Source organism: Anomaloglossus baeobatrachus, chromosome 2 (genome assembly GCF_048569485.1).
Source record: "Anomaloglossus baeobatrachus isolate aAnoBae1 chromosome 2, aAnoBae1.hap1, whole genome shotgun sequence".
In the NCBI taxonomy this organism is placed as follows: Eukaryota; Metazoa; Chordata; class Amphibia; order Anura; family Aromobatidae; genus Anomaloglossus; species Anomaloglossus baeobatrachus.
Window position 1 is genome coordinate 354,723,141 of NC_134354.1, and position 144,179 is coordinate 354,867,319.

At 42.1% G+C, this 144,179-nt stretch overlaps 31 non-coding genes across 31 annotated transcripts; all 31 read right to left on the reverse strand.

Annotated features, from left to right (window-relative positions):
• Nucleotides 1–5,087: 5,087 nt before the first annotated feature.
• On the reverse strand, nt 5,088–5,160 carry TRNAV-UAC (transfer RNA valine (anticodon UAC)). Its single transcript has one exon. It is a non-coding gene; the product is annotated as a tRNA-Val (tRNA).
• A 1,656-nt stretch (nt 5,161–6,816) lies between these two features.
• On the reverse strand, nt 6,817–6,889 carry TRNAV-AAC (transfer RNA valine (anticodon AAC)). Its single transcript has one exon. It is a non-coding gene; the product is annotated as a tRNA-Val (tRNA).
• A 673-nt stretch (nt 6,890–7,562) lies between these two features.
• On the reverse strand, nt 7,563–7,635 carry TRNAV-UAC (transfer RNA valine (anticodon UAC)). Its single transcript has one exon. It is a non-coding gene; the product is annotated as a tRNA-Val (tRNA).
• An 18,037-nt stretch (nt 7,636–25,672) lies between these two features.
• Nucleotides 25,673–25,745, reverse strand: TRNAV-UAC (transfer RNA valine (anticodon UAC)). The gene has a single exon. It is a non-coding gene; the product is annotated as a tRNA-Val (tRNA).
• A 918-nt stretch (nt 25,746–26,663) lies between these two features.
• TRNAV-AAC (transfer RNA valine (anticodon AAC)) lies at nt 26,664–26,736 on the reverse strand. Its single transcript has one exon. It is a non-coding gene; the product is annotated as a tRNA-Val (tRNA).
• A 1,550-nt stretch (nt 26,737–28,286) lies between these two features.
• On the reverse strand, nt 28,287–28,359 carry TRNAV-UAC (transfer RNA valine (anticodon UAC)). Its single transcript has one exon. It is a non-coding gene; the product is annotated as a tRNA-Val (tRNA).
• Nucleotides 28,360–31,375: 3,016 nt separating this feature from the next.
• Nucleotides 31,376–31,448, reverse strand: TRNAV-AAC (transfer RNA valine (anticodon AAC)). The gene has a single exon. It is a non-coding gene; the product is annotated as a tRNA-Val (tRNA).
• A 1,548-nt stretch (nt 31,449–32,996) lies between these two features.
• Nucleotides 32,997–33,069, reverse strand: TRNAV-UAC (transfer RNA valine (anticodon UAC)). The gene has a single exon. It is a non-coding gene; the product is annotated as a tRNA-Val (tRNA).
• A 1,655-nt stretch (nt 33,070–34,724) lies between these two features.
• TRNAL-CAA (transfer RNA leucine (anticodon CAA)) lies at nt 34,725–34,797 on the reverse strand. The gene has a single exon. It is a non-coding gene; the product is annotated as a tRNA-Leu (tRNA).
• Nucleotides 34,798–35,715: 918 nt separating this feature from the next.
• Nucleotides 35,716–35,788, reverse strand: TRNAV-UAC (transfer RNA valine (anticodon UAC)). The gene has a single exon. It is a non-coding gene; the product is annotated as a tRNA-Val (tRNA).
• A 1,663-nt stretch (nt 35,789–37,451) lies between these two features.
• Nucleotides 37,452–37,524, reverse strand: TRNAV-UAC (transfer RNA valine (anticodon UAC)). The gene has a single exon. It is a non-coding gene; the product is annotated as a tRNA-Val (tRNA).
• Nucleotides 37,525–39,918: 2,394 nt separating this feature from the next.
• TRNAV-UAC (transfer RNA valine (anticodon UAC)) lies at nt 39,919–39,991 on the reverse strand. The gene has a single exon. It is a non-coding gene; the product is annotated as a tRNA-Val (tRNA).
• A 1,476-nt stretch (nt 39,992–41,467) lies between these two features.
• On the reverse strand, nt 41,468–41,540 carry TRNAV-AAC (transfer RNA valine (anticodon AAC)). The gene has a single exon. It is a non-coding gene; the product is annotated as a tRNA-Val (tRNA).
• Nucleotides 41,541–42,680: 1,140 nt separating this feature from the next.
• TRNAV-AAC (transfer RNA valine (anticodon AAC)) lies at nt 42,681–42,753 on the reverse strand. The gene has a single exon. It is a non-coding gene; the product is annotated as a tRNA-Val (tRNA).
• A 416-nt stretch (nt 42,754–43,169) lies between these two features.
• On the reverse strand, nt 43,170–43,242 carry TRNAV-UAC (transfer RNA valine (anticodon UAC)). Its single transcript has one exon. It is a non-coding gene; the product is annotated as a tRNA-Val (tRNA).
• Nucleotides 43,243–44,897: 1,655 nt separating this feature from the next.
• Nucleotides 44,898–44,970, reverse strand: TRNAV-UAC (transfer RNA valine (anticodon UAC)). Its single transcript has one exon. It is a non-coding gene; the product is annotated as a tRNA-Val (tRNA).
• Nucleotides 44,971–47,842: 2,872 nt separating this feature from the next.
• TRNAV-CAC (transfer RNA valine (anticodon CAC)) lies at nt 47,843–47,915 on the reverse strand. Its single transcript has one exon. It is a non-coding gene; the product is annotated as a tRNA-Val (tRNA).
• A 1,654-nt stretch (nt 47,916–49,569) lies between these two features.
• Nucleotides 49,570–49,642, reverse strand: TRNAV-UAC (transfer RNA valine (anticodon UAC)). Its single transcript has one exon. It is a non-coding gene; the product is annotated as a tRNA-Val (tRNA).
• Nucleotides 49,643–51,353: 1,711 nt separating this feature from the next.
• On the reverse strand, nt 51,354–51,426 carry TRNAV-CAC (transfer RNA valine (anticodon CAC)). The gene has a single exon. It is a non-coding gene; the product is annotated as a tRNA-Val (tRNA).
• Nucleotides 51,427–58,966: 7,540 nt separating this feature from the next.
• Nucleotides 58,967–59,039, reverse strand: TRNAV-UAC (transfer RNA valine (anticodon UAC)). Its single transcript has one exon. It is a non-coding gene; the product is annotated as a tRNA-Val (tRNA).
• A 914-nt stretch (nt 59,040–59,953) lies between these two features.
• Nucleotides 59,954–60,026, reverse strand: TRNAV-UAC (transfer RNA valine (anticodon UAC)). Its single transcript has one exon. It is a non-coding gene; the product is annotated as a tRNA-Val (tRNA).
• Nucleotides 60,027–61,192: 1,166 nt separating this feature from the next.
• Nucleotides 61,193–61,265, reverse strand: TRNAD-AUC (transfer RNA aspartic acid (anticodon AUC)). Its single transcript has one exon. It is a non-coding gene; the product is annotated as a tRNA-Asp (tRNA).
• A 34,455-nt stretch (nt 61,266–95,720) lies between these two features.
• On the reverse strand, nt 95,721–95,793 carry TRNAV-AAC (transfer RNA valine (anticodon AAC)). The gene has a single exon. It is a non-coding gene; the product is annotated as a tRNA-Val (tRNA).
• Nucleotides 95,794–96,458: 665 nt separating this feature from the next.
• On the reverse strand, nt 96,459–96,531 carry TRNAV-UAC (transfer RNA valine (anticodon UAC)). Its single transcript has one exon. It is a non-coding gene; the product is annotated as a tRNA-Val (tRNA).
• Nucleotides 96,532–96,710: 179 nt separating this feature from the next.
• Nucleotides 96,711–96,783, reverse strand: TRNAV-AAC (transfer RNA valine (anticodon AAC)). The gene has a single exon. It is a non-coding gene; the product is annotated as a tRNA-Val (tRNA).
• A 416-nt stretch (nt 96,784–97,199) lies between these two features.
• TRNAV-CAC (transfer RNA valine (anticodon CAC)) lies at nt 97,200–97,272 on the reverse strand. The gene has a single exon. It is a non-coding gene; the product is annotated as a tRNA-Val (tRNA).
• Nucleotides 97,273–114,622: 17,350 nt separating this feature from the next.
• Nucleotides 114,623–114,695, reverse strand: TRNAV-CAC (transfer RNA valine (anticodon CAC)). Its single transcript has one exon. It is a non-coding gene; the product is annotated as a tRNA-Val (tRNA).
• A 176-nt stretch (nt 114,696–114,871) lies between these two features.
• On the reverse strand, nt 114,872–114,944 carry TRNAV-UAC (transfer RNA valine (anticodon UAC)). Its single transcript has one exon. It is a non-coding gene; the product is annotated as a tRNA-Val (tRNA).
• A 2,634-nt stretch (nt 114,945–117,578) lies between these two features.
• TRNAV-CAC (transfer RNA valine (anticodon CAC)) lies at nt 117,579–117,651 on the reverse strand. Its single transcript has one exon. It is a non-coding gene; the product is annotated as a tRNA-Val (tRNA).
• Nucleotides 117,652–120,046: 2,395 nt separating this feature from the next.
• On the reverse strand, nt 120,047–120,119 carry TRNAV-UAC (transfer RNA valine (anticodon UAC)). Its single transcript has one exon. It is a non-coding gene; the product is annotated as a tRNA-Val (tRNA).
• A 23,134-nt stretch (nt 120,120–143,253) lies between these two features.
• TRNAV-AAC (transfer RNA valine (anticodon AAC)) lies at nt 143,254–143,326 on the reverse strand. The gene has a single exon. It is a non-coding gene; the product is annotated as a tRNA-Val (tRNA).
• Nucleotides 143,327–144,179: the final 853 nt, after the last annotated feature.

The following is a 144,179-nucleotide window of genomic DNA, read 5'->3' on the forward strand; positions in this document are numbered from 1 at the left end:
CTAGCAGAGCAGAATTGTGACTGACGGGCCTTTTTTATTTCTGAAGGAAAGTATTTTTGGTTAATGAAACATTTACAATTTTTATTACATATTTTACCAGTTTTATTCCTACAAAGGGATTTTGCTTAAATGGAAGTTTACATTGAATGTGTTACTTTTTTCTACATAGTTTAGTCGTTTGCTTTTGTATTTAAAGGAACTATATATTTTGAAACAAACAGGATTTTTATAATATGGGATTATGTTTTCTGCTAAAATGGTCAATAAAAAAGAAACCCAAAATCGTAGTTCTTTTGGTGATGGAAGCCAAAATATATTATCAGTTGGCAACAAAACCAAGAATTTCATATATTACAGGTGTATAGCATATTAATTCAACAGCGAAAACGGCTTGTTTTTACTGGGGATTGAACCCAGTGGCCTTCTGCGTGTGAAGCAGACGTGATGAAAACTACACTATGAAACCTTTGAAATCCTGCAAAGTAATGGAAATTACAGACGAGTTTTGACCGCCAGGGAAAAAAAAACAAATTTGTAGCTCTGTTGGTGATGGAAGCTAAAACATCCCGTTATTCGGCAACAAAGCCAAGAACTTTATAGATTGCAGGTTGATAGGATATTATTTCAACACCAAGAACACATGGGTTTCACTGGGGATTGAACCCAGGGTCTTCTGCGTGTAAAGCAAACGTGATTTCCACTACACTATGAAACCTTTGAAAGCCTGCAAAGTAATGGCAATTAGAGACGAGTTTTGACCGCCAGGGAAAAAAATAAAACAAATTCGTAGCTCTGTTGGTGATGGAAGCCAAAACATCCCATCATTCGGCAACAAAGCCAAGAACTTCATATATTGTAGTTTAATTGGGTATTATTTCAACACCAAGAACAGATTGGTTTCACTGGGGATTGAAGGCAGGACCTTCTGCGTGTTAAGCAGACAAGATGACCACTACTCTATGAAACCTGATGGAAAGTTACTGTGTATTGGCTAGCAGAGCAGAATTGTGACTGACGGGGCCTTTTTATTGCTGAAGGAAAGTATTTTTGGTTAATGAAACATTTACAATTGTTATTACATATTTTACCAGTTTTATTCCTACTAAGGAATTTTGCTTAAATGGAAGTTTACAATGAATGTGTTACTTTTTTCTACATAGTTTAGTCGTTTGTTTTGTATTTAAAGGAACTATATATTTTGAAACAAACAGGATTTTTATAATATGGGATTATGTTTTCTGCTAAAATGGTCAATAAAAAAGAAACCCAAAATCGTAGTTCTCTTGGTGATGGAAGCCAAAATATATTATCAGTTGGCAACAAAACCAAGAATTTCATATATTACAGGTTGATAGCAAATTACTTCAACAGCGATAACGGTTTGTTTTTACTGGGGATTGAACCCAGAACCTTCTGCATGTGAAGCAGACGTGATGACCACTACACTATGAAACCTTTGGAATTCTGCAAAGAAATGGCAATTAGAGAAGAGTTGTGACCGCCAGGGAAAAAAAAACAAATTTGTAGCTCTGTTGGTGATGGAAGCCAAAACATCCCGTCATTCGGCAACAAAGCCAAGAACATCATATACTGCGGGTTGATAGAGTTTTATTTCAACACCATGAACAGATTTGTTTTCCTGGGGATTCAACCTAGGACCTTCTGCGTGTTAAGCAGACGTGATGAGCACTACACTATGAAACCTGATGGAAAGTTACTGTGTATTGGATAGCAGAGCAGAATTGTGACTGATGGGGCCTTTTTATTGCTGAAGGAAAGTATTTTTGGTTAATGAAACATTTATAATTTTTATTATATATTTTACCAGTTTTATTCCTACAAAGGGATTTTGCTTAAATTGAAGTTTACATTGAATGTGTTACTTTTTTCTACATAGTTTAGTCGTTTGCTTTTGTATTTATGGGAACTATATATTTTAAAACAAATAGGATTTTTATAATACGGGATTATGTTTTCTGCTAAAATGGTCAATAAAAAAGAAACCCAAAATTGAAGTTCTCTTGGTGATGGAAGCCAAAATGTATTGTCATTTGGCAACGAAACCAAGAATTTCACATATTACAAGTCAATAGGAAATTACATCAACACCAAAAACAGATTGGTTTCACTGGGGATTGAACCCAGGACCTTCTGCGTGTGAAGCAGACGTGATGAACACTACACTATGAAACCTTTGAAATCCTGCAAAGTAATGGCAATTAGAGACGAGTTTTGACCGCCAGGTGGAAAAAAAAACAAATTCGTAGCTCTGTTGGTGATGGAAGCTAAAACATCCCATTATTCGGCAACAAAGCCAAGAACTTTATATATTGCAGGTTGATATGGAATTATTACAACACCATGAACACATGGGTTTCACTGGGGATTGAACCCAAGACCTTCTGCGTGTGAAGCAGACGTGATGACCACTACACTATGAAACCTTTGAAATCCTGCAAAGTAATGGCAATTAGAGACGAGTTTTGACCGCCAGGGGAAAAAAAACAAATTTGTAGCTCTGTTGGTGATGTAAGCTAAAACATCCGGTCATTCGGCAACAAAGCCAAGAACATCATATACTGCAGGTTGATAGGGTTTTATTTCAACACCATGAACAGATAGGTTTTACTGGGGATTCAACCTAGGACCTTCTGCGTGTTTAGCAGACGTTATGAGCACTACACTTTGAAACCTGATGGTAAGTTACTGTGTATTGGCTAGCAGAGCAGAATTGTGACTGACGGGGCCTTTTAATTGCTGAAGGAAAGTATTTTTGGTTAATGAAACATTTACAATTATTATTACATATTTTACCAGTTTTATTCCTACAAAGGGATTTTGCTTAAATTGAAGTTTACATTGAATGTGTTATTTTTTCTACATAGTTTAGTCGTTTGCTTTTGTATTTATGTGAACTATATATTTTAAAACAAATAGGATTTTTATAATTTGGGATTATGTTTTCTGCTAAAATGGTCAATAAAAAAGAAACCCAAAATCGTAGTTCTCCTTGTGATGGAAGCCAAAATGTATTGTCATTTGGCAACGAAACCAAGAATTTCACATATTACAAGTCGATAGGAAATTACTTCAACACCAAAACAGATTGGTTTCACTGGGGATTAAACCCAGGACCTTCTGCGTGTGAAGCAGACGTGATAAAAACAACACTATGAAACCTTTGAAATCCTGCAAAGTAATGGCAGTTAGAGACGAGTTTTGACCGCCAGGGGAAAAAAGAAACAAATTCGTAGCTCTGTTGGTGATGGAAGCCAAAACATCCCATCATTCGGCAACAAAGCCAAGAACTTCATATATTGTAGTTTAATTGGGTATTATTTCAACACCAAGAACAGATTGGTTTTACTGGGGATTGAACACAGGACCTTCAGCGTGTTAAGCAGACGTGATGACCACTATTCTATGAAACCTGATGTAAAGTTACTGTGTATTGGCTAGCAGAGCAGAATTGTGACTGACGGGCCTTTTTTTTGCTGAAGGAAAGTATTTTTGGTTAATGAAACATTTACAATTTTTATTACATATTTTACCAGTTTTATTCCTACAAAGGGATTTTGCTTAAGTGGAAGTTTACATTGAATGTGTTACTTTTTTCTACATAGTTTAGTCGTTTGCTTTTGTTTTTAAAGGAACTATATATTTTGAAACAAACAGGATTTTTATAATATAAGATTATGTTTTCTGCTAAAATGGTCAATAAAAATGAAACCCAAAATCGTAGTTCTTTTGGTGATGGAAGCCAAAATATATTATCAGTTGGCAACAAAACCATGAATTTCATATAATACAGGTGTATAGCATATTAATTCAACAGCGAAAACGGCTTGTTTTTACTGGGGATTGAACCCAGTGGCCTTCTGCGTGTGAAGCAGACGTGATGAAAACTACACTATGAAACCTTTGAAAACCTGCAAAGTAATGGCAATTACAGACGAGTTTTGACCGCCAGGGGAAAAAAAACAAATTTGTAGCTCTGTTGGTGATGGAAGCTAAAACATCCCGTGTTTCGGCAACAAAGCCAAGAACTTTATAGATTGCAGGTTGATAGGATATTATTTCAACACCAAGAACACATGGGTTTCACTGGGGATTGAACCCAGGGGCTTCTGCGTGTAAAGCAAACGTGATTTCCACTACACTATGAAACCTTTGAAAGCCTGCAAAGTTATGGCAATTAGAGACGAGTTTTGACCGCCAGGGAAAAAAAAAAAACAAATTCGTAGTTCTGTTGGTGATGGAAGCCAAAACATCCCATCATTCGGCAACAAAGCCAAGAACTTCATATATTGTAGTTTAATTGGGTATTATTTCAACACTAAGAACAGATTGGTTTCACTGGGGATTGAACACAGGACCTTCTGCGTGTTAAGCAGACGTGATGACCACTACTCTATGAAACCTGATGGAAAGTTACTGTGTATTGGCTAGCAGAGCAGAATTGTGACTGACGGGGCCTTTTTATTGCTGAAGGAAAGTATTTTTGGTTAATGAAACATTTACAATTGTTATTACATATTTTACCAGTTTTATTCCTACTAAGGAATTTTGCTTAAATGGAAGTTTACAATGAATGTGTTACTTTTTTCTACATAGTTTAGTCGTTTGCTTTTGTATTTAAAGGAACTATATATTTTGAAACAAACAGGATTTTTATAATATGGGATTATGTTTTCTGCTAAAATGGTCAATAAAAAAGAAACCCAAAATCGTAGTTCTCTTGGTGATGGAAGCCAAAATATATTATCAGTTGGCAACAAAATCAAGAATTTCAAATATTACAGGTTGATAGCAAATTACTTCAACAGCGATAACGGCTTGTTTTTAATGGGGATTGAACCCAGGACCTTCTGCATGTGAAGTAGACGTGATGACGACCCCACTATGAAACCTGTGAAATCCTGCAAAGTAATGGCATTTAGAGACGAGTTTTGACCGCCAGGGGAAAAAAAAAATAATTTGTAGTTCTGTTTGTGATGGAAGCCAAAACATCCCGTCATTCGGCAACAAAGACGAGAACGTCATATATTGTAGCTGGATAGCGTATTATTTCAACACTAAGAACAGATTGGTTTCACTGGGGATTGAACCCAGGACCTTCTGCATGTAAAGCAGACGTGATGGCCACTACACTATGAAACCTGACAAAAAGTTACTGTGTATTGGCTAGCAGAGCAGAATTGTGACTGACGGGGCCTTTTTATTGCTGAAGGAAAGTATTTTTGGTTAATGAAACATTTACAATTATTATTACATATTTTACCAGTTTTATTCCTACAAAGGGATTTTGCTTAAATTGAAGTTTATATTGAATGTGTTACTTTTTTCTCCATAGTTTGGTCTTTTGCTTTTGTATTTATGGGAACTATATATTTTGAAACAAATAGGATTTTTATAATATGGGATTATGTTTTCTGCTAAAATTGTCAATAAAAAAGAAACCCAAAATCGTAGTTCTCTTTGTGATGGAAGCCAAAATGTATTGTCATTTGGCAACAAAACCAAGAATTTCACATATTACAAGTCGATAGGAAATTACTTCAACACCAAAAACAGATTGGTTTCACTGGGGATTGAACCCAGGACCTTCTGCGTGTGAAGCAGACGCGATGACCACTACACTATGAAACCTTTGAAATCCTGCAAAGTAATGGCAATTAGAGATGAGTTTTGACTGCCAGGGGAAAAAAAACAAATTCGTAGCTCTGTTGGTGATGGAAGCTAAAACATCCTGTTATTCGGCAACAAAGCCAAGAGCTTTATATACTGCAGGTTGATAGGGGATTATTTCAACACCAAAAACACATGGGTTTCACTGGGGATTGAACCCAGGACCTTCTGCGTGTAAAGCAGACGTGATTTCCACTACACTATGAAATCTTTGAAAACCTGCAAAGTAATGGCAATTAGAGACGAGTTTTGACCGCCAGGGAAAAAAAAAACAAATTCGTAGCTCTGTTGGGGATGGAAGCCAAAACATCCCATCATTCGGCAACAAAGCCAAGAACTTCATATATTGTAGTTTAATTGAGTATTATTTCAACACCAAGAACAGATTGGTTTTACTGGGGATTGAACGCAGGACCTTCTGCATGTTAAGCAGACGTGATGACCACTACTCTATGAAACCTGATGGAAAGTTACTGTGTATTGGCTAGCAGAGCAGAATTGTGACTGACGGGGCCTTTTTATTGCTGAAGGAAAGTATTTTTGGTTAATGAAACATTTACAATTTTTATTACATATTTTACCAGTTTTATTCCTACAAAGGGATTTTGCTTAAAAGGAAGTTTACATTGAATGTGTTACTTTTTTCCACATAGTTTAGTTGTTTGCTTTGGTATTAAAAGGAACTATATATTTTGAAACAAACAGGATTTTTATAATATGGGATTATGTTTTCTGCTAAAATGGTCAATAAAAAAGAAACCCAAAATCGTAGTTCTCTTGGTGATGGAAGCCAAAATATATTATCAGTTGGCAATAAAACAAAGAATTTCATATGTTACAGGTTGATAGCAAATTACTTCAACAGCGAAAACAGCTTGTTTTTACTGGGGATTGAACCCAAGACCTTCTGCGTGTGAAGTAGACGTGATAACGACTCCACTATGAAACCTGTGAAATCCTGCAAAGTAATGGCATTTAGAGACGAGTTTTGACCGCTAGGGGGAAAAAAAAAAATAATTTGTAGTTCTGTTTGTGATGGAAGCCAAAACATCCCGTCATTCGGCAACAAAGCCGAGATTGTCATATATTGTAGCTGGATAGCGTATTATTTCAACACTAAGAACAGATTGGTTTCACTGGGGATTGAACCCAGGACCTTCTGCATGTTAAGCAGACGTGATGGCCACTACACTATGAAACCTGACAAAAATTTACTGTGTATTGGCTAGCAGAGCAGAATTGTGACTGACGGGGCCTTTTTATTGCTGAAGGAAAGTATTTTTGGTTAATGAAACATTTACAATTATTATTACATATTTTACCAGTTTTATTCCTACAAAGGGATTTTGCTTAAATTGAAGTTTATATTGAATGTGTTACTTTTTTCTCCATAGTTTGGTCTTTTGCTTTTGTTTTTATGGGAACTATATATTTTGAAACAAATAGGATTTTTATAATATGGGATTATGTTTTCTGCTAAAATTGTCAATAAAAAAGAAACCCAAAATCGTAGTTCTCTTTGTGATGGAAGCCAAAATGTATTGTCATTTGGCAACAAAACCAAGAATTTCACATATTACAATATTACAAGTCGATAGGAAATTACTTCAACACCAAAAACAGATGGGTTTCACTAGGGATTGAACTCAGGATCTTCTGCGTGTGAAGCAGACGTGATGACCACTACACTATGAAACCTTTGAAATCCTGCAAAGTAATGGCAATTAGAGATGAGTTTTGACTGCCAGGGGAAAAAAAACAAATTCGTAGCTCTGTTGGTGATGGAAGCTAAAACATCCCGTTATTCGGCAACAAAGCCAAGAGCTTTATATACTGCAGGTTGATAGGGGATTATTTCAACACCAAAAACACATGGGTTTCACTGGGGATTGAACCCAGGACCTTCTGCGTGTAAAGCAGACGTGATTTCCACTACACTATGAAACCTTTAAAAGCCTGCAAAGTAATGGCAATTAGAGACGAGTTTTGACCGCCAGGGAAAAAAAAAAAACAAATTCGTAGCTCTGTTGGGGATGGAAGCCAAAACATCCCATCATTCGGCAACAAAGCCAAGAACTTCATATATTGTAGCTTAATTGAGTATTATTTCAACACCAAGAACAGATTGGTTTTACTGGGGATTGAACGCAGGACCTTCTGCATGTTAAGCAGACATGATGACCACTACGCTATGAAACCTGATGGAAAGTTACTGTGTATTGGCTAGCAGAGCAGAATTGTGACTGACGGGGCCTTTTTATTGCTGAAGGAAAGTATTTTTGGTTAATGAAACATTTACAATTTTTATTACATATTTTACCAGTTTTATTCCTACAAAGGGATTTTGCTTAAAAGGAAGTTTACATTGAATGTGTTACTTTTTTCCACATAGTTTAGTTGTTTGCTTTGGTATTGAAAGGAACTATATATTTTGAAACAAACAGGATTTTTATAATATGGGATTATGTTTTCTGCTAAAATGGTCAATAAAAAAGAAACCCAAAATCGTAGTTCTCTTGGTGATGGAAGCCAAAATATATTATCAGTTGGCAATAAAAAAAAGAATTTCATATGTTACAGGTTGATAGCAAATTACTTCAACAGCGAAAACAGCTTGTTTTTACTGGGGTTTGAACCCAAGAGCTTCTGCGTGTGAAGTAGACGTGATGACGACTCCACTATGAAACCTGTGAAATCCTGCAAAGTAATGGCATTTAGAGACGAGTTTTGACCGCTAGGGGAAAAAAAGAAATAATTTGTAGTTTTGTTTGTGATGGAAGCCAAAGCATCCCGTCATTCGGCAGCAAAGCCGAGAACTTCATATATTGTAGTTGGATAGCGTATTATTTCAACACTAAGAACAGATTGGTTTCACTGGGGATTAGAGATGAGCGAACCGGTCCCGGTTCGGCTCGAGGTCGGTTCGCCGAACGGAGCTCCCGTTCAAGTTCGGCTCTTCGAACGTTCGACGAACCGAACTCGAGCCAATAGGAAACAATGGGAGGCAATAACAAACACAGAAAAACACCTAGAAAACACCCTCAAAGGTGTCCAAAAGGTCACAAACAACTCACAACACATGGGAAAGTGACAAGGACATATACTCATGTGAAAACAAATGAGCTGGACAAGGAAAAAGAGGAGGACACACAGATATATGAGTATATGCAAGGAAACATCGATTCCATTATTGTGCAACTTGAGCCATGCTCATTTTAGGCTTCCAATCTTGATAAATTGCCTGAGCTCGCCACGTACGTCTTGGGGATCTTGTCGTGTCCTGCAGCCAGCGTTCTCTCGGAACCTGTCTTCAGTGCTGCTGGGGGTCTGCTGGCAGATAAGCACACGTGTCTGTCCACTGACAATGTGGACATGGCTCTCAGAGGACTTTTCTTCCCCTGGGTCAGCCAGGGGACGGGAAAGGCACGCGCATTTTTGAGAGTGCTTCATGCAAAGCATCTTTTTCTTTTTCAAAAGGGGGGGTCAACCGATGCCAGTCAAGTGGGGTGTGTGTGGCCCAGTTAGTGGCAACGAGGGAGACTGTGGGTTGAGTCCCCTCGCTGTGTTTCTAAAAGAACCAAGATGAACAAGTCATGGCTCTCAGAGGACTTTTCTTCCCCTGGGTCAGCCAGGGGACGGGAAAGGCACGTGTATTTTTGAGAGTGCTTCATGCAAAGCATCTTTTTCTTTTTCAAAAGGGGGCTCAACTGATGTCAGTCAAGTGGGGTGTGTGTGGCCCAGTTAGTGGAAACGAGGGAGACTGTGGTTGGAGTCCCCTCGCTGTGTTTCTAAAAGACCCAAAATGAACAAATCATGGCTCTCAGAGGACTTTTCTTCCCCTGGGTCAGCCAGGGGACGGGAAAGGCACGTGTATTTTTGAGAGTGCTTCATGCAAAGCATCTTTTTCTTTTTCAAAAGGGGGGGTCAACCGATGCCAGTCAAGTGGGGTGTGTGTGGCCCAGTTAGTGGCAACGAGGGAGACTGTGGTTGGAGTCCCCTCGCTGTGTTTCTAAAAGAACCAAGATGAACAAGTCATGGCTCTCAGAGGACTTTTCTTCCCCTGGGTCAGCCAGGGGACGGGAAAGGCACGTGTATTTTTGAGAGTGCTTCATGCAAAGCATCTTTTTCTTTTTCAAAAGGGGGGGTCAACCGATGCCAGTCAAGTGGGGTGTGTGTGGCCCAGTTAGTGGCAACGAGGGAGACTGTGGTTGGAGTCCCCTCGCTGTGTTTCTAAAAGAACCAAGATGAACAAGTCATGGCTCTCAGAGGACTTTTCTTCCCCTGGGTCAGCCAGGGGACGGGAAAGGCACGTGTATTTTTGAGAGTGCTTCATGCAAAGCATCTTTTTCTTTTTCAAAAGGGGGCTCAACTGATGTCAGTCAAGTGGGGTGTGTGTGGCCCAGTTAGTGGAAACGAGGGAGACTGTGGTTGGAGTCCCCTCGCTGTGTTTCTAAAAGACCCAAAATGAACAAATCATGGCTCTCAGAGGACTTTTCTTCCCCTGGGTCAGCCAGGGGACGGGAAAGGCACGTGTATTTTTGAGAGTGCTTCATGCAAAGCATCTTTTTCTTTTTCAAAAGGGGGGGTCAACCGATGCCAGTCAAGTGGGGTGTGTGTGGCCCAGTTAGTGGCAACGAGGGAGACTGTGGTTGGAGTCCCCTCGCTGTGTTTCTAAAAGAACCAAGATGAACAAGTCATGGCTCTCAGAGGACTTTTCTTCCCCTGGGTCAGCCAGGGGACGGGAAAGGCACGTGTATTTTTGAGAGTGCTTCATGCAAAGCATCTTTTTCTTTTTCAAAAGGGGGCTCAACTGATGTCAGTCAAGTGGGGTGTGTGTGGCCCAGTTAGTGGAAACGAGGGAGACTGTGGTTGGAGTCCCCTCGCTGTGTTTCTAAAAGAACCAAGATGAACAAGTCATGGCTCTCAGAGGACTTTTCTTCCCCTGGGTCAGCCAGGGGACGGGAAAGGCACGTGTATTTTTGAGAGTGCTTCATGCAAAGCATCTTTTTCTTTTTCAAAAGGGGGCTCAACTGATGTCAGTCAAGTGGGGTGTGTGTGGCCCAGTTAGTGGAAACGAGGGAGACTGTGGTTGGAGTCCCCTCGCTGTGTTTCTAAAAGACCCAAAATTAACAAATCATGGCTCTCAGAGGACTTTTCTTCCCCTGGGTCAGCCAGGGAACGGGAAAGGCACGCGTATTTTTGAGAGTGCTTCATGCAAAGCATCTTTTTCTTTTTCAAAAGGGGGGGTCAACCGATGCCAGTCAAGTGGGGTGTGTGTGGCCCAGTTAGTGGAAACAAGGGAGACTGTGGTTGGAGTCCCCTCTCTGTGTTTCTAAAAGAACCAAGATGAACAAGTCATGGCTCTCAGAGGACTTTTCTTCCCCTGGGTCAGCCATGGGACGGGAAAGGCACGTGTATTTTTGAGAGTGCTTCATGCAAAGCATCTTTTTCTTTTTCAAAAGGGGGCTCAACTGATGTCAGTCAAGTGGGGTGTGTGTGGCCCAGTTAGTGGAAACGAGGGAGACTGTGGTTGGAGTCCCCTCGCTGTGTTTCTAAAAGACCCAAAATGAACAAATCATGGCTCTCAGAGGACTTTTCTTCCCCTGGGTCAGCCAGGGGACGGGAAAGGCACGCGTATTTTTGAGAGTGCTTCATGCAAAGCATCTTTTTCTTTTTCAAAAGGGGGGGTCAACCGATGCCAGTCAAGTGGGGTGTGTGTGGCCCAGTTAGTGGCAACGAGGGAGACTGTGGTTGGAGTCCCCTCGCTGTGTTTGTAAAAGAACCAAGATGAACAAGTCATGGCTCTCAGAGGACTTTTCTTCCCCTGGGTCAGCCAGGGGATGGGAAAGGCACGTGTATTTTTGAGAGTGCTTCATGCAAAGCATCTTTTTCTTTTTCAAAAGGGGGCTCAATTGATGTCAGTCAAGTGGGGTGTGTGTGGCCCAGTTAGTGGAAACGAGGGAGACTGTGGTTGGAGTCCCCTCGCTGTGTTTCTAAAAGACCCAAAATGAACAAATCATGGCTCTCAGAGGACTTTTCTTCCCCTGGGTCAGCCAGGGGACGGGAAAGGCACGTGTATTTTTGAGAGTGCTTCATGCAAAGCATCTTTTTCTTTTTCAAAAGGGGGCTCAACTGATGTCAGTCAAGTGGGGTGTGTGTGGCCCAGTTAGTGGAAACGAGGGAGACTGTGGTTGGAGTCCCCTCGCTGTGTTTTACATGCTTTTAGAAGGGCATGACATGGCTTGGAGGTTGACTTTCATCATCTGCAAACTGTTGGCTACCAAAATGCTGCCTTTCCAACAACTGTGGTTATAGACAATGAGGAACATACTGATGAAGATGAGACTCAGATACCCGATTGGGATGACAACTTAAATATTCGGTCAGGGCAAGAAGAGGCTCGGTCTGAGGGGGAGGGGAGTGCAAACACAACAATTGATGATGAAGTCCTAGATCCCACCTACTGTCAACTCACAGTCAGACACTCGAGGAGGTCAACAGAGGCGGTGGAGGAGGATGCAACCGACGTCGAAGTAACCTTGCGCCTTCCTGGACACAGTCGGAGCACTGGTAGCACGTCTACAACTGCATCCTCAGCCACCACTCTGCCTCTGAGCATTATTCGGGGTGGATCAACAGGTCGCATGGCCTCTAAGCCTTGCCTAGCCTGGTCCTTTTTTGACATAAAAAAAGATCGCCCAAATTATGTGATCTGTAACATTTGGCATGGTTATCTTACTAGAGGTCAAAACCTCAGCAGTTTGACAACTTCTTCCATGAATCGTCACATGAATAAATATCATATGGCCTGGTGGGAAGCTCACCGTGCTGCAATGCGGCCTAGCGGAGCCAACCATCCACCGCCTGCCCCTTCCAGTGCATCCGCGCGCTCGTCATCTTCTAGGACTGTGGGGACAGCTGTCACACCTGTTTTTCCACCCACAACTTCCACCACTGTAACCGCAACAGGCAGTTTGCTTGGTAGGTCGTCAGTTGGTTTGGAAGGGGAAACAAGTGATTGTGTACAGCTCTCTCAAACATCGATAGCACCAACGTTGGATGAAGGCAACATCATGTCTCCGCCTGCACTTTCCTCACAAACCTGCATTTTTCAAGGGACACCCTACTCAACACCGTCTACACACAGCAGCCAGATCTCTGTCCCTCAGATGTGGTCAAATAAAAGGCCACTTCCTGCGACCCATGACAAAGCTAAGAGGTTGACTCTATCCCTCTGTAAGCTGTTGGCTACCGAAATGCTGCCTTTCCGCCTAGTGGACACACAGGATTTTAGAGACCTTATGTCTGTCGCTGTGCCCCAGTACCAGATGCCTAGTCGCCACTACTTCTCTAAGAAAGGTGTGCCCGCGCTACACCAGCATGTCACACACAACATCACCGCTTCCTTGAGAAACTGGGTGTGTGAACGGGTGCATTTCACCACCGATACTTGGACCAGTAAGCATGGACAGGGACGTTACATGTCGCTGACTGGCCACTGGGTAACTATGGTGATAGATGGTGAAGGGTCTGCTGCACAAGTCTTGCCGTCCCCACGACTTGTGTGTCAATCCTCTGTCTGTCCAAGTTCCGCCACTGCTTCTGCATCCTCCACCTCATCTGGGTCCTCCACCTCCGCCCCAAGCCTGCCTGGTCAGGCCACCAGCGTTCTCACTGCGCAGAAGGAATCACGCAACCCTCATTACTATGCTGGCAGCAGAGCGCAACGGCATCAGGCGGTCTTTAGCTTGACATGTCTTGGGAATAAGAGTCACACAGCTGAGGAGTTGTGGTCAGCTCTGCGGTCCGAGTTTAATAAATGGTTGTCTCCACTCAACCTGCAGCCTGGTAAGGCCGTGTGCGACAATGCTGCAAACCTGGGTGCGGCCCTTCGCCTGGGCAAGGTGACACACGTACCTTGTATGGCTCACGTGTTGAACCTTGTCGTCCAGCAATTTTTAACACACTATCCCGGCCTAGATGGCCTTCTGAACAGGGCACGAAAACTGTCTGCTCACTTCCGCCGTTCAAGCGCCGCAGCTGAGGGACTTGCATCGCTCCAGAAGTCTTTCGGCCTGCCGGTTCATCGCCTGAAATGCGATGTGGCGACACGCTGGAATTCAACTCTCCACATGTTACAGCGACTGTGGCAGCACCGCAGAGCCATGGTGCAATACGTCATGACGTATAGCCTGGGCCAACGAGATGCAGAGGTGGGGCAGATCACCCTGATGGAGTGATCTCAGATCAAGGACCTATGCACCCTTCAGCACAGTTTCGACATGGCGACGAATATGTTTAGCGCTGACAATGCCATTATCATCATGACGATTCCAGTCATTTACATGCTGGAGCACACGCTAAACACTATTCGGAGTCAGGTGGTGGGACAACAGGAAGGGGAGGAACTACAGGAGGATTCATATGCGCAAGACACAACAACATCACCAAGGTCCAGACGTTCATCATCACCAACGCGGCAGGCATGGGACCATGGGGGACAGGGATCAACAAGGGCGCATGGTAGCAGGCGAGATGTTGAGGAAGGTGCAGGAGGACATGAAGATATGGAGGAGGAACTGTCCATGGACATGGAAGACTCAGCAGATGAGGGGGAGCTTGGTCAAATTTCAGTTGAAAGAGGTTGGGTGGAGATGTCAGAGGAAGAAAGAACGGTTAGCACCTCTATGCCACAAACACAGGGTGGACTTGGTCCGCATGGCTGCGCAAGACACATGAGTGCCTTCTTGTTGCACTACCTCCAACATGACCCTCGTATTGTCAAAATTAGAAGTGATGATGACTACTAGCTTGCCACACTATTAGATCCCCGGTACAAGTCCAAATTTTGTGACATAATTCCACCCATAGAAAGGGACGCACGTATGCAGGAGTATCAGCAGAAGCTGTTACTCGATCTTAGCTCGGCTTTTCCACCAAACAACCGTGCAGGTGAAGGGAGTGATTCTTCCAGGAGTATTTCCAAATGAACATCGATGCAATGACTTTTCAAATGGAGCCTTGCTCCTTTTGGGCTTCAAATCTAGAAAAATGTCCAGAGCTCTTCAGTTACGCCTTGAAGATTTTGTCGTGTCCAGCTGCCAGCGTTGTCTCTGAACGTGTCTTCAGTGCTGCTGGGTGTGTGCTGACAGATAAGCGCACGCGTCTGTCCAGTGACAACGTGGACAGACTGACGTTCATCAAAATGAACAAGTCATGGATCCACAAGGAATTTACTACCCCTGTGTCATCCTGGGGAGAGTAAATGCTTGTGGATTTGGAATGTGCTTGATGCAAATCAAAACATCCTGTTTGCAACTAGGTCACAAGTGCTGCCACTGAATGGGTGGGTGTGTGTGGGGCACAATTTTTGGAAAAAAGGGAGGCTCCGCTTGGAGTAACCCTTGCTTGCTGTGTTTTTTAAAAATGATACAAGATGAACAGATCTGAAGGCAAGATGAAGGCAACATCATGTCTCCGCCTGCACTTTCCTCACAAACCTGCATTTTTCAAGGGACACCCTACTCAACACCATCTACAGACAGCAGCCAGATCTCTGTCCCTCAGATGTGGACAAATAAAAGGCCATTTCATGCGACCCATGACAAAGCTAAGAGGTTTACTTTATCCCTCTGTAAGCTCTTGGCTACGGAAATGCTGCCTTTCCGCATGGTGGACACACAGGATTTTAGAGACCTTATGTCTGTCACTGTGCCCCAGTACCAAATGCCCAGTCGCCACTACTTCTCTAAGAAAGGTGCGCCTGCGCTACACCAGCATGTCGCACACAACATCACCGCTTCCTTGAGAAACTCTGTGTGTGAACAGGTGCATTTCACCACCGATACTTGGACCAGTAAGCATGGATAGGGTTACATGTCGCTGACTGGGCACTGGCAAACTATGGTGAGAGATGGAGAAGGGTCTGCTGTACAAGTCTTGCCGTCCCCACGAGTTGTTTCAATCCTTGTTCTGTATGTAGAAGTTAATACACTGCTTCTGCCTCTTCAACCTCGTGTGGGTCCTCCACCTTGGCGCAAACCCTGTGTGGTCAGGCCACCCTTCCAAGCAACTGCGCACAAGGACTACCACACACCTCCTTACTATGCTGGCAGCAGAGCTCAATGCCATCAGGCGGTCAAAGTTTTACTTTGAAATGTATGGGAAATGTGAGTCACACCGCTATTCCAGAGAATAGGAGTCAGGCAGGGTCAAAACATTAATTGAGGAACAGGAACACAATGGGACGGCCAGGACTTAATCAGAAAACAAGCAGAGGTGAAATGCGGATCGGCCAACAAGGTACATAAACAGCAAGCAGGAAAAGTAGTCAGGTAACAAGCACACAAAATCATAAAACTGAACTGGGGGTAAAATTAACCAGAGGTTCATAGCTATGTCTGGCAGTGGTCTGCAGACAGGATGGGCATAAAAAAGGGTGTGGTGTCTTCCCATTGGTTGTAGCTGAATGATGGTATTTCATCTGTGAGATACCCACCAGCTACATTCAGCCAGAGATTCTGCATCTGTCAAGGTAATGCAGCCCAGTGGGTGAGCATAACCTGCGTCCACCTGCGCCGCTGGCATCGACTCCTCTCCCATCATCAGCACTATTCATGAAAGGAACACGTTGTAACCTGGCGACCGTAGTACAAATTGACGGAGCGGACTCCGTTGGTGACTTAACAGCCGTGTGCGGCAATGATGCAAACCTGGCTGCGGGCCATCGTCAGGGCAATGTGACACACGTGCCTTGTATGGCTCACGTGTTGAACCTAATTCTCCAGCAATTTTTAAAACACCATCACGGCCTACATGGCCTTGTGCAGCGTGCACGCTCGCTATCTGCTCACTTCCATCGTGCGTACACAGCAGCTCAACAACTTTCGTCGCTACAGAAGTCTTTAGGTCTGGTGGTTAAACGCCTGAAATGCGATGTGCCCACACGCAGGAATTTGAATCTGCACATGTTGCAGCGTGTGTGGCAGCACCGCAGAGCCCTGCTGAAATACGGTATGACATATAGCCTGGGATAACTTGATCAAGAGGTGGTGCAGATCACGCTGCTGGAGTGGTGTCAGATCAAGGACCTATGCACCCTGCTACACAGTTCACAAATGTCGACGAAGATGTTTAGCACTGGCAATGTCATTCTCAGCGTGACAATTCTGGTCATCTACATGATGGAGCACACTGTAATTATTATTCGGAGTCAGGTGTTGGGACAAGAGGAAGGGGAGGAAGTACAGGAGGAGTCATATGCGGAAGGGATAACAAGATCTACGAGGTCCAGATGGTCAGCGGCACCTAGGCGGCAGTCATGGTGAGGGAGAGGGATTAACAAGGGCGCATAGTATCAGCAAAAAGTGTTGATGAAAGTGCAGGAGCCCATGAAGAAATGGAGGACGAACTGGCGATGGGCATGGAAGACTCAGCAGATGAGTGAGAGCTTGCTCACATTTCGGTTGTGCGAGGTTGTGGGTAGAGGGCAGAGGAAGGATGCACGATTCTCACCTCTCTGCCACCAACACACCAAGGACTTGGTCCTCCTGGATGCACAAGACACATGAGCGCCTTCTTGCTGCACTACCTACATAACGCTCGGATTGTATGAATTTGAAGTAATCCTGAATACTGGGTTGCCACACTGTTAGATCCCCGGTACAAGACAAAATTTGGCGAACTAATTCCTGCCATAGAAATAGACGCACGTATACAGGAGTATCTGCAGAATGTGGTACGCAATCTTAGATCTACTTCTCCACTAAACACCAGTGCTGCACAGAGTGAATCTCAACGCTTTGTCATGGATAGGAGGAAATGGTCTTTTACTTGTCCACATCGGAGGGACCGAGGGATGGCTGCTGTGCTGAGATGGCGTTGAGTACGGTGTCCCTGCACAGTTGCACTTTTGGTCATATCCCAAAATGAGTTGAAAAAGGACAGATGCTGTTGGAAAGGGGAACAGGTGTGTTGGAAAGGGGAAAAAAGCTTTGGTCCGTGGATTTGGTGGTTAAGCAACTGTAACATTTGCTGAAGAAACAACATCTGTTACAGTGGGACTGGCAGATTTGGATAAAGTGGTATATAATCTGTGACCGCTATATAACGAAAATTAATAAGAAAAGAAAGACAAAGGTATATATCCCCATCAGCAGTCAGTGTCCACCGTGCTCCCAGTTGGAAAAGGAGAGGTTGGCAACTTGAAGTTTTGGTGGAGGATACAGAGCTGTGTAGCTATGAAACTAATAGTAGCCTGAACCGAGTTAGACGCCATTCGGATCTGGAGACTGGGAGCCCTGTTAGCGTCACAGGGTCCACATGCCCACCCAGCCCAGGAACTCCCTGTTAACAACACAGGGGCCATTGAGTACGCTGACCATGTGCGTAGGGGCCACACCTGTGGACAGCAGGCGCATCAGCAGCAGCAGGCCTGTTAATGCCACTGGGCTGCACAAGCAGGACTGTTAGGACAGGAGCTGGTCTTAACCGTTCTGCGTTACCAACTGTGGTGGTGGCCTGCATCCACCACCCTATCCCTGCCTACCTCTGGCCTAAAGCCGCAATGGGTTCAACACATGGAGGTGTGCTCTTTCGGAGCATAATAGAAGACTGCGCACCTCCTTGTTGGCTCCAGCCCCTTTTATAACCTGGGTCCGCCCCAAACCAGGGTGAACCACAATGCACCTCCTGGAGACAAAAGTAGAGTGACACGTCATGAGTGGCATAACTAGCGTCCTATTTGGAAACGCAACTTCAATGATGACCTCATGGCTGCCATGACCCAAACACCTCACCAGTCATCGTCTGACCATCAATAATGCGGTGACAAGTCATAGGTGTGGGCCTCTGCAAGCCATTTGGGAGGACACCTGATGCCCTGTGGTCTATATGGGACCCCCACATCAGTGCCAGGGCCAAAGAGTTCATTACCGGACCTAGTCTCTGATGCAGGAAGTGCCTGAGCATGCTCAGTAGCATGAAATACAGTCTCTGAAAAAAGACTATCAGCTTTAGCATGGTGTCTAGGCACAAAACAGGACTTAGACCCGGCACGGAATGCAAGCACCTGTGCAAAGAGGCTTTTCACACTTAGTGTGGGAGCATGCGCTGTATCCCGAAAAGAAGACTTAGCGTCAGGAATAACACAGTCAGGCTGAGCATACTCACTACGCAAAACACTGTAATTAGGCTGCAGCTGGGGTACATCGGCACACGCATGCGCACTCGCTGCCTCTCCACACTTAGACGTGAAGGGGAAATTTGTCTTGGAGATGCTGTCTATGAACAGAAGGAAAAGCTAAAGGAAGCCTGACTTTCTATCCCTCCGAATTATGAAATGCAGCAATGAATTCCATGAGTTTGCTATAACATTAGCGTAGCAAAATGTGCATGAGGGTGTGATGTAGAGATGCTAGAAATAGCTTGTCACAAGTGGGGCACTAATGGAATACAACAGCCAGTTCTATGATGCCACTAAATGGCAGTATTTTTGCTATCATTATAGCTTATTAAAAACAGAGCAGGAGGTTGTCATGCAGAGGTGCTGCACATAGATTTGCAGTAGTCTGAATAGACAAAAGTACAATAGCCACGTTTAGGATACAACTAGGTACAGTGAGTGTTTGCTAGTATAATGGCTGAGTTTAAAAAAGTTAGAGTGTGCAATGCAGGCAGACGTGCTGCAAATATCGTTCCAATACTGTGAATTGACAAAGGTACAATAGCCACGTTTAGGATACAACTAGGTACAGTGAGTGTTTGCTAGTATAATGGCTGAGTTTAAAAAAGTTTGAGTGTGCAATGCAGGCAGATGTGCTGCAAATATCGTTCCAATACTGTGAATAGACAAAAGTACAATAGCCACGTTTAGGATACAACTAGGTACACTGAGTGTTTGCTAGTATAATGGCTGAGTTTAAAAAAGTTTGAGTGTGCAATGCAGGCAGACGTGCTGCAAATAACGTTCCAATACTGTGAATAGACAAAAGTACAATAGCCACGTTTAGGATACAACTAGGTACACTGAGTGTTTGCTAGTATAATTGCTGAGTTTAAAAAAGTTTGAGTGTGCAATGCAGGCAGATGTGCTGCAAATAACGTTCCAATACTGTGAATTGACAAAAGTACAATAGGTCACGTTTAGGATACAACTAGATACACTGAGTGTTTGCTAGTATAATGGCTGAGTTTAAAAAAGTTTGAGTGTGCAATGCAGGCAGATGTGCTGCAAATAACGTTCCAATACTGTGAATTGACAAAAGTACAATAGCCACGTTTAGGATACAACTAGGTACACTGAGTGTTTGCTAGTATAATGGCTGAGTTTAAAAAAGTTTGAGTGTGCAATGCAGGCAGACTAGCTGCAAATATCGTTCCAATACTGTGAATAGACAAAAGTACAATAGCCACGTTTAGGATACAACTAGGTACACTGAGTGTTTGCTGGTATAATGGCTGAGTTTAAAAAAGTTTGAGTGTGCAATGCAGGCAGATGTGCTGCAAATAACGTTCCAATACTGTGAATTGACAAAAGTACAATAGCCACGTTTAGGATACAACTAGGTACACTGAGTGTTTGCTAGTATAATGGCTGAGTTTAAAAAAGTTTGAGTGTGCAATGCAGGCAGATGTGCTGCAAATAACGTTCCAATACTGTGAATTGACAAAAGTACAATAGCCACGTTTAGGATACAACTAGGTACACTGAGTGTTTGCTAGTATAATGGCTGAGTTTAAAAAAGTTAGAGTGTGCAATGCAGGCAGACGTGCTGCAAATATCGTTCCAATACTGTGAATAGACAAAAGTACAATAGCCACGTTTAGGATACAACTAGGTACACTGAGTGTTTGCTAGTATAATGGCTGAGTTTAAAAAAGTTTAAGTGTGCAATGCAGGCAGATGTGCTGCAAATAACGTTCCAATACTGTGAATTGACAAAAGTACAATAGCCACGTTTAGGATACAACTAGGTACACTGAGTGTTTGCTAGTATAATGGCTGAGTTTAAAAATGTTAGAGTGTGCAATGCAGGCAGACGTGCTGCAAATATCGTTCCAATACTGTGAATAGACAAAAGTACAATAGCCACGTTTAGGATACAACTAGGTACACTGAGTGTTTGCTAGTATAATGGCTGAGTTTAAAAAAGTTTGAGTGTGCAATGCAGGCAGACGTGCTGCAAATAACGTTCCAATACTGTGAATAGACAAATGTACAATAGCCACGTTTAGGATACAACTAGGTACACTGAGTGTTTGCTAGTATAATGGCTGAGTTTAAAAAAGTTTGAGTGTGCAATGCAGGCAGATGTGCTGCAAATAACGTTCCAATACTGTGAATAGACAAAAGTACAATAGCCACGTTTAGGATACAACAAGGTTCACTGAGTGTTTGCTAGTATAATGGCTGAGTTTAAAAAAGTTTGAGTGTGCAATGCAGGCAGATGTGCTGCAAATAACGTTCCAATACTGTGAATTGACAAAAGTACAATAGCCACGTTTAGGATACAACTAGGTACACTGAGTGTTTGCTAGTATAATGGCTGAGTTTAAAAAAGTTTGAGTGTGCAATGCAGGCAGACGTGCTGCAAATAACGTTCCAATACTGTGAATAGACAAATGTACAATAGCCACGTTTAGGATACAACTAGGTACACTGAGTGTTTGCTAGTATAATGGCTGAGTTTAAAAAAGTTTGAGTGTGCAATGCAGGCAGATGTGCTGCAAATAACGTTCCAATACTGTGAATAGACAAAAGTACAATAGCCACGTTTAGGATACAACTAGGTTCACTGAGTGTTTGCTAGTATAATGGCTGAGTTTAAAAAAGTTTGAGTGTGCAATGCAGGCAGATGTGCTGCAAATAACGTTCCAATACTGTGAATTGACAAAAGTACAATAGCCACGTTTAGGATACAACTAGGTACACTGAGTGTTTGCTAGTATAATGGCTGAGTTTAAAAAAGTTAGAGTGTGCAATGCAGGCAGACGTGCTGCAAATATCGTTCCAATACTGTGAATAGACAAAAGTACAATAGCCACGTTTAGGATACAACTAGGTACACTGAGTGTTTGCTAGTATAATGGCTGAGTTTAAAAAAGTTTAAGTGTGCAATGCAGGCAGACGTGCTGCAAATATCGTTCCAATACTGTGAATAGACAAAAGTACAATAGCCACGTTTAGGATACAACTAGGTACACTGAGTGTTTGCTAGTATAATGGCTGAGTTTAAAAAAGTTTAAGTGTGCAATGCAGGCAGATGTGCTGCAAATAACGTTCCAATACTGTGAATTGACAAAAGTACAATAGCCACGTTTAGGATACAACTAGGTACACTGAGTGTTTGCTAGTATAATGGCTGAGTTTAAAAATGTTAGAGTGTGCAATGCAGGCAGACGTGCTGCAAATATCGTTCCAATACTGTGAATAGACAAAAGTACAATAGCCACGTTTAGGATACAACTAGGTACACTGAGTGTTTGCTAGTATAATGGCTGAGTTTAAAAAAGTTTGAGTGTGCAATGCAGGCAGACGTGCTGCAAATAACGTTCCAATACTGTGAATAGACAAAAGTACAATAGCCACGTTTAGGATACAACTAGGTACACTGAGTGTTTGCTAGTATAATGGCTGAGTTTAAAAAAGTTTGAGTGTGCAATGCAGGCAGATGTGCTGCAAATAACGTTCCAATACTGTGAATAGACAAAAGTACAATAGCCACGTTTAGGATACAACTAGGTTCACTGAGTGTTTGCTAGTATAATGGCTGAGTTTAAAAAAGTTTGAGTGTGCAATGCAGGCAGACGTGCTGCAAATAACGTTCCAATACTGTGAATTGACAAAAGTACAATAGCCACGTTTAGGATACCACTAGTTACACTGAGTGTTTGCTAGTATAATGGCTGAGTTTAAAAAAGTTTGAGTGTGCAATGCAGGCAGACGTGCTCTGCAAATGTCTTTGCACTAGTGGGACTATAGCAAAGTCCAATAGCCACGTTTAGGATGCCACTAGGTACACTGAGTGTTTGCTAGTAATATTGCTTAGTTTAAAAAAGTTTGAGTGTGCAATGCAGGCAGACGTGCTCTGCAAATGTCTTTGCACTAGTGGGACTATAGCAAAGTCCAATAGCCACGTTTAGGATGCCACTAGGTACACTGAGTGTTTGCTAGTAAAATTGCTTAGTTTAAAAAAGTTTGAGTGTGCAATGCAGGCAGACGTGCTCTGCAAATGTCTTTGCACTAGTGGGACTATAGCAAAGTCCAATAGCCACGTTTAGGATGCCACTAGGTACACTGAGTGTTTGCTAGTATAATGGCTTAGTTTAAAAAAGTTGGAGTGTGCAATGCAGGCAGACGTGCTCTGCAAATGTCTTTGCACTAGTGGGACTATAGCAAAGTCCAATAGCCACAGATAGGATGCCACTAGGTACACTGAGTGTTTGCTAGTATAATGGCTTAGTTATGAGTTGGAGTGTGCAGAGGACAAGAGGGTACAGTGGCAGGATTTTGGTGCTCTGGGTAGTGGAATGGAAGCCTGCCTTTCTATTCCCTCCTAATGGTGAAATGCAGGGAGGAAATCCCTGACCTTGGCTGCACAGACGCTGGCACTGTTTTCAGGACCTGTCACCTTAACTCTGACCCTGCCGGTTTGAGCCCTTAAAAGGACTGCTATAAAGTGCTCTCCCTATGCTGTCTAACGCTGTGTATGCAGCGCATACAGCTGTATCGGCTATAGGACTCAGAAGGACGGAGCTGCGACAGTGATGTCTGACACCAAAGACGCAGAAGGCAGATAATGCCGTCCTGGAAAAAAATGTCCGGTTTTATAATGCAGGGACATGTGACATGGACATCCTATCACACATGCCGTTGCTTCTCTGGCTCAAAGTCCACTTAGCTGTGTGTGTGTCTGGGATTGGCTGACATGCTGGCCCGCCCCTTGTCTTAGGGAAGGAAGACAAGAAAAAAAAAAAAAAATGGCGATCGCCATTATACAAACAGCAGTGATCTGAAGGCGCTGTTCACGCAAACTATACACTGAAATGTCATAATAGTGTGATTCACAGAGTGACTTACACTATTACAGCAGAAACCAAGCTAGGATTTAGCTGTTTTTTTGCTGCTAGAACCGTTTTCGAACGTTTCTAGAACTATCGAGCTTTTGCAAAAAGCTCGAGTTCTAGTTCGATCTAGAACATGCCCCAAAATCACTCGAGCCTAGAACTGGAGAACCACGAACCACGAACCGCGCTCAACTCTACTGGGGATTGAACCCAGGACCTTCTGCGTGTTAAGCAGACGTGATGACCACTACACTATGAAACCTGACGATAAGTTACTGTGTATTGGCTAGCAGAGCAGAATTGTGACTGACGGGGCCTTTTTATTGCTGAAGGAAAGTATTTTTGGTTAATGAAACATTTACAATTATTATTACATATTTTACCAGTTTTATTCCTACAAAGGGATTTTGCTTAAATTGAAGTTTATATTGAATGTGTTACTTTTTTCTCCATAGTTTGGTCTTTTGCTTTTGTATTTATGGGAACTATATATTTTGAAACAAATAGGATTTTTATAATATGGGATTATGTTTTCTGCTAAAATGGTCAATAAAAAAGAAACCCAAAATCGTAGTTCTCTTTGTGATGGAAGCCAAAATGTATTGTCATTTGGCAACGAAATCAAGAATTTCACATATTACAAGTCAATAGGAAATTACTTCAACACAAAAAACAGATTGGTTTTAATGGGGATTGAACCCAGGACCTTCTGCGTGTGAATCAGACGTGATAACCACTACACTATGAAACCTTTGAAATCCTGCAAAGTAATGGCAATTAGAGACGAGTTTTGACCGCCAGGGGAAAAAAAACAAATTTGTAGCTCTGTTGGTGATGGAAGCTAAAACATCCCGTTATTCGGCAACAAAGCCAAGAACTTTATATACTGCAGGTTGATAGGGGAATATTTCAACACCAAGAACACATGGGTTTCACTGGGGATTGAACCCAGGACCTTCTGCGTGTAAAGCAGACGTGATTTCCTCTACACTATGAAACCTTTGAAAGCCTGCAAAATAATGGCAATTAGAGACGAGTTTTGACCGCCAGGGAAAAAAAAACAAATTCGTAGCTCTGTTGGGGATGGAAGCCAAAACATCCCATCATTCGGCAACAAAGCCAAGAACTTCATATATTGTAGTTTAATTGAGTATTATTTCAACACCAAGAACAGATTGGTTTTACTGGGGATTGAACTCAGGACCTTCTGCGTGTTATGCAGATGTGATGACCACTACTCTATGAAACCTGATGAAAAGTTACTGTGTATTGGCTAGCAGAGCAGAATTGTGACTGACGGGGCCTTTTTATTGCTGAAGGAAAGTATTTTTGGTTAATGAAACATTTACAATTTTTATTACATATTTTACCAGTTTTATTCCTACAAAGGGATTTTGCTTAAAAGGAAGTTTACATTGAATGTGTTACTTTTTTCCACATAGTTTAGTTGTTTGCTTTTGTATTTAAAGGAACTATATATTTTGAAACAAACAGGATTTATATAATATGGGATTATGTTTTCTGCTAAAATGGTCAATAAAAAAGAAACCCAAAATCGTAGTTCTCTTGGTGAGGGAAGCCAAAATATATTATCAGTTGGCAATAAAACCAAGAATTTCATATATTACAGGTTGATAGAAAATTACTTCAACAGCGAAAACGGCTTGTTTTTACTGGGGATTGAACCCAGGACCTTCTGCGTGTGAAGTAGACGTGATGACCACTCCACTATGAAACCTGTGACATCCTGCAAAGTAATGGCATTTAGAGACGAGTTTTGACAGCCAGGGGAAAAAAAAAATAATAATTTGTAGTTCTGTTTGTGATGGAAGCCAAAACATACCGTCATTCGGCAACAAAGTCGAGAACTTCATATATTGGAGTTGGATAGAGTATTATTTCAACACCAAGAACACATGGGTTTCACTGGGGATTGAACCCAGGACCTTCTGCATGTAAAGCAGACGTGATTTCCACTACACTATGAAACCTTTGAAAGCCTGCAAAGTAATGGCAATTAGAGACGAGTTTTGACCGCCAGGGAAAAAAAAACAAATTCGTAGCTCTGTTGGGGATGGAAGGCAAAACATCCCATCATTCAGCAACAAAGCCAAGAACTTCATATATTGTAGTTTAATTGAGTATTATTTCAACACCAAGAACAGATTGGTTTTACTGGGGATTGAACGCAGGACCTTCTGAGTGTTAAGCAGATGTGATGACCACTACTCTATGAAACCTGATGGAAAGTTACTGTGTATTGGCTAGCAGAGCAGAATTGTGACTGACGGGGCCTTTTTATTGCTGAAGGAAAGTATTTTTGGTTAATGAAACATTTACAATTTTTATTACATATTTTACCAGTTTTATTCCTACAAAGGGATTTTGCTTAAAAGGAAGTTTACATTGAATGTGTTACTTTTTTCCACATAGTTTAGTTGTTTGCTTTTGTATTTAAAGGAACTATATATTTTGAAACAAACAGGATTTTTATAATATGGGATTATGTTTTCTGGTAAAATGGTCAATAAAAAAGAAACCCAAAATCGTAGTTCTCTTGGTGAGGGAAGCCAAAATATATTATCAGTTGGCAACAAAACAAAAAATTTCATATAATACAGGTTGATAGCAAATTACTTCAACAGCGAAAATGGCTTGTTTTTACTGGGGATTGAACCCAGGACCTTCTGCGTGTGAAGTAGACGTGATGACCACTCCACTATGAAACCTATGAAATCCTGCAAAGTAATGGCATTTAGAGACGAGCTTTGACCGCCAGGGGAAAAAAAATAAAATAATTTGTAGTTCTGTTTGTGATGGAAGCCAAAACATACCATTATTCTGCAACAATGCCAAGAACTTCATATAGTGTAGTTGGATAGCGTATTATTTCAACACTAAGAACAGATTGGTTTCACTGGGGATTGAACCCAGGACCTTCTGCGTGTTAAGCAGACGTGATGACCACTACACTATGAAACCTGACGAAAAGTTACTGTGTATTGGCTAACAGAGCAGAATTGTGACTGACGAGGCCTTTTTATTGCTGAAGGAAAGTATTTTTGGTTAATGAAACATTTACAATTATTATTACATATTTTACCAGTTTTATTCCTACAAAGGGATTTTGCTTAAATTGAAGTTTATATTGAATGTGTTACTTTTTTCTCCATAGTTTGGTCTTTTGCTTTTGTATTTATGGGAACTATATATTTTGAAACAAATAGGATTTTTATAATATGGGATTATGTTTTTAACCACAAAAATTTTTTTTGGTTAATGAAACATTTACAATTATTATTACATATTTTACCAGTTTTATTCCTACAAAGGGATTTAGCTTAAATCCACTACACTATGAAACCTTTGAAATCCTGCAAAGTAATGGCAATTAGAGACGAGTTTTGACCGCCAGGTGGAAAAAAAAACAAATTCGTAGCTCTGTTGGTAATGGAAGCTAAAACATCCCATTATTCGGCAACAAAGCCAAGAACTTTATATATTGCAGGTTGATATGGAATTATTACAACACCATGAACACATGGGTTTCACTGGGGATTGAACCCAGGACCTTCTGCGTGTGAAGCAGTTGTGATAAAAACTACACTATGAAACCTTTGAAATCCTGCAAAGTAATGGCAATTAGAGACGAGTTTTGACCGCCAGGGGAAAAAAGAAACAAATTCGTAGCTCTGTTGGTGATGGAAGCCAAAACATCCCATCACTCGGCAACAAAGCCAAGAACTTCATATATTGTAGTTTAATTAGGTATTATTTCAACACCAAGAACAGATTGGTTTTACTGGGGATTGAACACAGGACCTTCTGCGTGTTAAGCAGACGTGATGACCACTACTCTATGAAACCTGATGGAAAGTTACTGGGTATTGGCTATCAGAACAGAATTGTGACTGACGGGCCTTTTTATTGCTGAAGGAAAGTATTTTTGGTTAATGAAACATTTACAATTTTTATTACATATTTTACCAGTTTTATTCCTACAAAGGGATTTTGCTTAAATGGAAGTTTACATTGAATGTGTTACTTTTTTCTACATAGTTTAGTCGTTTGCTTTTGTATTTAAAGGAACTATAAATTTTGAAACAAACAGGATTTTTATAATATGGGATTATGTTTTCTGCTAAAATGGTCAATAAAAAAGAAACCCAAAATCGTAGTTCTTTTGGTGATGGAAGCCAAAATATATTATCAGTTGGCAACAAAACCAAGAATTTCATATATTACAGGTGTATAGCATATTAATTCAACAGCAAAAACGGCTTGTTTTTACTGTGGATTGAACCCAGTGACCTTCTGCGTGTGAAGGAGACGTGATGAAAACTACACTATGAAACCTTTGAAATCCTGCAAAGTAATGGCAATTACAGACGAGTTTTGACCGCCAGGGGAAAAAACACAAATTTGTAGCTCTGTTGGTGATGGAAGCTAAAACATCCCGTTATTCGGCAACAAAGCCAAGAAATTTCTAGATTGCAGGTTGATGTGATATTATTTCAACACCAAGAACACATGGGTTTCACTGGGGATTGAACCCAGAACCTTCTGCGTGTAAAGCAGACGTGATTTCCACTACACTATGAAACCTTTAAAAGCCTGCAAAGTAATGGCAATTAGAGACGAGTTTTGACCGCCAGGGAAAAAAAAAACCAAATACGTAGCTCTGTTGGGGATGGAAGCCAAAACATCCCATCATTCGGCAACAAAGCCAAGAACTTCATATATTGTAGTTTAACTGAGTATTATTTCAACACCAAGAACAGATTGGTTTTACTGGGGATTGAACGCAGGACCTTCTGCGTGTTAAGCAGACGTGTTGACCACTACTCTATGAAACCTGATGGAAAGTTACTGTGTATTGGCTAGCAGAGCAGAATTGTGACTGACGGGGCCTTTTTATTGCTGAAGGAAAGTATTTTTGGTTAATGAAACATTTACAATTTTTATTACATATTTTACCAGTTTTATTCCTACAAAGGGATTTTGCTTAAAAGGAAGTTTACATTAAATGTGTTACTTTTTTCCACATAGTTTAGTTGTTGGCTTTTGTATTTAAAGGAACTATATATTTTGAAACAAACAGGATTTTTATAATATGGGATTATGTTTTCTGCTAAAATGGTCAATAAAAAAGAAACCCAAAATCGTAGTTCTCTTTGTGATGGAAGCCAAAATGTTTTGTCATTTGGCAACGAAACCAAGAATTTCACATATTTCAAGTCGACAGGAAATTACTTCAACACCAAAAACAGATTGGATTCACTGGGGATTGAACCCAGGACCTTCTGCGTGTGAAGCAGACGTGATGACCACTACACTATGGAACCTTTGAAATCCTGCAAAGTAATGGCAATTAGAGACGAGTTTTGACCGCCACGGGAAAAAAAACAAATTAGTAGCTCTGTTGGTGATGGAAGCTAAAACATCCCGTTATTCGGCAACAAAGCCAAGAACTTTATATACTGCAGGTTGATAGGCGATTATTTCAACACCAAGAACACATGGGTTTCACTGGGGATTTAACCCAGGACCTTCTGCATGTAAAGCAGACGTGGTTTCCACTACACTATGAAACCTTTGAAATCCTGCAAAGTAATGGCAATTAGCAGACGTGGTTTCCACTACACTATGAAACCTTTGAAAGCCTGCCAAGTAATGGCAATTAGAGACGAGTTTTGACCGCTAGGGAAAAAAACAACAAATTCGTAGCTCTGTTGGGGATGGAAGCCAAAACATCACATCATTCGGCAACAAAGCCAAGAACTTCATATATTGTAGTTTTATTGAGTATTATTTCAACACCAAGAACAGATTGGTTTTACTGGGGATTGAACGCAGGACCTTCTGCGAGTTAAGCAGACGTGATGACCACTACTCTATGAAACCTGATGGAAAGTTACTGTATATTGGCTAGCAGAGCAGAATTGTGACTGACGGGGCCTTTTTATTGCTGAAGGAAAGTATTTTTGGTTAATGAAACATTTACAATTTTTATTAAATATTTTACCAGTTTTATTCCTACAAAGAGATTTTGCTTAAAAGGAAGTTTACATTGAATGTGTTACTTTTTTCCACATAGTTTAGTTGTTTGCTTTTGTATTTAAAGGAACTATATATTTTGAAACAAACAGGATTTTTATAATATGGGATTATGTTTTCTGCTAAAATGGTCAATAAAAAAGAAACCCAAAATCGTAGTTCTCTTTGTGATGGAAGCCAAAATGTTTTGTCATTTGGCAACGAAACCAAGAATTTCACATATTTCAAGTCGACAGGAAATTACTTCAACACCAAAAACAGATTGGATTCACTGGGGATTGAACCCAGGACCTTCTGCGTGTGAAGCAGACGTGATGACCACTACACTATGGAACCTTTGAAATCCTGCAAAGTAATGGCAATTAGCAGACGTGGTTTCCACTACACTATGAAACCTTTGAAAGCCTGCCAAGTAATGGCAATTAGAGACGAGTTTTGACCGCCACGGGAAAAAAAACAAATTAGTAGCTCTGTTGGTGATGGAAGCTAAAACATCCCGTTATTCGGCAACAAAGCCAAGAACTTTATATACTGCAGGTTGATAGGCGATTATTTCAACACCAAGAACACATGGGTTTCACTGGGGATTTAACCCAGGACCTTCTGCATGTAAAGCAGACGTGGTTTCCACTACACTATGAAACCTTTGAAAGCCTGCCAAGTAATGGCAATTAGAGACGAGTTTTGACCGCTAGGGAAAAAAACAACAAATTCGTAGCTCTGTTGGGGATGGAAGCCAAAACATCACATCATTCGGCAACAAAGCCAAGAACTTCATATATTGTAGTTTTATTGAGTATTATTTCAACACCAAGAACAGATTGGTTTTACTGGGGATTGAACGCAGGACCTTCTGCGAGTTAAGCAGACGTGATGACCACTACTCTATGAAACCTGATGGAAAGTTACTGTATATTGGCTAGCAGAGCAGAATTGTGACTGACGGGGCCTTTTTATTGCTGAAGGAAAGTATTTTTGGTTAATGAAACATTTACAATTTTTATTAAATATTTTACCAGTTTTATTCCTACAAAGAGATTTTGCTTAAAAGGAAGTTTACATTGAATGTGTTACTTTTTTCCACATAGTTTAGTTGTTTGCTTTTGTATTTAAAGGAACTATATATTTTGAAACAAACAGGATTTTTATAATATGGGATTATGTTTTCTGCTAAAATGGTCAATAAAAAAGAAACCCAAAATCGTAGTTCTCTTGGTGAGGGAAGCCAAAATATATTATCAGTTGGCAACAAAACAAAAAATTTCATATAATACAGGTTGATAGCAAATTACTTCAACAGCGAAAATGGCTTGTTTTTACTGGGGATTGAACCCAGGACCTTCTGCGTGTGAAGTAGACGTGATGACCACTCCACTATGAAACCTATGAAATCCTGCAAAGTAATGGCATTTAGAGACGAGTTTTGACCGCCAGGGGAAAAAAAATAAAATAATTTGTAGTTCTGTTTGTGATGGAAGCCAAAACATACCATTATTCGGCAACAATGCCAAGAACGTCATATAGTGTAGTTGGATAGCGTATTATTTCAACACTAAGAACAGATTGGTTTCACTGGGGATTGAACCCAGGACCTTCTGCGTGTTAAGCAGACGTGATGACCACTACACTATGAAACCTGACGAAAAGTTACTGTGTATTGGCTAACAGAGCAGAATTGTGACTGACGAGGCCTTTTTATTGCTGAAGGAAAGTATTTTTGGTTAATGAAACATTTACAATTATTATTACATATTTTACCAGTTTTATTCCTACAAAGGGATTTTGCTTAAATTGAAGTTTATATTGAATGTGTTACTTTTTTCTCCATAGTTTGGTCTTTTGCTTTTGTATTTATGGGAACTATATATTTTGAAACAAATAGGATTTTTATAATATGGGATTATGTTTTTAACCAAAAAAGTATTTTTGGTTAATGAAACATTTACAATTATTATTACATATTTTACCAGTTTTATTCCTACAAAGGGATTTAGCTTAAATCCACTACACTATGAAACCTTTGAAATCCTGCAAAGTAATGGCAATTAGAGACGAGTTTTGACCGCCAGGTGGAAAAAAAACAAATTCGTAGCTCTGTTGGTAATGGAAGCTAAAACATCCCATTATTCGGCAACAAAGCCAAGAACTTTATATATTGCAGGTTGATATGGAATTATTACAACACCATGAACACATGGGTTTCACTGGGGATTGAACCCAGGACCTTCTGCGTGTGAAGCAGTTGTGATAAAAACTACACTATGAAACCTTTGAAATCCTGCAAAGTAATGGCAATTAGAGACGAGTTTTGACCGCCAGGGGAAAAAAGAAACAAATTCGTAGCTCTGTTGGTGATGGAAGCCAAAACATTCCATCACTCGGCAACAAAGCCAAGAACTTCATATATTGTAGTTTAATTAGGTATTATTTCAACACCAAGAACAGATTGGTTTTACTGGGGATTGAACACAGGACCTTCTGCGTGTTAAGCAGACGTGATGACCACTACTCTATGAAACCTGATGGAAAGTTACTGGGTATTGGCTATCAGAGCAGAATTGTGACTGACGGGCCTTTTTATTGCTGAAGGAAAGTATTTTTGGTTAATGAAACATTTACAATTTTTATTACATATTTTACCAGTTTTATTCCTACAAAGGGATTTTGCTTAAATGGAAGTTTACATTGAATGTGTTACTTTTTTCTACATAGTTTAGTCGTTTGCTTTTGTATTTAAAGGAACTATAAATTTTGAAACAAACAGGATTTTTATAATATGGGATTATGTTTTCTGCTAAAATGGTCAATAAAAAAGAAACCCAAAATCGTAGTTCTTTTGGTGATGGAAGCCAAAATATATTATCAGTTGGCAACAAAACCAAGAATTTCATATATTACAGGTGTATAGCATATTAATTCAACAGCAAAAACGGCTTGTTTTTACTGTGGATTGAACCCAGTGACCTTCTGCGTGTGAAGGAGACGTGATGAAAACTACACTATGAAACCTTTGAAATCCTGCAAAGTAATGGCAATTACAGACGAGTTTTGACCGCCAGGGGAAAAAACACAAATTTGTAGCTCTGTTGGTGATGGAAGCTAAAACATCCCGTTATTCGGCAACAAAGCCAAGAAATTTCTAGATTGCAGGTTGATGTGATATTATTTCAACACCAAGAACACATGGGTTTCACTGGGGATTGAACCCAGGGCCTTCTGCGTGTAAAGCAAACGTGATTTCCACTACACTATGAAACCTTTGAAAGCCTACAAAGTAATGGCAATTAGAGACGAGTTTTGACCACCAGGGAAAAAAAAAACAAATTCGTAGCTCTGTTGGTGATGGAAGCCAAAACATCCCATCATTCGGAAACAAAGCCAAGAACTTCATATATTGTAGTTTAATAGGGTATTATTTCAACACCAAGAACAGATTGGTTTCACTGGGGATTGAACGCAGGATCTTCTGCGTGTTAAGCAGACATGATGACCACTACTCTTTGAAACCTGATGGAAAGTTACTGTGTATTGGCTAGCAGAGCAGAATTGTGACTGACGGGGCCTTTTTATTGCTGAAGGAAAGTATTTTTGGTTAATGAAACATTTACAATTGTTATTACATATTTTACCAGTTTTATTCCTACTAAGGGATTTTGCTTAAATGTAAGTTTACAATGAATGTGTTACTTTTTTCTACATAGTTTAGTCGTTTGCTTTTGTATTTAAAGGAACTATATATTTTGAAACAAATAGGATTTTTATAATATGGGATTATGTTTTCTGCTAAAATGGTCAATAAAAAAGAAACCCAAAATAAAAGTTCTCTTTGTGATGGAAGCCAAAATGTATTGTCATTTGGCAACGAAACGAAGAATATCACATATTACAAGTCAATAGGAAATTACATCAACACCAAAAACAGATTGATTTCACAGGGGATTGAACCCAGGACCTTCTGCGTGTGAAGCAGATGTGATGACCACTACACTATGAAACCTTTGAAATCCTGCAAAGTAATGGCAATTAGAGACGAGTTTTGACCGCCAGGTGGAAAAAAAACAAATTCGTAGCTCTGTTGGTGATGGAAGCTAAAACATCCCATTATTCGGCAACAAAGCCAAGAACTTATTATATTGCAGGTTGATATGGAATTGTTACAACACCATGAACACATGGGTTTCACTGGGGATTGAACCCAGGACCTTCTGCATGTGAAGCAGACGTGATGACCACTACACTATGAAACCTTTGAAATCCTGCAAAGTAAAGGCAATTAGAGACGAGTTTTGACCTCCAGGGAAAAAAAAAACAAATTCGTAGCTCTGTTGGTGATGGAAGCCAAAACATCCCATCATTCGGCAACACAGCCTAGAACTTCATATATTGTAGTTTAATTGAGTATTATTTCAGCACCAAGAACAGATTGGTTTTACTGGGGATTGAACACAGGACCTTCTGCGTGTTAAGCACACGTGATGACCACTACTCTATGAAACCTGATGGAAAGTTACTGTGTATTGGCTAGCAGAGCAGAATTCTGACTGACGGGGCCTTTTTATTGCTGAAGGAAAGTATTTTTGGTTAATGAAACATTTACAATTGTTATTACATATTTTACCAGTTTTATTCCTACAAAGGGATTTTGCTTAAATGGAAGTTTACATTGAATTTGTTACTTTTTTCTACATAGTTTAGTCGTTTGCTTTTGTATTTAAAGGAACTATATATTTTGAAACAAACAGGATTTTTATAATATGGGATTATGTTTTCTGCTAAAATGGTCAATAAAAAAGAAACCCAAAATCGTAGTTCTCTTGGTGATGGAAGCCAAAATATATTATCAGTTGGCAACAAAACAAAGAATTTCATATATTACAGGTTGATAGCAAATTACTTCAACAGCAAAAACGGCTTGTTTTTACTGGGAATTGAACCCAGGACCTTCAGCGTTTGAAGTAGACGTGATGACCACTCCACTATGAAAGCTGTGAAACCCTGCAAAGTAATGGCATTTAGAGACGAGTTATGACCGCCAGGGGAAAAAAAAAAAAAAATTTTGTAGTTCTGTTTGTGATGGAAGCCAAAACATCCCATCATTCGGCAACAAAGCCGAGAACTTCATATATTGTAGTTGGATAGCGTATTATTTCAACACTGAGAACAGATTGGTTTCACTGGGGATTGAACCCAGGACCTTCTGCGTGTTAAGCAAACGTGATGACCACTACACTGTGAAACCTGACGAAAAGTTACTGTGTATTGGCTAGCAGAGCAGAATTGTGACTGACGGGGCCATTTTATTGCTGAAGGAAAGTATTTTTGGTTAATGAAACATTTACAATTTTTATTATATATTTTACTAGTTTTATTCCTACAAAGGGAGTTTGCTTAAATTGAAGTTTTTATTGAATGTGTTACTTTTTTCTACATAGTTTAGTCGTTTGCTTTTGTATTTATGGGAACTATATATTTTAAAACAAATAGGATTTTTATAATATGGGATTATGTTTTCTGCTAAAATGGTCAATAAAAAAGAAACCCAAAATCGTAGTTCTCTTTGTGATGGAAGCCAAAATGTATTGTCATTTGGCAACGAAACCAAGAATTTCAGATATTACAAGTCGATAGGAAATTACTTCAACACCAAAAACAGATTGGTTCCTCTAGGAAATGAACCCAGGACCTTCTGCGTGTGAAGTAGACGTGATGACCACTACACTATGAAACCTTTGAAATCCTGCAAAGTAATGGCAATTAGAGACGAGTTTTGACCGCCAGGGGAAAAAAAACAAATTTGTAGCTCTGTTGGTGATGGAAGCTAAAACATCTCGTTATTCGGCAACAAAGCCAAGAACTTCATATATTGCAGGCTGATAGGATATTATTTCAACACCAAGAACACATGGGTTTCACTGGGGATTGAACCCAGGACCATCTGCGTGTAAAGCAGACGTGATTTCCACTACACTATGAAACCTTTGAAAGTCTGCAAAGTAATGGCAATTAGAGACGAGTTTTGACCGCCAGGGAAAAAAAAAACCCAAATTCGTAGCTCTGTTGGTGATGGAAGCCAAAACATCCCATCATTCGGCAACAAAGCCAAGAACTTCAAATATTGTAGTTTAATTGGGTCTTATTTCAACACGAAGAACAGATTGGTTTTACTTGAGATTGAATGCAGGACCTTCTGCGTGTTAAGCAGACGTGATGACCACTACTCTATGAAACCTGATGGAAAGTTACTGTGTATTGGCTAGCAGAGCAGAATTGTGACTGACGGGGCCTTTTTATTGCTGAAGGAAAGTATTTTTGGTTAATGAAACATTTACAATTGTTATTACATATTTTACCAGTTTTATTCCTACAAAGGGAGTTTGCTTAAATTGAAGTTTATATTGAATGTGTTACTTTTTTCTCCATAGTTTGGTCTTTTGCTTTTGTATTTATGGGAACTATATATTTTGAAACAAACAGGATTTTTATAACATGGGATTATGTTTTCTGCTAAAATGGTCAATAAAAAAGAAACCCAAAATCGTAGTTCTCTTGGTGATGGAAGCCAAAATATATTATCAGTTGGCAACAAAACCAAGAATTTCATATATTACAGGTTGATAGCAAATTACTTCAACAGCAAAAACGGCTTGTTTTTACTGGGAATTGAACCCAGGACCTTCTGCGTGTGAACTAGACGTGATGACCACTCCACTATGAAAGCTGTGAAACCCTGCAAAGTAATGGCATTTAGAGACGAGTTGTGACCACCATGGGAAAAAAAAAAAAATAATAATTTGTAGTTCTGTTTGTGATGGAAGCCAAAACATCCCATCATTTGGCAACAAAGCCGAGAACTTCATATATTGTAGTAGGATAGCGTATTATTTCAACACTGAGAACAGATTGGTTTCACTGGGGATTGAACCCAGGACCTTCTGCGTGTTAAGTAAACGTGATGACCACTACACTGTGAAACCTGACGAAAATTTACTGTGTATTGGCTAGCAGAGCAGAATTGTGACTGACGGGGCCATTTTATTGCTGAAGGAAAGTATTTTTGGTTAATGAAACATTTACAATTTTTATTATATATTTTACTAGTTTTATTCCTACAAAGGGAGTTTGCTTAAATTGAAGTTTTTATTGAATGTGTTACTTTTTTCTACATAGTTTAGTCGTTTGCTTTTGTATTTATGGGAACTATATATTTTAAAACAAATAGGATTTTTATAATATGGGATTATGTTTTCTGCTAAAATGGTCAATAAAAAAGAAACCCCAAATCGTAGTTCTCTTTGTGATGGAAGCCAAAATGTATTGTCATTTGGCAACGAAACCAAGAATTTCAGATATTACAAGTCGATAGGAAATTACTTCAACACCAAAAACAGATTGGTTTCTCTAGGAAATGAACCCAGGACCTTCTGCTTGTGAAGTAGACGTGATGACCACTACACTATGAAACCTTTGAAATCCTGCAAAGTAATGGCAATTAGAGACGAGTTTTGACCGCCAGGGGAAAAAAAAACAAATTCGTAGCTCTGTTGGTGATGGAAGCTAAAACATCTCGTTATTCGGCAACAAAGCCAACAACTTCATATATTGCAGGCTGTTAGGATATTATTTCAACACCAAGAACACATGGGTTTCACTGGGGATTGAACCCAGGACCATCTGCGTGTAAAGCAGACGTGATTTCCACTACACTATGAAACCTTTGAAAGTCTGCAAAGTAATGGCAATTAGAGACGAGTTTTGACCGCCAGGGAAAAAAAAAACCAAATTCGTAGCTCTGTTGGTGATGGAAGCCAAAACATCCCATCATTCGGCAACAAAGCCAAGAACTTCAAATATTGTAGTTTAATTGGGTCTTATTTCAACACGAAGAACAGATTGGTTTTACTGGAGATTGAACGCAGGACCTTCTGCGTGTTAAGCAGACGTGATGACCACTACTCTATGAAACCTGATGGAAAGTTACTGTGTATTGGCTAGCAGAGCAGAATTGTGACTGACGGGGCCTTTTTATTGCTGAAGGAAAGTATTTTTGGTTAATGAAACATTTACAATTGTTATTACATATTATACCAGTTTTATTCCTACAAAGGGAGTTTGCTTAAATTGAAGTTTATATTGAATGTGTTACTTTTTTCTCCATAGTTTGGTCTTTTGCTTTTGTATTTATGGGAACTATATATTTTGAAACAAACAGGATTTTTATAACATGGGATTATGTTTTCTGCTAAAATGGTCAATAAAAAAGAAACCCAAAATCGTAGTTCTCTTGGTGATGGAAGCCAAAATATATTATCAGTTGGCAACAAAACCAAGAATTTCATATATTACAGGTTTATAGCAAATTACTTCAACAGCGGAAACGGATTGTTTTTACTGGTGATTGAACCCAGGACCTACTGCGTGTGAAGTAGACGTGATGACCACTCCACTATGAAAGCTATGAAATCCTGCAAAGTAATGGCATTTAGAGACGAGTTTTGACCGCCAGGGGAAAAAAAATAATTTGTAGTTCTGTTTGTGATGGAAGCCAAAACATCCCGTCATTCGGCAACAAAGCCGAGAACTTCATATATTGTAGTTGGATAGCGTATTATTTCAACACTAAGAACAGATTGGTTTCACTGGTGATTGAACCCAGGACCTACTGCGTGTTAAGCAGACGTGATGACCACTACACTATAAAGCCTGATGGAAAGTTACTGTGTATTGGCTAGCAGAGCAGAATTGTGACTGACGGGGCCTTTTTATTGCTGAAGGAAAGTATTTTTGGTTAATGAAACATTTACAATTTTTATTACATATTTTACCAGTTTTATTCCTACAAAAGGATTTTGCTTAAAAGGAAGTTTACATTGAATGTGTTTCTTTTTTCCACATAGTTTAGTTGTTTGCTTTTGTATTTAAAGGAACTATATATTTTGAAACAAACAGGATTTTTATAATATGGATTATGTTTTCTGCTAAAATGGTCAATAAAAAAGAAACCCAAAATCGTAGTTCTCTTGGTGAGGGAAGCCAAAATATATTATCAGTTGGCAACAAAACCAAGAATTTCATATAATATAGGTTGATAGCAAATTACTTCAACAGCGAAAACGTCTTTTTTTTACTGGGGATTGAATTCAGGACCCTCTGCGTGTGAAGTAGACGTGATGACCACTCCACTATGAAACCTGTGAAATCCTGCAAAGTAATGGCATTTAGAGACGAGTTTTGACCGCCAGGGGAAAAAAAAAAAACAATTTGTAGTTCTGTTTGTGATGGAAGCCAAAACGTACCGTCATTCGGCAACGATGCTGAGAACTTCATATATTGTAGTTGGATAGGGTATTATTTCAACACTAAGAACAGATTGGTTTCACTGGGGATTGAACCCAGGACTTTCTGCATGTTAAGCAGACGTGATGACCACTACACTATGAAACCTGACGAAAAGTTACTGTGTATTGGCTAGCAGAGAAGAATTGTGACTGACGGGGCCTTTTTATTGCTAAAGGAAAGTATTTTTTGTTAATGAAACATTTACAATTATTATTACATATTTTACCAGTTTTATTCCTACAAAGGGATTTTGCTTAAATTGAAGTTTATATTGAATGTGTTACTTTTTTCTCCATAGTTTGGTCTTTTGCTTTTGTATTCATGGGAACTATATATTTTGAAACAAATAGGATTTTTATAATATGGGATTATGTTTTCTGCAAAAATGGTCAATAAAAAAAGAAACCCAAAATCGTAGTTCTCTTTGTGATGGAAGCCAAAATGTATTGTCATTTGGCAACGAAACCAAGAATTTCACATATTACAAGTCGATAGGAAATTACTTCAACACCAAAAACAGATTGGTTTCACTGGGGATTGAACCCAGGACCTTCTGCGTGTGAAGCAGACGTGATGACCTCTACACTATGAAACCTTTGAAATCCTGCAAAGTAATGGCAATTAGAGACGAGTTTTGACTGCCAGGGGAAAAAAAACAAATTCGTAGCTCTGTTGGTGATGGAAGCTAAAACATCCCATCATTCGGCAACAAAGCCAAGAACTTTATATATTGCAGGTTGATAGGGGATTATTTCAACACCAAGAACACATGGGTTTCACTGGGGATTGAACCCAGGACCTTCTGCGTGTAAAGCAGACGTGATTTCCACTACACTATGAAACCTTTGAAAGCCTGCAAAGTAATGGCAATTAGAGACGAGTTTTGACCGCCAGGGAAAAAAAAACAAATTCGTAGCTCTGTTGGGGATGGAAGCCAAAACATCCCATCATTCGGCAACAAAGCCAAGAACTTCATAAATTGTAGTTTAATTGAGTATTATTTCAACACCAAGAACAGATTGGTTTTAACGGGGATTGAACACAGGACCTTCTGCGTGTTAAGCAGACGTGATGACCACTACTCTATGAAACCTGATGGAAAGTTACTGTGTATTAGCTAGCAGAGCAGAATTGTGACTGATGTGGCCTTTTTATTGCTGAAGGAAAGTATTTTTGGTTAATGAAACATTTACAATTTTTATTACATATTTTACCAGTTTAAATTCCTACAAAAGGATTTTGCTTAAAAGGAAGTTTACATTGAATGTGTTACTTTTTTCCACATAGTTTAGTTGTTTGCTTTTGTATTTAAAGGAACTATATATTTTGAAACAAACAGGATTTTTATAATATGGGATTATGTTTTCTGCTAAAATGGTCAATAAAAAAGAAACCCAAAATCGTAGTTTTCTTGGTGATGGAAGCCAAAATATATTATCAGTTAGCAACAAAACAAAGAATTTCATATGTTACAGGTTGATAGCAAATTACTTCCCATCATTCGGCAACAAAGCCAAGAACTTAATATATTGTAGTTTAATTGAGTATTATTTCAACACTAAGAACAGATTGGTTTTACTGGGGATTGAACGCTGGACCTTCTGCGTGTGAAGTAGACGTGATGACGACTCCACTATGAAACCTATGAAATCCTGCAAAGTAATGGCATTTAGAGACGAGTTTTGACCGCCAGGGGAAAAAAAACAAATTCGTAGCTCTGTTGGTGATGGAAGCCAAAACATCCCATCATACGGCAACAAAGCCGAGAACTTCATATATTGTAGTTGGATAGCGTATTATTTCAACACTAAGAACAGATTGGTTTCACTGGGGATTGAACCCAGGACCTTCTGTGTGTTAAGCAGATGTGATGACCACTACACTATGAAACCTTTGAAATCCTGCAAAGTAATGGCAATTAGAGACGAGTTTTGACCGCCAGGGGAAAAAAAACAAATTCGTAGCTCTGTTGGTGATGGAAGCTAAAACATCCTGTTATTCGGCAACAAAGCCAAAAACTTTATATACTGCAGGTTGATAGGGGATTATTTCATTACCAAGAACACATGGGTTTCACTGGGGATTGAACCCAGGACCTTCTGCGTGTAAAGCAGACGTGATTTTTACTACACTATGAAACCTGTGAAATCCTGCAAAGTAATGGCATTTAGAGACGAGTTTTGACCGCCAGGGGAAAAAAAAATAATAATTTGTAGTTCTGTTTGTGATGGATGCCAAAACATATCGTCATTCGGCAACAATGCCGAGAACTTCATATATTGTAGTTGGATAGCGTATGATTTCAACACTAAGAACAGATTGGTTTCACTGGGGATTGAACCCAGGACCTTCTGCGTGTTAAGCAGACGTGATGACCACTACACTATGAAACCTGACGAAAAGTTACTGTGTATTGGCTAGCAGAGCAGAATTGTGACTTACGGGGCCTTTATTGCTGAAGGAAAGTATTTTTGGTTAATGAAACATTTACAATTATTATTACATATTTTACCAGTTTTATTCCTACAAAAGTATTTTGCTTAAATTGAAGTTTATATTGAATGTGTTACTTTTTTCTCCATAGTTTGGTCTTTTGCTTTTGTATTTATGGGAACTATATATTTTGAAACAAATAGGATTTTTATAATATGGGATTATGTTTTCTGCTAAAATGGTCAATAAAAAAGAAACCCAAAATCGTAGTTCTCTTTGTGATGGAAGCCAAAATGTATTGTCATTTGGCAACGAAACCAAGAATTTCACATATTACAAGTCGATAGGAAATTACTTCAACACCAAAAACAGAATGGTTTCACTGGGGATTTCTGCGTATTAAGCAGACGTGATGACCACTACTCTATAAAACCTGATGGAAAGTTACTGTGTATTGGCTAGCAGAGCAGAATTGTCACTGACGGGGCCTTTTTATTGCTGAAGGAAAGTATTTTTGGTTAATGAAACATTTACAATTTTTATTACATATTTTACCAGTTTTATTCCTACAAAGGGATTTTGCTTAAAAGGAAGTTTACATTGAATGTGTTACTTTTTTCCACATAGTTTAGTTGTTTGCTTTTGTATTTAAAGGAACTATATATTTTGAAACAATCAGAATTTTTATAATATGGGATTATGTTTTCTGCTAAAATGGTCAATAAAAAAGAAACCCAAAATCGTAGTTCTCTTGGTAATAAAAGCCAAAATATATTATCAGTTGGCAACAAAACAAAGAATTTCATATGTTACAGGTTGATAGCAAATTACTTCAACAGCGAAAACGGCTTGTTTTTACTGGGGATTGAACCCAGGCCCTTCAGCGTGTGAAGTAGACGTGATGATGACTCTACTATGAAACCTGTGAAATCCTGCAAAGTAATGGCATTTAGAGACGAGTTTTGACCGCAAGGGGAAAACAAAAATAATATGTAGTTCTGTTTGTGATGGAAGCCAAAACATCCCGTCATTCGGCAACAAAGCCGAGAACTTCATATATTGTAGTTGGATAGCGTATTATTTCAACACCAAGAACAGATTGGTTTCACTGGGGATTGAACCCAGGACCTTCTGCGTGTTAAGCAGACGTGATGACCACTACACTATGAAACCTGACAAAAAGTTACTGTGTATTGGCTAGCAGAGCAGAATTGTGACTGACGGGGCCTTTTTATTGCTGAAGGAAAGTATTTTTGGTTAATGAAACATTTACAATTATTATTACATATTTTACCAGTTTTATTCCTACAAAGGGATTTTGCTTAAAAGGAAGTTTATATTGAATGTGTTACTTTTTTCTCCATAGTTTGGTCTTTTGCTTTTGTATTTATGGGAACTATATATTTTGAAACAAATAGGATTTTTATAATATGGGATTATGTTTTCTGCTAAAATGGTCAATAAAAAAGAAACCCAAAATCGTAGTTCTCTTTGTGATGGAAGCCAAAATGAATTGTCATTTGGCAACGAAACCAAGAATTTCACATATTACAAGTCGATAGGAAATTACTTCAACACCAAAAACAGATTGGTTTCACTGGGGATTGAACCCAGGACCTTCTGCGTGTAAAGCAGACGTGATGACCACTACACTATGAAAACTTGGAAATCCTGCAAAGTAATGGCAATTAGAGACGAGTTTTGACCGCCAGGGGAAAAAAAACAAATTCGTAGCTCTGTTAGTGATGGAAGCTAAAACATCCCGTTATTCGGTAAAAAAGCTAAGAACTTTATATATTGCAGGTTGATAGGGGATTATTTCAACACCAAGAACACATGGGTTTCACTGGGGATTGAACCCAGGACCTTCTGCGTGTAAAGCAGACGTGATTTCCACTACACTATGAAACTTTTGAATGCCTGCAAAGTAATGGCAATTAGAGACGAGTTTTGACCGCCAGGGACAAAAAAAACAAATTCGTAGCTCTGTTGGGGATGGAAGCCAAAACATCCCATCATTCGGCAACAAAGCCAAGAACTTCATATATTGTAGTTTAATTGAGTATTATTTCAACGCCAAGAACAGATTGGTTTTACTGGGGATTGAACGCAGGACCTTCTGCGTGTTAAGCAGACGTGATGACCACTACTCTATGAAACCTGATGGAAAGTTACTGTGTATTGGCTAGCAGAGCAGAATTGTGACTGACGTGGCCTTTTTATTGCTGAAGGAAAGTATTTTTGGTTAATGAAACATTTACAATTTTTATTACATATTTTACCAGTTTTATTCCTACAAAAGGATTTTGCTTAAAAGGAAGTTTACATTGAATGTGTTTCTTTTTTCCACATAGTTTAGTTGTTTGCTTTTGTATTTAAAGGAACTATATATTTTGAAACAAACAGGATTTTTATAATATGGATTATGTTTTCTGCTAAAATGGTCAATAAAAAAGAAACCCAAAATCGTAGTTCTCTTGGTGAGGGAAGCCAAAATATATTATCAGTTGGCAACAAAACCAAGAATTTCATATAATATAGGTTGATAGCAAATTACTTCAACAGCGAAAACGTCTTTTTTTTACTGGGGATTGAATTCAGGACCCTCTGCGTGTGAAGTAGACGTGATGACCACTTTACTATGAAACCTGTGAAATCCTGCAAAGTAATGGCATTTAGAGACGAGTTTTGACCGCCAGGGGAAAAAAAAAAAACAATTTGTAGTTCTGTTTGTGATGGAAGCCAAAACATACCGTCCTTCGGCAACGATGCTGAGAACTTCATATATTGTAGTTGGATAGGGTATTATTTCAACACTAAGAACAGATTGGTTTCACTGGGGATTGAACCCAGGACTTTCTGCATGTTAAGCAGACGTGATGACCACTACACTATGAAACCTGACGAAAAGTTACTGTGTATTGGCTAGCAGAGAAGAATTGTGACTGACGGGGCCTTTTTATTGCTAAAGGAAAGTATTTTTTGTTAATGAAACATTTACAATTATTATTACATATTTTACCAGTTTTATTCCTACAAAGGGATTTTGCTTAAATTGAAGTTTATATTGAATGTGTTACTTTTTTCTCCATAGTTTGGTCTTTTGCTTTTGTATTTATGGGAACTATATATTTTGAAACAAATAGGATTTTTATAATATGGGATTATGTTTTCTGCTAAAATGGTCAATAAAAAAGAAACCCAAAATCGTAGTTCTCTTTGTGATGGAAGCCAAAATGAATTGTCATTTGGCAACGAAACCAAGAATTTCACATATTACAAGTCGATAGGAAATTACTTCAACACCAAAAACAGATTGGTTTCACTGGGGATTGAACCCAGGACCTTCTGCGTGTAAAGCAGACGTGATGACCACTACACTATGAAAACTTGGAAATCCTGCAAAGTAATGGCAATTAGAGACGAGTTTTGACCGCCAGGGGAAAAAAAACAAATTCGTAGCTCTGTTAGTGATGGAAGCTAAAACATCCCGTTATTCGGTAAAAAAGCTAAGAACTTTATATATTGCAGGTTGATAGGGGATTATTTCAACACCAAGAACACATGGGTTTCACTGGGGATTGAACCCAGGACCTTCTGCGTGTAAAGCAGACGTGATTTCCACTACACTATGAAACTTTTGAATGCCTGCAAAGTAATGGCAATTAGAGACGAGTTTTGACCGCCAGGGACAAAAAAAACAAATTCGTAGCTCTGTTGGGGATGGAAGCCAAAACATCCCATCATTCGGCAACAAAGCCAAGAACTTCATATATTGTAGTTTAATTGAGTATTATTTCAACACCAAGAACAGATTGGTTTTACTGGGGATTGAACGCAGGACCTTCTGCGTGTTAAGCAGACGTGATGACCACTACTCTATGAAACCTGATGGAAAGTTACTGTGTATTGGCTAGCAGAGCAGAATTGTGACTGACGTGGCCTTTTTATTGCTGAAGGAAAGTATTTTTGGTTAATGAAACATTTACAATTTTATTACATATTTTACCAGTTTTATTCCTACAAAGGGATTTTGCTTAAAAGGAAGTTTACATTGAATGTGTTACTTTTTTCCACATAGTTTAGTTGTTTGCTTTTGTATTTAAAGGAACTATATATTTTGAAACAAACAGGATTTTTATAATATGGGATTATGTTTTCTGCTAAAATGGTCAATAAAAAAGAAACCCAAAATCGTAGTTCTCTTGGTGATGGAAGCCAAAATATATTATCAGTTGGCAACAAAACCAAGAATTTCATATATTACAGGTTGATAGCAAATTACTTCAACAGCAAAAACAGCTTGTTTTTAATGGGGATTGAACCCAGGACCTTCTGCGTGTGAAGTAGACGTGATGACCACTCCACTATGAAACCTGTGAAATCCTGCAAAGTAATGGCATTTAGAAACGAGTTTTGACCGCCAGGGGAAAAAAAAATAATAATTTGTAGTTCTGTTTGTGATGGAAGCCAAAACATACCGTCATTCGGCAACAATGCCGAGAACTTCATATATTGTAGTTGGACAGCGTATTATTTCAACACTAAGAACAGATTGGTTTCACTGGGGATTGAACCCAGGACCTTCTGCGTGTTAAGCAGACATGATGACAACTACACTATGAAACCTGACGAAAAGTTACTGTGTATTGGCTAGCAGAGCAGAATTGTGACTGACGGGGCCTTTTTATTGCTGAAGGTAAGTATTTTTGGTTAATGAAACATTTACAATTATTATTACATATTTTACCAGTTTTATTCCTACAAAGGGATTTTGCTTAAATTGAAGTTTATATTGAATGTGTTACTTTTTTCTCCATAGTTTGGTCTTTTGCTTTTGAATTTTTGGGAACTATATATTTTGAAACAAATAGGATTTTTATAATATGGGATTATGTTTTCTGCTAAAATGGTCAATAAAAAGAAACCCAAAATCGTAGTTCTCTTTGTGATGGAAGCCAAAATGTATTGTCATTTGGCAACGAAACTAAGAATTTCACATATTACAAGTCGATAGAAAATTACTTCAACACCAAAAACAGAATGGTTTCACTGGGGATTTCTGCGTGTTAAGCAGACGTGATGACCACTACTCTATAAAACCTGATGGAAAGTTACTGTGTATTGGCTAGCAGAGCAGAATTGTCACTGACGGGGCCTTTTTATTGCTGAAGGAAAGTATTTTTGGTTAATGAAACATTTACAATTTTTATTACATATTTTACCAGTTTTATTCCTACAAAGGGATTTTGCTTAAAAGGAAGTTTACATTGAATGTGTTACTTTTTTCCACATAGTTTAGTTGTTTGCTTTTGTATTTAAAGGAACTATATATTTTGAAACAATCAGGATTTTTATAATATGGGATTATGTTTTCTGCTAAAATGGTCAATAAAAAAGAAACCCAAAATCGTAGTTCTCTTGGTAATAAAAGCCAAAATATATTATCAGTTGGCAACAAAACAAAGAATTTCATATGTTACAGGTTGATAGCAAATTACTTCAACAGCGAAAACGGCTTGTTTTTACTGGGGATTGAACCCAGGCCCTTCAGCGTGTGAAGTAGACGTGATGATGACTCTACTATGAAACCTGTGAAATCCTGCAAAGTAATGGCATTTAGAGACGAGTTTTGACCGCCAGGGAAAAAAAAAAATAATAATTTGTAGTTCTGTTTGTGATGGAAGCCAAAACATCCCGTCATTCGGCAACAAAGCCGAGAACTTCATATATTGGAGTTGGATAGCGTATTATTTCAACACTAAGAACAGATTGGTTTCACTGGGGATTGAAACTAGGACCTTCTGCGTGTGAAGCACACGTGATGACCACTAAACTATGAAACCTGTCGACAAATTACTGTGTATTGGCTAGCAGAGCAGAATTGTGACTGACGGGGCCTTTTTATTGCTGAAGGAAAGTATTTTTGGTTAATGAAACATTTACAATTATTATTACATATTTTACCAGTTTTATTCCTACAAAGGAATTTTGCTTAAATTGAAGTTTATATTGAATGTGTTACTTTTTTCTCCATAGTTTGGTCTTTTGCTTTTGTATTTATGGGAACTATATATTTTGAAACAAATAGGATTTTTATAATATAGGATTATGTTTTCTGCTAAAATGGTCAATAAAAAAGAAACCCAAAATCGTAGTTCTCTTTGTGATGGAAGCCAAAATGTATTGTCATTTGGCAACGAAACCAAGAATTTCACATATTACAAGTCGATAGGAAATTACTTCAACACCAAAAACAGATTGGTTTCACTGGGGATTGAACCCAGGACCTTCTGCGTGTGAAGCAGACGTGATGACCACTACACTATGAAACCTTTGAAATCCTGCAAAATAATGTCAATTAGAGACGAGTTTTGACCGCCAGGGGAAAAAAAACAAATTCGTAGCTCTGTTGGTGATGGAAGCTAAAACATCCCGTTATTCGGCAACAAAGCCAAGAACTTTATATACTGCAGGTTGATAGGGGATTATTTCAACACCAAGAACACATGGGTTTCACTGGGGATTGAACGCAGGACCTTCTGCGTGTTAAGCAGACGTGATGACCACTACTCTATGAAACCTGATGGAAAGTTACTGTGTATTGGCTAGCAGAGCAGAATTGTGACTTACGGGGCCTTTTTATTGCTGAAGGAAAGTATTTTTGGTTAATGAAACATTTACAATTTTTATTACATATTTTACCAGTTTTATTCCTACAAAGGGATTTTGCTTAAAAGGAAGTTTACATTGAATGTGTTCCTTTTTTCCACATAGTTTAGTTGTTTGCTTTTGTATTTAAAGGAAATATATATTTTGAAACAAACAGGATTTTTATAATATGGGATTATGTTTTCTGCTAAAATGGTCAATAAAAAAGAAACCCAAAATCGTAGTTCTCTTGGTGATGGAAGACAAAATATATTATCAGTTGGCAACAAAACAAAGAATTTCATCTGTTACAGGTTGATAGCAAATTACTTCAACAGCGAAAACGGCTTGTTTTTACTTGGGATTGAACCCAGTACTTTCTGCGTGTGAAGTAGACGTGATGACGACTCCACTATGAAACCTGTGAAATCCTGCAAAGTAATGGCATTTAGAGAGGAGTTTTGACCGCCAGGGGAAAAAAAAAAATAATTTGTAGTTCTGTTTGTGATGGAAGCCAAAACATCCCGTCATTCGGCAACGAAGCCGAGAAATTCATATATTGTAGTTGGATAGCGTATTATTTCAACACTAAGAACAGATTGGTTTCACTGAGGATTGAACCCAGGACCTTCTGCGTGTTAAGCAGACGTCATGACCACTGCACTACAAAACCTGACGAAAAGTTACTGTGTATTGGCTAGCAGAGTAGAATTGTGACTGACGGGGCCTTTTTATTGCTGAAGGAAAGTATTTTTGGTTAATGAAACATTTACAATTTTTATTACATATTTTACCAGTTTTATTCCTACAAAGGGATTTTGCTTAAAAGGAAGTTTACATTGAATGTGTTACTTTTTTCCACATAGTTTAGTTGTTTGCTTCTGTATTTAAAGGAACTATATATTTTGAAACAAATAGGATTTTTATAATATGGGATTATGTTTTCTGCTAAAATGGTCAATAAAAAAGAAACCCAAAATCGTAGTTCTCTTTGTGATGGAAGCCAAAATGTATTGTCATTTGGCAATGAAACCAAGAATTTCACATATTACAAGTCGATAGGAAATTACTTCAACACCAAAAACAGATTGGTTTCAATGGGGATTGAACCCAGGACCTTCTGCGTGTGAAGCAGACGTGATGAAAACTACACTATGAAACCTTTGAAAGCCTGCAAAGTAATGGCAATTAGAGTCGTGTTTTGACCGCTAGGGGAAAAAAAACAAATTCGTAGCTCTGTTGGTGATGGAAGCTAAAACATCCCGTTATTCGGCAACAAAGCCAAGAACTTTATATACTGCAGGTTGATAGGGGATTATTTCAACACCAAGAACACATGGGTTTCACTGGGGATTGAACCCAGGATCTTCTGCGTGTAAAGCAGACGTGATTTCCACTACACTATGAAACCTTTGAAAGCCTGCAAAGTAATGGCAATTGAAGACGAGTTTTGACCGCCAGGGAAAATAAAATTTGTGAACAATGAGTATTAAGACTCTGCTTTGCCTACTCCACCTGTGTGGTGATAGTCTGTCAAACAACCTCTCCCTTGTGCAGCATTAGTCAGCCTCTAAAGGACACGGTCCGGACTGTCTGCTGAAAAGGTTGAGAAGTTACCGCTGTTATTCTTGCTTGCAACCATCCTTCAGTGGTGCCCTCTACGGCTACTCATTGTTCACATTGGAAGTGGACTGGATTGGAATCTTGCACTGTCTGCTTTACCTGTGTAGTGACAGCCTGCCAAGTAAACTCCCTCGGTGTGTGGACACATTCAGCTCACACTGGACACAGATCGGACTGCCCGCTGGCGAGGTTGAGTAAAACTGCTGATCACACATTATATTTGCAGCAAATAATCGGTGCTTCCAGCGGCTGTACCTAGCTGCTGGGTAACTGGGACAATACGGGACCGCTTAGTTGTGGCACCGTAAAGTGGTCTAGAGACTCTAACTAAGGGGTTTGTGGTAACCTGACATCTCCTCCACAACCTGTATTGTTCACGACCACATGCTTCCAAGTAGGTGCTTGGAAAATTTAACAAGTTAATCCTGCATTGACAACAACTTCAGTTTATCTAACGGAGGAATCAGGTCTATATTACTACAGATCAAAATCTGCTGGCAAATCCCACTGACATCACATTGGGGATTGAGGGTTTCTGATTTCTACAACATTTTGTGCAAAGCTTGATGTGTGCAAAATAGGCTTGCAAATTAGTCAGAGGTGGTGTGGTACACCTATATGCTATCAGTCACAATATTTTACTAAATCAAGTATATGCCACCGGCCGGGGCATTACGATAGCTGAGTTAGAAATTAATTATTGTGAATATCGGATCACCTCTGAGGAAACGGGTTTATACCAAAACCCTTTCTGTGGTTTTTGATTTATCTTTCATATTTTTATTATTATTAATATTTTTATTTCTATCTTTATTTTTATTTGTATTTTCAATTCTGACTTATTTATTTTGTGTTTTTTCTGGTATATGTGGTTCTAAGAAAATTTTTTAGTGTATTGTGTACTAATAAATACCCTGCCTTGGAACAAGGATAGCAATATTTTCTTTAATAAAATTATATATAAAAAAACCCATCTAGCGCTGGTTCTTTGTGGATTTTTTGTATAAAATCCCTTATATAATTTATTAAAACCTGGCTAAGTAAAGGGGTGTCTTTGCCAATAGAACCAAGCTGCAAGAATATAGCAGGTTTTTTTCAGGGTTAAGCGCTGCCATTTGCCTGCAGGCACTTTAGAATATAATTTGTAGTTCTGTTTGTGATGGAAACCAAAACATACCGTCATTCGGCAACAATGCCGAGAACTTCATATATTGTAGTTGGATAACGTATTATTTCAACACTAAGAACATTAAATGTGTTACTTTTTTCCACATAGTTTAGTTGTTTGCATTTGTATTTATGGGAACTATATATTTTGAAACAAATAGGATTTTTATAATATGGGATTATGTTTTCTGCTAAAATGGTCAATAAAAAAGAAACCCAAAATCGCAGTTCTCTTTGTGATGGAAGCCAAAATGTATTGTCATTTGGCAACGAAACCAAGAATTTTACATACTACAGGTCGATAGGAAATTACTTCAACACCAAAAGTAGATTGGTTTCACTGGGGATTGAACCCAGGACCTTCTGCGTGTGAAGCAGAAGTGATGACCACTACACTATGAAACCTTTGAAATCCTGCAAAGTAATGGCAATTAGAGACGAGTTTTGACCGCCAGGGGAAAAAAAACAAATTCGTAGCTCTGTTGGTGATGGAAGCTAAAACATCCCGTTATTTGTCAACAAAGCCAAGAACTTTATATACTGCAGGTTGATAGGGGATTATTTCAACACCAAGAACACATGGGTTTCACGGGGATTGAACCCAGGACCTTCTGCGTGTAAAGCAGATGTGATTTCCACTACACTATGAAACCTTTAAAAGCCTGCAAAGTAATGGCAATTGAAGACGAGTTTTGACCGCCAGGGAAAATAAAAATCAAATTCGTAGCTCTGTTGGGATGGAAGCTAAAACATCCCGTTATTCGGCAACAAAGCCAAGAACTTTATATACTGCAGGTTGATAAAGGATTATTTCAACACCAAGGACACATGGGTATCACTGGGGATTGAACCCAGGACCTTCTGCGTGTAAAGCAGACGTGATTTCCACTACACTATGAAACCTTTGCAAGCATGCAAAGTAATGGCAATTAGAGACGAGTTATTGACCGCCAGGGAAAAAAAAACAAATTCGTAGCTCTGTTGGGGATGGAAGCCAAAACATCCCATCATTCGGCAACAATGCCGAGAACTTCATATATTGTAGCTGGATAGCGTATTATTTCAACACTAAGAACAGATTGGTTTCACTGGGGCAATTGAACCCAGGACCTTCTGCATGTTAAGCAGACGTGATGGCCACTACACTATGAAACCTGACAAAAAGTTACTGTGTATTGGCTAGCAGAGCAGAATTGTGACTGACGGGGCCTTTGCTGAAGGAAAGTATTTTTGGTTAATGAAACATTTACAATTATTATTACATATTTTACCAGTTTTATTCCTACAAAGGGATTTTGCTTAAATTGAAGTTTATATTGATCGTAGTTCTCTTTGTGATGGAAGCCAAAATGAATTGTCATTTGGCAACGAAACCAAGAATTTCACATATTACAAGTCGATAGGAAATTACTTCAACACCAAAAACAGATTGGTTTCACTGGGGATTGAACCCAGGACCTTCTGCGTGTGAAGCAGACGTGATTTCCACTACACTATGAAACCTTTGAAAGCATGCAAAGTAATGGCAATTAGAGACGAGTTTTGACCGCCAGGGAAAAAAAAAAAACAAATTCGTAACTCTGTTGGGGATGGAAGCCAAAACATTCCATCCTTCGGCAACAAAGCCAAGAACTTCATATATTGTAGTTTAATTGAGTATTATTTCTACACCAAGAACAGATTGGTTTTACTGGGGATTTAACGCAGGACCTTCGGCGTGTAAAGCAGACGTGATGACCACTACTCTATGAAACCTGATGGAAAGTTACTGTGTATTGGCTAGCAGAGCAGAATTGTGACTGACGGGGCCTTTTTATTGCTGAAGGAAAGTATTTTTGGTTAATGAAACATTTACAATTTTTATTACATATTTTACCAGTTTTATTCCTACAAAGGGATTTTGCTTAAAAGGAAGTTTACATTGAATGTGTTACTTTTTTCCACATAGTTTAGTTGTTTGCTTTTGTATTTAAAGGAACTATATATTTTGAAACAAACAGGATTTTTATAATATGGGATTATGTTTTCTGCTAAAATGGTCAATAAAAAAGAAACCCAAAATCGTAGTTCTCTTGGTGATGGAAGCCAAAATATATTATCAGTTGGCAACAAAACAAAGATTTTCATATGTTACAGGTTGATAGCAAATTACTTCAACAGCGATAACAGCTTGTTTTTACTGGGGATTGAACCCAGGACCTTCTGCGCGTGAAGTAGATGTGATGACGACTCCACTATGAAACCTGTGAAACCCTGCAAAGTAATGGCATTTAGAGACGAGTTTTGACCGCCAGGGGAAAAAAAATAATAATTTGTAGCTCTGTTTGTGATGGAAGCCAAAACATCCCGTCATTCGGCAACAAAGCCGAGAACTTCATATATTGTAGTTGGATAGCGTATTATTTCAACACTAAGAACAGATTGGTTTCACTGGGGATTAAACCCAGGACCTTCTGCGTGTTAAGCAGACGTGATGACCACTACACTATGAAACCTGACAAAAAGTAACTGTGTATTGGCTAGCAGAGCAGAATTGTGACTGACGGGGCCTTTTTATTGCTGAAGGAAAGTATTTTTGGTTAATGAAACATTTACAATTATTATTACATATTTTACCAGTTTTATTCCTACAAAGGGATTTTGCTTAAATTGAAGTTTATATTGAATGTGTTACTTTTTTCTCCATAGTTTGGTCTTTTGCGTTTGTATTTATGGGAACTATATATTTTGAAACAAATAGGATTTTTATAATATGGGATTATGTTTTCTGCTAAAATGGTCAATAAAAAAGAAACCCAAAATCGTAGTTCTCTTTGTGATGGAAGCCAAAATGTATTGTCATTTGGCAACGAAACCAAGAATTTCACATATTACAAGTCGATAGGAAATTACTTCAACACCAAAAACAGATTGGTTTCACTGGGGATTGAACCCAGGACCTTCTGCGTGTGAAGCAGACGTGATAACCACTACACTATGAAATGTTGGAAATCCTGCAAAGTAATGGCAATTAGAGACGAGTTTTGACCGCCAGGGGAAAAAAAACAAATTCGTAGCTCTGTTGGTGATGGAAGATAAAACATCCCGTTATTCGGCAACAAAGCCAAAAACTTTATATACTGCAGGTTGATAAAGGATTATTTCAACACCAAGGACACATGGGTATCACTGGGGATTGAACCCAGGACCTTCTGCGTGTAAAGCAGACGTGATTTCCACTACACTATGAAACCTTTGAAAGCCTGCAAAGTAATGGCAATTAGAGACGAGTTTTGACCGCCAGGGAAAAAAAAACAAATTCGTAGCTCTGTTGGGGATGGAAGCCAAAACATCCCATCATTCGGCAACAAAGCCAAGAACTTCATATATTGTAGTTTAATTGAGTATTATTTCAACACCAAGAACAGATTGGTTTTACTGGGGATTGAACGCAGGACCTTCTGCAAGTTAAGCAGACGTGATGACCACTACTCTATGAAACCTGATGAAAAGTTACTGTGTATTGGCTAGCAGAGCAGAATTGTGACTGACGGGGCCTTTTTATTGCTGAAGGAAAGTATTTTTGGTTAATGAAACATTTACAATTTTAATTACATATTTTACCAGTTTTATTCCTACAAAGGGATTTTGCTTAAAAGGAAGTTTACATTGAATATGTTACTTTTTTCCACATAGTTTAGTTGTTTGCTTTTGTATTTAAAGGAACTATATATTTTGAAACAAACAGGATTTTTATAATATGGGATTTTGTTTTCTGCTAAAATGGTCAATAAAAAAGAAACCCAAAATCGTAGTTCTCTTGGTGAGGGAAGCCAAAATATATTATCAGTTGGCAACAAAACCAAGAATTTCATATTGTACAGGTTGATAGCAAATTACTTCAACAGCGAAAACGGCTTGTTTTTACTGGGGATTGAACCCAGGACCTTCTGCGTGTGAAGTAGACGTGATGACCACTCCACTATGAAACCTGTAAATTCCTGCAAAGTAATGGCATTTAGAGACGAGTTTTGACCACCAGGGGAAAAAAAATAAATAAATTGTAGTTCTGTTTGTGATGGAAGCCAAAGCATCCCGTCATTCAGCAACAATGCCGAGAACTTCATATATTGTAGTTGGATAGCGTATTATTTCAACACTAAGTACAGAGTGGTTTCACTGGGGATTGAACCCAGGACCTTCTGCGTGTTAAGCAGACGTGATGACCACTACTCTATGAAACCTGTCGAAAAGTTACTGTGTATTGGCTAGCAGAGCAGAATTGTGACTGACGGGGCCTTTTTATTGCTGAAGGAAAGTATTTTTGGTTAATGAAACATTTACAATTATTATTACATATTTTACCAGTTTTATTCCTACAAAGGGATTTTGCTTAAATTGAAGTTTATATTGAATGTGTTACTTTTTTCTCCATAGTTTGGTCTTTTGCTTTTGTATTTATGGGAACTATATATTTTGAAACAAATAGGATTTTTATAATATGGGATTATGTTTTCTGCTAAAATGGTCAATAAAAAAGAAACCCAAAATCGTAGTTCTCTTTGTGATGGAAGCCAAAATGTATTGTCATTTGGCAACGAAACCAAGAATTTCACATATTACAAATCGATAGGAAATTACTTCAACACCAAAAACAGATTGGTTTCACTGGGGATTGAACCCAGGAACTTCTGCGTGTGAAGCAGATGTGATGACCACTACACTATGAAACCTTTGAAATCCTGCAAAGTAATGGCAATTAGAGACGAGTTTTGACCGCCAGGGGAAAAAAAACAAATTCGTAGCTCTGTTGGTGATGGAAGCTAAAACATCCCGTTATTCGGCAACAAAGCCAAGAAATGTATATACTGCAGGTTGAGAGGGGATTATTTCAACACCAAGAACACATGGGTTTCACTGGGGATTGAACCCAGGACTGTCTGCGTGTAAAGCAGACGTTATTTCCACTACACTATGAAACCTTTGAAATCCTGCAAAGTAATGGCAATTAGAGACGAGTTTTGACTGCCAGGGAAAAAAAAACCAAATTCGTAGCTCTGTTGGGGATGGAAGCCAAAACATCCCATCATTCGGCAACAAAGCCAAGAACTTCATATATTGTATTTTAATTGAGTATTATTTCAACACCAAGAACAGATTGGTTTTACTGGGGATTGAACGCAGGACCTTCTGCGTGTTAAACAGACGTGATGACCACTACTCTGTGAAACCTGATGGAAAGCTACTGTGTATTGGCTAGCAGAGCAGAATTGTGACTGACGGGGCCTTTTTATTGCTGAAGGAAAGTATTTTTGGTTAATGAAACATTTACAATTTTTATTACATATTTTACCAGTTTTATTCCTACAAAGGGATTTTGCTTAAAAGGAAGTTTACATTGAATGTGTTACTTTTTTCCACATAGTTTAGTTGTTTGCTTTTGTATTTAAAGGAACTATATTTTTGAAACAAACAGGATTTTTATAATATGGGATTATGTTTTCTGCTAAAATGGTCAATAAAAAAGAAACCCAAAATCGTAGTTCTCTTGGTGATGGAAGCCAAAATATATTATCAGTTGGCAACAAAACAAAGAATTTCATATGATACAGGTTGATAGCAAAATACTTCCCATCATTCGGCAACAAAGCCAAGAACTTCATATATTGTAGTTTAATTGAGTATTATTTTATCACCAAGAACAGATTGGTTTAACTGGGGATTGAACGCAGTACCTTCTGCGTGTTAAGCAGACGTGATGACCACTACTCTATGAAACCTGATGGAAAGTTACTGTGTATTGGCTAGCAGAGCAGAATTGTGACTGACGGGGCCTTTTTATTGCTGAAGGAAAGTATTTTTTGTTAATGAAACATTTACAATTTTTATTACAAATTTTACTAGCCAAAATGTATTGTCATTTGGCAACGAAACCAAGAATTACACATATTACAAGTCGATAGGAAATTACTTCAACACCAAAAACAGATTGGTTTCACTGGGGATTGAACCCAGGACCTTCTGCGTGTGAAGCAGACGTGATGACCACTACACTATGAAACTTTTGAAATTCTGCAAAGTAATGGCAATTAGAGACGAGTTTTGACCGCCAGGGAAAAAAAAACAAATTCGTAGCTCTGTTGGTGATGGAAGCTAAAACATCCCGTTATTCGGCAACAAAGCCAAGAACTTTATATACTGCAGGTTGATAGGGGATTATTTCAACACCAAGAACACATGGGTTTCACTGGGGATTGAACCCAGGACAGTCTGCGTGTAAAGCAGACGTGATTTCCACTACACTATGAAACCTTTGAAAGCCTGCAAAGTAATGGCAATTAGAGACGAGTTTTGACCGCCAGGGAAAAAAAAAACAAATTCGTAGCTCTGTTGGGGATGGAAGCCAAAACATCCCATCATTCGGCAACAAAGCCAAGAACTTCATATATTGTAGATTAATTGAGTATTATTTCAACACCAAGAACAGATTGGTTATACTGGGGATTGAACGCAGGACCTCCTGCGTGTTAAGCAGACGCGATGACCACTACTCTATGAAACCTGATGCAAAGTTACTGTGTATTGGCTAGCAGAGCAGAATTGTGACTGACCGGGCCTTTTTATTGCTGAAGGAAAGTATTTTTGGTTAATGAAACATTTACAATTTGTATTACATATTTTACCAGTTTTATTCCTACAAAGGGATTTTGCTTAAAAGGAAGTTTACATTGAATGTGTTACTTTTTTCCACATAGTTTAGTTGTTTGCTTTTGTATTTAAAGGAACTATATATTTTGAAACAAACAGGATTTTTATAATATGGGATTATGTTTTCTGCTAAAATGGTCAATAAAAAAGAAACCCAAAATCGTAGTTCTCTTGGTGATGGAAGCCAAAATATATTATCAGTTGGAAACAAAAAAAAGAATTTCATATGTTACAGGTTGATAGCAAAAAACTTCAACAGTGAAAACGGCTTGATTTTACTGGGGATTGAACCCAAGACCTTCTGCGTGTGAAGTAGACGTGATGACGACTCCACTAAGAAACCTGTGAAATCCTGCAAAGTAATGGCATTTAGAGACGAGTTTTGACCGCCAGGGGAAAAAAAAAAATAATTTGTAGCTCTGTTTGTGATGGAAGCCAAAACATCCCGTCATTCGGCAACAAAGCCGAGAACTTCATATATTGTAGTTGGATAGCGTATTATTTCAACACTAAGAACAGATTTGTTTCACTGGGTAATGAACCCAGGACCTTCTGCGTGTTAAGCAGACGTGATGACCACTACACTATGAAACCTGACGAAAAGTTACTGTGTATTGGCTAGCAGAGCAGAATTGTGACTGAAGGGGCCTTTTTATTGCTGAAGGAAAGTATTTTTGGTTAATGAAACATTTACAATTATTATTACATATTTTACCAGTTTTATTCCTACAAAGGGATTTTGCTTAAATTGAAGTTTATATTGAATGTGTTACTTTTTTCTCCATAGTTTGGTCTTTTGCTTTTGTATTTATGGGAACTATATATTTTGAAACAAATAGGATTTTTATAATATGGGATTATGTTTTCTGCTAAAATGGTCAATAAAAAAGAAACCCAAAATCGTAGTTCTCTTTGTGATGGAAGCCAAAATGTATTGTCATTTGGCAACGAAACCAAGAATTTCACATATTACAAGTCGATAGGAAATTACTTCAACACCAAAAACAGATTGGTTTCACTGATGATTGAACCCAGGAACTTATGCATGTGAAGCAGACGTGATGACCACTACACTATGAAACCTTTAAAATCCTGCAAAGTAATGGCAATTAGAGACGAGTTTTGACCGCCAGGGGAAAAAAAAAAATTTGTAGCTCTGTTGGTGATGGAAGCTAAAACATCCCGTTATTCAGCAACAAAGCCAAGAAATTTATATACTGCAGGTTGATAGGGGATTATTTCAACACCAAGAACACATGGGTTTCACTGGGGATTGAACCCAGGACCGTCTGCATGTAAAGCAGACGTGATTTCCACTACACTATGAAACCTTTGAAAGCCTGCAAAGTAATGGCAATTAGAGACGAGTTTTGACCGCCAGGGAAAAAAAAAACAAATTCGTAGCTCTGTTGGGGATGGAAGCCAAAACATCCCATCATTCAGCAACAAAGCCAAGAACTTCATATATTTTAGTTTAATTGAGTATTATTTCAACACCAAGAACAGATTGGTTTTACTGGGGATTGAACGCAGGACCTTCTGCGTGTTAAACAGACGTGATGACCACTACACTATGAAACCTGACGAAAAGTTACTGTGTATTGGCTAGCAGAGCAGAATTGTGACTGACGGGTCCTTTTTATTGCTGAAGGAAAGTATTTTTGGTTAATGAAACATTTACAATTATTATTACATATTTTACCAGTTTTATTCCTACAAAGGGATTTTGCTTAAATTGAAGTTTATATTGAATGTGTTACTTTTTTCTCCATAGTTTGGTCTTTTGCTTTTGTATTTATGGGAACTATATATTTTGAAACAAATAGGATTTTTATAATATGGGATTATGTTTTCTGCTAAAATGGTCAATAAAAAAGAAACCCAAAATCGTAGTTCTCTTTGTGATGGAAGCCAAAATGTATTGTCATTTGGCAACGAAACCAAGAATTTCACATATTACAAGTCGATAGGAAATTACTTCAACACCAAAAACAGATTGATTTCACTGATGATTGAACCCAGGAACTTATGCATGTGAAGCAGACGTGATGACCACTACACTATGAAACCTTTAAAATCCTGCAAAGTAATGGCAATTAGAGACGAGTTTTGACCGCCAGGGGAAAAAAAAAAATTTGTAGCTCTGTTGGTGATGGAAGCTAAAACATCCCGTTATTCAGCAACAAAGCCAAGAAATTTATATACTGCAGGTTGATAGGGGATTATTTCAACACCAAGAACACATGGGTTTCACTGGGGATTGAACCCAGGACCGTCTGCATGTAAAGCAGACGTGATTTCCACTACACTATGAAACCTTTGAAAGCCTGCAAAGTAATGGCAATTAGAGACGAGTTTTGACCGCCAGGGAAAAAAAAAACAAATTCGTAGCTCTGTTGGGGATGGAAGCCAAAACATCCCATCATTCAGCAACAAAGCCAAGAACTTCATATATTGTAGTTTAATTGAGTATTATTTCAACACCAAGAACAGATTGGTTTTACTGGGGATTGAACGCAGGACCTTCTGCGTGTTAAACAGACGTGATGACCACTACACTATGAAACCTGACGAAAAGTTACTGTGTATTGGCTAGCAGAGCAGAATTGTGACTGACGGGTCCTTTTTATTGCTGAAGGAAAGTATTTTTGGTTAATGAAACATTTACAATTATTATTACATATTTTACCAGTTTTATTCCTACAAAGGGATTTTGCTTAAATTGAAGTTTATATTGAATGTGTTACTTTTTTCTCCATAGTTTGGTCTTTTGCTTTTGTATTTATGGGAACTATATATTTTGAAACAAATAGGATTTTTATAATATGGGATTATGTTTTCTGCTAAAATGGTCAATAAAAAAGAAACCCAAAATCGTAGTTCTCTTTGTGATGGAAGCCAAAATGTATTGTCATTTGGCAACGAAACCAAGAATTTCACATATTACAAGTCGATAGGAAATTACTTCAACACCAAAAACAGATTGATTTCACTGATGATTGAACCCAGGAACTTATGCATGTGAAGCAGACGTGATGACCACTACACTATGAAACCTTTAAAATTCTGCAAAGTAATGGCAATTAGAGACGAGTTTTGACTGCCAGGAGAAAAAAAACAAATTCGTAGCTCTGTTGGTGATGGAAGCTAAAACATCCCGTTATTCAGCAACAAAGCCAAGAAATTTGTATACTGCAGGTTGATAGGGGATTATTTCAACACCAAGAACACATGGGTTTCACTGGGGATTGAACACAGGACCGTCTGCATGTAAAGCAGACGTGATTTCCACTACACTATGAAACCTTTGAAAGCCTGCAAAGTAATGGCAATTAGAGACGAGTTTTGACCGCCAGTGAAAAAAAAAAACAAATTCGTAGCTTTGTTGGGGATGGAAGCCAAAACATCCCATCATTCAGCAACAAAGCCAAGAACTTCATATATTGTAGTTTAATTGAGTATTATTTCAACACCAAGAACAGATTGGTTTTACTGGGGATTGAACGCAGGACCTTCTGCGTGATAAACAGACGTGATGACCACTACACTATGAAACCTGACGAAAAGTTACTGTGTATTGGCTAGCAGAGCAGAATTGTGACTGACGGGGCCTTTTTATTGCTGAAGGAAAGTATTTTTGGTTAATGAAACATTTACAATTATTATTACATATTTTACCAGTTTTATTCCTACAAAGGGATTTTGCTTAAATTGAAGTTTATATTGAATGTGTTACTTTTTTCTCCATAGTTTGGTCTTTTGCTTTTGTATTTATGGGAACTATATATTTTGAAACAAATAGGATTTTTATAATATGGGATTATGTTTTCTGCTAAAATGGTCAATAAAAAAGAAACCCAAAATCGTAGTTCTCTTTGTGATGGAAGCCAAAATGTATTGTCATTTGGCAACGAAACCAAGAATTTCACATATTACAAATCGATAGGAAATTACTTCAACACCAAAAACAGATTGGTTTCACTGGGGATTGAACCCAGGAACTTCTGCGTGTGAAGCAGATGTGATGACCACTACACTATGAAACCTTTGAAATCCTGCAAAGTAATGGCAATTAGAGACGAGTTTTGACCGCCAGGGGAAAAAAAACAAATTCGTAGCTCTGTTGGTGATGGAAGCTAAAACATCCCGTTATTCGGCAACAAAGCCAAGAAATTTATATACTGCAGGTTGATAGGGGATTATTTCAACACCAAGAACACATGGGTTTCACTGGGGATTGAACCCAGGACTGTCTGCGTGTAAAGCAGACGTTATTTCCACTACACTATGAAACCTTTGAAATCCTGCAAAGTAATGGCAATTAGAGACGAGTTTTGACTGCCAGGGAAAAAAAAAACAAATTCGTAGCTCTGTTGGGGATGGAAGCCAAAACATCCCATCATTCGGCAACAAAGCCAAGAACTTCATATATTGTATTTTAATTGAGTATTATTTCAACACCAAGAACAGATTGGTTTTACTGGGGATTGAACGCAGGACCTTCTGCGTGTTAAACAGACGTGATGACCACTACTCTGTGAAACCTGATGGAAAGCTACTGTGTATTGGCTAGCAGAGCAGAATTGTGACTGACGGGGCCTTTTTATTGCTGAAGGAAAGTATTTTTGGTTAATGAAACATTTACAATTTTTATTACATATTTTACCAGTTTTATTCCTACAAAGGGATTTTGCTTAAAAGGAAGTTTACATTGAAAGTGATACTTTTTTCCACATAGTTTAGTTGTTTGCTTTTGTATTTAAAGGAAGTATATATTTTGAAACAAACAGGATTTTTATAATATGGGATTATGTTTTCTGCTAAAATGGTCAATAAAAAAGAAACCCAAAATCGTAGTTCTCTTGGTGAGGGAAGCCAAAATATATTATCAGTTGGCAACAAAACCAAGAATTTCATATATTACAGGTTGATAGCAAATTACTTTAACAGCGAAAACGGCTTGTTTTTACTGGGGATTGAACCCAGAACCTTCTGCATGTGAAGTAGACGTGATGACCACTCCACTATGAAACCTGTGAAATCCTGCAAAGTAATGGCATTTAGAGACGAGTTTTGACAGCCAGGGGAAAAAAAAAAAATAATTTGTAGTTCTGTTTTTGATGGAAGCCAAAACATCCCGTCATTCGGCGACAATGCCGAGAACTTCATATATTGTAGTTGGATAGTGTATGATTTCAAAGCTAAGAACAGATTGGTTTCACTGGGGATTGAACCCAGGACCTTCTGCGTGTTAAGCAGACGTGATGACTAGAGATGAGCGAACCGGTCCCGGTTCGGCTCGAGGTCGGTTCACCGAACGGGGGTCCCGTTTGAGTTCGGTTCGTCGAACGTTCGACGAACCGAACTCGAACTGCATAGGAAACAATGGCAGGCATTCACAAACACATAAAAACACCTAGAAAACACCCTCAAAGGTGTCCAAAAGGTGACAAACAACTCACAACACAACACAAACACATGGGAAAGTGACAAGGACATATACTCATGCGAAAACAAAACAGCTGGACAAGGAAAAAGAGGAGGACACACAGATATAGGCATGGCACGCCCTTCTGAAATCATGTAAAACACCGCAAGGTTACTCCAAGCGGAGCCTCCCTTTTTTCAAAAAATTGTGCCCCACACACACCCACTCAGTGGCAGCACTTGTGCCCTAGTTGTACACTTCACAGCTAGATTTGCATCAAGCACATTCAAAAATACGCCATTGTTATCCGTCCCCATGATGACACCGGGGTAGGTAGCAAAGTGTTTCCTGATCCCAGCTCTGTTCATCTTGGCTTCTTTTAAAAACACATCAAGCAAGGGTTACTCCAAGCGGAGCCTCCCTTTTTTTCCAAAAATTGTGCCCCACACACACCCACCCATTCAGTGGCAGCACTAGTGCCCTAGTTGTACACTTCACAGCTAGATTTGCATCAAGCACATTCAAAAATACGCCATTGTTATCCGTCCCCAGGATGACACCAGGGTAGGTAGCAAAGTCTTTGCTGAACCATGACTTGTTCATCTTGGCTTCTTTTAAAAACACATCAAGCAAGGGTTACTCCAAGCGGAGCCTCCCTTTTTTTCAAAAAATTGTGCCCCACACACACCCACTCAGTGGCAGCACTTGTGCCCTAGTTGTACACTTCACAGCTAGATTTGTATCAAGCACATTCAAAAATACGCCATTGTTATCCGTCCCCAGGATGACACCAGGGTAGGTAGCAAAGTGTTTCCTGATCCCAGCTCTGTTCATCTTGGCTTCTTTTAAAAACACATCAAGCAAAGGTTACTCCAAGCGGAGCCTCCCTTTTTTTCCAAAAATTGTGCCCCACACACACCCACCCATTCAGTGGCAGCACTTGTGCCCTAGTTGTACACTTCACAGCTAGATTTGCATCAAGCACATTCAAAAATACGCCATTGTTATCCGTCCCCAGGATGACACCAGGGTAGGTAGCAAAGTCTTTGCTGAACCATGACTTGTTCATCTTGGCTTCTTTTAAAAACACATCAAGCAAGGGTTACTCCAAGTGGAGCCTCCCTTTTTTCCAAAAATTGTGCCCCACACACACCCACCCATTCAGTGGGAGCACTTGTAGCCTAGTTGTACACTTCACAGCTAGATTTGCATCAAGCACATTCAAAAATACGCCATTGTTATCCGTCCCCAGGATGACACCAGGGTAGGTAGCAAAGTCTTTGCTGAACCATGACTTGTTCATCTTGGCTTCTTTTAAAAACACATCAAGCAAGGGTTACTCCAAGCGGAGCCTCCCTTTTTTTCAAAAAATTGTGCCCCACACATACTCACTCAGTGGCAGCACTTGTGCCCTAGTTGTACACTTCACAGCTAGATTTGCATCAAGCACATTCAAAAATACGCCATTGTTATCCGTCCCCAGGATGACACCGGGGTAGGTAGCAAAGTGTTTCCTGATCCCAGCTCTGTTCATCTTGGCTTCTTTTAAAAACACATCAAGCAACGGTTACTCCAAGCGGAGCCTCCCTTTTTTTCAAAAAATTGTGCCCCATACACACCCACCCATTCAGTGGCAGCACTTGTGCCCTAGTTGTACACTTCACAGCTAGATTTGCATCAAGCACATTCAAAAATACGCCATTGTTATCCGTCCCCAGGATGACACCAGGGTAGGTAGCAAAGTCTTTGCTGAACCATGACTTGTTCATCTTGGCTTCTTTTAAAAACACATCAAGCAAGGGTTACTCCAAGCGGAGCCTCCCTTTTTTCCAAAAATTGTGCCCCACACACACCCACCCATTCAGTGGCAGCACTTTTTAGACTAGTTGTACACTTCACAGCTAGATTTGCATCAAGCACATTCAAAAATACGCCATTGTTATCCGTCCCCAGGATGACACCAGGGTAGGTAGCAAAGTCTTTGCTGAACCATGACTTGTTCATCTTGGCTTCTTTTAAAAACACATCAAGCAAGGGTTACTCCAAGCGGAGCCTCCCTTTCTTTCCAAAAATTGTGCCCCACACACACCCACCCATTCAGTGGCAGCACTTGTGCCCTAGTTGTACACTTCACAGCTAGATTTGCATCAAGCACATTCAAAAATACGCCATTGTTATCCGTCCCCAGGATGACACCAGGGTAGGTAGCAAAGTCTTTGCTGAACCATGACTTGTTCATCTTGGCTTCTTTTAAAAACACATCAAGCAAGGGTTACTCCAAGCGGAGCCTCCCTTTTTTTCAAAAAATTGTGCCCCACACACACCCACCCATTCAGTGGCAGCACTTGTGCCCTAGTTGTACACTTCACAGCTAGATTTGCATCAAGCACATTCAAAAATACGCCATTGTTATCCGTCCCCAGGATGACACCAGGGTAGGTAGCAAAGTCTTTGCTGAACCATGACTTGTTCATCTTGGCTTCTTTTAAAAACACATCAAGCAAGGGTTACTCCAAGCGGAGCCTCCCTTTTTTTCCAAAAATTGTGCCCCACACACACCCACTTATTCAGTGGCAGCACTTGTGCCCTAGTTGTACACTTCACAGCTAGATTTGCATCAAGCACATTCAAAAATACGCCATTGTTATCCATCCCCAGAATGACACCAGGGTAGGTAGCAAAGTCTTTGCTGAACCATGACTTGTTCATCTTGGCTTCTTTTAAAAACAATGTAAGCAAGGGTTACTCCAAGCGGAGCCTCCCTTTTTAAAAAAAATTGGGCCACACACACACACACCCCATCAGTGGCAGCAGTTGTGCCCTAGTTGCAAACAGGATGTTTTGATTTGCATCAAGCACATTCCAAATCCACAAGCATTTACTCTCCCCAGGATGACACAGGGGTAGTAAATTCCTTCTGGATCCATGACTTGTTCATTTTGATGAACGTCAGTCTGTCCACATTGTCACTGGACAGACGCGTGCGCTTATCTGTCAGCCCTAGAGTTGAGCGCGGTTCGTGGTTAGTGGTTCTCCAGTTCTAGGCTCGAGTGATTTTGGGGCATGTTCTAGATCTAACTAGAACTCGAGCTTTTTGCAAAAGCTCGATAGTTCTAGAAACGTTCGAGAACGGTTCTAGCAGCAAAAAAAACAGCTAAATCCTAGCTTGGTTTCTGCTGTAATAGTGTAAGTCACTCTGTGAATCACACTATTATGACATTTCAATGTATAGTGTGCGTGAACAGCGCCTTCAGATCACTGCTGTTTCTATAATGGCGATCGCCATTTTCTTTTTTTTTTTCTTGTCTTCCTTCCCTAAGCGTGCGCGTCTTGTGGGGCGGGCCAGCATGTCAGCCAATCCCAGACACACACACAGCTAAGTGGACTTTTAGCCAGAGAAGCAACGGCATGTGTGATAGGATGTCCATGTCACATGTCCCTGCATTATAAAACCGGACATTTTCCTCCAGGACGCCATTATCTCTTCTGCGTCTTTGGTGTCAGACATCACTGTCGCAGCTCCTTCCTGAGTCCTATCGCTGATACAGCTGTATGCGCTCCATACACAGCGCTGGACAGCTTAGGGAGAGCACTTTCTAGCAGTCCTTTTAAGGGCTCAAACCGGCAGGGTCAGAGTTAAGGTGACAGGTCCTGAAAACAGCGCCAGCGTCTGTGTAGCCAAGGTCAGGGATTTCCTCGCTGCACTTCCCTATTAGGAGGGATAGAAAGGCAGGCTTCCATTCCTCTATCCAGAGCCCCAAAATCCTGGCACTGTACCCGCCTGTCCTCTGCACACTCCAACTCATAACTAAGCCATTATACTAGCAAACACTCAGTGTACCTAGTGGCATCCTAAACGTGGCTATTGGACTTTTGTCTAGTCACACTAGTGCAAAGACATTTGCAGCACCTCTGCCTGCATTGCACACTCCAACTCATTATAACTAAGCCATTATACTAACAAACACTCAGTGTACCTAGTGGCATCCTAAACGTGGCTATTGGACTTTGCTATAGTCCCACTAGTGCAAAGATATTTGCAGCACGTCTGCCTGCATTGCCCACTCAAACTCATTGTTACTAAGCCATTATACTAGCAAACACTGAGTGCACTTAGTGGCATCCTAAACGTGGCTATTGGACTTTTGTCTATTCACACTATTGTAAAGATATTTGCAGCACGTCTGCCTGCATTGCACACTCCACCTTTTTTTAACTCAGCCATTATACTAGCAAACAGTCAGTGTACCTAGTGGCATCCTAAACGTGGCTATTGGACTTTTGTCTACTCAAACTAGTGGAAAGATATTTGCAGCATGTCTGCCTGCATTGCACACTCCACCTTTTTTTAACTCAGCCATTATACTAGCAAACAGTCAGTGTACCTAGTGGCATCCTAAACGTGGCTATTGGACTTTTGTCTACTCAAACTATTGTAAAGATATTTGCAGCACGTCTGCCTGCATTGCACACTCCACCTTTTTTTAACTCAGCCATTATACTAGCAAACAGTCAGTGTACCTAGTGGCATCCTAAATGTGGCTATTGGACTTTTGTCTACTCAAACTATTGTAAAGATATTTGCAGCACGTCTGCCTGCATTGCACACTCCACCTTTTTTTAACTCAGCCATTATACTAGCAAACAGTCAGTGTACCTAGTGGCATCCTAAACGTGGCTATTGGACTTTTGTCTACTCAAACTATTGTAAAGATATTTGCAGCAAGTCTGCCTGCATTGCCCACTCCACCTTTTTTTAACTAAACCATTATACTAGCAAACAGTCAGTGTACCTAGTGGCATCCTAAACGTGGCTATTGGACTTTTGTCTACTCAAACTATTGTAAAGATATTTGCAGCACGTCTGCCTGCATTGCACACTCCACCTTTTTTTAACTCAGCCATTATACTAGCAAACAGTCAGTGTACCTAATGGCATCCTAAATGTGGCTATTGGACTTTTGTCTACTCAAACTAGTGGAAAGATATTTGCAGCATGTCTGCCTGCATTGCACACTCCACCTTTTTTTAACTCAGCCATTATACTAGCAAACAGTCAGTGTACCTAGTGGCATCCTAAATGTGGCTATTGGACTTTTGTCTACTCAAACTATTGTAAAGATATTTGCAGCACGTCTGCCTGCATTGCACACTCCACCTTTTTTTAACTCAGCCATTATACTAGCAAACAGTCAGTGTACCTAGTGGCATCCTAAACGTGGCTATTGGACTTTTGTCTATTCACACTATTGTAAAGATATTTGCAGCACGTCTGCCTGCATTGCACACTCCACCTTTTTTTAACTCAGCCATTATACTAGCAAACAGTCAGTGTACCTAGTGGCATCCTAAACATGGCTATTGGACTTTTGTCTACTCAAACTATTGTAAAGATATTTGCAGCAAGTCTGCCTGCATTGCACACTCCACCTTTTTTTAACTCAGCCATTATACTAGCAAACAGTCAGTGTACCTAGTGGCATCCTAAACGTGGCTATTGGACTTTTGTCTACTCAAACTAGTGGAAAGATATTTGCAGCATGTCTGCCTGCATTGCACACTCCACCTTTTTTTAACTCAGCCATTATACTAGCAAACAGTCAGTGTACCTAGTGGCATCCTAAACGTGGCTATTGGACTTTTGTCTACTCAAACTATTGTAAAGATATTTGCAGCACGTCTGCCTGCATTGCACACTCCACCTTTTTTTAACTCAGCCATTATACTAGCAAACAGTCAGTGTACCTAGTGGCATCCTAAATGTGGCTATTGGACTTTTGTCTACTCAAACTATTGTAAAGATATTTGCAGCACGTCTGCCTGCATTGCACACTCCACCTTTTTTTAACTCAGCCATTATACTAGCAAACAGTCAGTGTACCTAGTGGCATCCTAAACGTGGCTATTGGACTTTTGTCTACTCAAACTATTGTAAAGATATTTGCAGCAAGTCTGCCTGCATTGCCCACTCCACCTTTTTTTAACTAAACCATTATACTAGCAAACAGTCAGTGTACCTAGTGGCATCCTAAACGTGGCTATTGGACTTTTGTCTACTCAAACTATTGTAAAGATATTTGCAGCACGTCTGCCTGCATTGCACACTCCACCTTTTTTTAACTCAGCCATTATACTAGCAAACAGTCAGTGTACCTAATGGCATCCTAAATGTGGCTATTGGACTTTTGTCTACTCAAACTAGTGGAAAGATATTTGCAGCATGTCTGCCTGCATTGCACACTCCACCTTTTTTTAACTCAGCCATTATACTAGCAAACAGTCAGTGTACCTAGTGGCATCCTAAATGTGGCTATTGGACTTTTGTCTACTCAAACTATTGTAAAGATATTTGCAGCACGTCTGCCTGCATTGCACACTCCACCTTTTTTTAACTCAGCCATTATACTAGCAAACAGTCAGTGTACCTAGTGGCATCCTAAACGTGGCTATTGGACTTTTGTCTATTCACACTATTGTAAAGATATTTGCAGCACGTCTGCCTGCATTGCACACTCCACCTTTTTTTAACTCAGCCATTATACTAGCAAACAGTCAGTGTACCTAGTGGCATCCTAAACATGGCTATTGGACTTTTGTCTACTCAAACTATTGTAAAGATATTTGCAGCAAGTCTGCCTGCATTGCACACTCCACCTTTTTTTAACTCAGCCATTATACTAGCAAACAGTCAGTGTACCTAGTGGCATCCTAAACGTGGCTATTGGACTTTTGTCTACTCAAACTATTGTAAAGATATTTGCAGCACGTCTGCCTGCATTGCACACTCCACCTTTGTTTAACTCAGCCATTATACTAGCAAACAGTCAGTGTACCTAGTGGCATCCTAAATGTGGCTATTGGACTTTTGTCTACTCAAACTATTGTAAAGATATTTGCAGCACGTCTGCCTGCATTGCACACTCCACCTTTTTTTAACTCAGCCATTATACTAGCAAACAGTCAGTGTACCTAGTGGCATCCTAAATGTGGCTATTGGACTTTTGTCTACTCAAACTATTGTAAAGATATTTGCAGCACGTCTGCCTGCATTGCACACTCCACCTTTTTTTAACTCAGCCATTATACTAGCAAACAGTCAGTGTACCTAGTGGCATCCTAAATGTGGCTATTGGACTTTTGTCTACTCAAACTATTGTAAAGATATTTGCAGCACGTCTGCCTGCATTGCACACTCCACCTTTTTTTAACTCAGCCATTATACTAGCAAACAGTCAGTGTACCTAGTGGCATCCTAAACGTGGCTATTGGACTTTTGTCTACTCAAACTATTGTAAAGATATTTGCAGCACGTCTGCCTGCATTGCACACTCCACCTTTTTTTAACTCAGCCATTATGCTAGCAAACAGTCAGTGTACCTAGTGGCATCCTAAACGTGGCTATTGGACTTTTGGCTATTCACACTATTGTAAAGATATTTGCAGCACGTCTGCCTGCATTGCACACTCCACCTTTTTTTAACTCAGCCATTATACTAGCAAACAGTCAGTGTACCTAGTGGCATCCTAAACGTGGCTATTGGACTTTTGTCTACTCAAACTATTGTAAAGATATTTGCAGCAAGTCTGCCTGCATTGCACACTCCACCTTTTTTTAACTCAGCCATTATACTAGCAAACAGTCAGTGTACCTAGTGGCATCCTAAACGTGGCTATTGGACTTTTGTCTACTCAAACTATTGTAAAGATATTTGCAGCACGTCTGCCTGCATTGCACACTCCACCTTTGTTTAACTCAGCCATTATACTAGCAAACAGTCAGTGTACCTAGTGACATCCTAAATGTGGCTATTGGACTTTTGTCTACTCAAACTATTGTAAAGATATTTGCAGCACGTCTGCCTGCATTGCACACTCCACCTTTTTTTAACTCAGCCATTATACTAGCAAACAGTCAGTGTACCTAGTGGCATCCTAAACGTGGCTATTGGACTTTTGTCTATTCACACTATTGTAAAGATATTTGCAGCATGTCTGCCTGCATTGCACACTCCACCTTTTTTTAACTCAGCCATTATACTAGCAAACAGTCAGTGTACCTAGTGGCATCCTAAACGTGGCTATTGGACTTTTGTCTACTCAAACTATTGTAAAGATATTTGCAGCACGTCTGCCTGCATTGGACACTCCACCTTTTTTTAACTCAGCCATTATACTAGCAAACAGTCAGTGTACCTAGTGGCATCCTAAACGTGGCTATTGGACTTTTGTCTACTCAAACTATTGTAAAGATATTTGCAGCAAGTCTGCCTGCATTGCACACTCCACCTTTTTTTAACTCAGCCATTATACTAGCAAACAGTCAGTGTACCTAGTGGCATCCTAAACGTGGCTATTGGACTTTTGTCTACTCAAACTATTGTAAAGATATTTGCAGCAAGTCTGCCTGCATTGCACACTCCACCTTTTTTTAACTCAGCCATTATACTAGCAAACAGTCAGTGTACCTAGTGGCATCCTAAACGTGGCTATTGGACTTTTGTCTACTCAAACTATTGTAAAGATATTTGCAGCACGTCTGCCTGCATTGCACACTCCACCTTTGTTTAACTCAGCCATTATACTAGCAAACAGTCAGTGTACCTAGTGACATCCTAAATGTGGCTATTGGACTTTTGTCTACTCAAACTATTGTAAAGATATTTGCAGCACGTCTGCCTGCATTGCACACTCCACCTTTTTTTAACTCAGCCATTATACTAGCAAACAGTCAGTGTACCTAGTGGCATCCTAAACGTGGCTATTGGACTTTTGTCTATTCACACTATTGTAAAGATATTTGCAGCATGTCTGCCTGCATTGCACACTCCACCTTTTTTTAACTCAGCCATTATACTAGCAAACAGTCAGTGTACCTAGTGGCATCCTAAACGTGGCTATTGGACTTTTGTCTACTCAAACTATTGTAAAGATATTTGCAGCACGTCTGCCTGCATTGGACACTCCACCTTTTTTTAACTCAGCCATTATACTAGCAAACAGTCAGTGTACCTAGTGGCATCCTAAACGTGGCTATTGGACTTTTGTCTACTCAAACTATTGTAAAGATATTTGCAGCAAGTCTGCCTGCATTGCACACTCCACCTTTTTTTAACTCAGCCATTATACTAGCAAACAGTCAGTGTACCTAGTGGCATCCTAAACGTGGCTATTGGACTTTTGTCTACTCAAACTATTGTAAAGATATTTGCAGCAAGTCTGCCTGCATTGCACACTCCACCTTTTTTTAACTCAGCCATTATACTAGCAAACAGTCAGTGTACCTAGTGGCATCCTAAACGTGGCTATTGGACTTTTGTCTATTCACACTATTGTAAAGATATTTGCAGCATGTCTGCCTGCATTGCACACTCCACCTTTTTTTAACTCAGCCATTATACTAGCAAACAGTCAGTGTACCTAGTGGCATCCTAAACGTGGCTATTGGACTTTTGTCTACTCAAACTATTGTAAAGATATTTGCAGCACGTCTGCCTGCATTGGACACTCCACCTTTTTTTAACTCAGCCATTATACTAGCAAACAGTCAGTGTACCTAGTGGCATCCTAAACGTGGCTATTGGACTTTTGTCTACTCAAACTATTGTAAAGATATTTGCAGCAAGTCTGCCTGCATTGCACACTCCACCTTTTTTTAACTCAGCCATTATACTAGCAAACAGTCAGTGTACCTAGTGGCATCCTAAACGTGGCTATTGGACTTTTGTCTACTCAAACTATTGTAAAGATATTTGCAGCACGTCTGCCTGCATTGCACACTCAAACTCATTGTTACTAAGCCATTATACTAACAAACACTGAGTGCACTTAGTGGCATCCTAAACGTGGCTATTGGACTTCTGTATAGTCCCACTAGTGCAAATCTATGTGCAGCACCTCTGCATGACACCCTCCTGCTCTGTTTTTAATGAGCTATAATGATAGCAAAAAATACTGCCATTTTGTGGCATCATAGAACTGGCTGTTGTATTCCATTAGTGCCCCACTGGTGACAAGCTATTTCTAGCACCTCTACATGACACCCTCATGCACATTTTGCTACGCTAATGTTATAGCAAACTCATGGAATTCATTGCTGCATTTCATAATTCGGAGGGATAGAAAGTCAGGCTTCCTTTAGCTTTTCCTTCTGTTCATAGACAGCATCTCCAAGAGCAATGTCCCCTCCACGTCTAAGTGTGGAGAGGCAGCTAGTGCGCATGCGTGTGCCGATTTACCCCAGCTTCAGCCTAATTACAGTGTTTCGCCTAGTGAGTATGCTCAGCCTGACTGCGTATTCCTGACGCTAAGTCTTCATTTCGGGATACAGCGCATGCTCCCACACTAAGTGTGAAAAGCCTCTTTGCACAGGTGCTTGCATTCCGTGCCGGGTCTAAGTCCTGTTTTGTGCCTAGACACCATGCTAAAGCTGATAGTCTTTTTTCAGAGACTGTATTTCATGCTACTGAGCATGCTCAGGCACTTACTGCATCAGAGACTAGGTCCGGTAATGAACTCTTGGGCCCTGCCCCTGATGTGGGGGTCCCATATAGACCACAGGTCATCAGGTGTCCTCCCAAATGTCTTGCAGAGGCCCACCCCTATGACTTGTCACCGCATTATTGATGGTCAGACAATGACTGGTGAGGTGTTTGGGTCATGGCAGCCATGAGGTCATCATTGAAGTTGCGGTTCCAAATAGGACGCTAGTTATGCCACTCATGACGTGTCACTTTACTTTTGTCTCCAGGAGGTGCATTGTGGTTCACCCTGGTTTGGGGCGGACACAGGTTATAAAAGGGGCTGGAGCCAACAAGGAGGTGCGCAGTCTTCTATTATGCTACGAAAGAGCACACCTCCATGTGTTGAACCCATTGCGGCTTTAGGCCAGAGGTAGGCAGGGATAGGGTGTCGATGCAGGCCACCACCACAGTTGGTAACGCAGAACGGTTAAGACCAGCTCCTGTCCTACCAGTCCTGCTTGTGCAGCCCAGTGGCATTAACAGGCCTGCTGCTGCTGATGCGCCTGCTGTCCACAGGTGTGCCCCTACGCACACGGTCAGCGTACTCAATGGCCCCTGTGTTGTTAACAGGGAGTTCCTGGGCTGGGTGGGCATGTGGATCCTGTGACGCTAACAGGGCTCACAGTCTCCAGATCCGAATGGCGTCTAACTCGGTTCAGGCTACTATTAGTTTCATAGCCACACAGCTCTGTATCCTCCACCAAACCTTCCAGTTGCCAACCTCTCCTTTTCCAACTGGGAGCACGGTGGACACTGACTGCTGAAGGTGATATATACCTTTCTCTTTCTTTTCTTATTAATTTACGTTATATAGCGGTAACATAGTATATACCACTTTATCCAAATCTGCCAGTCCCACTGTAACAGATGGTGTTTCTTCAGCAAATGTTACTGTTGCTTAACCACCAAATCCACAGACCAAAACTTATTTCCCCTTTCCAACACACCTGTTCCCCTTTCCACCAGCATCTGTCCTTTTTCAACTCATTTTGGTATATGAACAAAAGTGCAACTCTGCAGGGACACCGTACTCAACGCCATCTCAGCACAGCAGCCAGCCCTCGGTCCCTCAGATGTGGACAAGTAAAAGACCATTTCCTCCTATCCATGACAAAGCGTTGAGATTCACTCTGTGCAGCACTGGTGTTTAGTGGGAAAGTAGATCTAAGATTGCGTACCACATTCTGCAGATACTCCTGTATACGTGCGTCCATTTCTATGGCACGAATTATTTTGCCAAATTTTGTCTTGTACCGGGGATGTAACAGTGTGGCAACCCAGTATTCTGGATTACTTTGAATTCGTACAATCCGAGGGTCATGTTGTAGGTAGTGCAGCAAGAAGCCGCTGATGTGTCTTGTGCATCCAGGAGGACCAAGTCCTTGGTGTGTTGGTGGCAGAGAGGTGAGAATCGTGCCTCCTTCCTCTGCCCTCTCACCACAACCTCGCACAATCGAAATGTGAGCAAGCTCTCACTCATCTGCTGAGTCTTCCATGCCCATCGCAAGTTCGTCCTCCATTTCTTCATTGGCTCCTGCACCTTCCTCAACACTTTTTGCTGATACTATGCACCCTTGTTAATCACTCTCCCTCACCATGACTGCCGCCTAGGTGCCGCTGACCATCTGGACCTCGTAGATCTTGTTATCCCTTCCACATATGACTCCTCCTGTACTTCCTCCCTTTCCTCTTGTCCCAACACCTGACTCCGAATAATAATTACAGTGCGCTCCATCATGTAGATGACCAGAATTGTCACGCTGAGAATGACATTGCCAGTGCTAAACATCTTCGTCGACATTTGTAAACTGTGTAGCAGGGTGCATAGGTCCTTGATCTGACACCACTCCAGCAGCGTGATCTGCACCACCTCTGGATCAAGTTAGGCCAGGCTATATGTCATAACGTATTGCAGCAGGGTTCGGCGGTGCTGCCACAAACGCTGCAACATGTGCAGATTCAAATTCCTGCGTGTGGGCACATCGCATTTCAGGCGTTTAACCAGCAGACCTAAAGTGTCAGGTTTCCAGGTTTTCCAGTTCTCTTTTGAATGAGCTTGCCCTCAGTTAACATGGAGTTTTAAGGTTCTGTTGCCCTACTTCCTGTCCAGCTGCTTAAAAGGCCGCCTCTCAGCCCAGTCCAGTGCCTGAGTATACTGCTTGCTGTGTGCTCCTGCTTTGCTGCTGCTAATCCTGATTGCTTTTGGATCCTCCTAAAGACTACCGACCGACCGACTCTGGACCTTACCCGGTTTCTCAAGCTGTGCCCGGATTCCGTCTGCCATCTTCGGTCAGCACTCTGCCCGGTTCTCTCTGGTTCGTAACCACTCTGGACAATCATCCCGTACGGACACTCCTGGACTTTTACCGCTTGCCCCTTGTGTCCCGGCTGCTGCGCATTTAGGCCTTCCGGGGTGATTGCCGGACAGTCCCTGTATAGGGGTTCGCTCTGGTGGTCTCCCTGGGGGAGTCCGGTGCGTGGTCCCGGGAATTCCCTCCGCTCCGTTTCGGGAAGGTATTGTGTGTATTTGTATTGCTGTGTTTGTTCCGTTGTTATCTACCGTGGTTACAGATTATAAAACATCTTGTATCAAAAACTCGTCTCTGCTGATCATTGCCCTACGCTATCGAAATCCTCAGAACATATAATAAGTATTACATTATACTCAGGCCCAAAAAAGAGGATTTCGCTGGGGCAATGACTGAGACACGAGGAGTAGATCAGCTCTTTTCTATGATTAACTCCTTGCAGCAGGAGATGGAGGTGGTGCAGACTAAACTTAGAGATGTGGAGGCACAGCTGGGTCATGATCACCAGGTACTGGGTCCGGCTATACAGGATTTGCAAGTCAGAGTGGAGGCTCAGGAAGCCGGCCCCACTACGTCCGTATCAGCTGCCGGTATGCCTAGGTTACCCCCATTCCGTTTCAATGGTGACCGTGGTCAGTTTCGTGGATTTGTGAACCAATGTATACTGTTTTTTGATGTACATGCTGATTATTACCGTTCTGACCGGTCCAAAGTGTTATGTATAATTATGTTATTAACCTCACGAGCACTGGCTTGGGCTAATCCTATGATAGAGAACCGAGACATCCGTTTAAATCACCTAGATGATTTTCTGACCGCAATGGCGCAAATGTTTGATGATCCGAATCGCCGTGCTACCGCTGAATCGGCTCTCCTTTCCTTACGTCAGGGAAAGCGTTCTGTCGTTGAATACGCCACTGAATTTAAGAGGTTAGTGGTAGACACCGACTGGGGAAACAATGCATTATTGTCTGTTTTCAGAAAGGGGTTGTCCGGTACCATCAAGGACGAGTTAGCTCGTTCCGAATCTCCAGGGGATTTTGAACTGTTTCTCCAGCACTGTGTGCGTATTGATACCCGCTTGACGGAACGTAGACAGGAAAAATGGGCGGCTGTAAACCGTGTAAACAACTTTACATTTCCTTCCAGAGAACCCGCTCTCAGGACGCCACGGGAGGCCGAGGACGTTCCTATGCAAGTAGACTCTCTGCAAAAGCGAGAGACCAATGAACGTCGCGAACACCGGCTCCGTGAGCGTTTGTGTTTCTATTGCGGTCAATCGGACCATTTCTTAATCGACTGCCCGAAACGTCCGAATCGCCCAAATAAGGTATTGGCAGCCATGGCAGAGTGTGACAACACGGACGCAGAGTCCGATATCTCTGAGACAAGTGGACACTTGGATGCGGTATTTCCCTTGACTGTAATGTCAACCTCACCGAAGGACTCGGAAGGGAAATATACCCATTGCTCGCTCCCCATTCAGATCCGGTGGGAGGGACAGCTAATACCTACCTCTGCAATGATAGACTCTGGGGCAGGGGGAAATTTCATGGACTCTTCTTTTGCCAGGAAACACGGTATCCGGACTCAGCAAAGATCCTCACCGGTTACCATGGAGACGGTAGACGGATCTCCGTTAATCTCTGGACCAGTCGATCGGGAAACCGTACCGCTAGAATGCGTCATGAAGCCAGGTCAGCAGGAGACCCTTGTTTTCATGCTAATTTCATCTCCTCATTTTCCGATTATTTTAGGTATTCCGTGGCTACTATCTACAAATCCGGTCATCGATTGGGAAACTAAGGAAATATCCTTCCCACCGCAGAATATTCCGACCATTAGTCCAACTGTTCCGGTTCCAGTACCACCAAATACGGAGAGCACTGTACAGGTACCTGTTTTACCCCCGGTTTACCGTGACTTCGCTGATATATGCGACAAAAGAAAAGCCGACCGACTTCCCCCGCATAGACCGTATGATTGCCCCATAGACTTACTCCCAGGGGCGGAGATTCCGTTTGGTCATGTTTACCCGTTGGCGGCACCTGAGCTAGCAGCACTAAAAGAGTATATTGATGAAAGCCTAGCCAAGGGATTTATTCGTCCGTCTACCTCCCCCGCAGGGGCACCCATCTTTTTCGTGAAAAAGAAGGAGGGGACTCTGAGACCCTGTATTGACTACCGGGAACTGAATAAAATAACCATCCGGAACCGGTATCCGTTACCGTTGATTCCTGAGCTATTGGAGAGGGTCCAACAGGCAAAAATATTCACCAAATTGGACCTCCGTGGGGCATATAATCTGCTTCGTATACGTCCCGGAGACGAGTGGAAGACCGCGTTCCGATGTCTGTACGGACATTTTGAGTACCTAGTGATGCCTTTTGGACTTTGTAACGCTCCCGCGGCATTTCAACATCTAGTTAACGATATTTTTAGGGATATCATGGACCAATTCATGGTGATCTATCTGGACGATATCCTAATCTTTTCTGATTCTCTACAGGAACACCAGGAGCACGTCAAGACCGTACTTACCCGTCTGAGGGAAAACCACCTGTACATTAAGCTGGAGAAATGCGAGTTCCACTGCTCACAAATACAATTCTTAGGTTATGTCATCTCTCCTCAGGGACTAAACATGGAATCTAGCAAGATACAAGCCATTCTGGACTGGCCGGAACCGGGAAACATCAAGGAGGTACAACGCTTTGTCGGTTTTGCCAACTTTTACCGACGCTTTATCCGTAACTTTTCAGAGATTGTCCGTCCCATCACTCTGTTAACCAAGAAAGGACATAAGTTTGTGTGGTCCGCCCAGGCCCAGGAAGCATTCCATCGTCTCAAGGTATGTTTTACCTCAGCGCCAATATTAGTCCATCCGAATCCCGCACTTCCCTTTATCGTGGAGGTCGACGCTTCCGACTATGCATTAGGGGCCATTCTTTCTCAAAGGACCGGGGACAAGAGTCTCTTGCATCCGTGTGCCTTCTTTTCCCGCCGGTTGTCCCCTGCAGAAAGGAACTACGACATTGCGGACAAGGAATTATTGGCGATTATTTCCGCTTTCAAGGAATGGAGACACCACTTACAGGGAGCCGCGCAGCAAGTGATAGTACTCACGGATCATCGTAATCTGGAATTTCTTAAGTCTGCCAGGTGCCTGTCTCCACGGCAAGCCCGTTGGAGCCTATTTCTTAACCAATTCAATTTTGTCGTTACATACCGTCCAGGTTCACGTAATGGGAAAGCCGATGCCTTGTCCCGAATCCACGCCGTGGACTCCGTGCCTGGAACCCCGTCTCAGACCGTGTTATCGGATGCCAATTTCGTTGGAGTAATCCAGGACCAGGACTTGTGGAAGGACATCAAGCTGGCCTATGATGGTGACGTATTTCTTGCTGCCCCCCCGAATGATGTAACGCTTGTTCTTCGGAATGGTGTGTGGTTGAGAGAGCAACGCATTTATGTCCCGGAGGCCGTAAGACTTCGGGTTCTCAAGTTGGTCCATGACTCCGTGTTGGCTGGTCATAGGGGGGTACAGAAGACGCAAGAATTTCTGAGCCGTTTTTTCTGGTGGCCTACTTGCTTAAAGGATGTGAAGGACTATGTCCACTCATGTGTGGTTTGTGCCCGGTGCAAGGTTCCTCGTGTGGCTCCTACGGGACTCCTCCAACCGTTACCCGTGCCATCTCGCCCTTGGGGGTCTATCTCCATGGATTTTATTGTGGAGTTGCCAGTCTCATGCGGACACAATACCATTTTAGTGGTGGTAGATCGATTGACTAAAGCTGCTCACTTCATTCCGTGTACCGGTCTTCCCTCAGCCGCAGAGACAGTGGATTTGATTATCCAGAATGTATTCCGATTGCATGGGGTACCAGACGAGATCATCTCTGACCGGGGCGTGCAGTTCACGTCTAGATTCTGGAAGGGGTTTTGTACGGCACTCCAGATTGATGTCTGTTTGTCTTCTGCATACCATCCTCAGACAAATGGGCAAACCGAACGGACGAATCAAACCCTGGAACAATACCTTCGATGTTATGTCAGCCATCTCCAAGACGATTGGTTGAAGATGCTTCCGTTGGCGGAGTTCTCATATAACAACACTCAGAGCAGCTCCACTAAGGTAACGCCCTTTTTCGCTAACTTGGGTTACCATCCGAATGTTTTGCCTAGGTCACCGGTTGCGGTTTCGGTGCCAGCGGTGGAGGACAGATTGACAGAGCTCCGACAAAATCTGGAGGTTCTGAAGGACACTGTGGCTACGGCCCAGGAGCGTTACAAGAGGTCGGCCGACACTCACCGGAAACCGGCACCCATGTACAAGGTAGGGGACTCTGTATGGTTGTCCACCAAAAACCTGAGATTGGGTGTTCCTTCGCAGAAGCTGGGACAAAAATTCATCGGTCCATTTAAGATCACCGGGATCGTGAGCCCTGTGGCCTGTCGGCTACGGTTGCCGCACCATCTAAAGGTACACCCGGTCTTTCATGTGTCTCTCCTCAAACCTGTCTCCCCTAATACGTTTCGTGGTCGTGTTGTGCCTCCTCCTCCGCCTGTGATGGTCGACGGCGAGGAGCAATTCGTGGTTGAGGACATTATTGACTCCCGGCTCCATCGTCGTCGGCTTCAATATCTGGTACGTTGGCAGGGGTACGCCCCCGAGGACGATTCCTGGGAACCGGTGGGTAACAGTCGGGCACCCCGGAAGATCGCTCAGTTTCATCGACGTTTCCCGGACAAGCCGGGCCCTGATCCGTCCTGAGGCCGTCTATGGGGGGGGGAGGAATGTCAGGTTTCCAGGTTTTCCAGTTCTCTTTTGAATGAGCTTGCCCTCAGTTAACATGGAGTTTTAAGGTTCTGTTGCCCTACTTCCTGTCCAGCTGCTTAAAAGGCCGCCTCTCAGCCCAGTCCAGTGCCTGAGTATACTGCTTGCTGTGTGCTCCTGCTTTGCTGCTGCTAATCCTGATTGCTTTTGGATCCTCCTAAAGACTACCGACCGACCGACTCTGGACCTTACCCGGTTTCTCAAGCTGTGCCCGGATTCCGTCTGCCATCTTCGGTCAGCACTCTGCCCGGTTCTCTCTGGTTCGTAACCACTCTGGACAATCATCCCGTACGGACACTCCTGGACTTTTACCGCTTGCCCCTTGTGTCCCGGCTGCTGCGCATTTAGGCCTTCCGGGGTGATTGCCGGACAGTCCCTGTATAGGGGTTCGCTCTGGTGGTCTCCCTGGGGGAGTCCGGTGCGTGGTCCCGGGAATTCCCTCCGCTCCGTTTCGGGAAGGTATTGTGTGTATTTGTATTGCTGTGTTTGTTCCGTTGTTATCTACCGTGGTTACAGATTATAAAACATCTTGTATCAAAAACTCGTCTCTGCTGATCATTGCCCTACGCTATCGAAATCCTCAGAACATATAATAAGTATTACATAAAGACTTCTGTTGCGACGAAAGTTGTTGAGCTGCTGTGTGCGCACGATGGAAGTGAGCACATAGCGAGCGTGCACGCTGCACAAGGCCATGTAGGCCGTGATGGTGTTTTAAAAATTGATGGAGAATTAGGTTCAACACGTGAGCCATACAAGGCACGTGTGTCACATTGCCCTGACGATGGCCCGCAGCCAGGTTTGCATCATTGCCGCACACGGCTGTTAAGTCACCAACGGAGTCCGCTCCGTCAATTTGTACTCCGGTCGCCAGATGACAACGTGTTCCTTTCATGAATAGTGCTGATGATGGGAGAGGAGTCGATGCCAGCGGCGCAGGTGGACGCAGGTTATGCTCACACACTGGGCTGCATTACCTTGACAGATGCAGAATCTCTGGCTGAATGTAGCTGGTGGGTATCTCACAGATGAAATACCATCATACAGCTACAACCAATGGGAAGACACCACACCCTTTTTTATGCCCATCCTGTCTGCAGACCACTGCCAGACATAGCTATGAACCTCTGGTTAATTTTACCCCCAGTTCAGTTTTATGATTTTGTGTGCTTGTTACCTGACTACTTTTCCTGCTTGCTGTTTATGTACCTTGTTGGCCGATCCGCATTTCACCTCTGCTTGTTTTCTGATTAAGTCCTGCCCGTCCCATTCTGTTCCTGTTCCTCAATGAATGTTTTGACCCTGCCTGACTACTGTTCTCTGGAAATGCAGCCTTCCACAGGTATTAATCACCTTGGGCCCTGTGTAATTCCTAATCCCTGTATAGGGGTTAAAGGGTTTCAGGGTTCTAGGGGTCCTACTTGGTGAGTGGCTTCCCTCTAGCCTATCATTAACAGCCCATCTGAGTGTGTGGATCAAGGAAGGCGTTACACCGTGCTCTCTGCAGAAGGCCATGTGGGCCAGGATAGTGCTTTAAAAATTGCTGGACAACCAGGTTCAACACGTGAACCACACAAGCCATGTGTGTCACATTGTCACAGCGAAGGGCCGCACCCATGTTTGCATCATTGTCGCACCCGGCCTTCCCTGGCTGCTGGTTGAGTGGAGACAACCATTGATGAAACTCGGTCTCCAGAGCTAACCGTCCACAACTTCTCAGCGGTGTGACTCACATTTCCCATACATTTCAAAGTAAACCTTTGACCGCCTGATGGCATTGAGCTCTGCTGCCAGCATAGTAAGGAGGTGTGTGGTATTCCTTGTGCGCAGTTACAAGGAAGGGTGGCCTGACCACACAGGGTTTGCGCCAAGGTGGAGGACCCACACGAGGTTGAAGAGGCAGAAGCAGTGTATTAACTTCTACATACAGAAGAAGGATTAAAACAACTCGTGGGGACGGCAAGACTTGGACAGCAGACCCTTCTCCATCTCTCACCATAGTTTGCCAGTGCCCAGTCAGTGACATGTAATGACCCTGTCTATGCTTACTGGTCCAAGTATCTGTGTTGAAATGCACCCTGTCGCACACAGAGTTTCTCAAGGAAGTGGTGATGTTGTGTGCGACATGCTGGTGTAGCGCGGGCATGCTGTTCTTGGAGAAGCAGTGGTGATTGGGCATCTTGTACTGGATCACAGCGACAGACATGAGGTCTCTAAAATCCTGTGTGTCCACTAGGCGGAAAGGCAGCATTTTGGTAGCCAACAGCTTACAGAGGGATAGAGTCAACCTCTTAGCTTTGTCATGGGTCGCAGGAAGTGGCCTTTTATTTGACCACATCTGAGGGACAGAGATCTGGCTGCTGTGTGTAGACGGTGTTGAGTAGGGTGTCCCTGGAAAAATGCAGGTTTGTGAGGAAAGTGCAGGCGGAGACATGATGTTGCCTTCATCCAACGTTGGTGCTATCGATGTCTGAGAGAGCTGTACACACTCACTTGTTTCCCCTTCCAAACCAACTGACGACCTACCAAGCAAACTGCCTGTTGCGGTTACAGTGGTGGCAGTTGTGAGTGGAAAAACAGGTGTGACAGCTGTCCCCACAGTCCTAGAAGATGACGAGCGCGCGGATGCCATGGAAGGGGCAGGCGGTGGATGGTTCGCTCCGCTAGGCCGCATTGCAGCACGGTGAGCTTCCCACCGAGCCATATGATATTTATTCATGTGACGATTCATGGAAGAAGTTGTCAAACTGCTGAGGTTTTGACCTCTACTAAGAGAACCATGACAAATTTTACAGATCACATAATTTGGGCGATCTTTTTCTATGTCAAAAAAGGACCAGGCTAGGCAAGGCTTAGAGGCCATGCGACCTGTTGATCCACCCCGAATAATGCTCAGAGGCAGAGTGGTGGCTGAGGATGCAGTTGTAGACGTGCTACCAGTGCTCCGACTCTGTCCAGGAAGGTGCAAGGTAACTTCGTCGTCGGTTGCATCCTCCTCCACCGCCTCTGTTGACCTCCTCGAGTGTCTGACTCTGGGTTGACAGTAGGTGGGATCTAGAACTTCATCATCAATTGTTGTGTTTGCACTCCCCTCCCCCTCAGAACGAGCCTCTTCTTGCCCTGACCGAATATTTAAGTTGTCATCCCAATCGGGTATCTGCGTCTCATCTTCATCAGTATGTTCCTCATTGTCTATAAACACAGGTGTTGGAAAGGCAGCATTTTGGTAGCCAACAGTTTGCAGATGCTAAAAGTCAACCTCCAAGCCATGTCATGCCCTTCGAAAAGCATGTAAAACACAGTAAGGGGACTCCAACCACAGTCTCCCTCGTTGCCACTAATTGGGCCACACACACCCCACTTGACTGGCATCGGTTGAGCCCCCTTTTGAAAAAGAAAAAGATGCTTTGCATGAAGCACTCTCAAAAATACGCGTGCCTTTCCCGTCCCCTGGCTGACCCAGGGGAGGAAAAGTCCTCTGAGAGCCATGACTTGTTCATCTTGGTTCTTTTAGAAACACAGCGAGGGGACTCCAACCACAGTCTCCCTCGTTGCCACTAATTGGGCCACACACACCCCACTTGACTGGCATCGGTTGAGCCCCCTTTTGAAAAAGAAAAAGATGCTTTGTATGAAGCACTCTCAAAAATACGCGTGCCTTTCCCGTCCCCTGGCTGACCCAGGGGAAGAAAAGTCCTCTGAGAGCCATGACTTGTTCATCTTGGTTCTTTTAGAAACACAGCGAGGGGACTCCAACCACAGTCTCCCTCGTTGCCACTAATTGGGCCACACACACCCCACTTGACTGGCATCGGTTGAGCCCCCTTTTGAAAAAGAAAAAGATGCTTTGCATGAAGCACTCTCAAAAATACGCGTGCCTTTCCCGTCCCCTGGCTGACCCAGGGGAAGAAAAGTCCTCTGAGAGCCATGTCCACATTGTCAGTGGACAGACGCGTGTGCTTATCTGCCAGCAGACCCCCAGCAGCACTGAAGACAGGTTCCGAGAGAACGCTGGCTGCAGGACACGACAAGATCCCCGAGGCTTACGTGGCAATCTCAGGCAATTTATCCAGATTGGAAGCCTAAAATGAGCAGGGCTCAAGTTGCACAGTAATGGCATCGATGTGTCCTCCTCTTTTCCTCTTTTTCCTTGTCCAGCTGTTTTGTTTTCGCATGAGTACATGTCCTTGTCACTTTCCCATGTGTTTGTGTTGTGTTGTGAGTTGTTTGTCACCTTTTGGACACCTTTGAGGGTGTTTTCTAGGTGTTTTTCTGTGTTTGTGATTGCCTGCCATTGTTTCCTATGCAGTTCGAGTTCGGTTCGTCGAACGTTCGACGAGCCGAACTCGAACGGGACCTCCGTTCGGCGAACCGACCTCTAGCCGAACCGGGACCGGTTCGCTCATCTCTAGTCAGCACACACCCAGCAGCACTGAAGACACGTTCAGAGACAACGCTGGCAGCTGGACACGACAAAATCTCCAAGGCGTAACTGGAGAGCTCTGGCCATTTTTCTAGATTTGAAGCCCAAAAGGAGCAAGGCTCCATTTGCAAAGTCATGGCATCGATGTTCATTCGGAGATACTCCTGTATCATCCTCTCCAGCCGTTGACTATGTGTCAGACTTGTTCTCTCTGGTGGCCTTACAAAAGAGGGTCTAAAAAAATTATGAAAAGATTCCATAAAATTGCTGTTACCAGCACCAGATACGGTCCTACTGGTACGGGTAGACTGTTGAAGATGACGAGACCGTCCCATGTTTGTCAAGTTACAACTGGGAGATTCACTCCCAGCACCTGCACGGTTGTTTGGCGGAAAAGCCGATCTAAGATCGAGTAACAGCTTCTGCTGATACTCCTGCATACGTGCGTCCCTTTCTATGGCTGGAATTATGTCACAAAATTTGGACTTGTACCGGGGATCTAATAGTGTGGCAAGCCAGTAGTCATCATCACTTCTAATTTTGACAATACGAGGGTCATGTTGGAGGTAGTGCAACAAGAAGGCGCTCATGTGTCTGGCGCAGCCATGCGGACCAAGTCCACGCTGTGTTTGTGGCATAGAGGTGCTAACCGTTCTTTCTTCCTCTGACATCTCCCCCCAACCTCTTTCAACTGAAATTTGACCAAGGTCTCCCTCATCTGCTGAGTCTTTTATGTCCATGGACAGTTCGTCCTCCATTTCTTCATGTTCTCCTGCACCTTCCTCAACATCTCGCCTGCTAACATGCGCCCTTGTTGATCCCTGTCCCCCATGGTCCCATGCCTGGCGCCTTGGTGATGATGAACGTCTGGACCTTGGTGATGTTGTTGTGTCTTGCGCATATGAATCCTCCTGTAGTTCATCCTCTTCCTGTTGTCCCACCCCCTGACTCCGAATAGTGTTTAGCATCTGCTCCAGCATGTAAATGACTGGAATCGTCATGCTGATAATGGCATTGTCAGCGCTAAACATATTCGTCGCCATGTCGAAACTGTGCAAAAGGGTGCATAGGTCCTTGATCTGAGACCACTCCATCAGGGTGATCTGACCCACCTCTGCATCTCGTTGGCCCAGGCTATACGTCATGACGTATTGCACCAGGGCTCGGCGGTGCTGCCACAGTCGCTGTAACATGTGGAGAGTTGAATTCCAGCGTGTCGCCACATCGCATTTCAGGCGATGAACCGGCAGGCCGAAAGACTTCTGGAGCGATGCAAGTCGCTCTGCTGCGGCGCTTGAACGGCGGAAGTGAGCAGACAGTTTTCGGGCCCTGTTCAGAAGGCCATCTAGGCCGGGATAGTGTGTTAAAAATTGCTGCACGACAAGGTTCAACACGTGAGCCATACAAGGTACGTGTGTCACCTTGCCCAGGCGAAGGGCCGCACCCAGGTTTGCAGCATTGTCGCACACGGCCTTACCAGGCTGCAGGTTGAGTGGAGACAACCATTTATTAAACTCGGACCGCAGAGCTGACCACAACTCCTCAGCTGTGTGACTCTTATTACCAAGACATGTCAAGCTAAAGACCGCCTGATGCCGTTGCGCTCTGCTGCCAGTATAGTAATGATGGGTGCGTGATTCCTTCTGCGCAGTGAGAACGCTGGTGGCCTGACAAGGCAGGCTTGGGGCGGAGGTGGAGGACCCAGATGAGGTGGAGGATGCAGAAGCAGTGGCGGAACTTGGACAGACAGAGGATTGAAACACAAGTCGTGGGGACGGCAAGACTTGTGCAGCAGACCCTTCACCATCTATCACCATAGTTACCCAGTGCCCAGTCAGCGACATGTAACGTCCCTATCCATGCTTACTGGTCCAAGTGTCGGTGGTGAAATGCACCCGTTCACACACAGAGTTTCTCAAGGAAGCGGTGATGTTGTGTGCGACATGCTGGTGTAGCGCGGGCACACCTTTCTTAGAGAAGTAGTGGCGACTAGGCATCTGGTACTGGGGCACAGCGACAGACATAAGGTCTCTAAAATACTGTGTGTCCACTAGGCAGAAAGGCAGCATTTCGGTAGCCAACAGCTTACAGAGGGATAGAGTGAACCTCTTAGCTTTGTCATGGGTCGCAGAAAGTGGCCTTTTATTTGACCACATCTGAGGGACAGAGATCTGGCTGCTGTGTGTAGACGGTGTTGAGTAGGGTGTCCCTGGAAAAATGCAGGTTTGTGAGGAAAGTGCAGGCGGAGACATGATGTTGCCTTCATCCAACGTTGGTGCTATCGATGTCTGAGAGAGCTGTACACACTCACTTGTTTCCCCTTCCAAACCAACTGACGACCTACCAAGCAAACTGCCTGTTGCGGTTACAGTGGTGGAAGTTGTGGGTGGAAAAACAGGTGTGACAGCTGTCCCCACAGTCCTAGAAGATGAAGAGCGCGCGGATGCCATGGAAGGGGCAGGCGGTGGATGGTTCGCTCCGCTACGCCGCATTGCAGCACGGTGAGCTTCCCACCGGGCCATATGATGTTTATTCATGTGACGATTCATGCAAGAAGTTGTCAAACAGCTGAGGTTTTGACCTCTACTAAGAAAACCATGACAAATTTTACAGATCACATGATTTGGGCGAACTTTTTCTTTGTCAAAAAAGGACCAGGCTAGGCAAGGCTTAGAGGCCATGTGACCTGTTGATCCACCCCGAATAATGCTCAGAGGCAGAGTGGTGGCTGAGGATGCAGTTGTAGACGTGCTACCAGTACTCCGACTCTGTCCAGGAAGGCGCAAGGAAACTTCGTCATCAGTTGCATCCTCCTCCACCACCTCTGTTGACCTCCTCAAGGGCCTGACTGTGGGTTGACAGTAGGTGGGATCTAGAACTTCATCATCAATTGTTGTGTTTGCACTCCCCTCCCCCTCAGACCGAACCTCTTCTTGCCCTGACCGAATATTTAAGTTGTCATCCCAATCGGGTATCTGCGTCTCATCTTCATTAGTATGCTCCTCATTGTCTATAACCACAGGTGTTACAGTTTGTGACAAAGGGTCAACATTATGCTCAGAAACTTTGTCCTCACGGCCTGAATCAGAGTCACAAAGGTTCTGGGCATCGCTGCAGACCATTTCCTGTTCTGTACTCACTGTAGCTTGGGAGCAGACCTCTGATTCCCAGGCTATAGTGTGACTGAACAGCTCTGCAGACTCAGCCATCTCAGTTCCACCATACTGTGCAGGGCTGATGGAGACTTCAGAGCTGGGAGAAATCAAGTTTGATTGGGATGACAACTCAGAGGACTGGTGTTTTTTGGATGCGGTACTTGAAGTGGCTGAGAGGGCACTTGTTGGACCACTTGAGATCCATTCAAGCATTTTCCTTTTTTGGCCATCATCTACCTTTGTTCCTGTTGTTCGTGTCCGTAAAAAAGGGAGCACATCGGATTGTCCACGGTAAGTAGTAAACATCTTACTTTTGCTGGTAGATGGTCTATCTTGAGCAGATGATAATGGAGCTTTGCCACCTTCCCCACGTACAAAACCTTTTTTGCCTTTTCCACCACGCCTCTTCCCCTTTCCACCAGCATCTGTCATTTTGCCACTCATGTTGATTGCGAAAAGATTGTGCACTGAAAATGTGGTAGTAAAAATTGAGAGGTGGTGTAGATTGCAGTGGTGGTCTAGCTTTATTAACAGCAGAATAATAAAGAATAAATATCCCTGACAATGCAACTACGGCCCTTAAACTGGCAGCAAAAATTGCTAGTATAATGGCTTAGTTATAATGAGTTGGAGTGTGCAATGCAGGTAGAGGTGCTGCAAATGTCTTTGCACTAGTGGGACTATAGCAAAGTCCAATAGCCACGTTTAGGATGCCACTAGGTACACTGAGTGTTTGCTAGTATAATGGCTTAGTTATAATGAGTTGGAGTGTGCAATGCAGGTAGAGGTGCTGAAAATGTCTTTGCACTAGTGTGACTAGACAAATGTCCAATAGCCACGTTTAGGATGCCACTAGGTACACTGAGTGTTTGCTAGTATAATGGCTTAGTTATAATGAGTTGGAGTGTGCAATGCAGGTAGAGGTGCTGCAAATGTCTTTGCACTAGTGTGACTAGACAAATGTCCAATAGCCACGTTTAGGATTCCACTAGGTACACTGAGTGTTTGCTAGTAATATGGCTTAGTTATAATGAGTTGGAGTGTGCAATGCAGGTAGAGGTGCTGCAAATGTCTTTGCACTAGTGTGACTAGACAAATGTCCAATAGCCACGTTTAGGATGCCACTAGGTACACTGAGTGTTTGCTAGTATAATGGCTTAGTTATAATGAGTTGGAGTGTGCAATGCAGGTAGAGGTGCTGCAAATGTCTTTGCACTAGTGTAACTAGACAAATGTCCAATAGCCACGTTTAGGATGCCACTAGGTACACTGAGTGTTTGCTAGTATAATGGCTTAGTTATAATGAGTTGGAGTGTGCAATGCAGGTAGAGGTGCTGCAAATGTCTTTGCACTAGTGGGACTATAGCAAAGTCCAATAGCCACGTTTAGGATGCCACTAGGTACACTGAGTGTTTGCTAGTATAATGGCTTAGTTATAATGAGTTGGAGTGTGCAATGCAGGTAGAGGTGCTGCAAATGTCTTTGCACTAGTGTGACTAGACAAATGTCCAATAGCCACGTTTAGGATGCCACTAGGTACACTGAGTGTTTGCTAGTATAATGGCTTAGTTATAATGAGTTGGAGTGTGCAATGCAGGTAGAGGTGCTGCAAATGTCTTTGCACTAGTGTGACTAGACAAATGTCCAATAGCCACGTTTAGGATGCCACTAGGTACACTGAGTGTTTGCTAGTATAATGGCTTAGTTATAATGAGTTGGAGTGTGCAATGCAGGTAGAGGTGCTGCAAATGTCTTTGCACTAGTGGGACTATAGCAAAGTACAATAGCCACGTTTAGGATGCCACTAGGTACACTGAGTGTTTGCTAGTATAATGGCTTAGTTATAATGAGTTGGAGTGTGCAATGCAGGTAGAGGTGCTGCAAATGTCTTTGCACTAGTGGGACTATAGCAAAGTCCAATAGCCACGTTTAGGATGCCACTAGGTACACTGAGTGTTTGCTAGTATAATGGCTTAGTTATAATGAGTTGGAGTGTGCAATGCAGGTAGAGGTGCTGCAAATGTCTTTGCACTAGTGTGACTAGACAAATGTCCAATAGCCACGTTTAGGATGCCACTAGGTACACTGAGTGTTTGCTAGTATAATGGCTTAGTTATAATGAGTTGGAGTGTGCAATGCAGGTAGAGGTGCTGCAAATGTCTTTGCACTAGTGTGACTAGACAAATGTCCAATAGCCACGTTTAGGATGCCACTAGGTACACTGAGTGTTTGCTAGTATAATGGCTTAGTTATAATGAGTTGGAGTGTGCAATGCAGGTAGAGGTGCTGCAAATGTCTTTGCACTAGTGAGACTAGAAAAATGTCCAATAGCTACGTTTAGGATGCCACTAGGTACACTGAGTGTTTGCTAGTATAATGGCTTAGTTATAATGAGTTGGAGTGTGCAGAGGACAGGAGGGTACAGTGCCAGGATTGTGGGGCTCTGGGTAGAGGAATGGAAGCCTGCCTTTCTATTCCCTCCTAATGGGGAAATGGAGCGACGAAATCCCTGACCTTGGCTACACAGACGCTGTCCCTGTTTTCAGGACCTGTCACCTATGGCTCTGACCCTGCCGGTGCGAGCCCTTAAAAGGACTGATGGAAAGTGCTATCCCTATGCTGTCCAGCGCTGTGTATGGAGCGCATACAGCTGTATCAGCGATAGGACTCAGGACGGAGCTGCGCAAATGATGTCTGACACCAAGGACGCAGAAGAGATAATGGCGTCCTGGAGGAAAATGTCCGGTTTTATAATGCAGGGACATGTGACATGGACATCCTATCACACATGCCGTTGCTTCTCTGGCTAAAAGTCCACTTAGCTGTGTGTGTGTCTGGGATTGGCTGACATGCTGGCCCGCCCCACAAGACGCACGCGCTTAGGGAAGGAAGACAAGAAAAAAAAATGGCGATCGCCATTATACAAACAGTAGTGATCTGAAGGCGCTGTTCACGCACACTATACACTGAAATGTCATAATAGTGTGAGTCACAGAGTGACTTACACTATTACAGCGGAAAGCCAGCTAGGAATTAGCTGTTTTTTTGCTGCTAGAACCGTTCTCGAACGTTTCTAGAACTACCGAGCTTTTGCAAAAAAGCTCGAGTTCTAGTTCGATCTAGAACAGGCCCCAAAATCACTCGAGCCTAGAACTGGAGAACCTCGAACCGCGAACCGCGCTCAACTCTAGTGATGACCACTACACTATGAAACCTGACGAAAAGTTACTGTGTATTGGCTAGCAGAGCAGAATTGTGACTGACGGGGCCTTTTTATTGCTGAAGGAAAGTATTTTTGGTTAATGAAACATTTACAATTATTATTACATATTTTACCAGTTTTATTCCTAGAAAGGGATTTTGCTTAAATTGAAGTTTATATTGAATGTTTTACTTTTTTCTCCATAGTTTGGTCTTTTGCTTTTGTATTTATGGGAACTATATATTTTGAAACAAATAGGATTTTTATAATATGGAATTATGTTTTCTGCTAAAATGGTCAATAAAAAAGAAACCCAAAATCGTAGTTCTCTTTGTGATGGAAGCCAAAATGTATTGTCATTTGGCAACGAAACCAAGAATTTCACATATTACAAGTCGATAGGAAATTACTTCAACACCAAAAACAGATTTTGACCGCCAGGGGAAAAAAGAAACAAATTCGTAGCTCTGTTGGTGATGGAAGCTAAAACATCCCGTTATTCGGCAACAAAGCCAAGAACTTCATATATTGTAGTTTAATTGAACCCAGGACCTTCTGCATGTGAAGCAGACGTGATGACCACTACACTATGAAACCTTTGAAATCCTGCAAAGTAATGGCAATTAGAGACGAGTTTTGACCGCTAGGGGAAAAAAAACAAATTCGTAGCTCTGTTGGTGATGGAAGCTGAAACATCCCCTTATTCGGCAACAAAGCCAAGAACTTCATAAATTGTAGTTTAAATGAGTATTATTTCAACACAAACAACAGATTGATTTTACTGGGGATCGAACGCAGGACCTTCTGCGTGTTAAGCAGACGTGATGACCACTACTCTATGAAACCTGATGGAAAGTTACTGTGTATTGGCTAGCAGAGCAGAATTGTGACTGACGGGGCCTTTTTATTGCTGAAGGAAAGTATTTTTGGTTGATGAAACATTTACAATTTTTATTACATATTTTACCAATTTTATTCCTACAAAGGTATTTTGCTTAAAAGGAAGTTTACATTGAATGTGTTACTTTTTTCCACATAGTTTAGTTGTTTAATTTTGTATTTAAAGGAACTATATATTTTGAAGCAAACAGGATTTTTATAATATGGGATTATGTTTTCTGCTAAAATGGTCAATAAAAAAGAAACCCAAAATCGTAGTTCTCTTGGTGATGGAAGCCAAAATATATTATCAGTTGGCAACAAAAGAAAGAATTTCATATGTTACAGGTTGATATCAAATTACTTCCCCTCATTCGGCAACAAAGCCAAGAACTTCATATATTGTAGTTTAATTGAGTATTATTTCAACACCAAGAACAGATTGGTCTTACTGGGGATTGAACGCAGGACCATCTGCGTGTTAAGCAGACGTGATGACCACTACTCTATGAAACCTGATGGAAAGTTACTGTGTATTGGCTAGCAGAGCAGAATTGTGACTGACGGGGCCTTTTTATTGCTGAAGAAAGTATTTTTTGTTAATGAAACATTTACAATTTTTATTACATATTTTACCAGTTTTATTCCTACAAAGGGATTTTGCTTAAAAGGAAGTTTACATTGAATGTGTTACTTTTTTCCACATAGTTTAGTTGTTTGCTTTTGTATTTAAAGGAACTATATATTTTGAAACAAACAGGATTTTTATAATATGGGATTATGTTTTCTGCTAAAATGGTCAATAAAAAAGAAACCCAAAATCGTAGTTCTCTTGGTAATAAAAGCCAAAATATATTATCAGTTGACAACAAAACAAAGAATTTCATATGTTACAGGTTGATAGCAAATTTCTTCAACAGCGAACACGGCTTGTTTTTACTGGGGATTGAACTCAGGACCTTCTGCGTGTGAAGTAGACGTGATGACGACTCCACTATGAAACTTGTGAAATCCTGCAAAGTAATGGCATTTAGAGACGAGTTTTGACCGCCAGGAGAAAAAAAATAATAATTTGTAGTTCTGTTTGTGATGGAAGCCAAAACATCCCGTCATACGGCAACAAAGCCGAGAACTTCATATATTGTAGTTGGATAGCGTATTATTTCAACACTAAGAACAGATTGGTTTCACTGGGGATTGAACCCAGGACCTTCTGCGTGTGAAGCAGACGTGATGACCACTACACTATGAAACTTTTGAAAGTCTGCAAAGTAATGGTAATTAGAGACGAGTTTTGACCGCCAGGGGAAAAAAAATAATAATTTGTAGTTCTGTTTGTGATGGAAGCAAAAACATCCCGTCATACGGCAACAAGGCAGAAAACTTCATATATTGTAGTTGGATAGCGTATTATTTCAACACTAAGAACAGATTGGTTTAACTGGGGATTGAACCCAGGACCTTCTGCGTGTTAAGCAGACGTGATGACCACTACACTATGAAACTTGACGATAAGTTACTGTGTATTGGCTAGCAGAGCAGAATTGTGACTGACGGGGCCTTTTTATTGCTGAAGGAAAGTATTTTTGGTTAATGAAACATTTACAATTATTATTACATATTTTACCAGTTTTATTCCTACAAAGGGATTTTGCTTAAATTGAAGTTTATATTGAATGTGTTACTTTTTTCTCCATAGTTTGGTCTTTTGCTTTTGTATTTATGGGAACTATATATTTTGAAACAAATAGGATTTTTATAATATGGGATTATGTTTTCTGCTAAAATGGTCAATAAAAAAAGAAACCCAAAATTGTAGTTCTCTTGGTGATGGAAGCCAAAATATATTATCAGTTGGCAACAAAAGAAAGAATTTCATATGTTACAGGTTGATAGCAAATTACTTCCCATCATTCGGCAACAAAGCCAAGAACTTCATATATTGTAGTTTAATTGAGTATTATTTCAACACCAAGAACAGATTGGTTTTACTGGGGATTGAACGCAGGACCTTCTGCGTGTTAAGCAGACGTGATGACCACTACTCTTTGAAACCTGATGGAAAGTTACTGTGTATTGGCTAGCAGAGCAGAATTGTGACTGACGGGGCCTTTTTATTGCTGAAAGAAAGTATTTTTTGTTAATGAAACATTTACAATTTTTATTACATATTTTACCAGTTTTATTCCTACAAAGGGAATTTGCTTAAATGGAAGTTTACATTGAATGTGTTACTTTTTTCCACATAGTTTAGTTGTTTGCTTTTGTATTTAAAGAAACTATATATTTTGAAACAAACAGGATTTTTATAATATGGGATTATGTTTTCTGCTAAAATGGTCAATAAAAAAGAAACCCAAAATCGTAGTTCTCTTGGTGATGGAAGCCAAAATATATTATCAGTTGGCAACAAAAGAAAGAATTTCATATGTTATAGGTTGATAGCAAATTACTTCCCATCATTCGGCAACAAAGCCAAGAACTTCATATATTGTAGTTTAATTGAGTATTATTTCAACACCAAGAACAGATTGGTTTTACTGGGGATTCAACGCAGGACCTTCTGCGTGTTAAGCAGACGTGATGACCACTACTCTATGAAACCTGATGGAAAGTTATTGTGTATTGGCTAGCAGAGCAGAATTGTGACTGACAGGGCCTTTTTATTGCTGAAGGAAAGTATTTTTGGTTAATGAAACATTTACAATTTTTATTACATATTTTACCAGTTTTATTCCTACAAAGGGATTTTGCTTAAAAGGAAGTTTACATTGAATGTGTTACTTTTTTCCACATAGTTTAGTTGTTTGCTTTTGTATTTAAAGGAACTATATATTTTGAAACAAACAGGATTTTTATAATATGGGATTATGTTTTCTGCTAAAATGGTCAATAAAAAAGAAACCCAAAATCGTAGTTCTCTTGGTGATAAAAGCCAAAATATATTATCAGTTGGCAACAAAACAAAGAATTTCATATGTTACAGGTTGATAGCAAATTACTTCAACAGCGAAAGCGGCTTGTTTTTACTGGGGATTGAACCCAGGGCCTTCTGCGTGTGAAGTAGACGTGATGACGACTACACTGTGAAACCTGTGAAATCCTGCAAAGTAATGGCATTTAGAGACAAATTTTGACCGCCAGGGGAAAAAAAAAATAATTTGTAGTTCTGTTTGTGATGGAAGCCAAAACATCCCGTCATTCGACAACTTCATATATTGTAGTTGGATAGCGTATTATTTCAACACTAAGAACAGATTGGTTTCACTGGGAATTGAACCCAGGACCTTCTGCGTGTTAAACAGACGTGATGACCACTACACTATGAAACCTACCGAAAAGTTACTGTGTATTGGCTAGTAGAGCAGATTTGTGACTGACGGGTCCTTTTTATTGCTGAAGGAAAGTATTCTTGGTTAATGAAACATTTACAATTATTATTACATATTTTACCAGTTTTATCCCTACAAAGGGATTTTGCTTAAATTGAAGTTCATATTGAATGTGTTACTTTTTTCTCCATAGTTTGGTCTTTTGCTTTTGTATTTATGGGAACTATATATTTTGAAACAAATAGGATTTTTATAATATGGGATTATGTTTTCTGCTAAAATGGTCAATAAAAAAGAAACCCAAAATCGTAGTTCTCTTTGTGATGGAAGCCAAAATGTATTGTCATTTGGCAACGAAACCAAGAATTTCACATATTACAAGTCGATAGGAAATTACTTCAACACCAAAAACAGATTGGTTTCACTGGGGAATGAACCCAGGACCTTCTGCGTGTGAAGCAGACGTGATGACCACTACACTATGAAACCTTTGAAATCCTGCAATGTAATGGCAATTAGAGACGAGTTTTGACCGCCAGGGGAAAAAAAACAAATTCGTAGCTCTGTTGGTGATGGAAGCTAAAACATCCCGTTATTCGGCAACAAAGCCGAGAACTTTATATACTGCAGGTTGATAGGGGATTATTTCAACACCAAGAACACATGGGTTTCACTGGGGATTGAACCCAGGACCTTCTGCGTGTAAAGCAGACGTGATTTCCACTACACTATGAAACCTTTGAAAGCCTGCAAAGTAATGGCATTTAGAGACGAGTTTTGACCGCCAGGGGAAAAAAAAAAAATAATTTGTAGTTCTGTTTGTGATGGAAGCCAAAACATCCCTTCATTCGGCAACAAAGCCGAGAACTTCATATATTGGAGTTGGATAGCGTATTATTTCAACACTAAGAACAGATTGGTTTCACTGGGGATTGAACCCAGGACCTTCTGCGTGTTAAGCAGATGTGATGACCACTACACTATGAAACCTGACGAAAAGTTACTGTGTATTGGCTAGCAGAGCAGAATTGTGACTGACGAAGCCTTTTTATTGATAAAGGAAAGTATTTTTGGTTAATGAAACATTTACAATTATTATTACATATTTTACCAGTTTTATTCCTACAAAGGGATTTTGCTTAAATTGAAGTTTATATTGAATGTTTTACTTTTTTCTCCATAGTTTGGTCTTTTGCTTTTGTATTTATGGGAACTATATATTTTAAAACAAATAGGATTTATATAATATGTGATTATGTTTTCTGCTAAAATGGTCAATAAAAAAGAAACCCAAAATCGTAGTTCTCTTTGTGATGGAAGCCAAAATGTATTGTCATTTGGCAACGAAACCAAGAATTTCACATATTACAAGTCGATAGGAAATTACTTCAACACCAAAAACAGATTGGTTTCACTGGGGATTGAACCCAGGACCTTCTGCGTGTGAAGCAGACGTGATGACCACTACACTATGAAACCTTTGAAATTCTGCAAAGTAATGGCAATTAGAGACGAGTTTTGACAGCCAGGGGAAAAAAAACAAATTCGTAGCTCTGTTGGTGATGGAAGCTAAAACATCCCGTTATTCGGCAACAAAGCCAAGAACTTTATATACTGCAGGTTGATAGGGGATTATTTCAACACCAAGAACACATGGGTTTCACTGGGGATTGAACCCAGGACCTTCTGCGTGTGAAGCAGACGGGATTTCCACTACACTATGAAACCTTTGAAAGCCTGCAAAGTAATGGCAATTAGAGACGAGTTTTGACCGCCAGGGAAAAAAAAAACAAATTCGTAGCTCTGTTGGGGATGGAAGCCAAAACATCCCATCATTCGGCAACAAAGCCAAGAACTTCATATATTGTAGTTTAATTGAGTATTATTTCAACACCAAGAACAGATTGGTTTTACTGGGGATTGAACGCAGGATCTTCTGCGTGTTAAGCAGACGTGATGACCACTACTCTAGGAAACCTGATGGAAAGTTACTGTGTATTGGCTAGCAGAGCAGAATTGTGACTGACGGGGCCTTTTTATTGCTGAAGGAAAGTATTTTTGGTTAATGAAACATTTACAATTTTTATTACATATTTTACCAGTTTTATTCCTACAAAGGGATTTTGCTTAAAAGGAAGTTTACATTGAATGTGTTACTTTTTTCCACATAGTTTAGTTGTTTGCTTTTGTATTTAACCCCTTCACGACCATGGACGGAAAGATTCGTCCTTGTGCCCTGTGCCTTAACGACCAAGGACGGATCTTTCCGTCATGACGTAATCGCGGGCACTGTGGTCCCGGTAATAGCAATCGGTGGAATTTTCCACCGTTTTCTAGAAGGAGGGGACCTCTGCTTGACCTCCAGAGGAGTGATTTCTCCACCCCGGACCTACGGTGCCTGTGATTGGCTGATTTGTGACAATGAGTCAATCACAGGCGTTGTAATGTCTCAGCTAATAAAAATAGCTGAAACATTGCAATTCAGCCCTGATCGGTGTTTCTATAACACTGATCATTGGCTGACCTTTAGTTCAACCCCCCCAGCTCTGATTGGAGGGATCGTCCTCGTGATCGAACCCTCCAATCACTGTGAATCAGGGTACTGGTGAACTGCCCGTGACCGCTCACCTCCGGTTCACTTCATCCTTGGATTGAAGGTGCTGAGAGCGATCCTGCTGCCGTGATCCTGCTGCCGTGATCCTCGGTGAGTATTGCCCCCAACCCATCCACTGCTGTTCCCCTCCCCATCGCCGCTCTGCCCATCGCCGCTCTGCCCATTGCCGCTCTGCCCATCGCCCCACCACTGCCTCCGCCACCCCCGCACTGCCCGATCGCTGCCTCCGCCACCCCCGCACTGCCCGATCGCTGCCTCCGCCACCCCCGCTCCGCTTCACCGCTACCCCCGCACTGCCCGATCGCCGCCCCACCGCTGCCTCCGCCACCCCCGCACTGCCCGATCGCTGCCTCCGCCACCCCCTCACCGCTACCCCCGCTCTGCCCATCGCCACTCTGCCCATCGCCGCTCCGCCCATCGCCGCTCCGCTTCACCGCCACCCCACCGCTGCCTCCGCCACCCCCGCACTGCCCTATCGCTGCCTCCGCCACCCCCGCACCACTTCACCGCCACCCCCGCACTGTCCGATCGCTGCCTCCGTCACCCCCGCACCGCTTCACCGCCACCCCCGCACTGCCCGATCGCTGCCTCCGCCACCCCCGCACTGCTTCACCGCCACCCCCGCACTGTCCGATCGCTGCCTCCGTCACCCCCGCACCGCTTCACCACCACCCCCGCACTGCCCGATCGCTGCCTCCGCCACCCCCGCACCGCTTCACCGCCACCCCCGCACTGCCCGATCGCCGCCCCACCGCTGCCTCCGCCACCCCCGCACTTTTCGATCGCTGCCTCCGCCACCCCCGCACCGCTTTACCGCTACCCCCGCACTGCCCGATCGCCGCCCCACCGCTGCCTCCGCACCATCGCCGCTCTGCCGCTGACCCATCGCCGCTCCGGCCCACCGCTGCTCCCGCACTGCTGCCACACGCCGCCCCGCCGCACGATCGTTCCTCCGCCGCTGCCTCCGCTCCGCACGCCCCACCGTACCATCGTTGCCCCGCACACCTCATCGCTGCCTGTAATCGCAGGCCAGTGTTTGCTTCCCCTCCCCCAGCCATCTCTGCTGCCGATCCACCGCTGCCCCCCTTGCTCCCTCCACCCCCCCTTCCCCAATCCACCGCTGCCCCCCTTGCTCCCTCCACCCCCCCTTCCCCAATCCACCGCTGCCCCCCTTGCTCCCTCCACCCCCCCCCCAATCCACCACTGCCCCCCATGCTCCCTCCACCCCCCCCAATCCACCGCTGCCCCCCATGCTCCCTCCACCCCCGCCCCCCCCAAAATCCACCGCTGACCCCATGTCCTGACTCACCATCAGCTGCTTGGACAATGTGCTCCAATCTCTCCTGCTGCTGAGTGAGTATTGATCCTAGCTTCCTCCTTCACCCCCCTTTCCTCCTTCACCCCCTTTCCTCCTTCACCCCCCTTTCCTCCTTCACCCCCGTCGAATGTGACATACATAAATGTTTTTTTTGTTTTTTTTATTATTGTAAAGGTCAGCCCAGTGCCAACATGGCAGTCTCGCATCACATAACTTGTCATGGCCGCCCGCTTCCCGGGCAGGAGCGTGCAGCCATGTACAAATACATGCTGCTGCACGCTTCTTACCAAGGAGCGGGCGGCTTTGCAAGGTGATGCGATGCGAAACTCACACGTGTGACTCTGGGCTTGGTGTCAGTTGCAGGTGCGTGTGTATATTTTTTATTTATTTTTTTTTGCAAAATTCTGATATTCTGCTTTTTTGTTTTTGTTTTTTTTTTTTAGGTTTTTCCTGTTCAAACACATACCCAAACATTTGAATAAAGTTTTTCTTTGCACACCTACACACACACACACTCCACATACGATGTCCCGGTCTTCCCAATCTCGGAGGATGTATTCAGCCGAGGAGGCATATGCCATTGTTGCCTCCGAGACTGATAGCGAAGGAGATGACCCCACATTCCTTTGCTCCTCCCAGTCCTCTTCCTCCTCCAGTGCCGAGGAACCACCCAGAAGACGTCGTAGACTGATTCGTCCGGCGCCCAGTGGAGAAGACCCGGCGCCCAGTGGAGAAGACCCGGCGCCCAGTGGAGAAGACCCGGCGCAGAGCGTGAGTGATGCCCAGCCCAGCACTAGTGCTAGTGACCCCCAACCTAGCACTAGTGACCGGGAGTGGACCCCAGCCCCCGAAAATTTTGCACCACGGATTCCTGATTTTACTCCCCAATCAGGAATCCAGTTTGATACCAACAACCTTAGAGAAATAGAATTTTTCAAAGTCTATTTCTCTGAAGAGTTCGTTAGCCTCATGGTGGTGCAAACAAATCTTTATGCCCAACAATTTTTGGCCAAAAACCCTCGCTCATCATTTTCTAGCTGGACCCCAACGGATTCAGTAGAAATGATGAAGTACTGGGGTCTGACTCTTCACATGGGGTTAGTGAAGAAGCCAGAACTTCGCCAATATTGGAGTGTTGATGTTTTATACAACACTCCAGTATTTGGTATGATTATGCCCCGCAGACGGTTTGAAGCTATCCACAGATTTTTGCATTTTAGGGACAATCTGGAGTGTCTTCCCCAAGATGACCCGAATTTTGACAGACTGTTCAAAATTCGTCCGGTCATCAAACACTTTAGCAAAAAGTTTGCTGAAGTGTACGTTCTCCGGAGGGAAATTTGTGTGGATGAGTCCCTCATCCACTTCAAGGGGAGACTGAAGTTTCGCCAGTACTTGCCCAGTAAAAGGGCAAGGTATGGCATTAAACTCTACAAGCTGTGCGAGAGTACCTCAGGGTACACTCACAGCTTTAGTGTTTACGAAGGGAAGGACATGCAGATCCAACCCCCAGAATGCCCACCTACTCTGGGGGTGAGTGGGAAAATTGTGTGGAGTTTGATCCACCCACTGCTTGATAAAGGTTATCATCTGTACGTTGATAACTTTTATTCAATCATCCCACTTTTCCAATCCCTCTCTTCCAGAGGTACCGCAGCTTGCGGTACGATCCGGAAGAACCAGAAGGGTCTTCCTGTGACGCTAATTGGGCAGCTGCTCCAAAAAGGTGAGAGCAGAGCCCAATGTAGCGACAACATGGTTGTAGTTAAGTTCAAGGACAAAAGGGATGTCCTTTTTTGACCACAATTCATGGTCCCGGCACCACTGCAACCAATGTTCGAGGTACATCAGCACAGGTTTGCAAACCGGACTGTGGCTTGGCGTACAACAAACATATGGGAGGAGTTGATCTTTCTGATCAAGTCCTCCAGCCCTATAATGCCATGCGGAAGGTTAAGGTGTGGTATAAAAAACTGGCCGTGCACATCGTGCAGATGGCACTATACATTGCTTTCGTGCTCTCCCGATGTGCAGGCCAGACCAACACCTTCCTTCAGTTCCAGGAGGTAGTAATCAAGACCATGATTTTTGGAAGAGGAGAAGAAGAAGAAGCAGCAGCAGCAGTTCCTACTACCTCTAGAACTGAAGGTTCCCGTGTGGTACCAGGGCAACATTTTCCTGGTGAGGTACCACAAACCACCGCACGAGGAAGAGCGCAGAAGAGGTGCCGGGTGTGCTATAAAAAAGGGCTGAGGCGGGAAACGAAGTATCAATGTGATACCTGTCCCGATAAACCCGGACTTTGTATGAGTGACTGCTTCAAAGTCTATCATTCGTCCGGGTACTAAATTAATATAGCCCACCTAAAATTCCTGAGGCACACGACAAAGACGGTGACGTGACGCGCACTACAAGACAAAGACGGTGACGTGACGCGCACTACAAGACAAAGACTGTGACCTGATGCACTACACGACAAAGACAATGACCTGACGCACTACACGACAAAGACGGTGACGTGACGCACACTACACAACAAAGACGGTGACCTGACGCACTACACGACAAAGACGGTGACGTGATGCACACTACACGACAAAGACGGTGACCAGACGCACTACACGACAAAGATGGAGACGTGACGCACACTACACAACAAAGATGGTGACCAGACGCACTACATGACAAAGATGGAGACGTGACGCACACTACACAACAAAGACGGTGACCTGACGCACTACACGACAAAGACGGTGACGTGACGCACACTACACAACAAAGACGGTGACCTGACGCACTACACGACAAAGACGGTGACGTGACGCACACTACACGACAAAGACAGTGACCTGACGCACTACACGACAAAGACGGTGACGTGACGCACACTACACGACAAAGACGGCGACCAGACGCACTACACGACAAAGATGGAGACGTGACGCACACTACACAACAAAGACGGTGACCAGACGCACTACACGACAAAGATGGAGACGTGACGCACACTACACAACAAAGACGGTGACCTGACGCACTACACGACAAAGACGGTGACGTGACGCACACTACACAACAAAGACGGTGACCTGACGCACTACACGACAAAGACGGTGACGTGACGCACACTACACGACAAAGACAGTGACCAGACGCACTACACGACAAAGATGGAGACGTGACGCACACTACACAACAAAGACGGTGACCTGACGCACTACACGACAAAGACGGTGACGTGACGCACACTACACGACAAAGACAGTGACCTGACGCACTACACGACAAAGACGGTGACCTGACGCACAGTATACGACAAAAACGGTGACCTAATGCACACTACACGACAGTGACTTGACAAACCCTACACAACACAAATATAAAAATGACATACCATGTCCCTGAGAATACATCGCTCATTCCCTTTGGAGCCCTGCTGTGAGCCTATACAGTGGTTTTTCACCATATGCAAAGTATCGGCTTACTCAGGACAAAATTCCCAACAAATTTTGGGGTCCATTTAATCCTGTTTCCCCTGTAAAAATTAAAAAATTGAGCCCAAAATAACATTTTTGTGCAAAAAAAAGTACTTTTTTGTTTTTTCGGCTCAATGTATGAAGCACATAAGGGTTATAAGTGCTCACTACTCATCTATATTTATGCCTTGGGGGGTCTAGTTTCCAAAATGGGGTCACATGTGGGGATTGTCCACTGTTTCGGCACATCAGGGGCTCTCCAAACACAACATGGTGCGTCTAACAATTTCATCTAATTTTCCGTTCAAAAAGTCAAATGACGCACCTTCCCTTCGGAGCCCTGCCATACGCCCAAAGAGTTGTTTTCCGCCACATATGATGTATTGACTTACTCAGGACAAAATTCCCAACAAATTTTGGGGTCCATTTTATCCTGTTTCCCCTGTAAAAATTAAAAAATTGAGCCCAAAATAACATTTTTGTGCAAAAAAAAGTACTTTTTTGTTTTTTTGGCTCAATGTATGAAGCACATAAGGGTTATAAGTGCTCACTATCCATCTATATTTATGCCTTGGGGGGTCTAGTTTCCAAAATGGGGTCACATGTGGGGATTGTCCACTGTTTCGGCACATCAGGGGCTCTCCAAACACAACATGGTGCGTCTAACAATTTCATCTAATTTTCCGTTTAAAAAGTCATATGACGCACCTTCCCTTCGGAGCCCTGCCATGCGCCCAAAGAGTGGTTTTCTGCCACATATGAGGTATCTGTGTGCTCGGAAGAAATTGCACAACAAATGGCAGGGTCCATTTCATCCTCCTCCCATTGGGAAAATGCAATATTTGAGTCTAAATTTGCATTTTTGTAGCAAAAACTAAAATGTTCATTTTTTCCTTTCACATTGCTTTAGTTCCTGTGAAACACCTGAAGGGTTAATGACCTTATGGAATGTGGTTTTGAGTAGCCTGAGGGGTGCCGTTTTTGCAATGGTGTCACTTTTGGGTGTTTTCTTTCATGTAGGCCCCTCAAAATCAAATCAAATGTGATGTGGTCCCTAAAAAAAGTGGCTTTGTAAATTTTGTTGTAAAAATGAGAAATTTCTCATAAATTTTGAACCCCTATAACTTCCTTATGAATTTTTTTTTTTTCCCAAAATTGTTCTGATGTAAAGTAGACATGTGGGAAATGTTATTTATTAATTATTTTGTGTCATATGTCTCGTTGGTTTCAGAGCATAAAAATTAAAAGTTTGAAAATTACAAAATTTTAAAAAATTTTCGCGAAATTTCCGTTTTTTTCACAAAGAAACGAAAAAAATAACGGCCTAAGTTTACCACTAACATGAAGCCCAATATGTCACGAGAAAACAATCTCAGAATCACCAGGATCCATTGAAGCGTTCCAGAGTTATAACCTCATAAAGTGACACTGGTCAAAATTGCAAAAAATGGCCTGGTCTTTAGGGTCAAAATAGGCTTGGGGCTGAAGGAGTTAAAGGAACTATATATTTTGAAACAAACAGGATTTTTATAATATGGGATTATGTTTTCTGCTAAAATGGTCAATAAAAAAGAAACCCAAAATCGTAGTTCTCTTGGTGATGGAAGCCAAAATATATTATCAGTTGGCAACAAAACAATGAATTTCATATGTTACAGGTTGATAGCAAATTACTTCAACAGCAAAAACGGCTTGTTTTTACTGGGGACTGAACCCAGAACCTTCTGCGTGTGAAGTAGACGTGATGACGACGCCACTATGAAACCTGTGAAATCCTGCAAAGTAATTGCATTTAAAGACGCGTTTTGACCGCCAGGGGAAAAAAATAAAATAATTTGTAGTTCTGTTTGTGATGGAAGCCAAAACATCCCGTCATTCGGCAACAAAGCCGAGAACTTCATATATTGTAGTTGGATAGCGTATTATTTCAACACTAAGAACAGATTGGTTTCACTGGGGATTGAACCCAGGACTAGAGATGAGTGAACCGGTCGCGGTTCAGCTCGAGTCGGTTCGCCGAACGGGGGTCCCGTTCGAGTTCGGTTCGTCGAACGTTTGACGAACCGAACTCGAACCAATAGGCTATAATGGGAGGCAATCACAAACACATAAAAATGCATTATAAATGTACACAAACAGTTAATAAACATTGCCAAAACACTTACCGGTCCCCGCGATCCCTCCTGTACTCTGTCTCCTGCCGCTATTCCATCCGATGATCGCTGAATCCTCCCCGTGACCAGCACTGCCAGCTGAGATGCAGGACCTATCATGACGTCAAAATAGCCATGTGACCAGTCACGTGGCTATAATCTCATTGGCTACAGACTGGTCACATGACTATGACGCGTCATGTAGGACGAGTGCATCTCTCCGGTACACGGTGCACATATGTGTATCGCCGTGTACCGGCGACATGCTCTAGCACACGGTCGACTCCCCGTTCCGTTAGGGACCGGCTGACACAGCCGGTCATTAACGGAGATCACCGTTGCCATAGCAACGCAGTTAGCGGTGACGTTACCGCTAACCGCGGCTCCGAGAGCACCGTTGCTATGGTAACGCGTCTGTCAGCGTTACCGCTGTTACCGCTGACAGCCAGCACTGATCACTCACGGAGTGAAGGCTGCACGCTGCTTCCCGATTGTAGTGAGGATTGTAGTGAGGATGAGGTTCCTCAGCCCCAAGTGATGAGCTGGGTAAACTCATCCTCACTACAATCGTCACTACTACTACACTAGTGAGGACTGTAGTGAGGATGAGGTTCCTCAGCCCCAAGTGATGAGCTGGGTAAACTCATCCTCACTACAATCATCACTACTACTACACTAGTGATGATTGTAGTGAGGATGAGGTTCCTCAGCCCCAAGTGATGAGCTGGGTAAACTCATCCTCACTACAATCGTCACTACTACTACACTAGTGATGATTGTAGTGAGGATGAGGTTCCTCAGCCCCAAGTGATGAGCTGGGTAAACTCATCCTCACTACAATCGTCACTACTACTACACTAGTGAGGATTGTAGTGAGGATGAGGTTCCTCAGCCCCAAGTGATGAGCTGGGTAAACTCATCCTCACTACAATCATCACTACTACTACACTAGTGAGGATTGTAGTGAGGATGAGGTTCCTCAGCCCCAAGAGATGAGCTGGTGAACCTCATCCTCACTACAATCGTCACTACTACTACACTAGAAAGAAAGAAGACAGAAGAGCAGGATCGTGGAGGGCTGACAGGGGGTAATAAAGATGGAGTCTCTAATGTGTCTGTGTATTTATTTCTATTAAAGTATTTTTTTCTCTGTGTGGTGTTTTTTTTTAACCCTTTATTGGAGATTCTTAATGGCCGGGTCAAACGTGCCTGACATTAAGAATCTCTGGCTTAATACTGGCTAGTAAAACAAAGCCAGCATTAACTCATGATTACCCAACAAGCCACCCGGCTTTAGGGCTGTTGGAAGAGTTGGATACAGCGCCAGATGATGGCGCTTCTATGAGAGCGCCATTTTCTGGGACGGCTGCGGACTGAAATTCGCAGCAGAGGCGCCCAGAAACCTCGGGCTAACCTGTGCTGCGGATTCCAATCCCCAGCTGCCTAGTTGTACCCGGCTGGACACAAAAAATGGGGCGAAGCCCACGTCATTTGTTTTTTAATTATTTCATGAAATAAGTGAAATAATTAAAAAAAACGGGCTTCCCTATATTTTTGGTTCCCAGCCGGGTACAAATAGGCAACTGGGGGTTGGAGGCAGCCCGTCGCTGACTGCTGTACCTGGCTAGCATACAAAAATATGGCGAAGCCCACGTCATTTTTTTAGTGGGCAAAAAAATTCTGCATACAGTCCTGGATGGAGTATGCTGAGCCTTGTAGTTCTGCAGCTGCTGTCTGCTCTTCTCCATACAGACACACAGCAGCTGCAGAACTACAAGGCTCAGCATACTCCATCCACGACTGTATGCAGAAGTTTTTTGCCCCCTGATAAAATTATGTGGGCTTCGCCATATTTTTGTATGCTAGCCAGGTACAGCAGGCAGGTACGGCTGCCCCCAACCCCCAGTTGCCTATTTGTACCCGGCTGGGAACCAAAAATAAAGGGAAGCCCTTTTTTTATTATTTCATGAATTTCATTAAATAATTAGAAAACAAATGACGTAGGCTTCGCCCCATTTTTGTGTCCAGCCAGGTACAACTAGGCAGCTGGGGATTGGAATCCACAGCACAGGTTGGCCTGAGCTTTCTGGGCCCCACTGCTGCGAATTGCAGTCTGCAGCCGCCTCAGAAAATGGCATTTTCATAGAAGCGCCATCTTCTGGCGCTGTATCCAACTCTTCCAGCACCTGCCTGCTATACCTGGCTAGCATACAAAAATATGGCGAAGCTCACGTCCTTTTTTTGTAGTTTTTTGGCAAAAAAAATAAAAAATGCTTCCCTGGATTTTCCATTGCCAGTGAAGGTAACACCAAGCAGTGGGGGTTAGCAGCCAGTAGCTGCTTGGATTACCCTTACCTAGCAATACAAAAAATGCAGCGGGAGCCCATATATAATTTTTTTAATTATTTATTTAAATAACTAAAAACAAAATGGGCTTCCCTGTATTTTGATTGCTGGACATCACAGTGCTGTAAAAATAAATCTTTACAAAAATGACGTAGCGCTCCGCGGTATTTTTGATTGTCAGCGCAGATAAAGCAGACAGCTATGGGTTGCCACCCCAGTCTGCCTGCCGTTACCTTGGTTGGCAATCAAAATACAGGGAAGCCCATTAATTTTTTCTATTTAAAAAATAGTTAAAAAAAAAAATGACGTTGGGTCCCCCCATTTTTGATAGCCAGCTAAGGTAAAGCAGACAGCTGTAGCCTGAAAACCACAGCTGGCAGCTTTACCGTGGTTGGGGATCCAATGTGGAGGTCCCCTCAGGCTCTTTTTTATAATTATTTTATAAATATTAATAATTACACAATAAAAGTAGGGTCCCCCCCAAATTGGATCACCAGCCAAGGTAAAGCGGACAGCTGTGGTCTGGTATTCTCAGGGTGGGAAGGTACATAGTTATTGGGCCTTCACAGCCTAAAAATAGCAGGCCGCAGGCACCCCAGACGTGGCGCATCCACAAGATGCGCCAATCCTGGTGCTTCACCCCAGCTCATCCCGTGCCCTGGTGCAGTGGCAAACGGGGTAATAAATCAGGTTGATACTAGCTGTAAAGTCACCTGAGATCAAGCCCAGCAGTTTGTGATGTTATGGCGTCTATTAGATACCCAACATCATAAACTGTCAGTACTAACAAAAAAAAAAAATCGACAAAAGAAATTTATTTGAAAAAACAGTCCCCAAAACATTTCCTCTTTCACCAATTTATTGTAAGAAAAAAAATAAAGGGGTCCCACGACGACTCTGGACCGTCTAGAATATGGGGGGGAGACACTCAGGGAACGAATCCCCCATTTTCTAGGAGTGCGGATCCTTCATGTGAAGAGTGTGGGTGCAACGAATCTGCACTCACTCTCCCCGGGTCCACAGAAGCAGAGTCCATGTCGTAATGGTTGCTACCAAAGCTGCAATGCCCTGCTCATGAGGTAAGGGCATGCCTAATCAGGAGAACTACTGTAGAGGAAGCTCTGCTCACTGGTATATAGGTGCTCAGAGGTAATAATAGATAAAATTAGTGAGTAGCCTCGGCACTCTAAATCTCCCAGACTAAGTCAGTAAGTCACAACGGATAGTAATGCAAAATCACTCTTTATTGGTCCGTATTAAGAAAAAAAATTTTTTCATAAGCATATATGTTTTTGTCCAAAACAAGTTACAAATGACGTTTCGGCCTGAGCCTTCGTCAGATTGGACTTATCTGCATGTAATCATGAAAAATGACAATAATCAGTATCACATAAGAGTGAGAGAACAATAACATAAACTCGAACAATGTAGAGGTACAATTGGGATGCAGCAAAAAAATTGCAACACAGCAAGAAATGAAACACATGTTACAAATGTCATAATACAGTACAAGGACAATATAGTAATGACAAATATGGGGTCAGAGTAGGCTTAGACAGCTCTGGTACGAAAAAGATGTCAATCATAAAGTAACATGTGCAGTAGGTGTAGAGCTACAGTATGCATGGCAGAGCTAATGGGTAGACCGACCATAGAAAAAGAACGGAGAAAAAGTGGAGAAAAAGTGGAGAAAAAATGGATAACAAGTGGAGAAAAAGTGAAGAAAAAGTGGAGAAAAAGTGGAGAAAAAGTGGAGAAAAAAATGGCTAAAAAGTGGAGAAAAAGTGGATAAAAAGTGGAGAAAAAAATGGATAAAAAGTGGAGAAAAAGTGGAGAAAAAGTGGAGAAGTGGAGAAGAAGTGGAGAAAAAGTGGAGAAAAAGTGGAGCACCCTTTGGTGCCTTTCATGTGGCACTAAGGGGTGCTTAGCTTTGTATTTAGCCAAAAAAATTAAAACAAAATGACGTAGGGTTCCCCCTAGTTTTGTAGCCAGCTAGGGTAAAGCAGACGGCTGCAGCCTGCAGGCCACAGCTGGCAACCTCACCTTGGCTGGTAATCCAAAACTCAGGGCACCCCACGCTGTTATTTTAAATTAAATAAATAATTAAAAAAAAAAACACGTAGGGGTCCCCCAAGATTGGATCACCAGCCAAGGTAAAGCAGACAGATGAGGCCTGATATTCTCAGACTAGGGAGGTCCATGGTTATTGGACTCTCCCCAGCCTAAAAATAGCAGTCCGCAGCCGCCCCAGAAGTGGCGCATCCATTAGATGCGCCAATCCTGGTGCTTCGCCCCAGCTCATCCCGCGCCCTGGTGCGGTGGCAAACGGGGTAATATATGGGGTTAATACCAGATGTGTAATGTCACCTGGCATTAAGCCCTGGGGTTGGTGAGGTCAGGCGTCTATCAGATACCCGACATCACCAACCCAGTCAGTAATAAAAAAAAATAGACGACAAACACATTTTTATTTGAAAAAACACTCCCCAAAACATTCCCTCTTTAACCAATTTATTAAAATGAAAAACAAATCCAGGTCTGGTGTAATCCAAGGGGATGCCATGACGATCCACACTGTCCCAGTCAATGAAGAGCAGGATGTTCCCCATTGGCTGGGAGAGCAGTGCAGTGACCTGAGCTAACATCAATGGGTCAGCCCAGGTCACTGCAGGGGATGACAAGTGCTGCTGTCAGCGAGGTACATTACCTGCGCTGATCTCCAGCACACTGACAGCCCCTGTCACTGAGTTCAATGACCGCCGCCTTCACAGCCAAGAATCGCGAGAGGCCCGTGACGTCACCGCTAGTCAGTCTCGGGTCGGAAGCGAGAGAAGGTGATGTGACAAGCGGCGGCCATGAAGGACAGTGACAGCGCTGAGGTCGGGATGGCGGGACTTCATCACCGCAGGCAGGGCCGGCTCCAGGTTTTTGTGGGCCCCGGGCGGAAGAGTCCCAGTGGGCCCCATAAACATGCAGACACACACACATACACAGATACATACACGTACATATACATATTTAAAGACAAACTCACAAAAATACATTTAAACAGACAAATCTATACAGTCATATACACTGACATACATAGATACACATCATACATGCATACATACAGAGACACACACTGCTATGCTGCATACATACATACATACAGACACACACATACTGCTCTGCATGCATACATACATATAGACAGACACACACACACTGCTCTGCTACATACATACATATAGACAGACACACATACTGCTCTGCTGCATACATACATACAGACACACACACACACACTGCTCTGCTGCATACATACATACAGACAGACACGCATACTGCTCTGCTGCATACATACATGCATACATACATACAAACAGACACGCATACTGCTCTTCTGCATACATACATAGATACATACAGACAGACACGCATACTGCTCTGCATGCATACATACAGACACGCATACTACTCTGCTGCATACATACATGCATACATACAGACAGACACGCATATTGCTCTGCTGCATATATATATATACATACATACAGACACGCATACTACTCTGCTACATATATACATACATACATAGACACGCATACTGCTCTGCTGCACATATACATACATACAGACACGCATACTACTCTGCTACATATATACATACATACATAGACACGCATACTGCTCTGCTGCATATATACATACATACATACAGACACGCATACTACTCTGCTACATATAGACATACATACATAGACACGCATACTGCTCTGCTGCATATATACATGCATACATATAGACACGCATACTGCTCTGCTGCATATATACATACATACATAAAGACACGTATACTGCTCTGCTGCATACATACATGCATACATACAGACACGCATACTGCTCTGCTGCATACATACATGCATACATACAGACACGCATACTGCTCTCCTGCATACATACATGCATACATACAGACAGACACGCATATTGCTCTGCTGCATATATATATACATACATACAGACACGCATACTACTCTGCTACATATATACATACATACATACAGACACGCATACTGCTCTGCTGCATATATATATACATACACGCATACTGCTCTGCTACATATATACATACATACAGACACGTATACTGCTCTGCTGCATACATACATGCATACATACAGACAGACACGCAAATTGCTCTGCTGCATATATACATGCATACAGACACGCATACTACTCTGCTACATATATACATACATACATACAGACACGCATACTGCTCTGCTGCATATATACATACATACACGCATACTGCTCTGCTGCATATATACATACATACAGACATGCATACTGCTCTGCTACATATATACATACATACAGACACGTATACTGCTCTGCTGCATACATACATGCATACATACAGACAGACATGCATACTACTCTGCTACATATATACATACATACATACAGACACGCATACTGCTCTGCTGCATATATACATACATACACGCATACTGTTTTGCTGCATATATACATACATACATACATACACGCATACTGCTCTGCTGCATATATACATACATACAGACACGCATACTGCTCTGCTGCATACATACATACATACAGACACATATACTGCTCTGCTGCATACATACATACATACATACAGACACGCATACTGCTCTGCTGCATATATACATACATACACGCATACTGCTCTGCTGCATATATACATACATACAGACACGCATACTGCTCTGCTGCATATAAACATACATACAGACAGACACGCATACTGCTCTGCTGCATATATACATACATACATACAGACACGTATACTGCTCTGCTGCATACATACATGCATATATACAGACACGCATATTGCTCTGCTGCATATATATATACACACAGACACGCATACTACTCTGCTACATATATACATATATACATACAGACACGCATACTGCTCTGCTGCATATATACATACATACAGACACGCATACTACTCTGCTGCATATATACATACATACATACAGACACGCATACTGCTCTGCTGCATATATACATACATACAGACACGCATACTGCTCTGCTGCATGTATACATACATACATACAGACACGCATACTGCTCTACCGCATACATACATGCATACATACAGACAGACACGCATATTGCTCTGCTGCATATATATATACATACAGACACGCATACTACTCTGCTACATATATACATACATACAGACACGTATACTGCTCTGCTGCATACATACATACATGCATACATACAGACAGACACGCATATTGCTCTGCTGCATATATATATACATACATACAGACACGCATACTACTCTGCTACATATATACATACATACATAGACACGCATACTGCTCTGCTGCATATATACATACATACAGACACGCATACTGCTCTGCTGCATATATACATACATACATACAGACACGTATACTGCTCTGCTGCATATATATATATACTTACATACAGACACGTATACTGCTCTGCTGCATATATACATGCATACATACAGACACGCATACTGCTCTGCTGCATATATACATACATACAGACACGCATACTGCTCTGCTGCATATATACATACATACATACAGACACGCATACTGCTCTGCTGCATATATACATACATATAGACACGCATACTGCTCTGCTGCATGCATACATACAAACACACACCTTGCTCTGCGGGGCCCACACACGCGGCTCCGGGGGCCACACACACGGCTCTGCGGGGCCCACACACGCACGGGGGGACAGGGAGGGGCGGGGAGGGAGTGATGTCCCACATACTGATCAGGTCACGGTGCAGATGGGGCCCACACAGCGCCGGAGGGAAGCGATGTGCTGGGGGTCGCTGGCTGGCACTGTGACTCCTTCATCTGTGCGACCGAGCAGGACGCCGGGCGGTAGCTCCGCCCACAGATGATGCTCAATGCAGGAGAACACAGTGAACGCTGTGGTCTGCGGGCCTTAAAGAGCCGGCAGCCACAGTTTCCAGTGCCAAGGACTGCTGCCCCCGGGCCGACCGCAGGTAAGCCGAGCGGGACCGTGTGTGTGTGTGTGTGTGTGTGTGTGTGTGTACGTGTGTACGTGTGTACATGCCGCGGGCAGGAGGGGGCGGAGCGAGCTGAGCGGGGAAGTGTGGGCTTCCTGCACGTAACTATGATAAACATCGGGTTACTAACCAAAGCGCTTTGGTTGGATACCCGATGTTTATCTTGGTTACCAGCTTGTGGCAGGCTGCCAGCGATGGCTCCTGCACACCATAGCTGTAAAAAGCCCTGCTTTTTGCTGCTAGAACCGTTCTCGAACGTATCTAGAACTATCGAGCTTTTGCAAAAAGCTCGAGTTCTAGTTCAATCTCGAACAGCCTCCAAAATCACTCGAGCCTAGAACTGGAGAACCTCGAACCTCGAACCGCGCTCAACTTTACCCAGGACCTTCTGCATGTTAAGCAGAAATGATGACTACTACACTAAGAAACCTGACGAAAAGTTACTGTGTATTGGCTAGCAGAGCAGAATTGTGACTGACGGGGCCTTTTTATTGCTGAAGGAAAGTATTTTAGGTTAATGAAACATTTACAATTATTATTACATATTTTACCAGTTTTATTCCTACAAAGGGATTTTGCTTAAATTGAAGTTTATATTGAATGTGTTACTTTTTTCTCCATAGTTTGGTCTTTTGCTTTTGTATTTATGGGAACTATATATTTTGAAACAAATAGGATTTTTATAATATGGGATTATGTTTTCTGCTAAAACGGTCAATAAAAAATAAACCCAAAATCGTAGTTCTCTTTATGATGGAAGCCAAAATGTATTGTCATTTGGCAACGAAACCAAGAATTTCACATATTACAAGTCGATAGGAAATTACTTCAACACCAAAAACAGATTGGTTTCACTGGGGATTGAACCCAGGACCTTCTGCGTGTGAAGCAGACGTGATGACCACTACACTATGAAACCTTTAAAATTCTGCAAAGTAATGGCAATTAGAGACGAGTTTTGACCGCCAGGGAAGAAAAAACAAATTCGTAGCTCTGTTGGTGATGGAAGCTAAAACATCCAGTTATTCGGCAACAAAGCCAAGAACTTTATATACTGCAGGTTGATAGGGGATTATTTCAACACCAAGAACACATGGGTCTCACTGGGGATTGAACCCAGGACCGTCTGCGTGTAAAGCAGACGTGATTTCCACTACACTATGAAACCTTTGAAAGCCTGCAAAGTAATGGCAATTAGAGACGAGTTTTGACCGCCAGGGAAAAAAAACAAACAAATTCGTAGCTCTGTTGGGGATGGAAGCCAAAACATCCCATCATTCAGCAACAAAGCCGGGAACTTCATATAGTGTAGTTTAATTGAGGATTATTTCAACACCAGGAACAGATTGGTTTTACTGGAGATTGAACGCAGGACCTTCTGCGTGTTAAGCAGACGGGATGACCACTACTCTATGAAACCTGATGGAAAGTTACTGTGTATTGGCTAGCAGAGCAGAACTGTGACTGACGGGGCCTTTTTATTGCTGAAGGAAAGTATTTTTGGTTAATGAAACATTTACAATTTTTATTACATATTTTACCAGTTTTATTCCTACAAAGGGATTTTGCTTAAAAGGAAGTTTACATTGAATGTGTTACTTTTTTCCACATAGTTTAGTTGTTTGCTTTTGTATTTAAAGGAACTATATATTTTGAAACAAACAGGATTTTAATAATATGGGATTATGTTTTCTGCTAAAATGGTCAATAAAAAAGAAACCCAAAATCGTAGTTCTCTTGGTGATGGAAGCCAAAATATATTATCAGTTGGCAACAAAACAAAGAATTTCATATGTTACAGGTTGATAGCAAATTACTTCAACAGTAAAAACGGCTTGATTTTACTGGGGATTGACTCAAGACCTTCTGCGTGTGAAGTAGACGTGATGACCACTCTACTAAGAAACCTGTGAAATCCTGCAAAGTAATGGCATTTAGAGACGAGTTTTGACCGCCAGGGGAAAAAAAAAAATAATTTGTAGTTCTGTTTGTGATGGAAGCCAAAACATCCCGTCATACGGCAACAAAGCCGAGAACTTCATATATTGGAGTTGGATAGCGTATTATTTCATCACTAAGAACAGATTGGTTTCACTGGGGATTGAACCCAGGACCTTCTGCGTGTTAAGCAGACGTGATGATCACTACACTATGAAACCTGACGAAAAGTTACTGTGTATTGGCTAGCAGAGCAGAATTGTGACTGACGGGGCCATTTTATTGCTGAAGGAAAGTATTTTTGGTTAATGAAACATTTACAATTTTTATTACATATTTAACCAGTTTTATTCCTACAAAGGGATTTTGCTTAAAAGGAAGTTTACATTGAATGTGTTACTTTTTTCCACATAGTTTAGTTGTTTGCTTTTGTATTTAAAGGAACTATATATTTTGAAACAAACAGGATTTTTATAATATGGGATTATGTTTTCTGCTAAAATTGTCAATAAAAAATAAACCCAAAATCGTAGTTCTCTTGGTGAGGGAAGCCAAAATATATTATCAGTTGGCAACAAAACCAAGAATTTCATATATTACAGGTTGATAGCAAATTACTTCAACAGCGAAAACGGCTTGTTTTTACTGGGGATTGAACCCAGGACCTTCTGCGTGTTAAGCAGACGTGATGACCACTACATTATGAAACCTGACAAAAAGTTACTGTGTATTGGCTAGCAGAGCAGAATTGTGACTGACGGGGCCTTTTTATTGCTGAAGGAAAGTATTTTTGGTTAATGAAACATTTACATTTATTATTACATATTTTACCAGTTTTATTCCTACAAAGGGATTTTGCTTAAATTGAAGTTTATATTGAATGTGTTACTTTTTTCTCCATAGTTTGGTCTTTTGCTTTTGCATTTATGGGAACTATATATTTTGAAACAAATAGGATTTTTATAATATGGGATTATGTTTTCTGCTAAAATGGTCAATAAAAAAGAAACCCAAAATCCTAGTTCTCTTTGTGATGGAAGCCAAAATGTATTGTCATTTGGCAACGAAACCAAGAATTTCACATATTACAAGTCGATAGGAAATTACTTCAACACCAAAAACAGATTGGTTTCACTGGGGATTGAACCCAGGACTTTCTGCGTGTGAAGCAGACGTGAGGACCACTACACTATGAAACCTTTGAAATCCTGCAAAATAATGGCAATTAGAGACGAGTTTTGACCGCTAGGGGAAAAAAAACAAATTTGTAGCTCTGTTGGTGATGGAAGCTAAAACATCCTGTTATTCGGCAACAAAGCCAAGAACTTCATATATTGTAGTTTAATTGAGTATTAATTCAACACCAAGAACAGATTGGTTTTACTGGGGATTGAACGCAGGACCTTCTGCGTGTTAAGCAGATGTGATGACCACTACTCTAGGAAACCTGATGGAAAGTTACTGTGTATTTGCTAGCAGAGCAGAATTGTGACTGACAGGGCCTTTTTATTGCTGAAGGAAAGTATTTTTGGTTAATGAAACATTTACAATTTTTATTACATATTTTACCAATTTTATTCCTACAAAGGGATTTTGCTTAAAAGGAAGTTTACATTGAATGTGTTACTTTTTTCCACATAGTTTAGTTGTTTGATTTTGTATTTAAAGGAACTATATATTTTGAAGCAAACAGGATTTTTATAATATGGGATTATGTTTTCTGCTAAAACGGTCAATAAAAAAGAAACCCAAAATCGTAGTTCTCTTTATGATGGAAGCCAAAATGTATTGTCATTTGGCAACGAAACCAAGAATTTCACATATTACAAGTCGATAGGAAATTACTTCAACACCAAAAACAGATTGGTTTCACTGGGGATTGAACCCAGGACCTTCTGCGTGTGAAGCAGATGTGATGACCACTACACTATGAAACCTTTAAAATTCTGCAAAGTAATGGCAATTAGAGACGAGTTTTGACCGCCAGGGAAAAAAAAAGAAATTCGTAGCTCTGTTGGTGATGGAAGCTAAAACATCCAGTTATTCGGCAACAAAGCCAAGAACTTTATATACTGCAGGTTGATAGGGGATTATTTCAACACCAAGAACACATGGGTCTCACTGGGGATTGAACCCAGGACCGTCTGCGTGTAAAGCAGACGTGATTTCCCCTACACTATGAAACCTTTGAAAGCCTGCAAAGTAATGGCAATTAGAGACGAGTTTTGACCGCCAGGGAAAAAAAAACAAACAAATTCGTAGCTCTGTTGGGGATGGAAGCCAAAACATCCCATCATTCAGCAACAAAGCCGAGAACTTCATATATTGTAGTTTAATTGAGGATTATTTCAACACCAGGAACAGATTGGTTTTACTGGGGATTGAACGCAGGACCTTCTGCGTGTTAAGCAGACGGGATGACCACTACTCTATGAAACCTGATGGAAAGTTACTGTGTATTGGCTAGCAGAGCAGAACTGTGACTGACGGGGCCTTTTTATTGCTGAAGGAAAGTATTTTTGGTTAATGAAACATTTACAATTTTTATTACATATTTTACCAGTTTTATTCCTACAAAGGGATTTTGCTTAAAAGGAAGTTTACATTGAATGTGTTACTTTTTTGCACATAGTTTAGTTGTTTGCTTTTGTATTTAAAGGAACTATATATTTTGAAACAAACAGGATTTTAATAATATGGGATTATGTTTTCTGCTAAAATGGTCAATAAAAAAGAAACCCAAAATCGTAGTTCTCTTGGTGATGGAAGCCAAAATATATTATCAGTTGGCAACAAAACAAAGATTTTCATATGTTACAGGTTGATAGCAAATTACTTCAACAGTAAAAACGGCTTGATTTTACTGGGGATTGACCCAAGACCTTCTGAGTGTGAAGTAGACGTGATGACGACTCTACTAAGAAACCTGTGAAATCCTGCAAAGTAATGGCATTTAGAGACGAGTTTTGACCGCCAGGGGAAAAAAAAAAATAATTTGTAGTTCTGTTTGTGATGGAAGCCAAAACATCCCGTCATACGGCAACAAAGCCGAGAACTTCATATATTGGAGTTGGATAGCGTATTATTTCATCACTAAGAACAGATTGGTTTCACTGGGGATTGAACCCAGGACCTTCTGCGTGTTAAGCAGACGTGATGATCACTACACTATGAAACCTGACGAAAAGTTACTGTGTATTGGCTAGCAGAGCAGAATTGTGACTGACGGGGCCATTTTATTGCTGAAGGAAAGTATTTTTGGTTAATGAAACATTTACAATTTTTATTACATATTTAACCAGTTTTATTCCTACAAAGGGATTTTGCTTAAAAGGAAGTTTACATTGAATGTGTTACTTTTTTCCACATAGTTTAGTTGTTTGCTTTTGTATTTAAAGGAACTATATATTTTGAAACAAACAGGATTTTTATAATATGGGATTATGTTTTCTGCTAAAATTGTCAATAAAAAATAAACCCAAAATCGTAGTTCTCTTGGTGAGGGAAGCCAAAATATATTATCAGTTGGCAACAAAACCAAGAATTTCATATATTACAGGTTGATAGCAAATTACTTCAACAGCGAAAACGGCTTGTTTTTACTGGGGATTGAACCCAGGTCCTTCTGCGTGTTAAGCAGACGTGATGACCACTACATTATGAAACCTGACAAAAAGTTACTGTGTATTGGCTAGCAGAGCAGAATTGTGACTGACGGGGCCTTTTTATTGCTGAAGGAAAGTATTTTTGGTTAATGAAACATTTACAATTATTATTACATATTTTACCAGTTTTATTCCTACAAAGGGATTTTGCTTAAATTGAAGTTTATATTGAATTTGTTACTTTTTTCTCCATAGTTTGGTCTTTTGCTTTTGTATTTATGGGAACTATATATTTTGAAACAAATAGGATTTTTATAATATGGGATTATGTTTTCTGCTAAAATGGTCAATAAAAAAGAAACCCAAAATCGTAGTTCTCTTTGTGATGGAAGCCAAAATGTATTGTCATTTGGCAACGAAACCAAGAATTTCACATATTACAAGTCGATAGGAAATTACTTCAACACCAAAAACAGATTGGTTTCACTGGGGATTGAACCCAGGACCTTCTGTGTGTGAAGCAGACGTGATGACCACTACACTATGAAACCTTTGAAATTCTGCAAAGTAATGGCAATTAGAGACGAGTTTTGACTGCCAGGGGAAAAAAAACAAATTCGTAGCTCTGTTGGTGATGGAAGCTAAAACATCCCGTTATTCGGCAACAAAGCCAAGAACTTTATATACTGCAGGTTGATAGGGGATTATTTCAACACCAAGAACACATGGGTTTCACTGGGGATTGAACCCAGGACCTTCTGCGTGTAAAGCAGACGTGATTTCCACTACACTATGAAACCTTTGAAAGCCTGCAAAGTAATGGCAATTAGAGACGAGTTTTGACCGCCAGGGAAAAAAAAAACAAATTCGTAGCTCTGTTCGGGATGGATGCCAAAACATCCCATCATTCGGCAACAAAGCCAAGAACTTCATATATTGTAGTTTAATTGAGTATTATTTCAACGCCAAGAACAGATTGGTTTTACTGGGGATTGAACGCAGGACCTTCTGCGCGTTAAGCAGACGTGATGACCACTACTCTATGAAACCTGATGGAAAGTTACTGTGTATTGGCTAGCAGAGCAGAATTGTGACTGACGGGGCCTTTTTATTGCTGAAGAAAGTATTTTTTGTTAATGAAACATTTACAATTTTTATTACATATTTTACCAGTTTAATTCCTACAAAGAAATTTTACTTAAAAGGAAGTTTACATTGAATGTGTTACTTTTTTCCACATAGTTTAGTTGTTTGCTTTTGTATTTAAAGGAACTATATATTTTGAAACAAACAGGATTTTTATAATATGGGATTAAGTTTTCTGCTAAAATGGTCAATAAAAAAGAAACCCAAAATCGTAGTTCTCTTGGTAATAAAAGCCAAAATATATTATCAGTTGGCAACAAAACAAAGAATTTCATATGTTACAGGTTGATAGCAAATTACTTCAACAGCGAAAACGGCTTGTTTTTACTGGGGATTGAACCCAGGACCTTCTGCATGTGAAGTAGACGTGATGACGACTCCACTATGAAACCTGTGAAATCCTGCAAAGTAATGGCATTTAGAGACGAGTTTTGACCGCCAGGGGAAAAAAAATAATAATTTGTAGTTCTGTTTGTGATGGAAGCCAAAACATCCCGTCATACGGCAACAAAGCCGAGAACTTCATATATTGTAGTTGGACAGCGTATTATTTCAACACAAAGAACAGATTGGTTTCACTGGGGATTGAACCCAGGACCTTCTGCGTGTTATGCAGATATGATGACCACTACTCTATGAAACCTGACGATAAGTTACTGTGTATTGGCTAGCAGAGCAGAATTGTGATTGACGGGGCCTTTTTATTGCTGAAGGAAAGTATTTTTGGTTAATGAAACATTTACAATTATTATTACTAGAGATGAGCGAACTGGTCCCGGTTCGGCTCGAGGCGGTTCGCCGAACGGAGGTCCCATTCGAGTTCAGTTCGTCGAACGTTCGACGAACCGAACTCGAACGTATAGGCTATAATGGGAGGCAATCACAAACATATAAAAATGCATGATAAATGTACACAAACAGTTAATAAACATTGCCATAACACTTACTGGTCCTCGCGATCCCTTCTGCACTCTGTCTCCTGCCGCTATTCCATCCGATGATCGCTGAATCCTCCCCGTGACCAGCACTGCCAGCAGAGATGCAGGACCTATCGTGACGTCAAAATAGCCATGTGACCAGTCACGTGGCTATTATCTAATTGGCTACAGACTGGTCACATGACTATGACACGTCATGTAGGACCTGCGAGTGCATCTCTCCGGTACACGGTGCACATATGTGTATCGCCGTGTACCGGCGACATGCTCTAGCACACGGTCGACTCCCCGTTCCGTTAGGGACCGGCTGACACAGCTGGTCATTAACAGAGATCACCGTTGCCATAGCAACGCAGTTAGCGGTGACGTCACCGCTAACCGCGGCTCCGAGAGCACCATTGCTATGGTAACGCGTCTGTCAGCGTTACCGCTGTTACCGCTGACAGCCAGCACTGATCACTCACGGAGTGAAGGCTGCACGATTGTAGTGAGCATTGTAGTGAGGATGAGGTTCCCCAGCCCCAAGTGATGAGCTGGTGAACCTCATCCTTCCTCACTACAATCGTCACTACTACTACACTAGAAAGAAGACAGAAGAGCAGGATCGTGGAGGGCTGACAGGGGGTAATAAAGTTGGAGTCTCTAATGTGTCTGTGTATTTATTTCTATTAAAGTATTTTTTCTCTGTGTGGTGTCTTTTTTTTAACCCTTTATTGGAGATTCTTAATGGCCGGGTCAAACGTGCCTGACATTAAGAATCTCTGGCTTAATACTGGCTTGTAAAACAAAGCCAGTATTAACTCATGATTACCCAACAAGCCTCCCGGCTCCAGGGCTGTTGGAAGAGTTTGATACAGCGCCAGATGATGGCGCTTCTATGAGAGCGCCATTTTCTGGGACGGCTGCGGACTGAAATCCGCAGCAGAGGCGCCCAGAAACCTCGGGCTAACCTGTGCTGCGGATTCCAATCCCCAGCTGCCTAGTTGTACCCGGCTGGACACAAAAATGGGGCGAAGCCCACGTCATTTGTTTTTTAATTATTTCATGAAATAAGTGAAATAATTAAAAAAAAACAGGCTTCCCTATATTTTTGGTTCCCAGCCAGGTACAAATAGGCAACAAGGGGTTGGAGGCAGCCCGTGGCTGCCTGCTGTACCTGGCTAGCATACAAAAATATGGCGAAGCCCACGTCATTTTTTTGGTGGGCAAAAAAATTCTGCATACAGTCCTGGATGGAGTATGCTGAGCCTTCTAGTTCTGCAGCTGCTGTCTGCTCTTCTCCATACAGACAGACAGCAGCTGCAGAACTACAAGGATCAGCATACTCCATCCAGGACTGTATGCAGAAGTTTTTTGCCCCCTGAAAAAATTATGTGGGCTTCGCCATATTTTTGTATGCTAGCCAGGTACAGCAGGCAGGTACGGCTGCCCCCAACCCCCAGTTGCCTATTTGTACCCGGCTGGGAACCAAAAATAAAGGGAAGCCCTTTTTTATTATTTCATGTTTTTAATGAAATAATTAGAAAACAAATGACGTAGGCTTCGCCCCATTTTTGTGTCCAGCCAGGTACAACTAGGCAGCTGGGGATTGGAATCCGCAGCACAGGTTGGCCTGAGCTTTCTGGGCCCCACTGCTGCGAATTGCAGTCTGCAGCCGCCTCAGAAAATGGCATTTTCATAGAAGCGCCATCTTCTGGCGCTGTATCCAACTCTTCCAGCACCTGCCTGCTATACCTGGCTAGCATACAAAAATATGGCGAAGCTCACGCCCTTTTTTTGTAGTTTTTTGGCAAAAAAAATAAAAAATGCTTCCCTGGATTTTCCATTGCCAGTGAAGGTAACACCAAGCAGTGGGGGTTAGCAGCCAGTAGCTGCTTGGATTACCCTTACCTAGCAATACAAAAAATGCAGCGGGAGCCCATATATATTTTTTTAATTATTTATTTAAATAACTAAAAATAAAATGGGCTTCCCTGTATTTTGATTGCTGGACATCACAGTGCTGTAAAAATAAATCTTTAAAAAAATGACGTAGCGCTCGCGGTATTTTTGATTCTCAGCGCAGATAAAGCAGACAGCTATGGGTTGCCACCCCCATCTGCCTGCCGTTACCTTGGTTGGCAATCAAAATACAGGGAAGCCCATTAATTTTTTCTATTTAAAAAATAGTTAAAAAAAAAATGACGTTGGGTCCCCCCATTTTTGATAGCCAGCTAGGGTAAAGCAGACGGCTGTAGCCTGAAAACCACAGCTGGCAGCTTTAGCGTGGTTGGGGATCCAATGTGGAGGTCCCCTCAGGCTCTTTTTTATAATTATTTTATAAATATTAATAATTACACAATAAAAGTAGGGTCCCCCCCAAATTGGATCACCAGCCAAGGTAAAGCGGACAGCTGTGATCTGGTATTCTCAGGGTGGGAAGGTCCATAGTTATTGGGCCTTCACAGCCTAAAAATAGCAGGCCGCAGGCACCCCAGACGTGGCGCATCCACTAGATGCGCCAATCCTGGCGCTTCACCCCAGCTCATCCTGTGCCCTGGTGCAGTGGCAAACGGGGTAATAAATCGGTTGATACTAGCTGTAAAGTAACCTGAGATCAAGCCCAGCAGTTTGTGATGTCATGGCGTCTATTAGATACCCAACATCATAAACTGTCAGTACTAACAAAAAAAAAATTCGACAAAAGAAATTTATTTGAAAGAACAGTCCCCAAAACATTTCCTCTTTCACCAATTTATTGTAAGAAAAAAAATAAAGGGGTCCCACGACGACTCTGGACCGTCTAGAATATGGGGGGGAGACACTCAGGGAACGTATCCCCCATTTTCTAGGAGTGCGGACCCTTCATGTGAGGAGTGTGGGTGCAATGAATCTGCACTCACTCTTCTCGGGTCCACAGCAGCAGAGTCCATGTCGTAATGGTTGCTACCAAAGCTGCAATGCCCTGCTCATGAGGTAAGGGCATGCCTAATCAGGAGAACTACTGTAGAAGAAGCTCTGCTCACTGGTATATAGGTGCTCAGAGGTAATAATAGATAAAATTAGTGAGTAACCTCGGCACTCTAAATCTCCCAGACAAAGTCAGAAAGTCACAACGGATAGTAATGCAAAATCACTCTTTATTGGTCCGTATTAAGAAAAAAAATGTTTTCATAAGCATATATGTTTTTGTCCAAAACAAGTTACAAATGACGTTTCGGCCTGAGCCTTCGTCAGATTGGACTTATCTGCATGTAATCATGAAAAATGACAATAATCAGTATCACATAAGAGTGAGAGAACAATAACATAAACTCGAACAATGTAAAGGTACAATTGGGATGCAGCAAAAAAATTGCAACACAGCAAGAAATGAAACACATGATACAAATGTCATAATACAGTACAAGGACAATATAGTAATGACAAATATGGGGTCAGAGTAGGCTTAGACAGCTCTGGTACGAAAGAGATGTCAATCATAAAGTAACATGTGCAGTAGGTGTAGAGCTACAGTATGCATGGCAGAGCTAATGGGTAGACCGACCATAGAAAAAGAACGGAGAAAAAGTGGAGAAAAAAATGGAGAAAAAGTGGAGAAAAAGTGGAGAAAAAGTGGAGAAAAAGTGGAGAAAAAGTGGAGAAAAAAATGGAGAAAAAGTGGAGAAAAAGTGGAGAAAAAGTGGAGAAAAAAATGGAGAATAAGTGGAGAATAAGTGGAGAATAAGTGGAGAATAAGTGGAGAATAAGTGGAGAATAAGTGGAGAAAAAGTGGGGAAAAAAATGGAGAAAAAGTGGAGAAAAAGTGGAGAAAAAGTGGAGAAAAAAATGGAGAAAAAGTGGAGAAAAAGTGGAGAAAAAGTGGAGAAAAAGTGGAGAATAAGTGGAGAAAAAAATAGAGAAAAAGTGGAGAAAAAGTGGAGAAAAAAATGGAGAAAAAGTGGAGAAAAAGTGGAGAAAAAGTGGAGAAAAAGTGGAGAAAAAGTGGAGAATAAGTGGAGAAAAAAAATGGAGAAAAAGTGGAGAAAAAAATGGAGAAAAAGTGGAGAAAAAGTGGAGAAAAAGTGGAGAAAAAGTGGAGAAAAAAATGGAGAAAAAGTGGAGAAAAAGTGGAGAAAAAAATGGAGAAAAAGTGGAGAAAAAGTGGAGAATAAGTGGAGAAAAAGTGGAGAAAAAGTGGAGAAAAAGTGGAGAAAAAAATGTAGAAAAAGTGGAGAAAAAATGTTGAAAAAGTGGAGAATAAGTGGAGAAAAAGTGGAGAATAAGTGGAGAAAAAGTGGAGAATAAGTGGAGAAAAAGTGGAGAATAAGTGGAGAAAAAAATGTAGAAAAAGTGGAGAAAAAATGTAGAAAAAGTGGAGAAAAAATGGAGAAATAGTGGAGCACCCTTTGGTGCCTTTCATGTGGCGCTAAGGGGTGCTTAGCTTTTTATTTAGCCAAAAAAATGAAAAAAAAAATGACGTAGGGTTCCCCCTAGTTTTGTAGCCAGCTAGGGTAAAGCAGACGGCTGCAGCCTGCAGACCACAGCTGGCAACCTCACCTTGGCTGGTAATCCAAAACTGAGGGCACCCCACGCTGTTATTTTAAATTAAATAAATAATTTTAAAAAAAAACACGTAGGGGTCCCCCAAAATTGGATAACCAGCCAAGGTAAAGCAGACAGCTGGGGCCTGATGTTCTCAGACTAGGGAGGTCCATGGTTATTGGACTCTCCCCAGCCTAAAAATAGCAGGCCGCAGCCGCCCCAGAAGTGGCGCATCCATTAGATGCGCCAATCCTGGTGCTTCGCCCCAGCTCATCCCGCGCCCTGGTGCGGTGGCAAACGGGGTAATATATGGGGTTAATACCAGATGTGTAATGTCACCTGGCATTAAGCCCTGGGGTTGGTGAGGTCAGGCGTCTATCAGGTACCCGACATCACCAACCCAGTTAGTAATAAAAAAAAATAGAGTGGAGAAAAAGTGGAGAAAAAGTGGAGAAAAAAATGGAGAAAAAGTTGAGAAAAAGTGGAGAAAAAGTGGAGAAAAAAATAGAGAAAAAGTGGAGAAAAAGTGGAGAAAAAGTGGAGAAAAAGTGGAGAAAAAAATGGAGAAAAAGTGGAGAATAAGTGGAGAAAAAGTGGAGAATAAGTGGAGAAAAAAATGTAGAAAAAGTGGAGAATAAGTGGAGAAAAAGTGGAGAATAAGTGGAGAAAAAAATGTAGAAAAAGTGGAGAAAAAGTGGAGAAAAAGTGGAGAATAAGTGGAGAAAAAGTGGAGAAAAAGTGGAGAAAAAAATGGAGAAAAAGTGGAGAAAAAAATGGAGAAAAAGTGGAGAAAAAAATGGAGAAAAAGTGGAAAAAAAGTGGAGAAAAAGTGGAGAATAAGTGAAGAAAAAAATGGAGAAAAATTGGGAAAAAGTGGAGAAAAAGTGGAGAAAAAGTAGAGAATAAGTGGAGAAAAAGTGGAGAAAAAAATGGAGAAAAAGTGGAAAATAAGTGGAGAAAAAGTGGAGAATAAGTGAAGAAAAAAATGGAGAAAAATTGGGAAAAAGTGGAGAAAAAGTGGAGAAAAAGTAGAGAATAAGTGGAGAAAAAGTGGAGAAAAAAATGGAGAAAAAGTGGAGAAAAAGTGGAGAAAAAGTGGAGAAAAAGTGGAGAAAAAAATGGAGAAAAAGTGTAGAAAAAGTGGAGAAAAAAATGGAGAAAAAGTGGAGAAAAAGTGGAGAAAAAAGTGGAGAAAAAGTGGAGAAAAAGTGGAGAAAAAAATGTAGAAAAAGTGGAGAAAAAATGTAGAAAAAGTGGAGAATAAGTGGAGAAAAAGTGGAGAATAAGTGGAGAAAAAGTGGAGAATAAGTGGAGAAAAAGTAGAGAATAAGTGGAGAAAAAAATGGAGAAAAAGTGGAGAAAAAATGTAGAAAAAGTGGAGAAAAAATGGAGAAATAGTGGAGCACCCTTTGGTGCCTTTCATGTGGCGCTAAGGGGTGCTTAGCTTTTTATTTAGCCAAAAAAATGAAAAAAAAATGACGTAGGGTTCCCCCTAGTTTTGTAGCCAGCTAGGGTAAAGCAGACGGCTGCAGCCTGCAGACCACAGCTGGCAACCTCACCTTGGCTGGTAATCCAAAACTGAGGGCACCCCACGCTGTTATTTTAAATTAAATAAATAATTAAAAAAAAAACACGTAGGGGTCCCCCAAAATTGGATCACCAGCCAAGGTAAAGCAGACAGCTGGGGCCTGATATTCTCAGACTAGGGAGGTCCATGGTTATTGGACTCTCCCCAGCCTAAAAATAGCAGGCCGCAGCCGCCCCAGAAGTGGCGCATCCATTAGATGCGCCAATCCTGGTGCTTCGCCCCAGCTCATCCCGCGCCCTGGTGCGGTGGCAAACGGGGTAATATATGGGGTTAATACCAGATGTGTAATGTCACCTGGCATTAAGCCCTGGGGTTGGTGAGGTCAGGCGTCTATCAGATACCCGACATCACCAACCCAGTTAGTAATAAAAAAAAATAGACGGCAAACACATTTTTATTTGAAAAAACACTCCCGAAAACATTCCCTCTTTAACCAATTTATTAGAATGAAAAACAAATCCAGGTCTGGTGTAATCCAAGGGGTTGCCATGACGATCCACACTGTCCCAGTCAATGAAGAACAGAATGTTCCCCATTGGCTGGGAGAGCAGTGCAGTGACCTGAGCTAACATCAATGGGTCAGCCCAGGTCACTGCAGGGCATGACAAGTGCTGCTGTCAGTGAGGTACATTAACTGCGCTGATCTCCAGCACTGCCGACAGCCCCTGTCACTGAGTTCAATGACCAGAGCCTTCACACCAAGTCTCGCGAGAGGCCCGTGACCTCACCGCTAGTCAGTCTCGGGTCGGAAACGAGAGGTGATGTGACAAGCGGTGGCCATGGAGGACAGTGACAGCGCTGAGGTCGGGATGGCGGGACTTCATCACCGCAGGTAAGCCGAGCGGGACCATGTGTGTGTGTGTGTGTGTATGTGTGTGTGTGAGTGTGTGTATGTGTACATGCCGCGGGCAGGAGGGGGCGGAGCGAGCTGAGCAGGGAAGTGTGGGCTTCCTGCACGTAACTAGGATAAACATCGGGTTACTAACCAAAGCGCTTTGGTTGGATACCCGATGTTTATCTTGGTTACCAGCTTGTGGCAGGCTGCCAGCGATGGCTCCTGCACACTGTAGCCGTAAAAAGCCCTGCTTTTTACTGCTAGAACCGTTCTCGAACGTTTCTAGAACTATCGAGCTTTTGCAAAAAAGCTCGAGTTCTAGTTCGATCTAGAACAGCCCCCAAAATCACTCGAGCCCCGAACTGGAGAACCTCGAACCGCGAACCGCGCTCAACTCTAATTATTACATATTTTACCAGTTTTATTCCTACAAAGTGATTTTGATTAAATTAAAGTCTATATTGAATGTGTTACTTTTTTCTCCATAGTTTGGTCTTTTGCTTTTGTATTTATGGGAACTATATATTTTGAAACAAATAGGATTTTTATAATATGGGATTATGTTTTCTGCTAAAATGGTCAATAAAAAATAAACCCAAAATCGTAATTCTCTTTGTGATGGAAGCCAAAATGTATTGTCATTTGGCAACGAAACCAAGAATTTCACATATTACAAGTCGATAGGAAATTACTTCAACACCAAAAACAGATTGGTTTCACTGGGGATTCAACCCAGGACCTTCTGCGTGTGAAGCAGACGTGATGACCGCTACACTATGAAACCTTTGAAATTCTGCAAAGTAATGGCAATTAGAGACGAGTTTTGACTGCCAGGGGAAAAAAAACAAATTCGTAGCTCTGTTGGTGATGGAAGCTTAAACATCCCGTTATTCGGCAACAAAGCCAAGAACTTTATATACTGCAGGTTGATAGGGGATTATTTCAACACCAAGAACACATGGGTTTCACTGGGAATTGAACCCAGGACTTTCTGCGTGTAAAGCAGACGTGATTTCCACTTCACTATGAAACCTTTGAAAGCCTGCAAAGTAATGGCAATTAGAGACGAGTTTTGACCGCCAGGGAAAAAAAAAACAAATTCGTAGCTCTGTTCGGGATGGAAGCCAAAACATCCCATCATTCGGCAACAAAGCCAAGAACTTCATATATTGTAGTTTAAGTGAGTATTATTTCAACACCAAGAACAGATTGGTTTTACTGGGGATTGAACCCAGGACCTTCTGCGTGTTAAGCAGACGTAATGACCACTACTCTATGAAACCTGATAAAAATTTACTGTGTATTGGCTAGCAGAGCAGAATTGTGACTGACGGGGCCATTTTGTTGCTGAAGGAAAGTATTTTTGGTTAATGAAACATTTACAATTTTTATTACATATTTTACCAGTTTTATTCCTACAAAGGGATTTTGCTTAAAAGGAAGTTTACATTGAATGTGTTACTTTTTTCCACATAGTTTAGTTGTTTGCTTTTGTATTTAAAGGAACTATATATTTTGAAACAAACAGGATTTTTATAATATGGGATTATGTTTTCTGCTAAAATGGTCAATAAAAAAGAAACCCAAAATCGTAGTTCTCTTGGTGATGGAAGCCAAAATATATTATCAGTTGGCAACAAAAGAAAGAATTTCATATGTTACAGGTTGATAGCAAATTACTTCAACAGCGAAAACGGCTTGTTTTTACTGGGGATTGAACCCAGGACCTTCTGCGTGTGAAGTAGACGTGATGACTAGAGTTGAGCGCGGTTCGTGGTTCGTGGTTCTCCAGTTCTAGGCTCGAGTGATTTTGGGGCATGTTCTAGATCGAACTAGAACTCGAGCTTTTTGCAAAAGCTCGATAGTTCTAGAAACGTTCGAGAACGGTTCTAGCAGCCAAAAAACAGCTAAATCATAGCTTGGTTTCTGCTGTAATAGTGTAAGTCACTCTGTGAATCAAACTATTATCACATTTCAGTGTATAGTGTGCGTGAACAGCGCCTTCAGATCACTGCTGTTTCTATAATGGCGATCGCCATTTTTTTTTTTTTTTTCTTGTCTTCCTTCCCTAAGCGCGCGCGTCTTGTGGGGCGGGCCAGCATGTCAGCCAATCACAGACACACACACAGCTAAGTGGACTTTGAGCCAGAGAAGCAACGGCATGTGTGATAGGATCTGCATGTCACATGTCCCTGCATTATAAAACCGGACATTTTCTTCACGAACGCCATTATCTGCCTTCTGCGTCTTTGGTGTCAGACATCAGTGTCGCAGCTCCGTCCTCCTGAGTCCTATAGCCGATACAGCTGTATGCGCTGCATACACAGCGTTAGACAGCTTAGGGAGAGCACTTTCTAGCAGTCCTTTTAAGGGCTCAAAGCGGCAGGGTCAGAGAGCCATAGGTGACAGGTCCTGCAAACAGCAACAGCGTCTGTGTAGCCCAGGTCAGGGATTTCCTCCCTGCATTTCACCATTAGGAGGGAATAGAAAGGCAGGCTTCCATTCCTCTACCCAGAGCACCACAATCCTGCCACTGTACCCTCTTGTCCTCTGCACACTCCAACTCATTCTAACTAAGCCATTATACTAGCAAACACTCAGTGTACCTAGTGGCATCCTATCTGTGGCTATTGGACTTTGCTATAGTCCCACTAGTGCAAAGACATTTGCAGAGCACGTCTGCCTGCATTGCACACTACAACTTTTTTAAACTAAGCAATTTTACTAGCAAACACTCAGTGTACCTAGTGGCATCCTAAAGGTGGCTATTGGACTTTGCTATAGTCCCACTAGTGCAAAGACATTTGCAGAGCACATCTGCCTGCATTGCACACTCCAACTTTTTTAAACTAAGCAATTTTACTAGCAAACACTCAGTGTACCTAGTGGCATCCTAAAGGTGGCTATTGGACTTTGCTATAGTCCCACTAGTGCAAAGACATTTGCAGAGCACGTCTGCCTGCATTGCACACTACAACTCATTGTTACTAAGCCATTATACTAGCAAACACTCAGTGTACCTAGTGGCATCCTATACGTGGCTATTGGACTTTGCTATAGTCCCACTAGTGCAAAGACATTTGCAGAGCACATCTGCCTGCATTGCACACTCCAACTTTTTTAAACTAAGAAATTTTACTAGCAAACACTCAGTGTACCTAGTGGCATCCTAAACGTGGCTATTGGACTTTGCTATAGTCCCACTAGTGCAAAGACATTTGCAGAGCACGTCTGCCTGCATTGCACACTACAACTCATTGTTACTAAGCCATTATACTAGCAAACACTCAGTGTACCTAGTGGCATCCTATACGTGGCTATTGGACTTTGCTATAGTCCCACTAGTGCAAAGACATTTGCAGAGCACATCTGCCTGCATTGCACACTCCAACTTTTTTAAACTAAGCAATTTTACTAGCAAACACTCAGTGTACCTAGTGGCATCCTATACGTGGCTATTGGACTTTGCTATAGTCCCACTAGTGCAAAGACATTTGCAGAGCACGTCTGCCTGCATTGCACACTACAACTCATTGTTACTAAGCCATTATACTAGCAAACACTCAGTGTACCTAGTGGCATCCTAAACGTGGCTATTGGACTTTGCTATAGTCCCACTAGTGCAAAGACATTTGCAGAGCACGTCTGCCTGCATTGCACACTACAACTCATTGTTACTAAGCCATTATACTAGCAAACACTCAGTGTACCTAGTGGCATCCTAAACGTGGCTATTGGACTTTGCTATAGTCCCACTAGTGCAAAGACATTTGCAGAGCACGTCTGCCTGCATTGCACACTACAACTCATTGTTACTAAGCCATTATACTAGCAAACACTCAGTGTACCTAGTGGCATCCTATACGTGGCTATTGTACTTTTGTCAATTCACAGTATTGGAACGTTATTTGCAGCACGTCTGCCTGCATTGCACACTCTAACTTTTTTAAACTCAGCCATTATACTAGCAAACACACAGTGTACCTAGTTGTATCGTAAACGTGGCTTTTGTACTTTTGTCTATTCACAGTATTGGAACGTTATTTGCAGCACGTCTGCCTGCATTGCACACTCAAACTTTTTTAAACTCAGCCATTATACTAGCAAACACACAGTGTACCTAGTTGTATCCTAAACGTGGCTTTTGTACTTTTGTCTATTCACAGTATTGGAACGTTATTTGCAGCACGTCTGCCTGCATTGCACACTCTAACTTTTTTAAACTCAGCCATTATACTAGCAAACACTCACTGTACCAAGTTGTATCCTAAACGTGGCTATTGTACTTTTGTCAATTCACAGTATTGGAACGTTATTTGCAGCACGTCTGCCTGCATTGCACACTCTAACTTTTTTAAACTCAGCCATTATACTAGCAAACACACAGTGTACCTAGTTGTATCGTAAACGTGGCTTTTGTACTTTTGTCTATTCACAGTATTGGAACGTTATTTGCAGCACGTCTGCCTGCATTGCACACTCTAACTTTTTTAAACTCAGCCATTATACTAGCAAACACACAGTGTACCTAGTTGTATCCTAAACGTGGCTTTTGTACTTTTGTCTATTCACAGTATTGGAACGTTATTTGCAGCACGTCTGCCTGCATTGCACACTCTAACTTTTTTAAACTCAGCCATTATACTAGCAAACACTCACTGTACCAAGTTGTATCCTAAACGTGGCTATTGTACTTTTGTCAATTCACAGTATTGGAACGTTATTTGCAGCACGTCTGCCTGCATTGCACACTCTAACTTTTTTAAACTCAGCCATTATACTAGCAAACACACAGTGTACCTAGTTGTATCGTAAACGTGGCTTTTGTACTTTTGTCTAATCACAGTATTGGAACGTTATTTGCAGCACGTCTGCCTGCATTGCACACTCTAACTTTTTTAAACTCAGCCATTATACTAGCAAACACACAGTGTACCTAGTTGTATCCTAAACGTGGCTTTTGTACTTTTGTCTATTCACAGTATTGGAACGTTATTTGCAGCACGTCTGCCTGCATTGCACACTCTAACTTTTTTAAACTCAGCCATTATACTAGCAAACACTCACTGTACCAAGTTGTATCCTAAACGTGGCTATTGTACTTTTGTCAATTCACAGTATTGGAACGTTATTTGCAGCACGTCTGCCTGCATTGCACACTCTAACTTTTTTAAACTCAGCCATTATACTAGCAAACACTCACTGTACCTAGTTGTATCCTAAACGTGGCTATTGTACTTTTGTCAATTCACAGTATTGGAACGTTATTTGCAGCACGTCTGCCTGCATTGCACACTCTAACTTTTTTAAACTCAGCCATTATACTAGCAAACACTCACTGTACCTAGTTGTATCCTAAACGTGGCTATTGTACTTTTGTCTATTCACACTACTGCAAATCTATGTGCAGCACCTCTGCATGACAACCTCGTGCTCTGTTTTTAATAAGCTATAATGATAGCACAAAATACTGCCATTTTGTGGCATCATAGAACTGGCTGTTGTATTCCATTAGTGCCCCACTGGTGACAAGCTATTTCTAGCACCTCTACATCACACCCTCATGCACATTTTGCTACGCTAATGTTATAGCAAACTCATGGAATTCATTGCTGCATTTCATAATTCGGAGGGATAGAAAGTCAGGCTTCCTTTAGCTTTTCCTTCTGTTCATAGACAGCATCTCCAAGACAAATTTCCCCTCCACGTCTAAGTGTGGAGAGGCAGCAAGTGCGCATGCGTGTGCCGATGTACCCCAGCTGCAGCATAATTACAGTGTTTCGCCTAGTGAGTATGCTCAGCCTGACTGTGCCATTCCTGACGCTAAGTCTTCATTTCGGGATACAGCGCATGCTCCCACACTAAGTGTGAAAAGCCTCTTTGCACAGGTGCTTGCATTCCGTGCCGGGTCTAAGTCCTGTTTTGTGCCTAGACACCATGCTAAAGCTGATAGTCTTTTTTCAGAGACTGTATTTCATGCTACTGAGCATGCTCAGGCACTTCCTGCATCAGAGACTAGGTCCGGTAATGAACTCTTTGGCCCTGGCCCTGATGTGGGGGTCCCATATAGACCACAGGGCATCAGGTGTCCTCCCAAATGGCTTGCAGAGGCCCACACCTATGACTTGTCATCGCATTATTGATGGTCAGACGATGACTGGTGAGGTGTTTGGGTCATGGCAGCCATGAGGTCATCATTGAAGTTGCGTTTCCAAATAGGACGCTAGTTATGCCACTCATGACGTGTCACTCTACTTTTGTCTATAGGAGGTGCATTGTGGTTCACCATGGTTTGGGGCGGACCCAGGTTATCAAAGGGGCTGGAGCCAACAAGGAGGTGCACAGTCTTCTATTATGCTCCGAAAGAGCACACCTCCATGTGTTCAACCCATTGCGGCTTTAGGCCAGAGGTAGGCAGGGATAGGGTGGTGGATGCAGGCCACCACCACAGTTGGTAACGCAGAACGGTTAAGACCAGCTCCTGTCCTAACAGTCCTGCTTGTGCAGCCCAGTGGCATTAACAGGCCTGCTGCTGCTGATGCGCCTGCTGTCCACAGGTGTGGCCCCTACGCACACGGTCAGCGTACTCAATGGCCCCTGTGTTGTTAACAGGGAGTTCCTGGGCTGGGTGGGCATGTGGACCCTGTGACGCTAACAGGGCTCACAGTCTCCAGATCCGAATGGCGTCTAACTCGGTTCAGGCTACTATTAGTTTCATAGCCACACAGCTCTGTATCCTCCACCAAACCTTCCAGTTGCCAACCTCTCCTTTTCCAACTGTGAGCACGGTGGACACTGACTGCTGATGGGGATATATACCTTTCTCTTTCTTTTCTTATTAATTTTCGTTATATAGCGGTCACAGATTATATACCACTTTATCCAAATCTGCCAGTCCCACTGTAACAGATGTTGTTTCTTCAGCAAATGTTACAGTTGCTTAACCACCAAATCCACGGACCAAAATTTTTTTCCCCTTTCCAACACACCTGTTCCCCTTTCCAACAGCATCTGTCCTTTTCCAACTCATTTTGGGATATGACCAAAAGTGCAACTGTGCAGGGACACCGTACTCAACGCCATCTCAGCACAGCAGCCATCCCTCGGTCCCTCCGATGTGGACAAGTAAAAGACCATTTCCTCCTATCCATGACAAAGCGTTGAGATTCACTCTGTGCAGCACTGGTGTTTAGTGGAAAAGTAGATCTAAGATTGCGTACCACATTCTGCAGATACTCCTGTATACGTGCGTCTATTTCTATGGCAGGAATTAGTTCGGCAAATTTTGTCTTGTACCGGGGATCTAACAGTGTGGCAACCCAGTATTCTGGATTACTTTGAATTCGTACAATCCGAGGGTCATGTTGTAGGTAGTGCAGCAAGAATCCGCTCATGTGTCTTGTGCATCCAGGAGGACCAAGTCCTTGGTGTGTTGGTGGCAGAGAGGTGAGAATCGTGCATACTTCCTCTGTCCTCTACCCACAACCTCGCACAACCGAAATGTGAGCAAGCTCTCACTCATCTGCTGAGTCTTCCATGCCGATCGCCAGTTCGTCCTCCATTTCTTCATGGGCTCCTGCACTTTCATCAACACTTTTTGCTGATACTATGCGCCCTTGTTAATCCCTCTCCCTCACCATGACTGCCGCATAGGTGCCGCTGACCATCTGGACCTCGTAGATCTTGTTATCCCTTCCGCATATGACTCCTCCTGTACTTCCTCCCCTTCCTCTTGTCCCAACACCTGACTCTGAATAATAATTACAGTGTGCTCCATCATGTAGATGACCAGAATTGTCACCCTGAGAATGACATTGCCAGTGCTAAACATCTTCGTCGACATTTCAAAACTGTGTAGCAGGGTGCATAGGTCCTTGATCTGACACCACTCCAGCAGCGTGATCTGCACCACCTCTGGATCAAGTTATCCCAGGCTATATGTCTTACCGTATTTCAGCAGGGCTCTGCGGTGCTGCCACACACGCTGCAACATGTGCAGATTCCAATTCCTGCGTGTCGGAACATCGCATTTCCGGCGTTTAACTGCCAGACCCTAAGACTTCCGGAGTGATGAAAGTTGTTGAGCTGCTGTGTGCGCACGATGGAAGTGAGCACATAGTGAGCGTGCCCGCTGCACAAGTCCATGTAGGCCGTGATGGTGTTTTAAAAATTGCTGGAGAATTCGGTTCAACACGTGAGCCATACAAGGCACGTGTGTCACATTGCCCTGACGATGGCCCACAGCCAGGTTTGCATCATTGCCGCACACGGCTGTTAAGTCACCAACGTAGTCCGCTCCGTCAATTTGTACTCCGGTTGCCAGGTGACAACGTGTTCCTTTCATGAATAGTGCTGATGATGGGAGAGTAGTCGATGCCAGCGGCGCAGGTGGACGCAGGTTATGCTCACCCACTGGGCTGCATTACCTTGACAGATGCAGAATCTCTGGCTGAATGTAGCTGGTGGGTATCTCACAGATGAAATACCATCATTCAGCTACAACCAATGGGAAGACACCACACCCTTTTTTATGCCCATCCTGTCTGCAGACCACTGCCAGACATAGCTATGAACCTCTGGTTAATTTTACCCCCAGTTCAGTTTTATGATTTTGTGTGCTTGTTACCTGACTACTTTTCCTGCTTGCTGTTTATGTACCTTGTTGGCCGATACGCATTTCACCTCTGCTTGTTTTCTGATTAAGTCCTGGCCGTCCCATTCTGTTCCTGTTCCTCAATTAATGTTTTGACCCTGCCTGACTACTATTCTCTGGAATAGCGGTGTGACTCACATTTCCCATACATTTCAAAGTAAAACTTTGACTGCCTGATGGCATTGAGCTCTGTGGCCAGCATAGTAAGGAGGTGTGTGGTAGTCCTTGTGCGCAGTTGCAAGGAAGGGTGGCCTGACCACACAGGGTTTGCGCCAAGGTAGAGGACCCACACAAGGTTGAAGAGGCAGAAGCAGTGTATTAACTTCTACATACAGAACAAGGATTGAAACAACTCGTGGGGACGGCAAGACTTGTACAGCAGACCCTTCTCCATCTCTCACCATAGTTTGCCAGTGCCCAGTCAGTGACATGTAATGACCCTGTCTATGCTTACTGGTCCAAGTATCTGTGTTGAAATGCACCCTGTCGCACACAGATTTTCTCAAGGAAGTGGTGATGATGTTGTGTGCGACATGCTGGTGTAGCGCGGGCATGCTTTTCTTGGAGAAGCAGTGGTGATTGGGCATCTGGTACTGGGGCACAGCGACAGACATAAGGTCTGTAAAATCCTGTGTGTCCACTACGCGTAAAGGCAGCATTTCGGTAGCCAACAGCTTACAGAGGGATAGAGTCAACCACTTAGCTTTGTCATGGGTCGCAGTAAGTGGCCTTTTATTTGACCACATCTGAGGGACAGAGATCTGGCTGCTGTCTGTAGACGGTGTTGAGTAGGGTGTCCCTGGAAAAATGCAGGTTTGTGAGAAAAGTGCAGGCGGAGACATGATGTTGCCTTCATCTTGCCTTCAGATCTGTTCATCTTGTATCATTTTTAAAAAACACAGCAAGCAAGGGTTACTCCAAGCGGAGTCTACCTTTTTTCCCAAAATTGGGCACACAGACACCCCATCAGTGGCAGCACTTGTGCCCTAGTTGCAAACAGGATGTTTTGATTTGCATCAAGCACATTCCAAATCCACAAGCATTTACTCTCCCCAGGATGACACAGGGGTAGTAAATTCCTTCTGGATCCATGACTTGTTCATTTTGATGAACGTCAGTCTGTCCACATTGTCACTGGACAGACGCGTGCGCTTATCTGTCAGCACACACCCAGCAGCACTGAAGACACGTTCAGAGACAACGCTGGCAGCTGGACACGACAAAATCTCCAAGGCGTAACTGGAGAGCTCTGTCAATTTTTCTAGATTTGAAGCCCAAAAGGAGCAAGGCTCCATTTGCAAAGTCATTGCATCGATGTTCATTTGGAGATACTCCTGTATCATCCTCTCCATCCGTTGACTATGTGTCAGACTTGTTGTCTCTGGTGGCCTTGCAAAGGAGGGTCTAAAAAAATTATGAAAAGATTCCATAAAATTGCTGTTACCAGCACCAGATACGGTCCTACTGGTACGGGTAGACTGTTGAAGATGACGAGGCCGTCCCATGTTTGTCAAGTTACAACTGGGAGAATCACTCCCTTCACCTGCACGGTTGTTTGGTGGAAAAGCCGAGCTAAGATCGAGTAACAGCTTATGCTGATACTCCTGCATACGTGCGTCCCTTTCTATGGGTGGAATTATGTCACAAAATTTGGACTTGTCCCGGGGATCTAATAGTGTGGCAAGCCAGTAGTCATCATCACTTCTAATTTTGACAATACGAGGGTCATGTTGGAGGTAGTGCAACAAGAAGGCACTCATGTGTCTTGCGCAGCCATGCGGACCAAGTCCACGCTGTGTTTGTGGCATAGAGGTGCTAACCGTTCTTTCTTCCTCTGTCATCTCCCCCCAACCTCTTTCAACTGAAATTTGACCAAGGTCCCCCTCATCTGCTGAGTCTTCCATGTCCATGGACAGTTCGTCCTCCATATCTTCATGTCCTCCTGCACCTTCCTCAACATGTCGCCTGCTACCATGCGCCCTTGTTGATCCCTGTCCCCCATGGTCCCATGCCTGCCGCGTTGGTGATGATGAACGTCTGGACCTTGGTGATGTTGTTGTGTCTTGCGCATATGAATCCTCCTGTAGTTCCTCCCCTTCCTGTTGTCCCACCCCCTGACTACGAATAGTGTTTAGCGTGTGCTCCAGCATGTAAATGACTGTAATCGTCATGCTGATAATGGCATTGTCAGCGCTAAACATATTCGTCGCCATGTCGAAACTGTGCAGAAGGGTGCATAGGTCCTTGATCTGAGATCACTCCATCAGGGTGATCTGCCCCACTTCTGCATCTCGTTGGCCCAGGCTATACATCATGACGTATTGCACCAAGGCTCGCCGGTGCTGCCACAGTCGCTGTAACATGTGGAGAGTTGAATTCCAGCGTGTCGCCACATTGCATTTTAGGCGATGAACCGGCAGGCCGAAAGACTTCTGGAGCGATGCAAGTCGCTCTGCTGCGGCGCTTGAACGGCGGAAGTGAGCTGACAGTTTTCGTGCCCTGTTCAGAAGGCCATCTAGGCCGGGATAGTGTGTTAAAAATTGCTGGACGACAAGGTTCAACACGTGAGCCATACAAGGTACGTGTGTCACCTTGCCCAGGCGAAGGGCCGCACCCAGGTTTGCAGCATTGTCGCACACGGCCTTACCAGGCTGCAGGTTGAGTGGAGACAACCATTTATTAAACTCGGACCGCAGAGCTGACCACAACTCCTCAGCTGTGTGACTCTTATTCCCAAGACATGTCAAGCTAAAGACCGCCTGATGCCGTTGCGCTCTGCTGCCAGCATAGTAATGAGGGGTGCGTGATTCCTTCTGCGCAGTGAGAACGCTGGTGGCCTGACCAGGCAGGCTTGGGGCGGAGGTGGAGGACACAGATGAGGTGGAGGATGCAGAAGCTGTGGCGGAACTTGGACAGACATAGAATTGACACACAAGTCGTGGGGACGGCAAGACTTGTGCAGCAGACCCTTCACCATCTATCACCATAGTTACCCAGTGCCCAGTCAGCGACATGTAACGTCCCTGTCCATGCTTACTGGTCCAAGTATCGGTGGTGAAATGCACCCGTTCACACACAGAGTTTCTCAAGGAAGCGGTGATGTTGTGTGCGACATGCTGGTGTAGCACGGGCACACCTTTCTTAGAGAAGTAGTGGCGACTAGGCATCTGGTACTGGGGCACAGCGACAGACATAAGGTCTCTAAAATCCTGTGTGTCCACTAGGCGGAAAGGCAGCATTTCTGTAGCCAACAGCTTACAGAGGGATAGAGTCAACCTCTTCGCTTTGTCATGGGTCGCAGGAAGTGGCCTTTTATTTGACCACATCTGAGGGACAGAGATCTGGCTGCTGTGTGTAGACGGTGTTGAGTAGGGTGTCCCTGGAAAAATGCAGGTTTGTGAGGAAAGTGCAGGCGGAGACATGATGTTGCCTTCATCCAAAGTTGGTGCTATCGATGTCTGAGAGAGCTGTACACACTCACTTGTTTCCCCTTCCAAACCAACTGACGACCTACCAAGCAAACTGCCTGTTGCGGTTACAGTGGTGGAAGTTGTGGGTGGAAAAACAGGTGTGACAGCTGTCCCCACAGTCCTAGAAGATGACGAGCGCGCGGATGCCCTGGAAGGGGCAGGCGGTGGATGGTTGGCTCCACTAGGCCGCATTGCAGCACGGTGAGCTTCCCACCAGGCCATATGATATTTATTCATGTGACGATTCATGGAAGAAGTTGTCAAACTGCTGAGGTTTTGACCTCTACTAAGATAACCATGCCAAATGTTACAGATCACATAATTTGGCCGATCTTTTTTTATGTCAAAAAAGGACCAGGCTAGGCAAGGCTTAGAGGCCATGCGACCTGTTGATCCACCCCGAATAATGCTCAGAGGCAGAGTGGTGGCTGAGGATGCAGTTGTAGACGTGCTACCAGTGCTCCGACTGTGTCCAGGAAGGCGCCAGGTTACTTCGACGTCGGTTGCATCCTCCTCCACCGCCTCTATTGACCTCCTCGAGTGTCTGACTGTGGGTTGACAGTAGGTGGGATCTAGAACTTCATCATCAATTGTTGTGTTTGCACTCCCCTCCCCCTCAGACCGAGTTTCTTCTTGCCGTGACCGAATATTTAAGTTGTCATCCCAATCGGGTATCTGCGTCTCATCTTCATCAGTATGTTCCTCATTGCCTATAACCACAGTTGTTGGAAAGGCAGCATTTTGGTAGCCAACAGTTTGCATATGATGAAAGTCAACCTCCAAGCCATGTCATGCCCTTCTAAAAGCATGTAAAACACAGCGAGGGGACTCCAACCACAGTCTCCCTCGTTGCCACTAACTGGGCCACACACACCCCACTTGACTGGCATCGGTTGAGCCCCCTTTTGAAAAAGAAAAAGATGCTTTGCATGAAGCACTCTCAAAAATACGCGTGCCTTTCCCGTCCCCTGGCTGACCCAGGGGAAGAAAAGTCCTCTGAGAGCCATGACTTGTTCATCTTGGTTCTTTTAGAAACACAGCGAGGGGACTCCAACCACAGTCTCCCTCGTTGCCACTAACTGGGCCACACACACCCCACTTGACTGGCATCGGTTGAGCCCCCTTTTGAAAAAGAAAAAGATGCTTTGCATGAAGCACTCTCAAAAATACGCGTGCCTTTCCCGTCCCCTGGCTGACTCAGGGGAAGAAAAGTCCTCTGAGAGCCATGACTTGTTCATCTTGGTTCTTTTAGAAACACAGCGAGGGGACTCCAACCACAGTCTCCCTCGTTGCCACTAACTGGGCCACACACACCCCACTTGACTGGCATCGGTTGAGCCCCCTTTTGAAAAAGAAAAAGATGCTTTGCATGAAGCACTCTCAAAAATACGCGTGCCTTTCCTGTCCCCTGGCTGACCCAGGGGAAGAAAAGTCCTCTGAGAGCCATGACTTGTTCATCTTGGTTCTTTTAGAAACACAGCGAGGGGACTCCAACCACAGTCTCCCTCGTTGCCACTAACTAGGCCACACACACCCCACTTGACTGGCATCGGTTGAGCCCCCTTTTGAAAAAGAAAAAGATGCTTTGCATGAAGCACTCTCAAAAATACGCGTGCCTTTCCCGTCCCCTGGCTGACCCAGGGGAAGAAAAGTCCTCTGAGAGCCATGACTTGTTCATCTTGGTTCTTTTAGAAACACAGCGAGGGGACTCCAACCACAGTCTCCCTCGTTGCCACTAACTGGGCCACACACACCCCACTTGACTGGCATCGGTTGAGCCCCCTTTTGAAAAAGAAAAAGATGCTTTGCATGAAGCACTCTCAAAAATACGCGTGCCTTTCCCGTCCCCTGGCTGACCCAGGGGAAGAAAAGTCCTCTGAGAGCCATGACTTGTTCATCTTGGTTCTTTTAGAAACACAGCGAGGGGACTCCAACCACAGTCTCCCTCGTTGCCACTAACTGGGCCACACACACCCCACTTGACTGGCATCGGTTGAGCCCCCTTTTGAAAAAGAAAAAGATGCTTTGCATGAAGCACTCTCAAAAATACGCGTGCCTTTCCCGTCCCCTGGCTGACCCAGGGGAAGAAAAGTCCTCTGAGAGCCATGTCCACATTGTCAGTGGACAGACACGTGTGCTTATCTGCCAGCAGACCCACAGCAGCACTGAAGACAGGTTCCGAGAGAACGCTGGCTGCAGGACACGACAAGATCCCCAAGACGTACGTGGCGAGCTCAGGCAATTTATCAACATTGGAAGCCTAAAATGAGCAGGGCTCAAGTTGCACAATAATGGAATCGATGTTTCCTTGCACATACTCATATATCTGTGTGTCCTACTCTTTTTCCTTGTCCAGCTCTTTTGTTTTCGCATGATTATATGTCCTTGTCACTTTCCCATGTGTTGTGAGTTGTTTGTGACCTTTTGGACACCTTTGAGGGTGTTTTCTAGGTGTTTTTCTGTGTTTGTGATTGCCTGCCATTGTTTCCTATGCAGTTCGAGTTCGGTTCGTCGAACGTTCGACGAACCGAACTCGAACGGGAGGTCCGTTCGGCGAACCAACCTCGAGCCGAACCACGACCGGTTCGCTCATCTCTAGTGATGACGACTCCACTATGAAACCTGTGAAATCCTGCAAAGTAATGGCATTTAGAGACGAGTTTTGACCGCCAGGGGAAAAAAAAAAATAATTTGTAGTTCAGTTTGTGATGGAAGCCAAAACATCCCATCATACGGCAACAAAGCCGAGAACTTCATATATTGTAGTTGGATAGCGTATTATTTCAACACTAAGAACAGATTGGTTTCACTGGGGATTGAACCCAGGACCTTCTGCGTGTTAAGCAGACGTGATGACCACTACACTATGAAACCTGACAATAAGTTACTGTGTATTGGCTAGCAGAGCAGAATTGTGACTGACGGGGCCTTTTTATTGCTGAAGGAAAGTATTTTTGGTTAATGAAACATTTAAAATTATTATTACATATTTTACCAGTTTTATTCCTACAAAGGGATTTTGCTTAAATTGAAGTTTATATTGAAGGTGTTACTTTTTTCTCCATAGTTTGGTCTTTTGCTTTTGTATTTATGGGAACTATATATTTTGAAACAAATAGGATTTTTATAATATGGGATTATGTTTTCTGCTAAAATGGTCAATAAAAAAAACCCCAAAATCGTAGTTCTCTTTGTGATGGAAGCCAAAATGTATTGTCATTTGGCAACGAAACCAAGAATTTCACATATTACAAGTCGATAGGAAATTACTTCAACACCAAAAACAGATTGGTTTTACTGAGGATTGAACGCAGGACCTTCTGCGTGTTAAGCAGACGTGATGACCACTACTCTATGAAACCTGATGGAAAGTTACTGTGTATTGGCTAGCAGAGCAGAATTGTGACTGACGGGGCCTTTTTATTGCTGAAGGAAAGTATTTTTGGTTAATGAAAAATTTACAATTTTTATTACATATTTTACCAGTTTTATTCCTACAAAGGGATTTTGCTTAAAAGGAAGTTTACATTGAATGTGTTACTTTTTTCCACATAGTTTAGTTGTTTGCTTTTGTATTTAAAGGAACTATATATTTTGAAACAAACAGGATTTTTATAATATGGGATTATGTTTTCTGCTAAAATGGTCAATAAAAAAGAAACCCAAAATCGTAGTTCTCTTGCTGATGGAAGCCAAAATATATTATCAGTTGGCAACAAAACAAAGA